Here is a 121,896-nt window from a genome sequence, read left to right as displayed (position 1 = left end):
TATTACAAGGAGTAAAGTCGTTAATATTATGGTTCAGTGTTAAAAAAAATAACGTGGTAATTGAACAAAAATCTATTTTCGGGTTGAGAAAATTGTAATTTACAATTTAACAAAGAGAATTAATAGGTATCATAGAATAAAGCTGCATTTTTTCCATCAAGATAAAGCTGTCGATTTTGACTAAGTCAATGGAAAAAGTCGAAATGGCAAAAATAACGTATTAATAACAGTATTGTTACGTGAAAGAAAGACAAAATATTATCAGGTCAGAATATTCAAAAGTTAAGCCGTTAAGTGTTTTCAACCCATAATAAAAGTTTTTCTTGTTATCGTCAAGATTAAACTACATGACGAGGATCCAGTTGAATTTGTAACTCTAATGTCAGCTGAAGAATCTTCAAGATCTTTAATTGTATTCCCAGCATGAACTAGCTATAGATTGTATTCTGAATGAATCCAAGGAGGTTTAAACATTCAATTAAGCCTTTAGAGCAACGTAAACATGAGATGTCAAGCACAATATATGTATTATTACAGTGCACAGATATGTATGCAAAGTAAAAAGGTACTTTGGAGACTGATACGTGCATTTAAAGCCATGATGGACATTCAATGAATCAAAAGGCAAATAATAGAAAAGCACATAAGTGTTTTTTAACACACAGAAAAAGCGGTGGTAAAAATGCTGGTGAGCTGCTGAATGAAGTCCACATTCCATAAAGTCGAAAAGTTAAAAACAAAAACTAGATGACAAAAGAGGATGAAATATCATTCTTTGTACATGCTCTATGGCTTTCGAAACCAAACATTTGCCTCGCAGGAGCAGAATGTTGGCCTGGAAATGTGTGTTCTGCTACCAAAATATCCCTTTTGTCATCGTGAAATAAAGACACTTTGGAAAAAATATCAAGTGAATTTAGCATACAAGGATTGCGCTTACACGTCTACGCCAGGGGTTGCGTTACCTTTCTAACTGGCACAGTACACAGACAAAGGAGGTTGTTAATCGTCCGCTGATATGATGTAAAAAAGTGTTTTTGCAATTAAACGAGAAGTAGGGCCACACTGAAATTACACTAAACGCACAAGAAAAAAGTAGCGAAAATAAAGTCAATAATTTGGAGAAAAGTCATAATTTCGAGAGGGAAAAAAAGTCATAATGTTCAGAGAATAAAGTTGTATATATCTCAATTGTCCCCCCAAAATGTCATTTTTATGAGAAAAAGTATTTCGATAAAAGACTTCCTGCTGTGAACAAGACAAGGCCAGAAAAATGTCCTAATGTTACAAGAATAAAATTGTAATGTTATGAGAAAAAAAAACAATGTTCAGTGAATAAAGATGCAGTTTGTCTGAAAATATATCGTTATTATTTTTTTAAAAAGTGTTATAATTATCAAAATTAAGTCATAACATTTCGAGAGTCAGTATTCATAGGTAAGTCCAATTTTTCTTGATGGGAAAAAGGCGTAATGTTACGAGAACATAGTTGTATTGTAGCAGTAGTAATGTTGTAAGAGTTGAGAAAAAGACTCGGGAATAACATTTTTAGAATATAACGTTCCCACAAACAAAAGGTTCTATTTTCATGTTTTTTCAAGGATCATATTGTCGCAATGTTAGGACAATAACCTTTATTTCCCACAATATTTTTGTGATATAAAACAAAATCATAATAAAACGAGACTAAATCCTAATGACATGACAATGTGAAAATACACTTGATATTACAGTTTTAATGTTCAGAATTCTAAATGTCACAGTTTTGAGAAGTCTTTTTCTCAAAAAAAAAAAAGTCATACTGTTATGAGGACAAAAATTTCATAATTTTATAGAATTAATCAGTCATAATATTACAAAAAATATATATATTTTTTGGTTCAGGAATAATGTTAGTATATAGCAATACTTTGAGAAAGAAGCCATAATGTAACAAGAATGAAGTTGTAACGGCGAGAATAAAGTTAACTTTTTCTTGTAACATTATAAGAATTTTTTTTTTCTTTTAAATCACAACTTTTTACTCAAAAATAGACTTGTAATATTTTGACTATATTTTCTGGTGGTATTTTTCCCCCTCTTTTCAGTGTAGCCCTAAGTACTCCTTTGTATAACGACCATGTGCAAAGGAACTTCTTACGCCAACAAAACATGCAATCATTAATGCCCCCATTTGATATCAGGTCACCTCAACGTTTTGCATGTTAATGTCATCTTAAAGGGTTCATAAATAGAATTAACATACATATTTTTTACACACTTCTACCCCTTTATGATGCATAGAACTGTATTAATTATTTAGCCATGCAGACCAGACAGTCTTCAAAGCTCGGATTCCCGTTCAAGTCATCATCCCGTTGCACAGTGATGAAGGGCGAGCAAAGAAAATGTGCGTGTCCACTCTTAATACAGCGAGCGTTGATTGTTTAGGTTTGCTGCAGTGACTTATAAAGGGAGCTACTTTCAACATTAAATACACATATTTAACGTCAGAGGGGCCATAAAAAAAAAAAGGCGCACAATGGATGACATCAGAACATTCGTCGTTTTTGCCCCTCTGTGAAATTCGGAAAGTGAGGAGTTTTTAAACAACATCCTGCTAAAATGTTAGCGAGAAAAAAAACGTCCAGCTTTAAACAGCATCCCACCATGGATGATAAACCTGTGAAGGAGTATTAGGGCCACACTGAAGATTAATATATATATATATATATATATATATATATATATATATATATATATATATATATATATACACACATATATATATATATACACATATACATATATACATATATATATATATATATATACACATATATACATATATATATATATATACACATATATACTTGACAGAACTGGCATCTTTCAAGAATAAAACAATTTTTCCAAGATAAAAAAAAAAACGACTGACTTGACTGAATGACAAAATAAATATCTTAACCTTATTTTCATATCTTATTTATTCTAGATAAAAACATTCATATTTAAAGAAAATACTTTTGGGGAGGAAAAAAGGCACAATCTTACAACCCCAATTCGAATGAGGTTGGGACGTTGTGTTAAACAAATAAAAACAGAATACAATGATTTACAAATCATCTTCAACCTATATGTAATTGAATACACTAGAAAGACAAGATATTTAATGTTCAAACTGATAAACTTGATTGTTTTTAGCAAATAATCATTAAGTTAGAATTTTATGGCTGCAACACGTTCCAAAAAAGCTGGGGCAGGGTCATGTTTACCACTGTTACGTCACCTATTTTTTTAACAACATTCAATAAAGGTTTGGACTCTGAAGACACTAATTGTTGAAGCTTTGTAGGTGGAATTCTTTCCCATTCTTGCTTGATGTAAAGCTTCAGCTGTTAACAGTCCGGGGTCTCCGTTGTCGTATTTTACAATTCATAATGCACCACACATTTTCAATAGGAGACAGGTCTGGACTGCAGGCAGGCCACTCTAGTACCCGCACTCTGTTACTACGAACCCACACTGTTGTAACACGTGCAGAATGTGGTTTGGCATTGTCTTTCTGAAATAAGCAGGGGCGTCCATGAAAAAAACGTTGCTTGGATGGCAGCATTGTTTCTCCAAAACCTGTATGTACCTTTCAGCATTAATGGTGCCTTCACAGATGTGTACGTTACCCATGCCATTGGCACTAACACAGCCCCATACCATCACAGATGCTGGCTTTTGAACTTTGCGTCCATAACAGTCCGGATTGGTTCTTTTCCTCACGACACGACGTCCACAATTTCCAAAAACAATTTGAAATGTGGACTCGTCGGACCACAGAACACTTTTCCACTTTGCATCAGTCCATCTTAGATGAGCTCGGGCCCAGAGAAGCCGGCGGCGTTTCTGGGTGTTGTTGGTAAATGGCTTTTGCTTTGCATAGTAGAGTTTCAAGTTGCACTTACGGATGTAGCGCCGAACTGTATTTACTGACATTGGTGTTCTGAAGTGTTGCTGAGCCCATGTGGTGATATCCTTTACACATTGATGTCGGTTTTTGATGCAGTGAGTGCCTAAGGGATAGAAGGTCACGGGCATTCAATGTTGGTTTTCGGCCTTGCTGCTTACATGCAGTGATTTCTCCAGATTCTCTGAACCTTTTGATGATATTATGGACCGTAGATGATGAAATCCCTAAATTCCTCGCATTTGTACATTGAGGAACATTGTCCTTAAACTGTTCGACTATTTTCTCACGCACTTGTTCACACAGACGTGAACCTCGCCCCATCTTTGCTTGTGAATGGCTGAGCAATTCAGGGAAGCTTCTTTTATACCCAATCATGGCACCCACCTGTTCCCAATTAGCCTGTTCACCTGTGGGATGTTTCAAAAAGGTGTTTGATGAGCATTCCTCAACTTTCTCAGTCTTTTTTGCCACGTGTCCCAGCTTTTTTGGAATGTGTTGCAACCATAAAATTCAGAGTTAATGATTATTTGCTAAAAACAATAAAGTTTATCAGTTTGAACATTAAATAGCTTGTCTTTGTAGTGTATTCAAATAAATATAGGTTGAACATGATTTGGAAATCATTGTATTCTGTTTTTATGTATTTTTAACACAATGTCCCAACTTCATTGGAATTGAGGTTGTACTGGAATACTTGGGGGGGCTTGCTTTTTTTTGTTTTCATTTGATGTTCTTGTTTTGTTGGCGGTCCTTGAATGCACCTCGTGCTCCATCAAAAGTGAACGTATGTTTTAGCTTCTCTTCCGATGCACCTAATACTAATAGCCTGGGTAGTCTACTTTGCAGCTACCACTTGCCTGTATTCCTTAACATTCAATGTAAATACAGAACAAAGTGAGTTGAATGACATAACAGCGTTTGTGTGAAGTGTAACCGTTTCCCATGTGTGATGTCGTGTCAGTCTGTGCTAGCATGTTATTTAGCAGAGTATGGTAACCAATACAAATGACAAGCCTCATGTGAAGGTGTTTTGTGTTGAATGTAACTATGAAATATCACTCTTTAGTAACATAGGTTGATGATTGATTGTGTACATACTAGATGTATGGTGTTGATGCTCTATGATGGTCTCTGCTTTAAGTACTTTGCTGCCATCTTGTGGCGTCCACACGCAATTACTTATGGATTTTCACAATTTGCTGCAGGGGCTGTTCAATGCGTGAATAGCTGGGGTTCACTAGTTGTATTAGTTTTCAATAAAAAGTTTTTATTGCAAAAAAGGAGTCAAATTACAAAGAGTAGTATTACTTTTTTCAAGGGAAAATAATATGGTAATTCCGTGATTGAAGTCGCAATTTAACACGTTAAGTCTTATTTTAACATGCCTTGCTCTATTTTCAACAATGTTTTATTTTTTTTAAAAATGACCTTATTCTTGATAAAATCTTACTGTTCTCACCAAGTTGCTATTTTTTCTCCCCCCCAAAAAATACAACTTGAGTCTCACAAGAAATCTTTTCTCATATGTATAATTTTCAAGATTGCTCCTTTATTCTCGTCGTATATATTACTTTCCTTCATGTGTGACCATAATACTCCTTAATACCATCTGAAATACTTTGGCGATCCCTGAAATTAAAAGCCAGTGCTGAAAAAAAATAATAATGCACCGAGTGACACAAAATAAGGCAAAAATATGTGGCAAGAGGTCCTGTGTGATTTCAAGCGACAGAATGAGTGCGATTACGTTCGATTTGGGACCAGCTGAGAATCTCGCCCATTGATATTATACACAAAAAGTAATTATCTAAAAGAACTACAAACAGTCCCTTTGGTAATGCATAGTTCATTCCTGAATGTCTAGTAACCGTGACTGTGTCTCTTAAAAGTAAAGAGTGATGACGACAAAAGGACTAATGGCTCTTTTGGTTTTTTTTTCAGCTCACAGTTTTTGGCTATTCGTCTTGAGCATTGAAGCACGCACCTTCCTCCATATGACAACTTTTTTAAGGCAGGAAGGGTTCGTCTTCATCCTCTGCGTGGGGCCCGGGGTCACTCAGGTACCTAACCAGCTTCTCTCTGGTGCTGGGGTCAATCTCACCCGCCTTGTGGTGCTCGTTGGGGCCGGCGGGCGGCTTCATCATCAGACCGCCATCCTCCTCACCCACCTCCACTTCTGCCGCCGCCTGGCCAGCTTGCTGGAACTCGTCCAAGATGTTGACCGAGTCAGGTGACTGGGGGGAGGCCAGGTCCACCTGGATGGTGGGAACGCTGTCCAACGCTGGCTTCATGCTGTAGGCTTGAGGGTCTGCGGGGGTGCGAGAGTGTTAAAATGGCAAAGAAACTTGTCGATGGGGCGCCATTTCTCAAAGCATGTCCACACAAACATGAGTATTTTTTTAATGTCATCTTTCAATCCTTTTAGTCTTTTGGGGTCCACACAGAAAGATAGTTTTTTTTTTTTTTTTTTTTTTTTTAATAAAAAGCATTTACTTTAATTTCTCATGTATAATGCGAGCTCCCAAAATAGATTCTAAAAATCAGGTAAACCCCTCTATGTAAATGCGTACCCATGACTCCCTATCCATTTCCGTCCATCCATCCATTTTCTGAGCCGCTTCTCCTCACTAGGGTCGCGGGCGTGCTGGAGCCTATCCCAGCTGTCATCGGGCAGGAGGCGGGGTACACCCTGAACTGGTTGCCAGCCAATCGCAGGGCACATACAAACAAACAACCAGTCGCACTCACAGTCACACCTACGGGCAATTTAGAGTCTCCAATTAATGCATGTTTTTGGGATGTGGGAGGAAACCGGAGTGCCCAGAGAAAACCCACGCAGGCACGGGGAGAACATGCAAACTCCACACAGGCGGGGCCGGGGATTGAACCCGGGTCCTCAGAACTGTGAGGCTGGCGCTCTAACCAGTCGCCCACCGTGCCGCCCCTATCCATTTATATACTGTATTTAGATGCAATTAATGTTAGCAGTGATCCTCTCCTAATTTGTTTTTCTACTCACTTTTAATCAGTAATATTATTAATACTAAGGTTTACTTGTTCTTCTAATGTATTTAATATAGTGGCACACCCTATTGTTATTGTTACCCTATTTTAACACTGCAGCTTAATGGAAGTATTTTCCACCTCCCACATGACCATTGGCACGTCAGGCTTGTGCCACGAAAGCGAGAGAAGTCATGTGCCCGGATAACATGTTCACTCCTGGTGCCAGATAATAATAAAAATAAAAAAATTGTTAAGACGCACAACAAAAACTGTAGGGAATAAACACACAAAAACTTGATTAACATTGACATTATTACAGCTATTTATGGGATTAGGGAACTAATTGACTTAAAACAGCATTTTAACAAGTATACAATGGCACACTGGGACATCCTATGATAGCAAGCCGCTGTGACGATGTCAACTATGATGTCATCGTTAAAACATTGCGGCTTACTCTCAGAGGATTTCCCAGCGTGTCTAGCGCCGTTGTATAGTTGTTAAATGTTACGGTCAAGTGGTTTATGTCAGTTGGTCCCCTAATACCACAAATAGTTGTAACAATGTGAACAAGGCGTCAACACCGGATGCAAAGAGAACTTTAGCCTCGCAGCTTGGCACCCGGGGGCGTAATAAAATAGTGTGCACCAAGCAACTGTTCAATGTGGACACGCCGATAATCTCAGATGCAGATTTGTTTTTTCCCCAATATCCGGAAAAATCAGTGTTATGGCCATAATGAGTCAAGGTTCAGTGATTTCCGTAACAAAATATGGCCATTCCGTAACATTTGGCAGCTCTGTTTTGGATCTTATGTGGCTCAGTACAGTGTGCTCTTTTTCTTTATTTTTCGTATTTGTTAATTATGTTTATATGGTTATGTATTTTAATGGTTTCACTAAAACAAAAAAACAATAAATTTCTTTTGTACAGTGGCATTAACATCATTCTGTGACGACCCTAGCAACTCAAAACACTCATCTCTAATCATCTTTCCCTGTTGGAATGAAGAGAAATACCATTAGTCTGTTCCAGCCTCACCCCCCAAAAACTGTTGCTCCACAGTTTGTGTTCAAATATTCATTGCTCAAAGGGTTATAACACCACAACACCGACAATACGTTAGCCCGTCTATGGCGTTTTGCATTATTTGTCAGCATTAAGCTCGACGGACTTATCCACAGTGAAGCAAAGCTATGTGGTTGCTTTAAAACACAAACGTGTAATTTTCTTTGTTGTATGTTTAGTTTGGCAATTAACTTTAACTCAGAGAGGCTTTAAACAGCTTGAAGCTTCTTTTTAAAAGATTTGCTCATAATGCCAAATTGCTGCTTGTTGTGAAGTGAGCATTTGTATCTCAAATTATGCTCACAAATCAAAGCAAAAATAAAAAAGCCCAAATGCCGGCTCGTATCTTAGAATCAGAATCATTTTTATTTGCCAAGTATGTCCAAAAAACACACAAGGAATTTGTCTCCGGTAGTTGGAGCCGCTCTAGTACGACAACAGACATTCTCTATCTGTATCTCTAAAAGATCTTAAATCAGGATACTCGTGTCTCAAGGCACCACTGCATAATACATTTCCAAAACGCACAACAAGTTTTTGTGTTTAATTGTTAAGTTCCATTTCAACATTGTCATTATGTGACTTTTTCCAGGGGCTAGCAGACAACCTGTTTCTCTGGTTAAAAAAAAAACAAAACGATCCATGTGGACTAACACCATTTATGCGGCCCAGGATTCATTTGAATTATTATTATTATTTTTTTAAATACTCGTGTGCGTGGGGACAGTCATTCCATCGGTGTGCGCACAAAAGATGAACACATTCTCTGTGTAGGACAAAAACCAGATCAACAAAACCATTAAGAAAAAGAAAAAAAACAATGCACAATGCAGGAATTGTAAATTAGGGATAATTTCAAACTATGAAACGAACTAATTGGGTAGTTAACTAGCAGCACGTGTGAGGCATGCGTGTTAGGGCTCTGGTGATGGTGACTAGTTGCATCAGGAGGGGTTATTATCGTCACTCCTCTGGCCACATACCTGGACCGACGGTGTCCGCTTTCTGCTGCCGAGCGGGTTTGAAATCATTTTCTCTGCCTAAAAAAATGAGACCACACCCTGGTTTACATGGCGGCCGCTACATGCAAACATAGTTCCATCAGCAGGGGGGAAATACCTTGAGTGGAATACAAAGTTGTGGTGGCAGAGATTATTATTAATATTGCTGTGTGACCATAAAGCAAACAAAAGGTATGTGGGTGTGAATGCTCCCTGTGTGCGCATAGCGGCGCGGTAAAGCGGGAGTGTTTACACTGCGTTTAGGGAGGCACAGACGGATGTGTTTACCTGAGGCCAGTCTGGCTCTGCGCAGGGTCGGCGAGTCGGGGGGAGCGGCGGGCACCGTCAGGTAGTTATTCATGTTTTGGATCTGGGAAAAGACAAGGACATTAGTACATTAGTATTAATATCTTGGCCCTCTGTGTGGATCAAAATGCTAAGGTCAAAATAACTTAAGCCTCCCCCTTCTTTTTTTTAACACTGCCTAGAAAAGCCAGCATTTTCACTGTTCTATTTACAGTGAAGCCCAAATATTCGTGGCTCAGATGTCATGAATTTTCAAAATCACCCATTTTTGGCATTAATCCATCCTTTATTATTTACTTAAAATCACTTCTTTTTTGCTTGGGCCAAAGCAAAACAAATAAAAATAAAAACAAAAAGAAATCACATTGGCGCCACCTGGTGGAATCCTTGTGGTGTCGTTGGGTATAATTCATTGAGAGTGTTACTCATGGTTTTACACTATTAGCGACAGGGCACTCCCTTTTCCCTGCGAATTGTGGGGATTCACCGTAAACAGGATCGACACGGAATGAGGGGATAAAGCCGACCCGCTGCCTGTGTGTTAAGGCATTCTGCAATGCCAGGCAGGGGTGTGAAGTTTAAATTGTCGCAGTTGCACCAAATGCTTGAACTGACATTGCAGGATACCGTATTGCTGCGTGACAGCGCACACAATGGCAAGGGTTCTGCGTTAAAGGTACAGGTGGATAAATCCCAGTGCTTCTGTTACAGTTCCAATTCAGCTTATTTTGCTGCATGGGTTCGGTGTATTAAAGGTACCGATACGGACCGAGGGGTTGAAGTCAACCTGGGAATTTACCTGCCTTTGAGATATATAGCCTGTCTTTGCTGGGTTTTCTGTAAGACACTCTGATGTGGCTATTTTGCAGGATCTCTATTTAAAAGAGGCTTTAGTTAAGTAGCCCCTTTCTGAGTGAAAAATGCAGGTACGGGGTGTTGGGTTCTATGTGAAAGGCAATATGATGCGACCATTTTTTTCGGGATCTCTGTGTAAAAGAGCCTATATTTGTTAACTGCTACACCATCAAAAAAATGATACATTCGCTGCGAAAACTGAAATCTAATCAAGATTAAATATCTCAAATTTAGGAAACATATGCTTGCTCCGCTGCCCCAAAAAATTCTTACAGGGCAGTTTTTGTGAAAGAGCATTTCACTTGCTTCAAGTAGTTTGTTTTTTCATTACAAATCTTAAGGTATTCTAACTTGTTACTGAGATTTAATTATTGGTTATGTTTAAAATTAGCTTAAATATAAGAACTACTAGAAATATATAGTTATAGATATACACTAGCTTAAAGACATCATTGGCAGTGTTTGAGGCTAGCTATTTTTACTTGTTTGAAGAAATCTTGTTTACGATACGTTTCACACCATTTTGCTTAAATTAAGTAATCTATTTCTCATTTCATTACCTTTTCCCCCACTTTTTAAGCCTAATTTCTACAGTGTGTTACAGACAAAAGCATTGCCACACCATTTGACCACTAATTAGACCTAAAGGAAGTGATATACAATCTCACCAACAGCTTCCACTTTTCGAGGAAGACTTTCTATAAATTGCTGGAATTTTTATCCCAGAGGAGTTTTTTGGGGTTGAGGACAGTGTTCTGGGCAGTCCCATATGAATGGAAAAAAAGGGAACCTCGGCATACCTTCTTATCCAGTGTAATCATCTTCTGCTTCTTGAGGAGGAATTCACTCAAGTTGTCTTCGTACGGATCAACCAACAGGGTGTGCCGGTTGTAGGAGCGCAGCTGAGAACATCACAGTGAGGAATAGAAAATTGGATTAATCTTAAAATATACTGCTTTTCCCGGAGTTTGATCATTAAATGACAGCAGGAAGAAAACACTCCATCTTTCAGGGATGATAACGACATAGTAAGAGTAGCATTACCCTTTGCCTCGTCTTCTGGAGGTTGCCCCGGAGGATCTTGCGGATCTCCTCCTCCCGGCTTTTGGATAGCTGAGGCAAAGCACGCTCCTTGGGCTTGGCAGGTGGCGGCTTCTTGGGCTGGATGTTTCTGAGATGCGAGTAAGAAACACATGGCGTCACACAATCATCCCACTGAATGTTAGCTCATAATTCTCACTTTTGGCGGCGTAGGATCTTGTGTTATCGACCGCAGCGCGATGGGCGAATGTACTCATCCATTCAACTTTTACGTTCAGTCAGTGAAAAATGATTCAACTGCTCACAAGGAGCAGCTGGGGAGCAACGCGATGGGCAAATGGACTCATCCATTCAAGTTTTACGTTCAGTCAGTGAAAAATGATTCAACTGCTCACAAGGAGCAGCTGGGGAGCAATGTGCAACTTTATCACACCGTTGGAACTTGCAGCCACGCAGTAGTAACACTTTGTGACCCATGAGGGCCGTGACTGCACAGAAGAATAAACAACTTTTTTTTTTTTTTTTGACTGTTTGAGTCTTTGATGATCTATCTTGTTCTCTTTGCCACACTTGTCTATGTGGTCTACAGTTTTGATGCCTGCTAAATCCAATAACTTGGGCAAAATGCTTGCAATTTTGCATCAACAATTTCACTAGGACAGTGCTTCTAAAAGTGTGGTACTAGTAAAACTAGTGGTATCCAGGCTTCCTCTGGTGGTACGCCAAATAATCACTGCCTTTACAGTTCAGTTGTATTTAAGTTTTTAGTCCAACACAGTAGCATTCAATCCTTACGAATTGCTTGTTTTTAAGCTATTATCCATTTTCCGTGCCGCTCATCCTCACTGTCAAAAAATATTTTCCCATAATTAAACACAGTGTTAATGTTCAAACCCTGCATGTTACAGTGGCTTATAAAATATACTTTTTAGGAATAAAAAAAAAAAAATGCTCTAGTTTTTGATGAACACTTGGGCTTGCTAACCTACTGTATTTTAATATGGTCATTATGGTGGTACTTATAGAGCTAATTTTTTTTGTTTATGTGGTACTTGGTATAAAACGTTTGAGAACAACTGCTCTAGGATACTTCAATCATTGGGCTCATTTGGGCGAGTTCACTAGGAGTTTGTCAAAGTACAATCCCTGGAATTCGCTCCAAGGGGCTGCTAAATAAAACAAAGTGGACAACTTCCTGTTCAATTTCGAACTGAGGTCCTTGGGACTTTTTTTGTGCATCTTGTTATGATGAGATCCACCCAATTTTGTATTGATTGGTGAAACTGGTGTCAGGGGCTATTTTTCCAGGATGCGTCTGATCTATGGCTAACGACTTTGTACTCACTGCATGGAGACGGTGGAGGGTATGGCAGAGGGCAGTTTGACGCCGCCTCCACTCTCCACCAGCTCGATGGCGTGCTTCATCTCTAACTTGTGGTAGAAGGCGATGAGCTGAGGCTCCTTGGAGCGCTCGCCGGCGATCAGGCACTTCTTCACGTACTTCTTGTTGAAGCGGTTTAGCCTGGAAGGAGAGGGAAAGGGATGCCATTTCTTGTCAATATGCAGTAGACACCGGACCTACCATTTGTGTATAGACGTTTTTGAATGTCCATTAAATGATTGAAAAGCATACTTGTCCTTCCAGTGATGATGTCCATAATGTCCACAGATGTCCTCAATGCCAGTCAGGAGGTGGTCAAGGAACTAAATGTGAAGAAAACAAGACCATCCTATGAGAAAAAAAATCTTCCACTGTTATGGAAATTTTAGAATGATTCCATCAATCATTTCAATTTATAGGACTGGCCTCCCAGCGCTTCTCAAAAGGGTTGAGGTCAGGGAATGATGGCGGCGACACCATTAGTATTCTTCTGTTTATACTTGGCAGCAAAATATTCAACGGTATATTTTTGAAGCATGAGATGATGTTTGGAGAGCACGGTGACAAGTGGTTCAGCAAGTCTGCCTCACAGTCCTAAGGTTTGGGGTTCGAATCTCAGCTTGTGCAGTTTGCATGGGCTTTTTCTGGGTACTCTGGCTTCCTCCCATTTTCCACAAACATGCATGCAAAGTTCATTGAAGACTAAATTGGCCATTGCTGTGAATGTGCTTCTTTGTCAGTAAATTTTTCCTTAATTAGCCTTTGTCAAAACTAAATCTTTTGCGTTCTCAGTTTTCTTGTCCAGTGTTTTCACTCCTTTTGCGAGGCATTGGACTATTGCATGCATGTCATCAGGAAAAAAATATCCCTTTTCCTTAATATGCCTAAAACTCTGACTCACTTAATCGTGAAGAATATCCTCATTTTCAACATCCCCCGAAAGTAATTTTCCTTTAATTAGGCTCAGCAGGGAACTAATTATCAAACTTGTCTGTGATTGATATCAGTGCTCTAAAGAGAGGAGAAACAATATGTTAAAAAAATTAAATAAAAAAATAATAATTTAACAACAATGCTTTTTTAACTTAAATCAGAATTTGGAAGACAGTGTATAAGCTGTCTGGAGCCATTATGGGAACAATATGCAACCGGCAACACGTGCCCATTTTGGGTGTTTTTTTTTTCAGAATCATCTTTATTTGCCAAGTATGTCCAAAAAAACACAAGTGATTTGTCTCCAGTAGATGGAGCCGCTCTAGTACGACAACAGACAGTCAATTGACAGAACACTTTTGAGACACACAGACATCGAGAAAAACAGTCACTGTGCAATAAAAGGTTGCTAGTTATCTGGTAATGCCGGTACATTTTGTATTTTTTTTGACAATTGTGCAACAAGATGCAGAGTCCTCTAGCACTTAGAGCAGTTTGAATGAGTAATATAGCAATAGTCTGATGCAATGACCATTGTGAAAAGGGCGCTGAGTGTATGCAATTTAAAGTGACTAGTAGCACGATAATCTGGGACAATGTTGATTGTGCAAATGTTGCAGATACTCCTCAGTCAGTGTGTAAGTGGAGCAGATGCTACTCTGGCATGAGTGGCCAGTATTGGTCAACAACAGATATGCAAATAGTGCAGTGTGGCGAGACTACTACAGTGAGTGCACGAGTATGTATAATTGGCCCGACAGAAATGTGACAACAAACTCAAGACAAAAAAATTGGCAGCATGTTGCAATGGAATTGTAGGTTAGCTGTTTAAAAAGTTGATTGCAAGAGGGAAGAAGCTGTTGGAACGTCTGCTAATTCTAGTTTGCATTGATCGGTAGCGCCAACCTGAGGGAAGGAGCTGGAAGAGCTGGTGACCGGGATGTGGAGGTTCCGAGAGGATTTTGCATGCTCTTGTCTTAGTTCTGACAGCATGCAAGTCCTCAAGGGAGGGTAGGGGAGTACCGACAATCTTTTCAGCAGTTTTGATTGTCCGTTGCAGTCGGAGTTTGTCCTTTTTTGTAGCAGCACCAAACCAGACTGTGATGGAAGAACACAGGACTGATTCGATGACCGCTGTGTAGAACTGCCTCAGCAGCTCCTGTGGCAGGCCGTGCTTTCTCAGAAGACACAGAAAGTACAAGCTCTGATGGGCCTTTTTGAGGACGGAGTTGATGTTGATCGCCCACTTCAGGTCCTGAGAGACTGTAATTCCCAGGAACTTGAAAGTCTCGACGGTTGACACAAGGCAGCTGAACAGCGTGAGGGGCAGCTGTGGCGAAGGATGACTCCTGAAGTCCACGATCATCTCTACAGTGTTGAGCGTGTACCGCTCCAGGTTGTGTCGGCCGTACCACAGCTCCAGGCGCGCCACTTCCTGCCGATATGCAGACTAGTCACCGTCTTTGATGAGGCCGACGACAATGTGTCATCTGCAAACTTCAGTGACAGCCGGGTGCGTTCAGCTGCAGTCGTTTGTGTAGAGAAAGAAGACCAGCAGAGAGAGGACACAACCTTGGGGTGCCCCAGTGCTGATGCTGCGTGTGGATGAGGTGGTCTCCCCTCTGGAATGCTGGAGGAGCGTTTGAAACAGTATGGTACTTTGCACAGTTCCAGAGATCTATTGAAGATCTGTGTGAAGACTGGAGTGAGCTGGTCCGTGCAGACTTTGAGCCAGGATGGGGACACATGGTCTGGGCCCGCCGCTTTGCGTCTCAGATCCTGTTCGTGGATGGTTAACGCAGAAGTCTGTGTGTGGTGTGATTGTGGTCAGTGGTGCGGCTGGGTGGGTGTGGGGTTTGAAAGTGTCCTTTTCAAATCTACAGTAGAAGATATTCAAGTCGTTGGCTAGTGTGCTATTGTTCTCAGCTTGGGGTGATTGTCGCTTGTAATTGGTCAGCGATTGGAATACATGCGAGACTGATTTAGAGTCGTTAGCGCTAAATTGATTTTCCAACATTGCTGCATAGTTTCTCTTTGCAATGTTAATTTCTTTAGTCAGCTGGTTTCTTGCTCGATTATACAGGGCCCTCTCTGATATGCGCCTTCCTTAGCTTGGCGAAGTTGCTTAAGTTTGGCAGTGAACCACGTCTTGTTGTTATTGAATGTGCGACTTTGTTGGTACACTCACTTCTTTACAGAAACTAATATAGGATGTGAGTGTCCGTATATTCATCCAGGCTGCCAGCTGAATTTTCAAAGACATTCCAGTCTGTGCAGTCTAAACAGCTGTGAAGTTCTATCTTTGCTTCATTGGTCCACTTTGTCACTGTTTTCACTGTAGGCTTCACGCATTTAAGTTCTTGCCTGTATGTCGGTATTATGTGAATTAAGCAGTGATCAGACGAGCCGAGTGCACCACAAGGTTTGGCACAGTATGTGTTATTTAGCGTAGTATAGCAGTGGTCTAACATTTTATTTTCCCTGGTAGGACAGTCGATGTTTTGCTTGTATTCAGGGAGTTCGTGGTTGAGTTTAGCTTTGTTAAAGTCCCCAAGAATAATGAGGGGTGAGTCCGGGTGTTTTTTTTTCCCCAATTTCGTTTACTTGTTCGGCGAGCATTAGCAGTGCGGCGTTCGTGTTAGCTTGAGGCGGAATGTAGACACCAGCGAGAATGAATGATGCGAATTCACGAGGCGAGTAGAATGGCTTAGAGTTCAAAAACAGCGACTCTAAATGCGGGCTGCGGTATGTGCTGAGCTCCGTGACGTCCGAACACCATTTTTCATTGATATAGAAGGATATCCCACCGCCTTTTGTTTTCCTCGATGATTCCATGTCGCGGTCTGCCCGGTGAAGATGGAAGCCGGGAAGCATGACGGCGCCATCGGGTACAGCCTCACAAAGCCAAGTCTTCGTAAAGCACATGGCGGCGGAACGTCAGAAGTCGTTACTGGTCTTTATCAGAAGATGAAGCTCGTCCATTTTGTTGGGTAGGGAGCATAGATTCGCGAGGTGGATCGACGGAAACGGCAATCTGTATCCTCTCTTGCGGAGCTTCACCTGGATGCCGGCTCGCTTGCCTCTGTGGCGCCGCCTTCGTCTCCATGCGCCAAAGACCGCGGTTGCTGCTCCGGTGAGTAACTCAGGGTAAAAACTGAGCGGATTTGCGAAAGTTGGTGAAAGAAAGTCCGGAGTAGCCTCCTTGATAGTTAGCAAGTCTCCCCTTGTGTAAGTGAGTCGTGCAATGTCTCCAAAGACGAACGAAAAACACAAAAACAAAAACAATACGAGAGCGCGTAACCGAGGCATCCACACAGGTAGGCGCCATCTTGTTTGTTGCTCAGCTGGCAGTTGAGGCTCTCTGACTGTTGCTAAGGCTTTAACACATCAAAATAGAAATTACTGTCACTAGAGAGCCAACGGTTATGTCTCGTCTTCTCAAACAGGTCTCTCTAAAATAGTGAGCGTTGTGTGTAGTGAATAAAAGTGGTACTCTGTTGTCGTCATTGTGACATGTTTTATTAGTGTCAAGATGGAATTTTCAGTTTGCATTATTGACAGACTGCCTTGCAGCAGTGCAGCTCTCATGCATGTGCAAGTAAAGCTCTTATTTTGGTTAAGTGAAAGCAAGGGTGACTCCTTGTAAACGTACGTCTGTGTGTGTGCGCCTGTGTGTGTGTGTGTGTGTGTGTGAGTGACTCATGCTACAAAATGTGGTCACGCACAGAATTATTTATATGCCAAAAACAGTGGAGAGGAGGAGTGTGTTCAGGTTGTATTAGACAAGTCGCAACAAGGTATTTTGCTTTTAAAAAAAAAAAACTTAAGCTTAACTTATGAAAAATGTTCATGTCAAGTGTTAAACAGTTCATGCCTTTTAAAGCATCAGTAATACAATAACCAAATTAGGCCTGTCGGAAATAATATACTTTTTTATAAAAGCATACATCTACCTTTGTATAGATTCCATTAGATTATAATAGCTCATATTAAGATTCTATTTACTAGTTATTTTTTGTCAGTTCAACCTGTGTTTCGAGCATAATGACGCTCCTGATTGTAAAAATTGTTTATCTAACACCAAATGGACCATTTTAGATCCACTCGTTATGACGCATACCCACGTCCATCCCGGTACGGCACGTAATCTCACATGCTGTGTTCATTGACCCTCACCCTCAAGCCTTCTTTACACTCACGCGGACGGCGACCGCGCTGATGTCACTGCGGCTGTCTCACGCGTAGTTGGCCTTTATACCAGAGCGCAAACCACGCGCGCTGTTTTGAAAGTGTGCTGCAGTTCTCCTCCAAGTCGGGGGTGTCGCTACGGCTGGTATTGGTTAGGACACCACACGGTGGAGTTTCTTTTTTTTTTTGCTACTTCCAGTAGCTGTTTTTACTTTCCTTACTTTACTTTACTTTCAGTAACAAAGCAACAACAATGGCAACCGCGACAGAACAAATGGAACTAGATGACCAGATGATAAGTTTAATTATGCTGCAAAATTGATCGAGAAGGCGGCGACGTAGATGGTATGTCGAACCAATGGGCACGCTGGTACGTCATCACAGCATGTGACTAAAACGGACCAATCACGAGAGATGATCTCCGCGGCGTTCAACGTTGTTGGATGCGCGGCAAGCTACGCAGAGGAGCCGTGCGGGGCAATTCGTCGGTCACGTGATGCAATGCAGGCGTTGTTGGCCATGCGATCGCGGGAGTATAAAGAGGTCTTTACTGTAGATGTACCTGAGTGTGGATCTCCTCATTGATGGAGCGCTTGGCCTCCTGTTTCTTCTTCACTGCCAGCAGGTCCACCAGAGGCTTGATGGTCATGCCCTGAGATGAGACCAACCAAAAGGAAGTTACCCTTTGTTTTCAATCACTGATTAACATTATGCTACAAAAAAAACTACAGCAAACTTAGAATGGTTACGCCAGAGCAATCATTTTGTCTATCAAACTGATGGATGGACCCATTTGGATGGCGTTTATCTGCTGCCTGCTGTCACATCAGTGAGCTGATTAAACTGGCTGTCAGGTTAAGTAGAAGAGCCTGGAGTGCATTATAACATCCATTAGCCTAAGCAAACTAAACTTACATGGTGAGGATATTAAACACGCATTGTTTCTTCAACAACAAGTGAGGTGTGTACCTTACAAATGGAGTCAGTAAGTCAGCAAACACCTAAAGGGGACCTATTTTGCCAAACCAACTTTTTCTAGTTTTTGGGATGCAATATTGTCTCTATGGTGCCTCAGTAAATATGTGAAATATGAATTTAAAGCATCAACGCATTCCTGAGTTCCAGACATTTTTCTGCCAAGAGGCCTGAAATCAGGTCATTCAAATTTTCCAAGCGCATCTACGTCACTAGCGAAGATCTCCGCCTTTCCGCTCCCAAGCTAGCACTGTCAACATAAACACGTGTCCTCTCACAAGTGGGTCTTCTACACAGAGGCAACCAATCAGTGGAAAGGGGGCGGTCTTAGCCATATATCGACAAAGCAGATACAAAACTGGACCAAACAGAAATTGATGTCAGAGGGGCCTTTTCTGGACACTCTCATGACAAAAATGTTTTTTAAAATGAAATTGACACTTTTATACTAAGTCCATGTTAGAGAGTTACTCTATGGCAGTCCAAAATACAGGACCTTTAATCAAGGTAAAATGGCCTCCTATGGAATATTCTAAGGAAGGAATGTTTACCCTGTTTTCACCTTGGGCCACAAAGTAATTTGGGTTGCATTAAAGAGGCTGCTTCTAATGGTAAACCACAAAAGTATTATCACTCCGGATGCAACGGTACAGGGAGGGGGGGAAAAAATCAATAAATAAATAAATTTAAAAAACTGTTCGGAACGTACCTTGGTTTTTAAATTTAAGGTTCGGTTGGGAACAAACTGCATATCTTTTGTGTGAAGAGGGACAGATTTAATGACATTAAAATGCAGATTAACAGCTCCAAGCGGTAATTTAAAAGAAAGAAAAGTTGTCACGGTTGGGGTTGTCGAAGGCGAGGAAGGCAAGGCAAAAACGTGGGGGACCCAAGTTCAGGGAAGAAGGGAGGCAAGGTAGGAGTGCAGGAGTCTCAAAAAATAATATTTAATCTCCAAAAAGGGGCAAACAAGGAACATGGATAAAGCAAAACTAAACAAAGTCCCACAACAGGTAACAACCAAACCAAAGTAACAAAGAAAACACTTGAATATCAAAAACTGGAAGCAAACTATGACTGGTGAGTAAGACGTGGAACAGATAGGGACAATGACACCTGACAATGATATACCACATTGACAATGAACCGACAAGAAGTGAAAGAAACCAGGGAACTAAATACAAACAGATTGACGAGACAACGTGGAACACCTGGACAAGACAAGAGTGGCTGGAGCGAGCTGATTGGTCGACAAAAGGAAGAAGGTTGACGAGAACAGGTGGACATAACTGAATGAGCACACGACCAACATGGAACACAGGAAAACATGGAACAAAACTAAACACAACCCAAACCAAAACACAGACCATGACAAAAGTGAAACGTCAATAGTCCATCTTTTTAAGGAAACAATCGATTCAGACAATTACAACTGTAACAGTCTGAATGATCAGTCCATGAAATTGCCAATACATGATTTGTCATTGCTTGCTAGCTCTATTTAAGAAAGCCCGAGAGGCTGTTTAAATGCCGCTGGAAGTTGTGTTTGTACTATTCTAATAAAAACAACTTTTGGCTTGCCAGACATCTGTTACCCAGAGCTAAGCAGCACTGTGTTTGTTTACAGACTAGGTGTGTGGTTAGAGCACGAGGCAGTTAACACTTCTTGTTCCTTACCAAATACGCTTTGTGTGGGAACGCTAATAACTGACCCATCATATTAAATATTTGCCACGCATTTGATTAGTATTATTATTTATGATAATGAGTGTTGAACAGAGAAAAGAAAGGGAAAATTGTGGCAAGCTTTCAATGGCCACATAAAGACACCCGTGAGCTAAGGGAAGCAAACTCATGAATTTTATTTAAGCCCTTGTCATTTTGTCTGAAATCCAAACCCTCGCTATTTTTGTCAGGATTACTCACACGTCTTCATGTCTACCTGCACGAAGACGGTGAAGAAGATGACGATGATGATGGCGGTGAGGAACATGTTCCTCAAAGGGAAGTGTTTCTCTTCCAGCAGGAAGCCCAGGGAGAAGGCGATGGCCCCGCGCAGGCCTCCGTAGGCCACGATGAACTGGTCTTTGGTGGTCAGCTTGACGATGCGGAACTTGTTAATGATGAACGTCAGCCCCACCACACCTGTGAAGCACACAAAACAAACGTTGGAATGATCAGTTAACGATAATACTGAAAAAAACACTGCAATGAAGGCGTCATTCAGAACCAGACATACTAACAATAACAACAGTGGAGAACGATGGTATCATGCATTTACTTCTCGATATTTACATTTCATTTGAGGAGACTGAGGGCAGCAAGAAAACGAGTGTAGTATCACACTGCAGCGTTGAGGGCTCAGCAACAGCTAAGATACTGTTAGCATGTGTGTTTATGGTTTTACTTCTCATCATGTATTACGCAGCGATGAAAAATCTACTCATCCAAAACTGTGTTTATGAGGAGACTGAGGGCAGCAACAAAACAGAGCGCTGCTGCAAAGTGGAGACAGTGTAATTATGCCAGGTGACCAGATATTAAAAAGGTTCAGTACTGTGCTTGTTTTTTGCCAATAGCCAGGTGGTGGTAATGGGCATTATGAAAAATATGGGTGCCAACTGTTCCTTCTTCTTTATGTAGTTTTGTTTTTTAAACAACTATTACATTTGTTTGTTCCTGGTTGGGGTATAAAAAATATTCATGTAGGGAGTTCCCAATAGATGACCAATACATTTCACACAAGGTTTTTTTTGTGTTTTCCCATCAATGAAAGTGAATAAAAGTCACAGCTGGTATTTTAGGGTATTTTACCACCCTAACAAACTAATGACTCAGCGAAATTACTGACTCACTGTGTTGTCAGTCAGGAAACATACGCCGGCGTGATGCAACACGCCTAATCATGCTTCCACGTCCCGCCTCCAGAATCCTCCGCCAAAAGGAAGTAGAACGTCCCTGAGTCGCAGAGGAAATACTCAGCATTGCTTCCAGTCACACTCGGTCACATAATGAGGCCTTTTAGCACCTCATTACCATTATGCGCTCACACAGATTCATCTCCCTTGAGCATGGATGAAATGTGTTGCTCGCCGAGAACTTCAAGGTAGACATATTATGGCTTTATTACACCATTTAAAACACTTCATTGGCATGGTGATGACATATCTTTGACTTTTTTTTGTCATAATACCCCTAAGATCAAGAATTATAGTCCACCCCATTTCTCGACTGGCTAAAATTAGCCTGTTTTAAGGGGTCTAAGTGTATTCCCCGCCACATTCACTGCTGGACCAATGGCGAGTTTTGCTTTTGTTGGCATGATGACCAAGGGTGGAGCCCCGACTACAGCCGCATCTACTTGCGAGAGACGAGCCCAAATTGGAAAAAAAAAAGTGAGGGCAGATTCAGACAACCAAAAGCATTTTCACTTAAGGAGGAAGCACTTCATACATTACGCTGTGTGTATGTAGTGCACGGCAAACTCAAATATACCACACCACGTCAACAACTTCACCTAGCCATATGTGCCGCTTATCAGAACCTAAAACTGTTGATGTGGGTGCCTTCTGCATGATAATGTTTCAGAAGTGTTGTCACTTGAAAATGGCTCTGGATCTTCGCTGAGCTACCAAGTCACAACTTTACCAAGCAATCAAGTATGTGCCACTTGTAGGACTCTAGCGCTGTTAGCTAACGCTAATCTGTGGATCCAACAAAACAATGCAGCGCTGCTCACCTTTTTGTGATGATGTCATAGCAGGGGGGTTGCACCTGTTTCTACATGATAGTACTTTTGCATGATAGTGTTTCAGACAGTATACAGTAGTTGCTTGAAAGTAGCTCTGGATCTTAGCACAAGTCGTAGGAGGAGAAACAATATGGAGGACGATATTATGTACAGTAATCAGGGCTGTACACTAACTTTTGCACTAGTGGCACTGGTGCGACCAACTTTTTCAGTTGGTAGCACCAGCAGAAGATTTGTTTGCACCGTTCTTGAGGAGGCACAGCATGACCATGGCATACTATGGTTTCGTATGAAATAAACAGTAAGAGTGACAATACATTTGCAAAATATTTTACTGTGAACAAAACGTTTGTCTGTAACAAGCAGTGGCAGACAAAACAGGTCAATTCATTTTATAAAAAACAAAAACAAAGGCTTTTATTTAATCATTTGTTCCACTTAGAGGGAATGCAGCCCTGTGGGGGGCACAAGCCAGTGCAAACTGTAGGCCGGTCCCAAGCCCGAATAAATGCAGAGGGTTGCGTCAGGAAGGGCATCCGGCTTAAACCTTTGCCAAACAAATATGAGCGTTCATCCAAAGAATTCCATAACAGATCGGTCGTGGCCCGGGTTAACAACGTCCGCCACCGGCGCTGTCAACCTGCAGCTGAAAATTCAGCTACTGTGGGTCAAAGTCGAAAAAGGGTGGAAAGCGGGTTCTTCGGCAGAAAGAAAAGAGGAACGCACAGAGCCTAGACTTTGAATGTTGGGACTATGACAGGAAAATCTCAGGAGTTGGTTGACATGATGATTAGGAGAAAGGTTGATATATTGTGTGTCACACTATTATGCAATGTATTTACTAGCGACAACAAAAAATGTAAAATGTACTGATTTAAAATTCATAGTCCCAAACAGAACATGGATAAATCATTACTACTGCAATTAATGCACTTCATTTTAATTATAGTTTGTTTTCCTAGACAATCCTCTTTAAAGGAGTCTGGGCTTTTTAACTTTGAACATATCATGCTATAAACATAATCTCTCTCTTTCGGTCTCTCTCTCTCTCTCATTCTCACTGTAACTCCTCTCTCTCTCAGGAGCATACAGGAGGAGAGATTGCAGTGTAAAAAAATTGACTTTCAACCATTAAAACATGCACTTGTGCAAGTGCGACAAGATGAAATATTTTAATCGCACAAGCTGAAAAAAAGGTCGCATAGGCAACCAATTTGGTCGCAGTCTCAAGCCCGGTAACTGAGCCACACTGTTTCGTAAAAGTGGGACGGGAGTGCTGAAGGGCTCAGTTACAGACATATTTTCAGAAATAGGACGATAAAAGATTTAATTTACACCTTATGTTTTGATTCTAGCTGAAATTAGCCTGTTTTGAGGGAGCTGTCCTGTCTCACTCACCAGTGTAGCGTATCTGTGTATGTGGCGCATGCCGTAGACACCTCACCACACAAATACCCTCCTACAACTTAATTTAACATTTATTTGGCCTTTAAAGTCTTTCAGACAGTGTAGTCTGGATGACGTTTGAAAGTTGCAGATCTTCACCCAGCGTAGCTGCCAAGTCATGAGTCGTATTATGTAAATTGGCCAAAGTATGACGTCTCAATTCAGAACAGTTCACTCACAGGCATTTTCAAAAACAGGCAAATAACAAAAGATGTCCTTGGTTGTTTAATTTTGTCCTTAATGGGTGGGTAGGCCTTCCAACTATTTGTATCCACACCATTAGAAAGTAAACTTTCCATAATATGCCCCCTTTACAACAATGAAATGCCAACCTACCTATGACCCGCGCTACCAGGCACAGGACGACAGTGACGGTGACGAAGGTCCAGTTCCAGTTGTGCTGGCCATCCACGGTGGCCACGCCAAGGAAGATGAAGATGAGTGTCTCGCTCACGCTGCTCCACATCTTCAGGAAGTACTTGATGGTTGTGTGCGACTTGTGGGAGATGTTGGCCTCCACATATGGCCGCATCACCGCCCCACACGCAATCAACCTGGAGGTAGCAGAGTGTCATGAAAAATTATTTTTTGCACTGAGACTTGAGGTCAGCAAGAAAACTGAGCACTGCAGCAAAGTGGAGACTGCAGAGTATCATACTGCCGAATCCAGAGTTAAGGCACAGCTCAGCTAAGGTCAGGATACGTGCTTATTTTTGTCATTTCTAGCTGTGTATCCTAGAGAAGCAGAAAGTGGAGCAGTGCTGTAAAGTGGAGACTATGGAGTATAACAATGCCATATTGTGTTAAACCAATGGTATGTGGGGATTGCTATGCTCCACTGGGGTGTATTAAGAAGCATTATGGTGAATTCCAATTCAATTCCTAAGGGAGCTAAGTGGAAAATGTATCTTTTCTAGTATGTATTTATCTATATTCCTCTCTTGGCTGCCCTCTAATTTACCTACAGGAGGGGAACACCTCCTGCCGCTGTAATAAATACATGTTGTCCCGAGGGCTCTGGTTACCCATCTCGAGTTCCACAACATGCTATTTCGCAAGCGCGTTCTCGTCTGCTGCTAACCACTTCTCTGTTTGAGTCTACGGTTGTACTATGTCAAAAGAATAAAAAGCCATCAAAGCATCCTCTAATACACCTCTATAGCTGCTCGCCTTCATTTGAGCGCGGGAAAGAAAGCAGAGGATTTACATTGACAACTTGTCCCATTCTAAACAGATGAAAACACTGTGAGAAATCCAGGTGGTGCAATAGGGATGAGAGGCTAAGAATGCCCTTGGAGCTGAGTATCAAGCGTTGGCCGTGACATCCCGGGGGAGACTGTCTATCATACCTACGCCTGCCTGCTTCTGACTAAATCCTCCAGCCTTAGAAGGCTCGAGTTATATTGCGGGTGCAATAGAACCGTTTTAAATGGGGACATTCATAGACACACGTGTTCCTATTGCTCAGCTTTTATTTTGTTATTGGGTATTTTATTCATACGGTTTGTACACCCTCATGATTTGTCTCCTTAGGTCCCTTGAAAGGGACTGGATGAGTCAAAGTTATTATTATTATTGATTTTTAAGTCAGCGGTTCAATTTGACCGTGAACAAAAGTGGTGTCATTAATTTGTCAACATCTCTCCATAAAAATACATTTAAAAATGTCATGTATAACTAATGTATTTTATTTCATTTTATGTCACTATGCGTTTTAAAATGAAAAATTTGTGAACATGACCCGTGAGAGGTGAAGAACAAGAGTAATTGAGTTAATAAAATGAATATTTATTGACTCCCTCCCACCACACCCCGTCTCCGTTTCTGTTTGCGTCATTAAAAACAACCCAGGTCAAATTGACCCACGGTTTAAATAGGCCTCTGGGTTGAAATTGATTCACTCTAAACGTGGAGACTCACAGATACACAAGTCGTGTTCTTGTTTTTTGTTTTGTCATTTTGTTCATACAAATACTCATGAGTCTTGATGTCTTGATGAAGTCAGCGGGTCAATTTGACCCTGAGCAGAAGATTGTTAATTTAGCAACACCACTCCCAAAAAAATGCAAAAATAAAAACACTGAATAAAATAAAATAAATACATAGTACTATTTTTGAAGTGGGCATTTTAAATGTATATCAAAAACATTTAAAATGTTTTTGTTTTTGAAAATGTGTCAATTATCCTTGCTGAACCAAAATCTGTATGAGTTAAAAAAACAAACACTATTGCACAAGTTGTTATTTATTGGAGATAGTAAGTGGACGGATGTGGAGTAAGTAATCAAGTTGATGAGATATACTGTAAACAATGTTTTTCGCATTTCACAAGTATGTGCTGCAAATGCAACCTATATGAAGTAACTCACACAGGGTCCAGCAGTGCACCAATGGCATGAACACAGTTGCCAAAACATTAGGCAATATTAAAGGGGTCATATGTCAAACTGTATTTCTTTTTAACAGACGCCACACTTACGCCATGATGCCCGACAGGTGGAACATCTCGGCCGACAGGTAAGCCATATAGCTGTACACGAAGACAAAGAGCGGCTCGATGACACGCGTGTGCGAGGTGAAGCGTGAGGTGAATGCCGCCAGGATGCCATATATGGCGCCCACCAGTATGCCACCCAGCGCCACCACGAAGAAAGAGATGACGCCCAGCACCCCGTCGAGCACCGTCACTGTGCCCACGCCAGAGTACTCCTCGAAAAGGTGGTACAGCACCTACAAGGCAAGAATGAAAAATAGTTGGCATCTCTAAATATTTTTGAAGGATGGATGATGCTGTATTTCCTTCTATGTTAGGGATGCCACTCTAATTGTGCAGTGAAACTGAGATTGTATCCTGAGATTGACAGGTTTGCGAGCATCAAATTGGCAATACGACAAGATTTCCCAAAAATGACAATCTGTCAAAATGCTGAGTCTGGTTGGAATGACCACGTCAACCTGGGTACTATGCAATAATTTTGAAAATTGGATGTTGGGGTCAGGAAAAATATATTTTTTTGTGTGGGGGGAAAAAACAAAAATCCTTTTTGGGGAACGTGTTTGTGTGATATGGCCTTGAGAAAATCTGGTAAAATAAACTTCTAATTTGAGTAAAACAGAATAGCGTCATTATTTTTTAACAAATCTCCTTGAACCCTTCTTTTTGTCTGCTACTCGGTAATCCCTTCTCCGATCGGCTGACAAGTTTCAGTTAAAAATATCCAATAAACTCGGATGGGCCGACGTTCCGAGGGGTTCTCCAAGTCCACACGTCAAAATGACTGACTTTTCAAACGTGACTTGCCCTAAAAACTTGACTTAAATAGCGCAATCCTCTAGCTCCAGCCATTGTCTTAATGAAAGTGCAATGTGACGGGAAAAAGGTAAGCAGAGCTGCCTGCAATTGTTGCACCAATTAGCAAATAGCCTTGTCGTAAAACCGATATACTCGAAACGTTCCGCAAAGTTGTCAACATCAATATTTATGTTTGGCGACGTGTCTGCTGCATGCACCACATGCATTGATCCGCTAGAGTGTAATTTGGCAGTGGTGAAGTGCTGCCTCCATGAATGAAAATACAATCGATGATGTCATTGGGTGGGGCCAGCGTACGCTTCACAGTTCGTATTCGCTTTTTTTTTTTTTTTTTTTTTTTTTTTTTTTAGACATGGCTCAACAAGTATCCAACTTCTTGGTCTCACAATACAGGGGGCATGAGACAGAACCATCAAATAAAACCAAATTATTTCAACCAGGGTGTCAGACATGTTAAGACACCTGTTAACTGTTTTGAATTGTGAAAAAACGCAAAACATAGCTCCTTTGAAAATACTCCAAAAGAGCTGCCAGATTATTTTACATTTCCTATTGGAAAATCAAGAAGTGTTCAACTTTTCACTATACTTTTGCCCTCTTGTAAAATTGGAACTCATGAGAAAAATCCAAAAGATGCATTGTTGACATCTACCACTTTATCAATTGAAATTACTCACCACAGTGACAGCATCGTTGAGCAGTGATTCACCAAACACCAGGATGTGCAGCAGCTCGTTGATGTGTATCTCCTCAAAGACGGCCAGCACAGCCACGGGGTCCACGGCCGAGATGATGGAGCCGAACAGCAGACAGGGCAGCAGCTCCAGCGAGTGCAGGTCGGATGGATTGTTGGGCTGGATCTGGCACACGGCATACAGCAGACCGCCGATAAAGAAGGCGTTCCATAGCGTGCCTACCACAGCAAACATCAAGATGGTGCCCAGGTTCTCCATGAAGGGGCGGATGGGCAGGAAGTAGCCGGCATCCAGGATGATGGGCGGCAGCAGGCAGAAGAAGAACAAGTTGGAGTCCAGCACTGGCGGCACCTGTTGGCCGGCCAGTTTGATAAGTCCGCCCACCAACAGGCCCACCAGGATAAGCAGGCAGCTTTCGGGCACGATCCCAGGGAGGCGAGGAATGAGGTGAAAACCTGAGGAGATTAGGAAAAGACAGTGGTGTTTGTATTTAGTACTGTATATTTCTAAATTGGTAGCAGTCGGACTAAATCTCTGACAAAAACTAATTCTTGGCAAGATAGCATTCTCCATCTGTGTAGTAAAATTATTTCAAATTTGGTTGTAATGGGACAAAAAGTTTTTCTTTCAAGGACCTCCTGAAATGGCCAAAATGAACCTAAAATTCAAACCAAAATAGAAGACTTCCTGTGTGTTTTATGGTATGGATTCTTGAAACTTTTTTTGTAGGTCTAACAAATGCAAAAATTCAAAAGGGGGCTACTGAGCCGAGGGGGGTTGATGCGAACAAACCCTAAAAAGTGGTAAATTTTTACCAGCATGAACAGACCTGCAAAATTTGTTTTTGAGTAGTATTGGAAAGCCCTCAAAAAGGCCATTTAGTTTTCTCGGTGGAAGCCCATGGGAACTAATGAATGTGATTTCCACATCTTCACAGGTAGTTGTAAAACACAACATTAATTTACACTAGTTGAAAATTGATTCACAGGTTGTCAAAGGCTTGATTAAGTAACAGGTGGTGCTGTAACGCTGCAACTGTCAAGCCATTGCAGAAACTCAGAAAAGCGGTATAAAAAAAAATCTGTGCAAAAGGGGGAATTAATAAGCATGGTATAATAGCAAAATTCACTCACTTCACAATATAACGCTTAAATTAACACATTCACTGCCGGCTTTAGAAGTCAAATATCCATGTTAACTGGGAAGGCTGGCAGTGAATGAGTTAAAATGGAACACCTCTCAAGTCGTACAAATCAGAATTCGCCCAAAAATACACCTCAGAAGTCACAACGTCTGAGACTTTAGGGTACCTCCTCAAAGAATTTAAGTGACACTTTATGTGACACTTATTCCAAAAGTAACGGCAGCCTCAAAACAAAGTCTATTAAACAAATAAGAACATGAGAAAAGACACAGCTAGGAGCACCACACACCAATCCGGCCGCACCCGCGACCACAATCACACCTCTGACCTCTGCGTTAACCATCCATGAACAGGATGTGAGACGCATCTTCAAACAACAAAAGATTAACAAAGCGGCAGGCCCGGACCACGTGTCTCCATCCTGCCTCAAAGTCTGCGCGGACCAGCTCGCGCCAGTCTTCACTCAGATCTTCAACAGATCACTGGAAATGTGCGAAGTTCCATCCTGCTTCAAACGCTCCACCATCATCCCAGTCCCCAAGAAACCTGCAATCTCGGGTCTGAATGACTACAGGCCTGTCGCTTTGACATCTGTGGTCATGAAGTCCTTTGAACGTCTTGTGCTGGACCACCTCAAGAGTGTCACAGGTCCCCTGCTGGACCCCCTGCAGTTTGCCTACCAAGCGAACAGATCTGCGGATGGTGCAGTCAACATGGGACTGCACTTCATCCTAGAACACCTCGACAGTGCAGGGACCTACGCGAGGATCCTGTTCGTGGACTTCAGCTCAGCGTTCAACACCATCATCCCTGAACTCCTTTCATCCAAGCTTCTCCAGCTCAGTGTCTCACCTGCCATCTGCCAGTGGATTTACAGCTTTCTGACGGGCAGGACACAGCAGGTCAGGCTGGGGGAGGCCACCTCATCCACACGCAGCATCAGCACTGGGGCGCCCCAAGGTTGTGTCCTCTCTCCGCTGCTCTTCTCTCTCTACACGAACGACTGCACCTCAGCGAACCCGACTGTCAAACTCCTGAAGTTTGCAGATGACACCACTGTCATCGGCCTCATCAAGGACGGTGACGAGTCTGCATATCGACAGGAAGCGGAGCGGCTGGAGCTGTGGTGCGGCCGACACAACCTGGAGCTGAACACGCTCAAGACTGTAGAGATGATCGTGGACTTCAGGAGGCATCCTTCGCCACAGCTGCCCCTCGAGACCTTCAAGTTCCTGGGAATTACAATCTCCCAGGACCTGAAGTGGGCGACCAACATCAACTCCGTCCTCAAAAAGGCCCAGCAGAGGATGTACTTCCTGCGGCTTCTGAGAAAGCATGGCCTGCCACCGGAGCTGCTGAGACAGTTCTACACAGCGGTCATCGAATCAGTCCTGTGTTCTTCCATCACAGTCTGGTTTGGTGCTGCTACAAAAAAGGACAAACTCCGACTGCAACGGACAATCAAAACTGCTGAAAGGATTGTCGGTACCCCCCTACCCACCCTTGAGGACTTGCACGCTGCCAGAACTAAGACAAGGGCGTGCAAAATCCTCTCGGACCCTCCCCACCCTGGTCACCAGCTCTTCCAGCTCCTTCCCTCAGGTAGGCGCTACCGATCAATGCAAACTAGAACTAGTAGACATTCCAACAGCTTCTTCCCTCTTGCAATCAACTTCTTGAACAGCTAACTTACAATTCCATTACAACAAGCTGGCAATTTTTTGACTTGAGTTCGTTGTCACATTTCTGTATTATGTATTACTCGTGCACTCACTGTAGTTGTCTCGCCGTGCTGCACTATTTGCATATAGTGGCCACTCATGCCAGAGTAGTATCTGCTCCATTTGCACACTGATTGAGGAGTATCTGTAACATTTGCACAACCATTGTCCCAGATTATCGCACTACTCGTCACTTTAAACCGCATACACTCCTTGAAGTCTCAGTGCCCTTTGCACAATGGTCATTGCACCGGACTATTGCGATATTAGCCATTCGAACTGAGGACTCTGCATCTTTTTGCACAATTGTTGTTTGTTGTTGTTTTTTGTTAATGTCTTTATGTCTCCAAAGTGTTCTGTAAATTGACTGTCTGTTGTACTAGAGCGGCTCCAACTACCGGAGACAAATTCCTTGTGTGTTTTGGACATACTTGGCAAATAAAGATGATTCTGATTCTGATTCTGAACAGTCATTTCTTATCACAGTTATGGGAGAGTTGTTTGTTGTTACAGTTGTCATGAATGTTTTTCCCCCTTTTCTTTGTATTTTGTTGCGCTTTTCATGACGTGCTTCAACAGGCTTTAAAAAAAGAATGAGAAATTAAAAATAAAATACTGAATGCGAGTAGTTACGCCAGGTAGTAAGTAGTATTGAGGACAAAAGGGTATTTTGTCTCTGGCACTGTGTCCGTGCATGTGCCACATACACAGATCCACTACAAATCGACACGTGTAAGTCAGTGACTTGGTGAAGAAATGCTACTGCGTCCACGAGTTAATCTTTATTTTTTATTTTGCCCTCGTTCGGTCATGAGTAGTGGCTCGTTTGCATGAGATGGAATGGTTTTACCCATAAAAAGTATATTTACTTATTATTTTAAGTTAATGTAACATTATACACAGTTTAATTATTATACACAGTTTAATTATTAGCACTGTACTAAAAAGGAAAGTAAAAAAAACAAATAGTGGTTTTATTATAATCAATTGCACATAAGTTAAATAAAAATGTACCAAAATACAGTAAATTTGAAAACAAACCGTTCTTAAAGATTACATGGAAATGCATTGTATTAGAAAGTTAAATACAACCCAATTGTACTTGAGCAGTAATTCTGTCACACACCACTAGAGGGGAGCCCACACTGAGAATCATTGCCCTAAGACATTAATATCAAGTAATTCTTTGAAAATTAGAATTACAAATGTGTGTGCATTTCCTTACACTATGATTTCAAACCAACCAATGTTGTGAATAGTCATTGCTTGCAGGAACAGGCAAACACTTTGTGCTCCCCTTTCACGTGGCTCAAAGCTTTATAACATGCCCTGCTCGGCAAGCTCAAGGTTGTCAAGAGGAGATGAAGCGTGTGACACATTGTGACACTATCGCTTTATGAAAACTGATTCCAAAACATGTTTCATTGACAAACCTGACAAAGCGGCGTGACAACTCGATGATTTAGATTTCTAAAATGAAGTGAGACAAAGGAAAGGAAAATATCAAAATCCAAATGTTTTCCTCATTCCAAACAAATTCAATTTTGAGTGCGTTCCAAGTAATGAAATAACCTTTTATCTGGTGGTTCTCAGGGTCATATTTTACATCCCATATGGCAGAGCTGACACATTTGCTTATCGTTTTATGAATAATGGCATTTTAGGTTTCACACGTCTTTTTTTTATATTATTAAAACTGCAGTTTAGCCGCCAACTTTAGAGTGAAGAAAATAGTGGCGTTAATAACACTCCCCTGAAACTCGAGCTTACATTTGCATTGTTTTGATAGCAAGCCCCGCCCTGCTGCGGTTCAATCATCTTTAGCGAGCAGCTCGTTTTACTTGACGGTTGATTTGTTTGTGCGAGCAAGCGAGGTAGTGTTTTACGTCACATGGATTGGGCCCAATTCCTGCTGAGCTTGCTCGTCTCGTCACTTTTCAGCAATGGCTTTCCATTTGTTGGCTTTCCCAAACTGTGTTTAACCTATTTTTATAGGTACTCTTATCGCGATCATAAAACCTTGAGTGATAGTACATGCTCATGGGGTGGTCATCCGATATAGCTGATTGTCCGATCCAATGAAGCACTTTTCTTTGAAGTCATATGCACCCATATTACTGTACAGTAAAAAAAAAAAAAAATTTTTTTTTTGTAGCTTTTTTTCGTGGCCTAAAACGCCGAGTACAGTATGACATTTTTGTGAAATTATTTATGAGCTATGAACTGAAATAGTTTAATATCCTTTCAAACACATTTTACTCTTAAAGGTAAATAGATAACCCATTATTTGCCTTAAAAAATCCAACCCAAGTGTGCGACATCATGCACTTGTGAAGAAGACTAACTTTCACGAACAACCCAAGCTATACTTAACTCCTCTCCAACGTTCAACACTTTTCTCACAGATAGAGTGCATCTCTCAGAGATGTATCACTTGAGCATACTTCTTTGAGACTAATTCCTATTGATAGTTTTCAGTTTCAGAAAGAGCACCAAAAAAAATGGGCGAGCTTGTCAGCGAATAGGTAGGGATAGGAAAAAATGTGACGAGATAAATTGGGGAATAGTGACCCACGAATATGCGGTGATTACTGTATAACAAAACCACAGTAAAGTAAATCTACTCACGCTTTTAACGAAGCCTGACAAACTAACAGAAAGGGAACGGGAGGTTGCTTACACAGCAATACTGTCACCCAGCGGTGTCTCACAGCCATTGCTCACCGTGAAAAAGGGGGTGCCAAAGCCCGTTCATCGTTGCTTTCAGCTTTGATTCTCTTTATTTTCCAAATTTTGGGTTATGGGGGAAGGAAACAAATTAGTTTCATATAGACACAATCACTCCAGTGCTAAAAGTTACACAATCAAACCACACAATGAGGCAACAGGACAACTGGAGCCAACGCAAGAGAGGAACAAAGGACTTCAAAGAGAAAGGGACGTCAATCTCATAGTCAGAGTCTTTCCTCGCCTATCGGCATATACGTGACTGACTATTATTATTATTATGCAAAACGGTAGAATCACTCTGAATGTTCTGGACTCCTCTTTGCACCAGGAGCTGCCACAATGTGGAAGCAGGCCTTAGCATGTTTCATTTTGTTCGAGTACTGCACTCCCATCTTGCCTCAGTTGATTGAAGACGTTATTGACCAGTCAATTATATACACAAGCGACTTAATTTCTATCAATCAATTAGTGGGATAATTGACTATTACCTATCTAACACGTATGCTTTTTTTACAGAACCATTTTTCATCATTTACTCCAAAAACATTTTGAGGCCAGATTTTTAGAAAAAAAACTATTTTTTGTAACGTATGTTTTCATTATAGGTTTTAAATGCAGAATATGAACAAAAAGGGGGGGGGGGAAGACAAATACCAAATGCTCACAAAAAAATATATATACTGCACGTGGTCCAGGGGTGATCTACAAGATAACGCAAATATGAATAATGCAAGACAAAATACCACACAAGGTGGTACATTAAATATTTATCAATAGTCAGTCAGCCTTGCTCCAGAACATGTATACATTTTACAACGTTGATAAAAGTGCCTTTTGGGGCAGTTTCTGTGAAGCCAAAAATTGTGGTGAGATATGCCCTTGGATTATGATTCTAGGATTCCATTTAAGCATATATTCTCAATGAAAGCTAAATGACAAAATCAAGCCTATTTGTTGGGGTGTATCTTAAGAATGTACAATGTCCTTGTGATCCATATTAAGATTGTTCAGACCTTGGCTAGTGCCATTCTAGTTTTAGACAAGGACTACATTGCATCAATGCCCACATTACAAGTGCACTTCGTAATACAGTGAGCCCAAGCAAGACATGAGGAATGGTTTAATGGGAATACAAGCAGTCGGGGGAGGGAGCTGTTTATATTTACATCTCATAGACAACGCTATTACTGTTCGAGCATGCAAGCCCAACAATTCAATGTCTGTGGCGGGAACGCACAACTGGAATTTCCGAAATGAACATGTCAGGGGCAGAGGATTGTCTTTTCATAGCTCTTACACAGAGTGCACCGCCAACTGAGCAGACAGCTGCACTGAAAGACAGCCTTTGATAAGAGGAACTATATGTGTTTTCCTATGCAATCTGATGCGTGGTATGGGAATTACACAACTAATCCCTAAAGCTATCATAAGCATGACTGTCTATTCTAAAGGTACTTCAACACTGATCTTTACTGGAGGCTAACGGGCATTTAGCTACAAATAACTCAATGTCAGCATCTATCGGGAACTGGCTCATTACATTAAAAGGTGACTGGTTGTCACGGCGACCAGCAAAACCCTTTCAGCACTTGGACCGGGAACCAAACCACAGCGACCAGACAAACTACAGATCCATCTGAGAAGGAGTCTCAAACTCTGCTAAACAAGCAATTGAGTGTGGCGTAAGTGACATGCTCACCACATTAACTTCCTCCATCCATCCATTTTCTTAACCGCTTATCCTCACGAGGGTTGCAGGTGTGCTGGCGCCAATCTCAGCGGACATCGAGCGAGAGGCGGGGTTGGGGCTGTCGCTGGGCAACACAGACTTTCAACTCCCTCCAAAGATTTTCTATGGGGTTGAGATCTGGAGACTGGCTAGGCCACTCCAGGACCTTGAAATGGTTCTTACGGAGCCACTCCCTCGTTGCCCAGGCAGTGTGTTTGGGATCATTGTCATGCTGAAAGAACCAGCGACGTTTCATCTTCAATGCCCTTGCTTATGGAAGGAGGTTTTCACTCAAAATCTACATGGCCCCATTTATTCTTTCCTTTACACGGATCAGTCGTCCTGGTCCCTTTGCAGGAAAACAGCCCAAAAACATGATGTTTTAACCCCCATGCTTCACAGTAGGTATGGTGTTCTTTGGATGCAACTCAGCATTCTTTCTCCTCCAAACATGACAAGTTGAGTTTTTACCAAAATGTTCTATTTTGGTTTCATCTGACCATATGACATTCTCCCAATCCTCTTCTGGATCCTCTCTAGAAAACTTCAGACGGGCCTGGACATGTACTGGCTTAAGAAGGGGGACATGTCTGGCACTGCAGAATTTGCGTCCCTGGCGGCTTAGTGTGTTACTGATGGCTGCCTTTGTTACTTTGGTCCCAGCTCTCTGCAGGTCATTCACTATGTCACCCGTGTGGTTCTGGGATTTTTGCTTACCGTTCTTGTGATCATTTTGACCCCACGTGGTGAGATCTTGCGTGGAGCCCTAGATCGAGGGAGATTATCAGTGGTCTTGTATGTCTTCCATTTTCTAATAATTGCTCCCACAGTTGATTTCTTCATACCAAGCTGCTTACCTATTGCAGACTGAGTTTTCCCAGCCTGGTGCAGGTCTAAAATTTTGTTTCTGGTGTCCTTTGACAGATCTTTGGTATTGGCCATAGTGGAGTTTGGAGTGTGACTATTTGAGGTTGTGGACAGGTGTCTTTTATACTGATAACGAGTTCAACCAGGTGTCATTATTACAGGCAACGAGTGGAGTGGAGTGAATCTCCAATTCACGGAAGCTCCATTTATACCCAATCATGGCACCCACTTGTTCCCAATTAGCCTGTTCACCTGTGGGATGTTCCAAACAAGTCTTTGATGAGCATTCCTCAACTTTCTCAGTCTTTTTTGCCACCTGTCCCAGCTTTTTGGGCACGTGTTGCAGCCATAAAATTCTAAGTTAATGATTATTTGCTAAAAACAATAAAATTAATCAGTTTGAACATTAAATAGCTTTTCTTTGTAGTGTATTCAATTAAATATAGGTTGAATATGATTTGCAAATCATTGTATTCTGTTTTTATTTATGTTTAACACAACGTCTCAACTTCATTGGAATTGGGGTTTTAGATGATTCGACCATAATCAAATAGGAGAATCAATTCTAAAAAGACTCGATAGTGACAGCCCGAGATGGATGTATTGGTGGTCTAAAAGCTTCACACAGTATCGGTATTGTATCTTTGTTAAAGCAATTGAAATTGAAAAACAATCTCAAGTCTTATTTACAATAGCTGTTTTTGAAGTTTGTGGTTGAATGCTACGTTCGCTCATATCCTGTGCATCTCCTGGGGGCTAAGCTCCTCCTCTCTATAAAACCTAGTGACGCCCTGCGCTGCAGTATATTATGTCTTTTCTCTGTTACGGGAGGGCATTTGATGAATTTACTAATTCACAGCTGATGAGAGATTTAGGCTGTGCTTTAGCTAGAGTCAGACGGACATGCATAGCACTTGTGCTTTTGTTTTACTTGACATATTTTACGAGTGACCGTCCTACCGGTCTAATTTTCAGTAACAGATTTCTACACGCTTGCTCTAAGTGCTAGAGGACCTCTTTTTGGCATCTTTTTGCACGATTGTCAAAAAAAAAAAAAAAAAAAAAAAAGTACCGGCATTACCAGATAACTAGCAACCCTTTACTGCTCAGTAACTGTTTTTTTTGTTTTTTTTTTGTCAATGTCTTTATGTCTCAAAAGTGTTCTCTATCAATTGACTGTCTGTTGTCGTACTAGAGCGGCTCCGACTACCGGAGACAAATTCCTTGTGTGTTTTTTGGACATACTTGGCAAATAAAGATGATTCTGATTCTGAACACCTCACCGGGGAGGCGTCCGGGAGGCATCCGAATCAGATGCCCCAGCCACCTCATCTGGCTCCTCTCGATGGAGGAGGAGCAGCGGATCTACTCTGAGATCCTCCCGGATGACCGAGCTTCTCACCCTATCTCTAAGGGAGAGAGCCCGGACACTCTGCGGAGGAAACTCATTTCGGCCGCTTGTATCCGGGATCTTGCTCCTTCGGTCCTACGGCTCGTGACCATAGGTGAGGGTAGGAACATAGATCGACCGGTAAATGGAGAGCTTCGCCTTTCGGCTTAGCTCCTTCTTTATTGGTACGAGTATGGGGTTCGGTACCCCATACTCCCAAAGTACTCTGAACTGCTGTTTGGTGCATAGGCACAAACAACAGCTGGCACCCGTCCCCCCCACCCAAAGGCGGAGGGAGGCTACCCTCTCGTCCACCGGGGTGAACCCCAACATACAGGCGCCAAGCCGGAGGGGCACTAAGTATACCCAAAGCTGCTCGCCGCCTCTCACCGTGGGCAACAAGTATACCCACACCTGCTCGGCGCCTCTCACCGTGGGAAACTCCAGACTGGAAGAGAGTCCAACCCCTCTTGAGAGGACTGGTACCAGAGCCCAAGCTGTGTGTGGAGACGAATCCGACTATATCTAGTCAGAACTTCTCGACCTCACACACCAGCTCGGGCTCCTTCCCTGCCAGAGAGGTGATATTCCACGTCCCTAGAGCCAACTTCCCTGCCTTCGGCCGCCGCCCAGCTCGCACTGCACCCGACCCCTATGGCCCCTCCCACAGGTCGTGAGCCCATGGGAAGGGGGACCCACTTTACCCTTTCGGGCTGTGCCCAGCCGGGCCCCATGGGTGCAGGCACGGCCACCAGGCGCTCGCCTTCGAGCCCCACCTCAAGGCCTGGCTCCAGAGGGGGGGCCCCGGTGACCCACGTCCGGGCTAAGGAAACCTAGATCCATTTGTTTCTTTCTTCATAGGGGTTTTTGTAGCCGTGCTTTGTCTGGTACCTCACCTAGTAACTGTTTGCCATGGGTGACCCTACTAGGGGCGTGAAGCCCCAGAGAACTTAGCTCGTAGGATCATGGTGACACACAAACCCCTCCACCACGATAAGGTGACGGCTTCCAGAAGGGGTCAAAGCATCAAAAGGTATATATATTACAGTGGTTAACTTCTCTTTTTACACGTGAGACATGAAAACGATTAAAAAGGTGACAAAAAAACCACCTTCGCATTACGTCTTGAGTTGAGACACATTTTAAAACTAACTCATTCACTGCCAACCCTCCGAGGGCAAAAGCAGTCAGTGGCAGTGAATAAGCGATTAACTTATTTTTTATATTTATGCAACAATTTATATTAAATTCTCTGTATGAAAAATGTCAAGACTATTCAGAGGTTGACCACCCCCGCAATTGATGGTCTTCAACCTAAAGTAGTAATATACAAAATTTTCTATTCATTTTTTCAATTGTTTTGACAAATTTTATGATTACTCTGGTTTAAAAAAAAAACCATGTAATAAAACTAAACAGGGTGACCAAAATATTAAATTTGTTTGATTGATTGTTGGATAGCACAGTGGTTAGCACATCTGCCTCACAGTTTCGAGGTCCCGGTTTTGAACATTGGCTCAGGCCCTCCTTTGTGGAATTTGCATGTTGTTGCATATTTTCTCTGTGTAGGCCAGCTTCCTAATAACATTCCAAAATCATGCATTTTAGCGTCATTGAAGACTAAATTGTCCATGGGCATGAAGGTGAGTGTGAATGGTTGTTTGTCAAGTCTATTGTCCAATCAAAGGTGTACCCCACCTCTTGTCCAAAGTCAACTGGGATACTGACTGAAGGCTCCAAACTAATGAGGTTAAGCAATTTAGAAAACTGATGGCTAAATGATTCACTGTTCTTGCACTTGATCGCATCTCCTATTGAATACAAATGCTTTGAATGGTTAGCCTAGCCCACATAACTAGCCCAAGCAGTAACCACTAAGTAATACTGCTAAGCAAAATGTTGATAATACAAGCGCACACAAAGAACCTCACAATGCAAACAATGATGCACGGTCGTGGAGTCCTTGTGGACAACACAGAGTAGTCCCCACTGGATAAAGAAACTCATTAACCACACTGCTTCCAGCATTAGCGCTATCAGTGCTGGATTTAGGAATTAAACATTAAGTAACAAATTTAAATTTATGGCTGCCTAACAAAGACAAGACTATGCAAGCTGACCGGGAAAAAAAAACCTTTGGGAATTTTCCTAAAACCCTCAAGGAATCTCAGTCGGCGGCCAAAAAGAAGCTGAGGGGTGACAGATGACACATTGTTACATCTCTCCTGCATGACTCCAACACTGGCCTTCACTTGACATGGGCGATAGAGCACAACACAGGAGACTGAATAAGTGGAAGTGGGCAGTGGGGGGCTTGCAGTGTACAACAACACACGTGAAGGAACGGTCTCAAGTGTCTTTTGGTAAGTGTAGAACATAGGTGGTCACATTCCCCAACTTGACTCGTCATTCCTGGTTGCTGCTTGTTAATGACCGCCACGCTAGTGTCCTTGGCCCTCACTCCCTCCTGGGAGCCTTCAAGCAGCGAGGTTATTACAACCAACCAAAGGGTAACGGCTCATCCATTAAGCAATGCACTGCACAGAAGGTCAGGAGCCATGTCTGGTTGCTAGGTGATTAATTGTACACTACTGGCAGGCTGAATCGCCTTGGAAGATCAACAGACACACAGACTCTTTGGTAATGCAAACAATAAACGCATTTTCTGGAAATGAACATCCGGAGAGAATATCTTTGAACATGACAAGACCATGTGTCAAGGTGTAGCTCTGAACATGACCAACCACATGTCAAAGAATAGCTCCAAATGTCAGAGTAGCCCTGACTATGACCGACCATGTGTCAAAGAGTAGCACTGAATCTCAAGGAGCTCTGAATATGACCGACAAAGACTACGTGACAAAATATAACTCTGAAGATGATCGACCATGTGTCCAAGAGTAGCTCTAAACATGACTATGTCAAAAAGTAGCACTGAACATGAATGAATAATCTGTGTCAAAAAGCAGCTCTTAACACAACCAACCATATGTCAAAGAGTAGCTCTGAACACAACCGTGACCGTGTGTTAAAGAGTAGCCCCGAAGCTGACTAACCATGTGTCAATGAGTAGCTCTGAACATGACTGTGTCAAAGAGTAGCTCTGAACATGACTGTGTCAAAGAGTAGCTCTGAACAAGAACAACCATGACTCAGAGTACCTCTGATTGTGATCCACCATGTGTTACAGTAGCTCTGAATATGACCGACTGAGTGTCAAAGAGCCTCTCTGAGCATGGCCAACAGTGCCAAAGAGTAGCTTTGAACATGACACGACAGTGTGTCAAAGAGTAGTCCTGAATGTCAAAGAGTGGCCCTAAACATGATCGACTGTGTCAAAAGAATAGCACTGAATGTCACGGTAGCTCTGACGACCAAAGACAATGTGTCAACGTGTAGCTCTGAACATGATTGACCATGTGTCAAATCTTATAACATGACCGACCATGATTCAAAGAGTACCTCTGAACATGACCAACCATGAGTCAAAGAGTAGCTCTGAACACGACCAACCATGTTTAAAAAAAATAGCTCTGAACATGAACAAATGTGTCAAAGAGCATCTCTGAGAATGACCGGCTGTCTCACAAAGATGGTTTGAACATGAAATGACCATGTTTCAAAGGGTAGCTCTGAAAATGACCGACAAAGACCATCTGGAAAAGTGTAGCTCTAGATAAACCATTTGTAAAATAATAGCTCTGAGCCCGACCGACCGTGCTTCAAAGAGTAGCTCTGAACATGACCGACCGTGTCTCAAATATGTTTTCTTAAGGGGTGAGTTTTTGGTTGATAGGTACCATTTTGCTCCTGAAGTTGCAAAACAATGGCATTGGTTTGCATTGTAGAATAATGGCTAAACAGCTGGCATATTAATAGATGATGATCCCTGATACTACAGTAAACACTAAACACTCGGCATAAAACTGCAGCTATGGACTTTTGATAACAGCAGCATAAGAACACCATTCTACACCTAAATAATGTAATCTCACTTCTAGACATTGTTTCATAAAAAAAAACATTAATCTCAAATATAAATAGCACATCTAAATCGACTTGCGCGTTGCCAAGGGTGAGGCTTTAAATGGTTAACCTGGAATCTTTCCCACATATGTTAAAGAGATAACAATGCTACAAAATATAGGATAACGATGATGGGTCTGCCAATAGTCATTTAACTTTGGACTCAACCACAACAGCAGTAATCATTTAACTTAACGAGAGCTTCCGGGTCAAGGTCCTCTTACGCCAAACATTATTAGTCTCTGAGCTACAGTACATTTATGTGAGTGGAAGTTTGATGACATGCAAAGTTTGATGACATGCCATAAAACTACTGGCACAGGTGTGCGAGGGCCAATTCATCTTCAACTTGTCTGATATTATTCTTCCACACATTTTTAAAAGACAAAAGAACAAAAGGTGTGATTTGTCTGGAGTTTCCCAAACACATACTAGAAAATTTTGGACTTTTTCTTGTGAGCGACGCAAGAAGATCAAAGATGAGACCATGGGGGGGAGCAATAATGTTTCAATGATCATGTGTCCTTGCCTCAAAGCCCTTACCAAGCATCAAATCTGATTTCCACATTGATTTCTTTGATTTGTTGTTATCCTTGATCATACAGCACCCCCCTTCCCCCCCCCGTGGGTATATTTACACGGGGATATTTAAGTAGTATCTGGGGATTTTGAATGAGAGCTGTATTGTATTGACCAGCAGTTCATTTTTTTCGAGTCTAAAGCCTTTTTGGCTTGGCGATAGCATCTCAGCATTTAACATTCAAATTCTAGTGATGCTTGGAATACAAACCAGCCAAGATTCCACGTAATTATAATGTCAGCAGCTAAAAGCATAGTGTCATTATTAATATATAAATAAGACTTTCTTAAGGTTAATTGTAACGTGCACATATAACAGAAAATAAATATGTCAGACAAGAACAGAAGAAGGGTATTTTTCAAATGCTTTCAATGTTATCTGTATTCTCTTAGATATTTGATGTCATGATAGGGCATATTATATGGCCGGCGATAATGTTACTCATTACTTTTGTACGTTTATTAACAATTTAAGACAAATAAAGGAGGAGGTGGTCATTTAGTTCTGGTAGCAACTGGATATGATTACAGCGAAACAGAGTGGCACAAAACTGAACCCATACACACAAGCACTTTGATGATTTAGTATCTAAAGTTCTTTTGGGGCATTTGTCATACAATTGTAATTTACTGGAGCTGCAGCAAGTGGAAATGAGGTTAGCTAAAGAGATTGGGAATCATATATTACATCTGTTTATGTGCAGACAGACAGACAGGGGTGGCCAAGGAGATAAATGGACTGTGGATGGCGGATTCAAGCCATGTAAGAGATGAGGGGTCCATCAGGCACCGACACGGGGACCTGGCCGAGCAGTGAAGCAGCCACATTCAATTACCTGCATCCCATTTTCCTGCCTTCCTGGGTTAATTGGAGGCTTACGGCCACCCGTCAGTCAGTCTACAGTCACACTGATGTCTCTTCCAGCTTTCTGCGTCCACCATCTTGTCAACAACTATATGCCTTCTCTTTGGTTAGTGTTATCTATGACATTACGTTGTTTGAATTTCATTTGAATTGAATACAGTCCGCTTTCATTGCGGCCACACCGCGCAGTGGCCCACCAGATCCAGCGGATGGGAGCGACTGAAAAAAAGCTTGGTGTGCGTGGTATTGTATTTGTAAAAATCGTATTGCACGCTACCGTCACCAACAGCCCGTGAGCGGAACAGCATCAGCCTTTACATGAACGTGTTGTTTAATGAGGTGTTATGATATTCTACAAAAGTGCGGATGCACAAGTTGGTTGCGCATATCCCGTATTTAGGATTAGGGATGAAACGGTTTACTTATAAAACTGAAAAAAATTCTAACAGTTAGCATTTTATATTGTTAATAGAGTCTCAGAGTAAACAGCTCTGTCGCCGGCTCGTCTTCAGACACTATGACGCAGCGTGTTATTAGCAATAGCATAGTCAGCTAACAGGATTAAGAGAGACATTATTGATATGCTTGAAATTCATCATATCAACAGGTGGGATATTAACAGATTAGACCCTTTCTTAAAGGATACGTCTTCAGTTTGGCATGCTAGTGTCTTGTTTTGTGTTTGAGTTGTGCTTTTAAAGTGCTGGTGTGTTGTAGCCTGCTAGATGAATTTTTCCCAACCTTTATTGACCCAAGGCACATATTTTACACTTCAAAAAGCCCACAGCACACCAGCATCAAAAATTCACAAAAAGTATGCTTAAAAAATCTCAATCTCAGATTTACTTAGTGTGAAATCTTTACCTGTTTAGAGGAACAAAAAAGTTTTTATTCTGTTGTATGAATGACAACATGTGGATACACAGGTTTAATTGTACCTTCTGCCATCTAGTGGAAGAGCATTTAATTGTTCATGTTGTCATGATACGTTGCTGGTATAAATAGAAAAACAAACAATTTTCACATCAGATAAGTGAAATTGGATAATTTCTCTTGGCACACACGATGACCTCTCACAGCACATTAAGGCTATGTTCACACTGCAGGTCAATTCCATTTTTGCCCAATGTGACATGTATCTGACTTTTTTATGTCAATGCAATGTAAACAGTACAATTTATTTATTTTTTCCAAGTCAGACCCAGGCCTCTTTTTGTACGTTGACATAAATCAGACCTGTCCGATGTGAGTGCAGTCTGGATGCTCAGGTCGCACTCATCCGACCGATATGTCATCAAAAGCCAAAAAACTTCAAAATTGTTTGACAAAACAGACACCCATGACAAGCAAAGGCGGACAAAGGAGCAGAAAACAGTCAGTGGTGAAAAGAATATGGTTTAGAACTGATAAATGTATGGACGGGGACCAGTCAGTTCAAGCACAAATCCTTGAAATTGCCACAATTGCGACCTGCATGCGGGGCCATATTTAATTCCGTAAAAACACACCACCTCGTGTTTGTGCGCATGCACAATGTGACATTTTGTGCGTATGTGTGTCACTTCACAGAAACATTTCGTTCACAGTAGAAGTCACATTTGTTTTTGTAATTTCAATGACTACATAAGAAGATCTGACTTGACTTTAAAAAATTGGGCATCAGGCCCTGCATTGTGAACGTAGCCTAAAGTGCCTCAGCAAACTGGTTTGGAATCACTGTGCTAGATTATCCAGTTAATTATTACAGTTATCAATAAATACTCCATTTTGTTTATTTGTGTCGTTTATTCACTCACTAGGCCATAAAGCAAATCTGTTTACATTCTTGTGACCAACCAAGGGATCGACGTCACGTGCTCTGCTGTAACTTACAGTATTTACGGATCTTGCGTGCATGAAAATGTATTTTGGTTGCCATAGTTTACAATTTTTAACAAATGAAAAGTGCGTAGGCGTGTTACAGTGCTTAAGGTGCACATATCTGTGATTGTTTTTGTTTACATTTCCTTGAGCAACTGTGATATTTTTGGTCACAATAATCGCAAAAGTTATTTTCATATCATTTCATCTCTATTTAGGACAATGACGGAAGGACCACGCGTAACTTTATTTGAGGCAAATTCTAGCGGACCAGAGGTAACAGTATTATTATTATTGTTACTGCTGTGATATTAAGTCAAACTGTTGCTCTCAGTCATCCAAGACCGCATAAAGGCTGCTTAGTCATCACTGTGCTGAACTATAAAAGCACAGAGGAGTCCTCTCCAAGTCACCAGCAATCACCAATATAGATTTTAACCTCTTGAGTGAACAACTGAACTAAGCAAATTCAATGAAGCTTAACAGTTTGGCCTTTTGCGTCAGTTTATCTGTCAAGTCCAATCTCGGCATCAGTAAACAAAGAGTTGCGACAGGCTTGTTATCTGAGTAACATTCCATTCAGCAAAGATGTGCTTTATCTGGGTGAATTATCAGCATTGTGCTGCTTCTGGATAAGCCATTCTACTCTCTTTCCGGCATGTGATTGTGATTCAAACCGCAACCTAGACCGCATTGTCCTCAATTGGCGGACAACAGACCCAAACCATCAACCCTCGTAATACCCATCCATACATTTCCTATAGTTCTTGTCCTCAGCTGACGTGTGGTGAGAGATGCGGGCTACACCCTGGACTGGTCGCCGGCTAATTGCACGGAACATGTAGACAAACAAGCATCTACACTCACATTCACAGCTATGACAATTTAGTCTTCAAAGAGCCTAACATGCATGTTTTTATTAAACTTTACACCGATTTTATCAGCCTTATCGGCCGATAATTAGCATTTTATGCGGATCGGCTTTAATGTCATAATTCGCCGATCATTGATCAGCTCCGCAAAAGACATTTACTCCGCGTCGCCATCGTGCACAGTATATTTGAAACCAAAAGCTAGTTTTATTTTTAGCCTTGTCGCGTGTCTTTTGGCGTAGTCCTGTAAATATCTGACGGCCAATAAAGTTATTTAAAAAAAAAAAAAAAAACACGTCGGCAGTGTGGAACAGACAACACGTAATGCCCGCCGGTTCAGACGACAAGACAAATTTGCTCTTTCAAGATTGCACTACGTCAAACTACTGCAATAAAATCTTGTATTCCGATAACGCCACATCCCGTTTTTTAAGATCATTGGGCTTTATCTTGTCAACTCAAATGCGACCGGATACACTCGTTACCGTGGAGACGACAACAAGAGTGGAGCGCACCGACTTTGTATTATAAGGACAAAATGGGGAGAAATGTGTGTTGGTGGTCACCGGTGCTCAGGACAGGAGAGGATGTTCGTTTAAGGCTTGCTTGAGGTATGTTCACGTACTTTTAATACGATAGGGCTCGCAAGCAGGCAACAAAAACGTTATGTAGCCTAGCAAGCTAGTGCTAGCGCCAACGGTTGTACGTAAACATGCCGCCGTTCTGTCGAATCATCCTCTAAAGTTTCGGTGTGGGTGAAGTCCATCCAGCCATCCATTTTCCAAGCCGCTTATCCTCACAAGGGTTGCGGGAGTGTTGGAGCCTATCCCAGCTATCTTTGGGCAGGAGGTGGGGTACACACTGAACTGGTTGCCAGCCAATCGCAGGGCACATTTAAACAACCAACCAGTCGCACTCACATTCACACCTACGGATAATTTAGAGTCTTCAATCAACCTACATGCATTTTTGGGATGTGGGAGGAAACCGGAGTGCCCGGAGAAAACCCATGCAGGCACAAGGAGAACATACACACTCCACACAGGCGGGGCCGGGATTCAAACCCCGGTCCTCAGAACTGTGAGGCAGACACTCTAACCAGTCACCCACCGTGAGTGAAGTCATTTAATTAAAAATAAAGTAATTTAATTACAGTAAGTTAGCACCCATTATTTCTGTCATGTAATGTTGGTTTGACCTGACTGATTAGAATACACGATCTGACTAGAGCAGTGATTTCCAACCTTTATGGAGCCAAGGAAAATATTTTACAATTGAAAAATCTCACGGCACACCAACAAACAAAAATGTCACAAAAAGTGGACACATTAATTACTGTATTTACTTCCTGCCATCTAATAGAAGACCATTCATTTGTTCTGTCTGTCAGTATGCCTCACTGGCATAAATAGAGGAACAAACATACATTATTAAATGTAAATATATATTTTTTTAGCAATTAAGTACACAAGTATATACAGTAAATGAACAGGTCATTTAAATAGACACATTCCTCCATCTCGTGATCAGATCGGTTATTGTTTTTTTAAACTCGCTGATTCGCTGGCCCCAAAAATCCTGATCGTGTAAAGCCTAGTTTTTATAACATGGGAGGAAGCTGGAATACCCAAAGAAAACCCATGCGAGCTAGGGGAGAACATGAAAACTCCACTCAGGAAGCCCGGAGCTGACATTCAAACCCAGAACTGTGAGGCAGTTGTAATTTAACATGCGCACATTTAGTGGAATTACGGCAGTATTAGCGATAGCTTTTTAATTCAGTTGCTTTTTAAATGTGTTCCATATGAGCAGAAGTATTCACACTAACACCTAGGGACAATTTAGTCTTCAATGAAGCAATCATGCATGTTTTTGGAATGTGGGAGGAAGCTGGAGTACCAGGAGGAGAACACACAACCTCCACACTGGAACGGCGGGGGCCAAAATTGGAACCCAGAGCCTCAGAACTGTGGTCCAGACATGCTCCTCAAACACCATCCTATGCTGCAAAAAGATACCATTGAAGCTTTAGGTGATAAGGGTATAAAAGGGACGAACCTCGAGACCACCATACTGCCCTGCTGTAATTCAACATGTGCAACTTTGTGACAGCTTTCCATGTGCATTGTAACTTTTTCCTTGTGCATTGTAACTTCTCCCATGTGACCCGACTCAGCCAATCAAATGGTTTACTTAGAGCGGCTTTGCGAGTGGAGCGAGTTGGTATGTGCGAGGAGGGAAAGTGGTGGTGTCCAAAAATGAATGCTGTTTTTTAAAACAAGAAAATGCATAGAACAAAACACATTAACCCTTGTATTATGTTGTGGGTCAATTTGAGCCATTTCAGTTTTTGTGTTGGCCAAAGTACTGGTTATCCTTTTTTTTTCTTCATGAAATTTTGTGACTTTTCCTCATCTAGGGTCATGAACTAGTGTGCAAAATCTGAACACCCTGATGTGTAGTGGAATGTCTGTGCAGAGTTTGTATACAAAGATGATGATGCGGTCATTTTGTGGTCATTTTGACCCACACACTTTAATGTGGGGAAGGTAGCTGTTCAGATCCAAACTAAACATGTATTTTTTATGTACTTTATTTAGATCGCCTCTGAATAGCCATTCAGACCCAGAGACCCAGGTGTGTGTAGAGGAAGAACTTTCTCTCCCTTGTCCTTGTTCTCATGTAAACTCTTTGACGAATGCACCAAAAATGAGCTCCAGAAGTTTTACATCTGAACAAGCTTTATCACAGATTTTGATCTGTGATAGTGATGCATGGGAAGATATTTCAGAGACAGAGGACAATGTTATTGATGATCCAGATTGTCAATTTTCCTACGAGGAGGAGGATTCGGAGGAGGAGGCTGCCGTTGTCTTGCCATCAGATGAAAACCAAGGAATGCAGCAATTATCATCCACAGATGGGACATGGGCATCTAAAGATGGTCATATAAAATGATCAACATCACCACACCAAAGCCGAGGCAGACTGTCATCTTTCAATGTCATCAAAATGACTCCCGGTCCTACAAGATTTGCTATCACACGAGTTGATGGTATTCAATCAGCATTTCAGCTCTTCATATCCCCACCAATAGAGAGGATTATATTGGACATGACCAACTTGGAAGGGAGGCGTGTATTTCAAGAGAAATGGAAGCCACTGGATCAGACTGACTTGCATGCATACATTGGAATTCTGGTATTAGCTTGAGTGTACAGGTCAAAGGGAGAACCAACTGCAAGTCTATGGAATGAAGAGAATGGAAGGCCAATTTTTCGAGCAACAATGTCTCTAGAGACATTTCTCATGATCTCTCGTGTGATCCGATTTGACAACTGCGACACCAGAGCTGGTCGACGTGAAAGAGACAAACTAGCTGCGATCAGAGATGTATGGGATAAATGGGTCGAAATTCTACCTTTGTTGTACAATCCTGGTCCCCATTTTACCGTAGATGAGCGCCTTGTTCCATTCAGGGGGCGCTGTCCTTTCCGACAGTACATGCCCAACAAGCCTGCCAAGTATGGCATCAAAATATGGGCAGCCTGTGATGCAAAATCTAGCTACGCGTGGAATATGCAAGTGTACACTGGAAAGCTAACTGGAGCAGTATCTGAGAAGAATCAGGGGATGCGTGTGGTGCTGGAGATGAGTGAAGGGCTGCAAGGCCATAACATCACGTGTGACGACTTCTTTACATCCTACCGCCTTGGAGATGAACTTCAGAAGAGAAAGCTGACTATGTTAGGAACAGTCAGAAGAAATAAGCCAGAAATTCCCAGTGAAATTCTGAAGATGAAGGGCAGACCTCTGCATTCCTCAATATTTGTTTTCACTGAGAAAGCAACAGTTGTTTCATACTGCCCAAAGAGAAACAAGAATGTTCTTGTAATGAGCATAATGCACACAGATGGATCTGTGAGCACAAGATAAGACATGAAGCCACAAATGATCCTAGACTACAACTCCACCAAAGGAGGAGTTGACAATCTGGACAAAGTCACAGCAACATACAGCTGCCAGCACAAGACTGCCCGTTGGCCCTTGGTGATTTTCTACAACATTGTGGATGTGTCTGCTTACAATGCCTATGTCCTATGGACTGAAATCAACCAGCGATGGAATGCCGGAAAATTATACCGACGTCGGCTTTTCCAGGAAGAACTCGGCAAAGCACTCGTCGCTCCCAAGATCCAGAGGCGAGCCAGGCCAGCTCGATCCCCAGCAGCTGCAGCTGTCATTGAAAAGGTCAAGCTCAAGTCATCCAACCAACCTGCAATGGATACAGGTGTAAAGAAACGGAATAGATGCCAGGTCTGTCCGTCCCGAGAGGACAGTAAAACAAGTACTACTTCAGAATCAGAATCATCTTTATTTGCCAAGTATGTCCAAAACACACAAGGAATTTGTCTCCGGTAGTTGGAGCCGCTCTAGTACAACAGACAGTCAATTTACAGAACACTTTGGAGACATAAAGACATTGACAAAAAACAACAACAAACAACAATTGTGCAAAAAGATGCAGAGTCCTCTAGCACTTAGAGCAGTTCGAATGGCTAATATCGCAATATTGCATATCTCTTTTCTAAATGTTGATACAATCTAAAATAAAGTTGTTATTGGTTTAACCCGTTTTTTTCACTGTTTTGACTGGATTTACACAGTACGGGTCAAAATGACCCGCAACATAATCAATGTAATTATTTTTCAACAAGGGTTAAAGCTATTATACCGGCTCAGGTGGTTACTAGAAGAGTTTTTTTGTGTTATTTTAGCAATGTGGAACTATACTGCATCATAAAGACAGCCTTTTATAACTTAGTCAGGTCAACAAGTATGATGCAGTGCAGTTTCTATACCACTGTAACTCAATGAATAATTCATGAGCATATCATCTGTGAGTTTTTTTAATAGCTGCATTAGATCTTATTGTAAAAGTGTACCTACCTTTTATGACAGCTCGCCATGTGACTACTGAACACAAACATGAATGCCAAACACACAAAAACAACTCACCTAATTTCATCAGCGAAGCCAGCAGGACCCATAAGGAGATCTCGAAGGGAGTCTGGATGTGTTTGTACTGGAAGCTGAGGACCGGGAAGGGTTTCTTGGTGAAGTTGTGCTTCTCCTCCGCCACGGCGTGGACGTCCGACTCGTCTCGGTGGCCCACGTCCGGTGAGCTGGCGGCTCCGAGGGGCAGCACGGAACCCTGCAGGAGCACCAGCAGCAGCAGCACGAGGAGCCCTCGCTCCGGCAAGCTGCTCCCGAAGCCGCCCGGGTGACGCGAGCCTTTTCGCGGGGACATTTTTTTTTTTTTTTGTGGGTTGGGTGGCTCGTTTAAAGTTCAAGCAAGTTGGACCGTTTGTTGGTTCGAACTTCGCCACATGAACCTACCGAGTCTAAAGGCGTGGAACCAGGAGAGGTTTATTCGCTTAGCTAGCCGGTGTTGAGAGTCTTGGCTCGCCAGGTGAGCAGCCGAGGGCCGTGGAAGGGTGGAAACAGGAAACGTCACGATAACAGAAGGAGGTTCGTAAAACAATACACGAACGACAATTTCAAAAGTCAGAACGAGTCTCCAGTTTTTCTTCGGGCTTTTAAACAAGTTTAGTCCGCGTGACTTAGCAGCAAGCGCGGACGTCCTCTCCGGGGAAAGGTGTCATCGTTGATGCTGGAGACAAACGAAACGCAGCGGCATCCCCCTCCGCGCCTCCTCTCCGTCCCCTTCCGGACAAAGTCGCTCGCGAAGCGGCGTCGTCGTCACTCAGATTCTGACCTTGACGTGGAGCCGCGAAACAACCGCGCCGCATTTTGTCTCATCGCCGAGTAAACGCTAACTTTTTCAAATGGGTTTGCTAGTCAGTGTCCGTGTGCGTGTGCGGTGGTAATTCCCCCGTCTCCTACACCCACGGAGGAGGAGGAGGAGGACCTTGGCGGGGGTCAGTTCAGGGAAGGGTGAGCCGCGATGCAGACCGCCTTGGAGTGGGTCGCGTCGGTCGCTTCTTTCCAGGCTTGTTGCGCCAGGTCGCCGCCGACTGCTCCAGTTGTGTTTTGCCTCGTTCAACCTTCAAAGCCTTTTCGCAGGGGTTTGGTGGATCCGAGGGAAAACGCCGTGGAGGGAGGGAGGACGGTAGCCGTCAGACAGCGACGCCGACCGGCATGGAGGTTTAAGTTGTCGGGCCATGAGAGAAATAGAACCTCATGAGTCTCATGTGTTCTCTTTGATCACTTGAGCGCATCAAACACACTAGCTTTCATCACCTCGTTTCAGTCAGTTAAAATGGGGCTTTCTTCATTCATATTTTTCACAATTTAAAAAAATTCCCAGGTATTTTTACTGCGACATCCTTCCATCAAAAGGCACAATGATCAAGAATTCTAGGACACTTTACGCAGCCAACTTCTTGTGTGGCTGAAATTAGCGGGTTTGGAGGGGCGAGGAAGCGACCAGACCTCGGCAAAAGTACAGTCTGTGGGTAGGGCAAGCCCGCTTAACATTTTACAGCTAGACTGGATATGTGTTGCAGTTTTCTACAGTGCCCCCCAAAAGTATTGGAACGGCAAGGTCAAATCCTTTGTTTTTGTTGTATATTGAAGACATTTGGGTTTCAGATCAAAAGATGAATATGCGACAAAAGTTCAGAATTCCAGCTTTTATTTCATGGTATTTACATCTAGATGTGTTTAACTACTTGGGACAGAGCACCTTTTGTTGGAAGCCACCCACTTTTCAAGTGAGCAAAAGTATTGGAACAGACATTATTAAATTATCTTAAAGTAAATAACATTTGATATCTGGTGGCATAACCCTTACTTGCAATAACTGCATCAAGCCTGCGCCCCATTGACTTCACCAGACTGTTGCAGTCTTCATTTGAAATGCTTTTCCAGGCCTTTACTGCAGCCTCATTCAGATCTTGTTTTGTTTCTGGGGGTTTCTCCCCTCCTCTCCTCTTCAGGAGGCAAAATGCTCTATTGTGTTAAGGTCCGGTGATTGACTTGGCCAGTCTAAGACCTTCCACTTTTTCCTTCTGATGAAGTCCTTTGTTGTGTTGGCAGTGTGTTTTGGGTCATTGTCTTGTTGCATGATGAAGCCTCTCCCGATTAGTTTGGATACATTTTTCTGTAAATTGCCAGACAAAATGGTTTTGTAGAAACCAGAATTCAAATTCATTCTGCTGTTACCATCATGAGTAACATCATCAATAAAGACTAGTGAGCCCGTTCCATAAGCAGCTATGCAAGCCCAAGCCATGACATTACCTCTACCATGCTTCACAGATGAGCGTGTGTGTTTTGGATCAAAAGTAGATACTTTCTTTCGACATACTTTGGCCTTTCCATCACTTTGGTGGAGCTTAATCTTGGTCTCATCAGTCCATAAAACTTTGTTCCAAAACCTTTGTGGCTCATTTCTCTACTTCTTTGCAAAATCTTTTTGCTGATGAGTGGTTTTCATCTTGTGGTATGGCCTGGATTTTGATACCCTTACCCCTGCCCTGTGGAGGTTGGCAGTGTTGTCAATGACTGTTGTCTTTGGGTGTTTCTTCACAGCTCTCACAATGTTTCTGTCATCAACTGCTGTTGATAGCCTTGGCCAACCTGTTCCATGTCTGTTGCTCAGTACACCAGTAGTTTCTTTCTTTTCCAGGACATTCCAAATTGTTTTATTGGCTATGCAGACTCCTCTATTCAAAGTCTTCACATGTACAGCTTACAGCCTCTAGATTGAAGAGACCAAATATCCTTTTGAGAGTCCAAAACGCATCTTTGGTTTTCATAAGGTGGTGATTCCCAAAGTGTTATAGTAGTCTGGTGTAAACCATTATAAACATTGTAGGTGGTTTGACGGTAAACTCTGTTAACTTTATTAAATGTAATATTTCGCACAATTCAATTGAGATACTGCCAGTCAAAAGGCATTTCTCTAAAGATGACTAAAGTCTGCAACCATATGACAGTCCATTCATTTTTCTCTGTGTGGGACTTTCTTGCGATTACTATGTTAGTCATAAAGCATCCCAATTTAACCTTAGATCAAATAAAAATCCCTCTTCAATACTGGTTCATTTAACCTTGGCCTGAGCAAATCCTTTTGCACTCAGCGATCCAAATTATTTCAAAGCACCCAAATGACCTAAACGCCAGCATCGGTATTCACGAAAGCCGCTACAGGAATGTGGATGCATATATTTAGAGAATTAATTCAGTTCGGTCCAGACAAGGTCACCATGGTCACTTGAGGCTGCAGGAACGTATATGTATTTGCTTTTTGGAGACTTTTTACTGTTCGTTTAGGCTTTTAGGAGTGGCCTTTCAACACTGGGATTTATGACTAAACATGACTCAGCAGTCAGCACTCTATATCAAAGAAGGTTTATCAGTTGTTTTCACCATGCGTACATTTGAGGTGGTATCCATTCAACTTGGTAGGAGGCGGTCATTTGTCTTCGCCGCTCCTTATTGCATTACAGTTTTTCATAGCCCTCTTTGTTATTTGTAGTTTCGTTAGCGTTAAGGATTGGCTTTTTATCTGTCACTATCAAAATGAATTACACATCAAAGGAGCTTCACAGACCAGGAAATAGGAGGATTACAAAGACAAAGAGGATGTGTGTGATGATAACTGTAGAACAGGAAATGTGTTACATAAACAAATACAATTTACCAAGCAGATGCTAATGTAAATAACATAGCTAAATGCATAATAGCTAAATGCATAATAGCTTGTAACTAGCACGAACATGACCAAGAAGGCACATAACCTTGCAGATAACCTTGCTTAAACCAACCCAAATGACTGTTGGTCAAGAAGTGCTGAGCAGTTAAACATAGACCACTCTCAAAAGGTTTGGGATATTTGGTTTCCATAATGAACATAAAATGCACTGTTACTTTTTTTCTGACCTGAACATCCAACTGTTGAATGTTTCAGTAGTTTTTGCACAACTTGCTCTTCTCTAATAAGGAGCTGAATGGCAAAATTCACAACAGACATTTCATCCATGAATGGGCCAATAAATTTCACAAGTTCACATTTTGAGATCACGATACCAAGACGACAGCTAACAATTGATCAAAAGTACCTCGGCATTTCGAGGCTTCAACAGGATGTGCTCAGAGGGAAGTGGCCACTGAGCTTAAGACAGTCACAGTGTCATCATCAGGTGGCAAAAGATATACAGAGGGCCTGGAGGAGTCACTCACTAAAAGGCATAGAAGCTGACATACTTGGAAGTAAAAATAAAAACTGCTGTGCTGCCGTGCTGCTAAGTTAGAGAACAACAAGTTGTGCGAAAAGTACTGAAACATTGAACAGTGCAGTCAAGTTTAGTGACTGTTAAATAAGTTCACCTGTAGTAGGTAGCTTAGAGTGCATTTTTGGTTCATTCTGCAATTTCACCCAAAATCTGACTATCCGTAACTATTTATAAGCAGTGTATTTAAAAACAAACATACATATGACATAGCAAAAAGTTATTAATATGGTACATCTTGTAAAATTAAAAATGTATGTAGTTTTTTTAATTTAAAAGATTGTGTGATCTTGTATCAATAAATTTTTTTTTTTTATATTTCATAAATTTTAAATAAAAACATAATTTGACTTTTTGAAACTATTTTTACATTACAAAAGAAAAATAATTTTCACTTTTTAAAAGTACTGTGATATCTTCCATCCATCCATCCATTTTCTGAGCCGCTTCTCCTCACCAGGGTCGCAGGCGTGCTGGAGCCTATCCCAGCTATCATCGGGCAGGAGGCAGGGTACACCCTCTACTGGTTGCCAGCCAATCGCAGGGCACAACAAACAAACAACCATTCGCACTCACATTCACACCTACGGGCAATTTAGATTCCCCAATTAATGCATGTTTTTGGGATATGGGGGGGAAACCAGAGTGCCCGGAGAAAACCCACACAGGCACGGGGAGAACATGCAAACTCCACACAGGCGGGGCCGGGGATTAAACCCCGCTCCTCAGAACTGTGAGGCTGACGTTCTAACCAGTCGGCCAACGTGCCGCCACTGTGATATCTTTCAACATAAAAAAATATATATATTTTGTAACCTTCTGATGCGGGGCTTGTTTTAAATTTATTATCAGAAGAACTTAAAGAACTACTAAAAGAACACCCCTGGTCCAAGCTAATACTACCCTCAGGACTGTCCAAGACCTTTACTTGCTACACAGGCCTTAATTAAAGCTGTGATATTTGTGATAGCTGAGAGGATGCTGCAGTTGAGCAAGAGCGAAAGATGGACACTATCCAGTTGCTGTGTCAGAAGAAAATTCTCAGTCACCTCAGCTGTCAAAAAGATGCCGCGTGTGTCTGTTGACAGACGTGGTCAGGGAGGATGTACACATCTTTATACCAGGATGGTGTCGCATCTCCATTTGTTTTTAGATCCCCAATTCATGCTGGGTCACCGTCGTAAATCCAACAGCAGTCATGGATCCTGCTGGCAAAAGCTAATGCAAAGTCTGATGTTGACTGCTCGTCTTCCTATAAGTAGCTTCGCCAACACGTTTATTTTCTGCATTGCTAATCCGGTTCGGGTATCATAATTTGTGACAGAGTAGCCGTCACTGTCATTGTCCACGTTATTTTGCTACCGTGCTCTGCAATGTTGTAGTCAGCGTACAAGTATTCAACAGAGTAAACCTGGGTTGAAATCTTAGGGCAAGGGTACGTGACAAATTATGTCAGAAGTGGGCTGTACTGTAATTATCTGGCTACCTGAACAAAGAGCCTTTGGTGTCGTGGTCAGTTTACAGTTATTTTTCTGCCCAAGAGCAAGAAACCCAGGTTCATATTTACTGTATGTTGAATTCCTTGACAAATAGTGTCAGAAGTGGGATGCTTTACCGTAAGGGCATCTGTAGCATGTCAGATTAGTAGGCCTTTTGGGATTGGTGACTTCCAAAACTACGAACTGCAAGATAATTACTGTGACAGAGGCTCTTTGGTGTCATAATCCGTGAGACTTTTGTAAAAAAAAAAAAAAAAAAAAACACACATTTATTTGCTTCATTCATCCTTCCTTGTGGTCTTTTGTCTTGACTCGAAAGAGACTTGACACACATGACGAAATCCCAGCATTGATGGGGAAACGAGCTGGTTTTGCATCAATCACGAAAACATTTAAAGAAGTTCACAAACAATGTCAACACCCATCCTCCTCGCCACTGTTTGGCATTAAAATGGATTCGATTCAAAGCACCACTCCCTGCATCCTGTCTTTTCTCCTTTCACTAGTCCAAATTCCATCCACTGGCTTCTGCATGAATGCAAAATAAAAACAGAACTAGGATGGGCTCACATTTGTCCTTAAACAGCAGCGCACCCCAGAGTCACTTATGTGCCACTGCTTGGAATAGTGACCCCGTTGCACGTGCGTACCAGAAGGTGACGCCATCGTACAAAGAAATAATAAGCAGACTAGTTAACTGCAGGTCACTGACCTGCATCCTGTCTTTTCTCCTTTCACTAGTCCAAATTCCATCCACTGGCTTCTGCATGAATGCAAAATAAAAACAGAACTAGGATGGGCTCACATTTGTCCTTAAACAGCAGCACACCCCAGAGTCACTTATGTGCCACTGCTTGGAATAGTGACCCCGTTGCACGTGCGTACCAGAAGGTGACGCCATCGTACAAAGAAATAATAAGCAGACTAGTTACTGCAGGTCACTGATGTTGTAGTGGTACACTCGCCTGACTTTGGTGCAGGCAGGGTGGGTTCAGTTCCCACTCAGTGACGGTGTGAATGTGGGTGCTAATGGTTGTCTGTGTCTATATGTGCCCTGTGACTTACTGGCGACCAGTTCAGGGTGTAGTCCACCTTTTGCCCGAATCAGCTGGGATAGGCTCCAGCGCCCCGTGACCCCAACCAGGATAAGCGGTGTTGAAAATGGATGGCTGGATAGTTATTGCCTTTCTTGAAAGACGTTCTTCACTAAATAATGAATGTTAATAATATTACATTACTGCAAAATTATATTTTTATAATTATATTATATATATTTTTTCTCCCAAAAATAATTTGAAATTATTCTGACCTCAACAACTACATGATATACTTCGACAATCCTGGTCTCAGAATGCTTCACAGCTAACCGTCCCACTTCTGACACCAACGTTCAACACTTTCTTGTTTCTCGATGGCATGCGACTGATGTGCCATGAATGCCGCAGAGCTAACCGTCTGACTTTCGACACTATTTTTCACAATGTGTAATTTGTAGATTTGCATGACAAAACACGGGTTTAGTTCTGACCTGCTTCTTGATTTTGATGAGTAAAGGGGATAAGCCAACTCTGCTAGAGGGGTTTCGTGACTTTTTGGGGGAATATGAAAAAAAAAAAAACACCGGTTGATGGTACTGTTCTAAAGTGCCTGAGGGTATTGCATTGTGTATAATCTGTAAAATGTGAATTTGTGTTAATCAAGGGGTCGTGGCACAAACGTCTTCATGGTGAAAATGAGTTTCAGGAGAGAGCCACAAGACCTTTGCTGGAGTTGTTTCCTTTGCCCACACACTGTTTTAATCATAATAAGAATTTTAAAATAGGTCCTTCTGTACACCAGATTTCAGACTTGGATCCGAGTCCTTTTCCAAGGTGTTCTGTCTCTTTGTCTTCCACGTAGTAGACCATAACTCTTTCCATTTGCCAGGAAAGGTGCCCTTGCTCAGCACTTCTGCCGTGCAGGTCACATCTGGTACGACCCAAAAGGAGATGAAGGCATGGGGAGGCGGGGCGAAACCCACTTTGAACTTAAAAGGAGGCCATGAAAAACGCTCGGAGGTACGCTAGATGCAAGCTTGACATTTGATTCGAGGCGGATGTTGCAACTGGAGGCTACGTGATCTACGTGTTTACATGGCAGCTTCATAACACTGCATAACATTGCACAAGTGGAATAAACGACATTGTTTATATGGCTTTCATTTAATGGTTTTATAAAAAAAAAAAAAGGTGTCACCCAACATCATCACAACAGTTAGATTTGTTTAAAACTTCCACTTTGAGACCTAATATTTTCCATCCCCAAAATACCGTTGTCATGTAAACAAATGGAAAAAACAACAACCTTTTTAAACTTCCGGTTAGTGTAGTAAATGTAAATTTTTGTTCCAGAGAACACCAATGTAAAGTTGGTTGTAACACATCACGGAAGAGCTTTTCACAACCATTATCATGATTTATATTGAGTGATATTTCATTGAGGTGTTTAGGTTATTGTTTTTGCGCGTTCGTAAAAGTGAGCCGCAATGTTCTATTTTCTTTTGCCAGATATCTTTTGCAAGAGTTATGACTATCCTCCAAGGCTGAGATGGCCGGCACTGGCCAAGGCCACGTGAGATATGAGATGCTGTGTAAGGACAAGTCGACAGGACGGCGAATATAAAATTACAGACATAAAGCTCGCAAAATGAAGAGCATCAATTCTCTTCTTCTTCTCTGTAATGCACTCAAATGGTGCTTGATTCGGCATGTTACGCCACTCAAAGGGCTGAAGGAAACTCAGTGTCATTACTCAACCTTTGCTCTCGCAATATCCCAACGAGAACACAAATCATCTCGGGCTTGTCAAGCCTGCAGGATGATTTTTGCTCTTGTTCGGAGATTAGGTGGGTAAAAGTTGAGACCAAGACATTGAGGGGTTGAGACTGAACATGTTCGATTTCACCGCGACTCCATCAGCATCCTGATATGCCACACCTGTGAGGTAGGATGGATTATCTCGACAAATGAGAAATGCTCACTAACACAGATTTAGACAGATTTATGAACCGTATTGGAGGGAAATGGCCTTTTGTGTATGTAGAAAAAGTTTTAGATCTTTGAGTCCACCTCACGAAAAATGCCTTTATATATTTGTTCAGTATAACTTGCTTGTCCTCTTCCAGTTAATGAAAGATAAGATGGTTTTTTGCATTGAGTTTGAAGTCAAACCATTTATTTTTTTATTTCCATGATTGCTCTTTTTCTCTGATCCAACAGAATTAACAGCAGTCGTTTTTTGTTTAGTTTTTCCTTTTGTCGGTAACACTTGCATTAATTGCTCCAAACAGTAATTTTTTGGCCTGTTCCTCAAGTACCTCAATGTTGGTCTCAAAGATATTCCTTTTCTCCGTCCTCGTTGCCATTATTTCGGAGAGGGAAGTAGACCGTCCTCACATTCTTAAAGGGATTGCTGCTACCATACAGTTTATGGTTAATTGGAGGTGTTTCTGAATGCAAATGAGGTTAATGTGCACGAACATGGCAGTTTAGAACAGGTGGAATTTATCAACACACATTACTTACTGGTGTGCACATGACAGGTGTCACCTTTTTTGATAAATACAGATTCCTTTGTACTTACGCACATTCTAAATTCCAGCCCGACAAACAAACTTAGAACCTGTTCTACGCACTTTTTGATAAATGAGGCAACTGGTCTCAAGCTGCCTTGGTCTTGGATTCAACTCCTCAAAGTGTCACCTAACATAACCTGGCATTTCCCCAACTTTTATTACCAACAGTTAAATCTTGTAAAGTTGATTTTCAGAGTCCTGTGGCAACAGTCACAATTTATAGCCGCCACATGATAACACTGCACAGCGGCCTCCCTACAGGCTTTTTTTTTTGTCCTTCTCAAAATGAGATGCTGCCTGATTGAGCAGAAAAGCTGTAATTTCTATAATGATGAGAATTTCCCCCACTTGGCTCGATTGATCGCTTGAGCGTACACGCCACTGCCTCATCAGCCAATGTTGTTTACATTGGAGCACTGCTAAATATACTGTCACCATTTTTAATTAGCCTCAGTTTTTAGTCGCATCTGTTAGTCCGTGTGACGATGCCGTTCCGGGGTTTGCTGCCAGCATGGTGAAAACCAGCAGGGAACCTCTGTGATTACTGCTTCCATAAAGAGAGCAACTTGTCGCAGAGGATAAAGCCACAAAACAGCCTTTTTCAGCACGGGAAATGATAAAAATATCAGTTCTCACAAAACATGCAGGCTGCTATTTCTGGGCCTGATGGGACCTCTCGCAGTACTGCTAAAACTGGTGCGGAAAGCTTGCTGCTGCACTTTCTAAAAAAATGTAAAATGACCCTGCTTCGAAACAACACTGATTGCACTACATGAGCAGAGGTATTGGGACGCCTGGCCATTACAAATACAGGAAGTGAACATACTGTAGCTATAACAGCCTTCATGACATTTTGTAGAATGCTACAAGTGTCATCATGTGATCATCATATGAGCCTAAACCTGATCTTGGTCTTGACTTGGTCTTAACCTGCCTTGTTCTTGGTCTTGCTCAGACTCAACCTGCCTTTGCTTTAGACTTGATGTAGTCTCAAACCCTCAGATACTTTGTCTTTACCTGCCTTGGTCTTAGTCTTGACTTGGTCTCACCTTCTTAGAGTCTTGGTCTCAACCTGTCTTGGTCTTAGTCTTGACTCTGTCTCAACCCATCAAAATCTTGGTCTAGTCTCAATATGTTTAGGTCTTAGTCTTGAATCGGTGTCAACTTCCTCAAAGACTTGATCTTGACTTGGTCTCAACATTCCTTGGTCTTACTTAGTATTGACTCAATCTCAACCCCTCAAAATGTTGATGTCAGTCTGGGAATAAACCAGTCTTTGTCCTTGTCTTAATTCAGTTAAAACTTTGAAATCTTTGGTCTGAACTTGGTCTCAACCCTTCAAACCCTTGTTATTCACTGGCTCTTGGCTTCGTTACAGTCTTAGTCTTGACTTGGTATCGACTTAGTCTTAAATCAGTCTCAAACCCTCAGAGTCTTAATTTTATCTTGGTCTAAGATCCATATGGCGTTGGTCTTCACCAACTACTACTACTCTCCAAACTGTTCCATTTCCAGTCACTGCCAGGCTTCTATCGTGTGTTTTGTTGTTCAAACTATGCGTCATTGTGTATTCCTCCATGTCACCGCATGCGTGTTTGCCAACGCCGGCCTCCAGCCTCACAGAGAATGTCAAGAGAATGCATGGATACCATGAGTCATCGTGGACGATGATACGATGGGACTGTTCTTTTTATGGCGTCAGGGCATTCACAAACTCTGGATTTTAAATATTGCATTAGAGCTGACTCCTTCCTCCCCCACTAACAGCCTTGGGGCTCTGCGGAGTTCTGCCGAGCTCTGCGGAGCTCTCATCCAACCCCCTCACTGAAGAGCCTCAGTTGACCTACGAACTTGATCATACATTCTAGATTCACATGAATGTTGCTGATGTAAATGTAATACATTAAGTTGGCGTTGAAATTGTGGCTGACTACATGCTTGTTTTCTGGAAAAATCCCAAAACCACAAATGGCTCTCTGGAGAGGAGTAGTGGATTAAGGTTGCAGAGTCTGGATATCTCAGACAGGATTTACATGACGTGGACACAATTAGGATAGCCCTTACATCAAAATCAAAGTCTTGATACGTTGATGATAATCAGATTTCCGGTGTATTTAACCGTTCAATAGTACTTGCTTTAGAAAAATGAAGATCTTGTTAAATATGTTTAAGCTGTTATTTATAAAGGCCAGAGCACCAAGTGGTGTGAAGGCCCTCTTGCAATCGCTATTATTGATTCATTCTGAGAATAAATCTTTTGGGGAAATTTTTAAAAAAAAAAAAAAAGCCCCGGAAACCCAATTCCACCGATCAACACAAACTTGGGTGGACATGTCTATCATAACGGAACGCTCCAGAAAGTCTCAGGGACTGGAATTTAACAGAAAGTCAACCATTTTGGACAAATTCCAGAGCTCGTACTTTGTCAAACTCTTACCAGGGAATTCACCCAAATGAGCCCCAATTAGAAGTAAGCACCCTAGACAAGTTTTTTCTTTTTTTACATACGTTATATAATTTGTCCGTTACGCTATATAGTAGTAGTAGTAGTAAGCAACAGGTGTTATAAAAAATCCCTATGAATTCATCTAAAAAAAAACACCTCAGAAATCAACGACCAGACCCTTTTTACACCTTCCTGTGGGGATTGCTGGCCATCTATCATGCTGCTTTCAGAGGTCTCTCTCCAAAAGTAAACAGTTTAGGTCAGGCCTCGGCCGGAGACCTGGGACCTTTATGGCCTCCAAACAATGCCAAATGGAGTTTGACCTCCATCCCCACCTCTCGCCTCAGACCTCCCACCTACACGAAGGTCACATGCTCACTTTGGTCAGTATCTTCTGTCTTTTTTCAACGGGCGACCCTTTGTCCTATTTGGGGCCATTTCAGTGTAGACAACAAATATGAACAAATGTATATCACATATACATATCATAAGGACTGGGGTTTGAAGGTTTTGTTCCATAAGGCATCGTGGAATTTTTTAAATATTTATCCCCGAAGCCAGTTTCACTTAATAATATGAAATTTGGTAGGCATGCCTATTATAAGATGATACGGGAAGTGTTCTATTTTGGCTTGAAGCATCCATGTATGGGTCATTTTGGCCATTGACAAGGGTCCTTCAATGACAAACTCAAGCTGCATATACCTGACATGTGGGAAACGCTAAATTGTGAACTATTTGAGTTTTCATCTATACGTGTGGGCAGAGCCTGGCAAAAAGGAAAAGATTATTTGCTCTAAAACGTGTCATCCCTCAATTTAAAAATACAGCCTCCGAAGCCAGTTTCACTGAGAAACATGAAATTCAATAGACATGTCTATCAAGACCTTAGAGGTGTGGACTCGAGTCACATGGCTTGGGCTCGAGTAAGACTCGAGTCATGGATTTGATGACTTTAGACTCAACTTGACAATATATTAAAATACTTGCAACTTGACTTGGGCACCAGTGAAATGTGAATTCACTACTGACTTGATAAGAATTGCTACTTTAACCAAAGCACTGAGACACCAACACTTTGTAACTTTTTCTTTCTGTATGTGCAAAATACTGCTTTACTACAGGAAAGTGTGATAAGTGACAACATAATGCTGAATGTCTTACTGATAATTTATTAGGTCAAAGTGTCCCACACCATTATTGCTAATGTGTAGTTAGTTATTATCAAAACACGTAACACACTGTTGGGCACTCTTTGATAGAGGAATTGACCAGGAGGTCATTCTTTCACACACTACCTAAAGTAATGGTTTCATTAAAAAAAATAAAATTATATATATTGTTGGTAAAATGACTCGAAAGGACTCGAAACTCAAAATGTAGGACTTGTGACTTGACTCAGGACATGCCTGTCGCGACTTGGGGCTTGACTCGGGACTTGAGGGCAAAGACTTGAGACTTGCAAAACAATGACTTGGTCCCACCTCTGGTAGACACACAGAAAAGTGTCAAGAACCCATGCCTGAAAACAAACAGGAAGTCTGCCAAAACAAACAGGAAGTCTGCCATTTTGTTTCAAAGCTGCAATTTTAATTAATGATGCTGGACAGATGGAGAAAGTTAAATCTCAATGAATTTGAATGCGAAATTCTCGTTATTGCATACCAGTGGAACAGAGCGGGAACATTTTATTTAGTGACATTCTCCAGTTTTTGTGAATTCATTCATTTATGCCATGCTGTAATTAATCAATCAATGCAATGAGAGTAAAAGTTAAGTTACCAAGCGCAACCCTCTTGAAAACAGACAAGTTTAAAAGGTTCCAGTAGGCGACTCGCATCGCGTTTACAGATTAGCACAAGATTAGCATTGTGATATCACCGATAAGACATTATCTATTGCCCAAAAATCAGTTTGTTATTCTTAACTACCACTTTTATCAGCTCGACTCTCTTGCTGCATGGTCTCCCGAGGCCGAATGTTAACAATGAAGACGCTATAAACAGGAAACAGAGTGCCTGCTGAAGACGGCCTTGTCTTGAGTGAGTGACACAAGACAGAACACATACACACACACATACGCACGCACACACACACACACACATCAGGCTTTATTTACCTATTCGCCACCTTAATCCTCCACTTGTTGATAATGCAAGTAGAATTTTACTGCTCATTTTATAGTGAATGCCCTAAGATGACTGCTGTCAGGCACAAGTAAACATTTTTCAAAGTCAGGAAATAACCTCGGAACTTGTGCAGTTCAGCGTTTTGACCTAAAATCTTTTGAGCAAAATATGGTCCAAAATTTGAACGAAAGTGAAGTTTTGTGTGTGTTTGTGTGTGTGTGTGCTTTTCTAAAAGGTAGCTATGCATTTAATTGTTTTTAAGTTATACTATAAATGACAGTTATATTAGTTATAACATTACCTGTTGTAATTAACTAGACCAGTAAACTTAAAAAGGAACTTTATTGCCAAAATGTTGGATACATTTTATTGTTTTTTTATTTTATATATATATATATATATATATATATATATATATATATATATATAAAACATTACCTATTATAATCAGTTAGTAATTGGGAACCACAGAACTCCCAAAAAAAAATATGTTATTGCCAAAATTTAATATGTGTCTTAAAAGGTTTTACCACAAACGACGACTGACATCTTTGCGGCACCTGGTGAAAATTTACTGTGTCAAAATGTTAGTTAACATTTTTAATTCAGTAGTAATTGATGACCATAGAAAACTTAATTGCCAAAATTCTGTACACATATGACAGTGATGCTACATGACAGTCAACTACGCTAAAATGTTAATAATGTTACCTGTCGTAATTAACTAGTATTTGAAGACTATGGTGGACCTTTACTTACTTTATGGCGTTAGGTGACAATTAACTGCACTAAAATGTTAGTTTTAACTTTCCCTGTTGTAATTAACTAGTAATTAAAAAGTAACTAACAGTTTTCATGATGGCAAAGGCTAAACTCTGGAACAAATTAATTATATTTGAATATTTCCACTATTTGTCTGAACAGAAATTAATAAAGGAATAAATCTTAACCAATCTGATGCGCAGCTTCCTGTAATGGATTGTATTGAACTTCCACTATAATGAAATTTTGTGATGAAGCAATGAAAATGAGGAATTTTAATGTGAATCATGACAGTTCAGTTCTTGCTTCACTTCCTGAAATGTAAGGTTGCACGAGTCGTGTTATTTTAGTAATAACCTGGAACTCATACCAAGATAAAAATCGCTTGTTAAGTAGCGGAAAGTACTGCGTTTGATACGAAAAAGTTGACCTAAGACAGGCGTAGATAGCAACGAATGGCCAAGCAATGAGGTCACAACTCTGGAAAGTTACCCCATCAAACGGGCTTTCTCTGCCTCTTTAGCCTCTTGGACAAATAACACACACCCACGCTGTCTGACCAACAGCTGTGTCAGCAGGATCAGCCGTCAAACAGAACACAAGAGAGGGTAGAAAAGCTGTAAAGGGCTCAAAGGAAGAGAGATAAGAGCAGCAGGAGTGGACAGGAAGCGTCTTTCAGTCTCTGCACTCATTCCTGCCACCTGTGTGTAGGCCCATGCTACAATGCCAAGACAGGGATGTCATGTTTAACACCTGATACTCGCTTCTCCAACAGCTGCTGACGTCTACCCCTTATACACAGCCTACTAAAGCCATAATGTTTCTGCTTTCTCATCTTATTAATTACCCATACTTATCCGAGCAAAGGCTGCGGGCAGCACAAAAACAGAGCGCTGCAGCAAAATAAAGAATCTGGAGTCTACTTATGCAGCAATTCAGGAGGATGTGGGTCGCCTGTGTTTACTTCTCATTTTAATGATAACCCATAGTTATCGGAGGCGAGACTATGGGCAGCAAGAAAACAGAGTACTGCAGCAAAGTGGAGACTGTGGATTCTAATGATGCAGCAATTTAGGAGGACCAGGGTCTACTCCGTTTAGTTCTCGTCTTACTAATTACCTATGCTTATCCAAGAGGAGACTGCAGGCAACACGAAAATAGAGTGCTAGAGCAAAATGGAGACACCGATTCATTTGGCGCAGAAATTTAGGGGGACAGGCGTCTCCTGTGTTTACTTCACATCTTACTAACTACCAATTATTATTCAACAGGTGACTGCGGGTAGCAAGAAAACGGAGCGCTGCAGCAAAATGGAGACTGTGGAGTCAAATTATTCAGTGTCCAGAGCTCAGTCACAGCTAAGCTAACATTAGCATGTGTGTTTATTTTGGTCACGTCTAACCCTGTATCTTCACATGTGACGAGAGATGAATCTGCTCATGCAGGTACTGGAAATAGTACCTCTTGTACATTGTTTTGCCAATGGAAAAGCATCAATTGCAAGTAGAGATGGAAAAGTTTGGCTCGTATTTTGTCCCCATTTTAAAGGACAATTTGAATTGAATGTACTCATATAGGTTTTCTAGCTTTTCAGCTCACTCCCAACTGAGCAGATGTGTCACAAAAATAAAGCTATGTATAGGAAACTATCATAGCGTCCTATATATCATATCATTACGTATCATTTTAAAGCCACACATTTATCTTTGAGCTCATGCCAGTGTGGTTGCACGGCTTCATTTTCACCTACTCACCCGCTCACTGACTGTGTGTGTGGCCTTTTTGATGATTTATGTTTATGTACACCATTGGGATTAATTCCGACGACAGAATCCTTGGATTCTGTATGAACTCCCTCTCTGTCGGTGTTAGTTTTTTGTTGAAATGTGTAAATTAGTTTATATGCTACAAGCACTTTTTTCTGAGATGATTCTATATTCTCCTTGAACATTTAAATAAAACAGAGTTGAGACGTAGGTTGAGTCTGAGTCGAGATCAAGACTTTGAGGTGTTGACACCGAGGCAAGATCAAGACTTTGCAGGGATGAGACTGATTCGAGACTAAAATCAAGGCAGGTCAAGAAGGAGTCATGACCAAAACTTTGAAGGGTTGAGATGAGTTTAGACTTAGACAAAGGCAGTTTGAGACCAAGATCGAAGGGTTGAGACCGTGTCAAGGCTAAGAGCAAGGCAGGTGGAGACTGAGTTGAGATCAAGACTTTAAGGGGTTAAGATTGAATCGAGACTAACGGTAAGGCAGGTTGGAACCAAGTCAAAGACTTAAAAGGGTTGAGACCAAGTCAAGCCCAAAGTCAAGACCAAGGCAGGTTGAGACAGAGTCCAGACCAAGACTTTAAAGATTTAAGACCAAGTCAAGACTTAGACCAATGCAGGTTGAAGCCGAGACAAGACCAAGACTTTGAAGGGTTGAGACCGAGACAAGACTAAGACTTTGAAGTGTCAAGATTGAATCAAAACTAAGACCGAGGAAGGCTGTGACCAAGACATTGAGAGATTATGACCAAGTCAAGACGAAGACCAAGGCAGGTTGAGGATAAGCCAAGACCAAGACTCGACAAAAGAATCTCAGCGATAATGTTGATCTTTGTTGCTTTGTGTTGCATATTATTTGAGTTGTGAAGTTTTACAAGGAAAAATTAGCAATGTTTGGGGAATTATAGTAACATTGCTGTTTAAAGAGTATCACATCAGACAGCATCATAGTATTGTGCTTTTCCTTGATTGTTTTTATATAAAAATACCAATGCAAATGTCACATCTCACTGACACTGTAGTGTAGTATTAGCCCCATGAGTAGCCCCTTTGTCCCTTAGGCCCACTCTTCCATGCCAGATGACGTAGAGAAACTCAACAAGGCTTCCTTTTTTATCTTCACTCAATTGTTGTTTCTTCTTGAGTTGTTTTGGATAGGGACTGAGGTCAGAGGCGCATTCAGATGAGGCCTTGTTGTGACTGCAGACCTTACTCTTCACTTTTGACTTACTTTCTTGTGTGTTTTGGATATCTTTTATGCAACAGCCCCGGATGTTACCGTGTGTTAATCATCAGCACTCCCCTGCTGAGGCAGCTATTTCTCCTGCCATTCAGCTAAGATCTCCTACACACACAAAACATAAACTCCAGTCAATATGCTTGTTTACCACATGGACTTTGTGCAGAGTGTGATGCAGAAATTTAGCAGTGTACTGCTCACAGAGACGTTTGTCTATTGTCTCGCTGCTGTGGTTGCCAATGTTTCTACATAGCATGTAACAGACAATGCTGGGGATTCAAAATAACAAGAAAATATTGTTCAAAGTATTTCTGTTGAGACAGAGTCAAGACTAAGGGCTCTATTTTCATTTGTAGATGGCGCATCTGTGCTGGGGTGTAAATTCTGGCGTATCCTGATTGTCGTGCAAGTGCAAGGCTCGCTAGCACGTTGTATTTAAAGGGAATGAGAGGAGCCGCTTTGATTGGCGGCGAATGAAGTCGGCTGTAAACAGACCCACATGTAAACACACCGACAGCAGTGCAGACCTCCCTCTTTTAGATGCGCCAGGGTGCGCTGTCCCACAAAATTACCTACACTAGTCCAACCCACACCTGGTGCACGGTTGCGCCACCCACCGTTCATGAAAGTAGGACCCTACAAACTATCCATCTTGGAAGAAATAACTCCCAAAGAATGCTCAATAAATTGCCCTTGTTGAAGTAGAAGTGACTATCTACTTCAACAATAATTGTAGTCTCAATTGTCCTTGAGAGGGTCCCGTAAAAAGTGACGAGGCGTCCAACACAGGCGTCACAAGCAGTTGCACCTTCTTGAATTTATTATAAGCAGTAAGCGTGGGAGCAGCCCGAGGTTACATTTAGCTGGAGCCAGACTGACAATCAGCCTCACCGCTCAAAGCTTGCGCTGTGGGTCAGTCTTGTCCACGCACTCCCTTGCTGCCCTCAGGGAAGCTTAGATACACACTGCTAATTAGGGGGGTACTTGGACTTCCTGTGAGGGTTGCATTAAAGTGCAGAGCAACTCAGGCCGAGGACCAATCGAGTCGGGATAAACCTCTGAGGCTTTAGGCCCAATGGTTGTGAAGTATGTGAATTTCATCAAATGTTTCTTCTTTGGAGGTAATATCAGACCTCTTTAACACTGCCTGTAATTAACGTGATCAGTTTGGTATGCAGAGTTTAGCGTTTCCATAATCAAGGATTCCAAAATATCCGACTGGTATCATGCCAGATTTCAGTACCCTCTTGTTGGGGTACAAGTCACATAAAAGCAGCCCTCACTGCTGCTAAACAAGTACCTAAACAATGCTGCAAAATCATTTCCTGTGGTCAAATCTCTCACGGATGCGTAAAACTGAATGAAGATCTCTAAGACTCGACACTCCAGTAGAGGTGTTGATCAGGGGTAACTGACCTTGTGACGAGTTCCCTCGGGCGTGGAAGTCCGGCATTCCTTTGTGAGTGTCCCCAAACAGGAGATGCACACTTTAACCTGCAGCCTGTGGCGACATGTCTTTTTGAACAGTGCCGGTGGTCAGTGAAGGAACAACAGGTCCATGTCATCACCCTGCTTGTCCCAAAACATGAGACTAAGTGGATATCGCTTTGCTTGTCTGCAAATGTCTCACATCGTCTCATCTTGAATGTAGTAGCACTCACTAGCCCCTTTTACGCTGCCTGTACAATATTTTTTTTTCTGTCTTGCTGTTCTGCATAAATAATACTGACATGGAAAGGAGGGACGAAGTTGACCTGACAAATTTTTTTCCAATTGTTTCCACGTCAATGTTCTGTATATAAAGCACCGACACGGAATGAGGTGACAATTATCCGCCTTCTGAAGTAGTTCTTGATGCCCTTTCACACTGCCTGTAAAATCCAGCATTTTCCTAGCCTTTTCTGTGTCGCTGTTCTGTATATGCAATTGTACCTCTTCCAAAGAAGTCTTAGGATCCCCTTTTACTAAGCCTGTAAATGCAGACATTTCCCCACTTTTTCAAGACCAATGTCTGTTTAATTGGCACCAATATGGAATGGAGCGACAAAGTCCACCAAGGTATTTTCCACCACAGAGGTACTATCAGAAACTCCTTCATTGCCTGTAGAAGCCTTCATTTTTATTTAAAAAAATTCTGGGTCATTGTTCCATCCATTGTACCAATACAGAATGTGTGGGCCTCAGAGGGAGTATTCCGCAATGCGGGGGACAGGGACTGAAAACTGTTCTGTGTAAACAGCATTGACACGGAATTGGGTTGCAAGGATATCCCAACAATTTTCTGTCATTGAAAGAAGTATCAGAAGCGACAGTTTACACAGTTTGTAACTGTTGTGATTTTTCCACGCTTCCTAGAGGTAGTATCAAAGGCCAATGCTGGGACAGGGGTGTAAAAATTAATACTTTTCCTGCCCCGTTGTTTTGAAAACAATCGTTGCCTTCGGACAATTATTTTATACGTCATACCAAACGCTAGATCGCAAATGTTACCAACCTGAGGAGGAAGTGACACCACCACCTAGTGGCAGGCATATGACAACAATTTCAATCATATTTGCACAAACCTTTTGATTAAATACTCATCATGTAAACATACCCTTAGGCCTAGTGTATAAGGTACTGTATCTCTCCAGCTCATTAAAAGCATACAGGGCAATAAATCACTGAGCGTCCCGTACACACGTGGAAACCATTCACCTGCCCGCCACCGTGCACTAACTAATTGGCAATGTAAATTGATTCATGTGGAAAGGGGCCACGATTAGATGGAAGCAGGAGGAACATCTTGTTCAGTTTGAAACGTTCGCAGAGGGGGTATTCTGCATACTGGTAATAGAAGTGGGACAGAAAAATTTGTAGTTGACCTGGGAATTTTTTCGCCTTCGGAGGAAGCATCAGAACCCCCTTTTACACTGCCTGTTAAAGCCATGATTCTTCTGACTCTTTTCCAGGTCGTTCTTCTGCATAAACGGCACTGACATGGAAAAGAGGAACGGAGTAGACCCAGGAATTTTCTGCACCCAGCAGTGAGGTGAAGTTTAACACTGTTCTGTATAGGTACACAACACCAACACGGAATGGGTACCAAGTCAATCTGGCAACTTCCACCTTTGGATGTAATATCAGAAGCCCCATTATACTGCCTTTAATAGCTGTGATTTTTCCTACTTTTTTACATGTTGCTGTGCTGTATAAATGGGACTGACATAGAATCAGGGTACAAAGTCAACCAGGCAATTTTGCGTCTTGGGAATTAGTATCACTAGCCTGTAAAAAACATTATTCTTGCAACTTTTCTGACTTTTTTCCCAGGTTACGGTTTTGTAAAATGAAACCGATATGGAATATGCGAACAAAGTTAACCTGGCAATTTCTGCAGTACATAGAGGTAGTACGAGATGCCCTGTTTACCCTGCCTCTAAAATCTGTGATTTTTACATCTTTTTCCAAATTCGCTGTTCTGTATAAATAGCACCAGCGTGGAATGGAGAGATAAAGTTAACTCGGGAACATTCCGCCTTCGGAAGTAGTATCAGAGGGTCATATTACGCTTACTGGTAACTAGTGAGATGTAAACATTTGACTTTTTGAGTATTATGTCCAAGTGACTGAAAACTTTTTTCCATTTCTGCTTATATGGTTGTGCTATGGGCTTCAGAGGTAGTATCAGAATCCCCCTTTTACAATGCACTTTTCTCTTTACCATCACTGGTACCGCTAAACCCTCCAAAAAGTCAAATAATAAGCAAACTTCACTTGTGGAGTTACTCCTTTGGATTCGCAATAGGATGAACTGTTACAAGATTAGCTGACATCACACATGATGATGGATTGATTGAGGTTTTGAGTTGTATTTTTCCACCACATTTGGGTTTTACCACCTTTGGGGCGTTCCACTGTAACAACATATTTCTCTTCAAGCCAGAAATTTCTCCCATTTCCTCGCCTTTGTCTGGTATTATTGATCTTTCATGCTTGGAAATGGCGTACATGATGCATTCCGGACATTCCCATTGTGCTGCCCGGATTCCTGGCGTAATATGACTGTCTTCCTACGCAAAACAATAAAACTGTGTGAGCGGCGATATGTCTTGTTGGGGATTCCTGTACAATCTTTGTTTTTCTTTCCATACCGCTCTCCGAGCAAGACGTTAACGGCGGACAAAAGGTGTCGTAACTGGTTAGAGAGTCATTTGACTGGGGTTCGAAGGTCAGCAGGGAGGCTAAAATAAACACAAGAGGAACAAATGTGTTGATGTCAAACAACATTATTTTGGGTTTGGCCTAAAAGATTGCAGTAGAGAATGTTTTAACCATTGTGTGACATACAATGCTGCTGACTATTCTTGCTGCTGTTCATGAGACTTATTCTATTCTACGCCGTGATCTTGGCAACCTTTTGAGGATTAACGCCACGTGTCAACAGGGCCTCAAACTGGCACCAGGAAGCGTTTGCCACCTGCTAACCCCGCCGCTCACTAAGAGGGCGTCACGGTGTCCAACAGGGGGCCGAATTAGGCCGTGGCTGCAAACGCGCAGCTCAGCAGTAAGCGTGACTTCCTTGGGTTGGGAGGGGGGACCAGGGGTTCAGAGGTCGGCAGAGGGAGCAGATCAAGTAGAGCACATTTCTCCACTCTAGAGGTGACCCCCAAATGAGGCATGACTGCGCCCTCAAACAGGAAGTTCTATTCTGCGACATGTCATTTGTCAACAACGCACACTGTTTTTGACCTGCATTCATTCCATTATAGCTTCTTAGCTTCCTCTTGAGTGTGTGCATGCGTGTCTGCATGTGTGGATGCGTGTGTGTTTTACGTTCGATTTGTATTTATATACAACGCTTTGTGTCAGCTGTGCTCTATGAATAAAGTTGAGCTCTTGGCTGAATTCATTGATGCCTAACACACAGTACTTAGTACAACGACAATGTTGTTGTTGTGGTATGGCATTAAAAATTGGAATTTAAATTTTTTTTTAATGTAATTTGAAAATCTACAATCAAATTAATTTATTTTTTAAATATTTTATGATATTATTATTTATATAGTAACATAAAGTATTGACATTTACTTAGTTTTGTTTCTATTTTGAAATGTTTTATTTATTTTATTTTGAAATGTAAATGACTGATTTGGGCGGCACGGTGGCCGACTGGTTAGAGCGTCAGCCTCACAGTTCTCAGGACCCGGGTTCAATCCCCGGCCCCGCCTGTGTGGAGTTTGCATGTTCTCCCCGTGCCTGCGTGGGTTTTCTCCGGGCACTCCGGTTTCCTCCCACATCCCAAAAAACATGCATGAATTGGAGACTCTAAATTGCCCATAGGCATGACTGTGAGTGCGAATGGTTGTTTGTTCCTATGTGCCCTGCAATTGACTGGCAACCAGTTTAGGGTGTACCCCGCCTCCTGCCCGATGACAGCTGGGATAGGCTCCAGCACGCCCGCGACCCTAGTGAGGAGAAGCGGCTCAGAAAATGGATGGATGGATGGATGAATGACTGATTTGTGTGTGTGTGTGTGTGTGTGTGTGTGTGTTGTACTGCGCTTCCTCACTCGTCTGCCTGTTAGGAGTGATGAACTTGGGAATGAAAACCAGGTGTGGATCATTGCCTTATCTGTTACTCCCACCACCCCACATTAAAAAAAATAAAAATACAAATTTGGACCTCATTGTGCTGGTTGAGGGAGAGGGAGGATAAGCTCCAAAAAAACAAAATGGTGGAAAGCAAGGGTCAGTCACAAGTCACTGAAAATAAGCTAAATAAAGAAGGTTAATAGTGAAAAATTCCATTTAATGTTAATCATGTCCACGAAAGATGAGCTCAATTATTCAAACAACAAGCAACAATGGAGATCGTCAATCAATCAAATCACCATAAGGGAAGTACATATTCAAACGATTCCTCCCTAATCAATGAAGTGACTCAATCACTCATTTCAAGGGGCCCAAGTGTAAAAAGAAGTTCAACAGTTTTCAAAATAAATTGAATCAAGTAAAATTATTCACCTTGATAGATACGTAAGGGAGAGGGGAGGTGAAACTGTGGTCGTTTTTACGCCAGTCATTAGCCATGACGCTTCATGTTATTCATGTTAGCATCTGCTTGGGAAAAATAATTACTGAATGTATGAATGTTTAATTATATCAGACAATACAATATGCAGTATGATGCTCATATTGTACTGTGCGGCCAGGCGCTTTCTCATGTTGCCGGTAATGCCATTTCGTTTTCTATGGTTATCGTCGCACTTTTCCTCTTTGCCACTGGATTGATAATTTAATAATTTGTAATTGATTAGAATGAACTAAACTTAATACTATTGTATTAATAGGTACTTTAATAAATTAATACTATACTAATACGATTATTTGTTTGTATACTTTACTATTCTACAAATACTATTAATAGTATAGCATATATACTATATTACTATTTACTATATTATAATAATGTAATCATTTAACATTTTCTCCAAATTTGTAATGAATTAGGATGAAGTAAACTTCGTTATTAAATTAATCAATAGTAAATTAATACATCATTTATCCCTATTTGTCATTAGGATGAACTAGAGTTAATTATGGAATTAATTACTTAATTAAATTATTAAAGTACTTTAATAATTACACGTCTCTCTCCCCGTGTGTAATGATTAAATTAAATTATGCAAATAATTTAATAATTAAGGTTAGTTCCTCCTAATCAATTCCAAGTTATGAGAAGTTATTTAAAAATAATTATGATTAAATTAATTGAAGTATCAATTTCAATTCACCCTATTCCATTACAAATCTGGAGAAATAGTATTATGTTAGTAAGTAATGACTAAATTATTCACGGTATAATTTTCATTGAAATTAATTTCAAATACCTAAATGTGAAATTTACTTTCTTTTCCATTCATTTTTACAAATAAAATGATTGCAGTTTGTTGTTTTTAACTGTTGCCCCACACGCTTGGGTGTCATGTTTACCTTTCACGTCATCCCCCACCCCCAACTACACGTGGGAGTCAGTTTACAAGCGCACACACTCACGCACACAAGCACACTCGCACACACAAGCATACCTGCCCAACCCCCTCGCTCTCTCTCTCGCTCTCTCTCTCTCTCTCTCTCTCTCTCTCTCTCTCTCTCTCTCTCTCTCTCTCTCTCTCTCTCTCTCTCTCGCTGTCTCTCTCTGTATGTAGCAGGACTGTCTCCCCACGCAGCCTCATTGCACAAAAAGTCCACGAAGTGAGGAGAAGCGTGCGTCTGTCTGTCTGTGATCGCAAGAGAGTTGCACGCTTTTTTAATCACTGCAATAACGCGAGGATTAAAAAGACAACCCAGTCAAGGTAAGCGCTATGAAGCTATATTATTATTATTATTATTATTATTATTATTATTATTATTAATCAACTCTGGTGGCATTATTTTGATGAGTGACTTTCTAGCGTGTGTTGTTTTTCGCACTACAGTATTTACATTGTAATAGTCGTGTGCACACGTCAAGCAGTGTGCCAGTCGACCTCATTACTCTTGATGAGCTCTTTTTTTTTTTTCTTGTTAATGAGCCATGACTATATGGTTATTATTTGTACTCTAGTGTGTTTGGTGGCGGGGGGTGCTCTGTGTTCATTAAGGTTGATTACATTGATTACTAATCATTACAGATACAATAAGATCATTTTTCGTTCATGAAGTGCATAATGGAAATCGGAAAAAAATAAATTCTAGGTTTAAATTGCGGCCATCAAAAAGCTATAAAAAATATGGTGTCATAAAAGTGTCAAAATAGGTAAGTTAGGCATCTATTTTTACATTCAAGTGTAAAAATAAGCAATGCGCTGTTGATTTAGTGACAACAAATCGCATGCTTCTAATGTCTGGTATACAAAAGAAAGTCAAAGAAAAAAAACTGTTACATTTTTCTGGTAAATAGACATTACCCATAATGGTACATCATTTTATTATTTAATTTTAACCTCATCTGCTTGGTACAATTAATTTGGGATGAATTAATGAATTTTATTGCTAAACGTAAGATAGGCATTCTTTTGAAATGAGTGAAGCCCCCCCCCCCCCCCCCCCTAAAAAAAATAAAAAGCCAAAAATGTAGAGTTCATCCAAGGATCCTCACTGATCTGAAGTCTTGTGAGGTTTGCTAAATGCTATCTAAAAAGCATCTATTCAATACAAATAATGATAGTTACTTTGAACTGCCTCTGTTTGCCAGTAGTGTCGCTCAACAAAAGCCAATAAAAAGCAAAACAGGAACTTTCTCCTTTGGGTCCTCGCTGACCTGAAGTCTCATGAGGTTGGCTACACGCTGTTTACGTTAGCAAAGGGTTACTTTGATAACACCTGCCTTCGTTCGGAAAAAGCCAAATTAAAAGCAAAAACATGCAGTTTGTCCATGGATTTTAAGACTTTATTGGTGTTTTTTGTTTTGTTTTTTCGCTTTTTGTAACAGGTTTTTATTCGGGCTTTTTTATATGCATGGCTGTCGGCAAATGGCCCACGAGCCTTAGGTTGCGCACCCCTGGTTTCACCTTGCGTACGTGGACCAGGCTAGTCCAAATAAACCGAGAGAGAGTGACGAGCGAGCTGTGATTAAAGCTGAGCCTTCTTAGGCGCGTTTTACAGCAAATATTGACACAGCTCGAGAGCACTCGACGGCATCCCATCGCTCGCTGGATAGGTCGCAGGCCATACCGACGCCTGCCATTGACTTAACATCGCGCACGTGGCTTGTAAACATTCACCCGGATAATATCCTGTGTCGCTGGTTTTTGTGGAAGACTGTTGCAGCTCTCATACAGCCATTTATTCTGCGTCACTGTGTGAAAGTGCACACAGTTGCAACAATAGCCTCCCTCTCCCACTGCTTTTTGTGTAAAACGTGCGGGTGAATAAATCCTGGCTCTTCTGTTATGGCTCTTCTACCGCAATTTGTGCTGTGTCACTGTATGAAAGTGTATACAGGAATATCCACCTTTACTGGGTTCTGTGTAAAAATTATGGGTGAATAAATGCAATATTTTTTTATTACAACTATGTTACTGAAATTTTGTATGTGTTGCTGTGTGAAAGGATGCACATTTGTGGCTACACCCTGCTTTGCTGGTTTCTGCATGAAACTGGACCTTCATCCTACTATGCAGCTATACTTTTCAGTGTTGCCATGTGAAAGTGCACACAGTTGAATCAGTATCGTGCTTCGCTGGTTTCTGTGTGAAACTGGACCTTCTTAACGCCTCTTATACAGCCATTTTGAACTGTGTTGCAGTGTGAAAGGGCACACTGTTGTGTTAATATCTTGCTTTGCTGGTTTATACAGCCATTTTGTTCTGTGTGAAAGTGCACACAGAATAATCTCTTTCACTGGTTTTTGTGTAAAAGGTGCAGGAGAATAAATGATGCACCTTCTATCGAAGCTCTTATGCTGAAATTTTGTGCTGTGTTGCTGTGGGAAAGCAAATGAAAAATTGTGGATTTCTGTGTAAAAGGCCAAAGCAAATAAATGCTGGACTCATTTTGCGAGATTGCACTGTGAAACAGAATAACTTTATCCAACTTTTGTAACTGTACAAATTACACTTGGCTTGGAGTCGAGGCCTCCGGGGGCCCGAAATGCGGACGTGATGTCACCCAGCGTGACTAAGTGAATCGTCACTCAGCTTTTTCTGCACTTGTAGTCTTGAAAGTAATCGTGCGGCACTTTTTCAGGTGTTGTTTACTGGCCTGTTGTATCTTGCTGCTCGTGTGAGAGAGTGACGATGCGGAGTGTCTACGAGTCTGTTATTACCTCCACCAAGTGCGATTTGCCCCAAGGCCAAAGTCGTGTTCCCAAGGCTATACGTCATCCACCGTCTGTCAAGCAGGAGAATGCAGGCTAACCAATCATTGAGTCGTGCCCCTCTGCCCTAAAATAAAAAATGGTATGATCCCCTCGTCTTGTGCCATTTTTAGTGAACCAGAAAGTTACCTGCTCATGCAAAAAAAAAAGCATTGCTTAACAATTAGTAATTTTTAAAATGTTTAATTAGTTTGGTTTTTTTTTTATTATTTTTTTAGGCTTTTAAAAACCTTTTGTAGAGACACACTTCCACCATTGTACAGAATTTTACCATTCAAATTCATGCACTATTTACAAAAAAAAATTGTAGTGATGATAATTACAAATAAAATAATGGTTGTTAGATCAACAATAAAACATAAATTGGAATTAGTTTGGGGCCTTTAGATTTGATTTGATTTAATAAAAAGCTATATTAAATCTACAATTAAATGATAAATTAATCTAAATATTTACTGAAAATACTGTATATATTTTCTATTTTTGTATTTCATTTCATCTCTCATTTCTTTTTTCTTTCAAGTAACAACTGAATTGTAAACACTTCCTGCATATGAATGAAATGTGTCATTAGGATTCATTATCTTATTTGATTATTAAATAATACAAACATATTCATATTTTTAAAAATGTATTATAAAAATAATATATTTTATTGAATAAGGATGTTAGCAAAATACAAATTTCCAAAAACTGGGTCATGGATTCACTCTAGGAAAAAAAACCCACAAATATAAATATTGAAATTTTTGGTCATAAAGTTTGGACATTTGTTGTTTTTATTTATTTAAAAAAAGGTTAAATTGTTTTATTTAAACTTGAAGCAGTTTTATTTTATTGCATTTGAATATTTGTATTTTAAAATCAGTTTTTATATTCTAATTTAGAATTTGTATTTCAACATTTATTTTATTTTTATTACTATTTTGTATATTGAGGCATATTTATATTTAAATGTATAGCTTTAAATAATAAAGAATAAAAAGTGCATTTTTTGTGTTTTTTGTTGATTTTGTTGTTGTTTTTTATTTTATTTTATATGTTTGCGCTTCAGAAAGGGTTGCCACACTCACACGCAGCGTTAAAAAACTTGTATGCATCAAGACAAAAAAATACATATAAAATAAAGATTGAGCCATTTCCTGGCAACGTAGCAGTTGATCAAGGGTCATGTGGTTCTCGTGCAACGCTGCAAACTCCTTGGTGGAGGTAACGATCTGATTGATTGTTCCACATCAGTCAGCGCATATGTTTCTTATCACGGGCATGTGTTCACCTCGGAGCCGCGCCTCATAAACATCACCTTCAAAGAGCGTGCCGTTTAATCTTTCTGCAAAGTTCTGCATGTAAAGACCCCCCTCCAGTTACAGTATGTTGTGAATCTTTCTAATTAGATGGGCAACGTACCCCCATTAATGACATCATCACCCCCCAACCGTCAAGCAAGCTCTGCATCCACGGCCTGAGCAGCAGCTGCTTTGAGACGTCAGATGTGGACTCTTCCTACCATCTAATTTGACTTTATTGCTCGCTGTCACCCTGTTTTTGTTGGACCATTGTGCTGCTGTACACTCTGGGAACTTTGTCACAGGGAGGCCAAAAAAAAAAAAAAAAAAAGGTAAAAAAAACGCCTCTACGTTGGGCTCAACTATTGGGTCATCTGAGCTTAAGTTATTGAACGGTGCAGCCTAATACTTTTGTTAATGCTGCTTGTGTCACTGTAGCGTTAAGGGAACCTGTCCTGGGGTGGTACCATTAAACGTTATGTAAAAACCACGCAGCATTGAACGCATCAGTTGGAACGAGCCTGTATTTACTTGAATTTTATGCAAGAGGAAATTAAGGGCAGCAAGAAAATTGAACGTTGCAGCAAAGTGAAGACTTTGGAGTATAAGGCAGTGTCCAGAGCTAATGCACAGCGAAGCTAATGTTAGTATGTGTGTTTGTTTATGTCATTTCTAGCAGTGTATTCTCAAAAAGTGATAAATGACAACAAATAAGCTTGGCCAATGAGTGTTGTTACTTAGTTTTAATCAACCAAGTATTGAGAACTTTGGATAATGAATTATATTTTTTAGCTAATAACTAATGCACAAACCGCGATGTTTGCTTTTGTGAAATAGCATTAAATAGTTACAACTCAGTCAAGTCCAGACGATTGTTGTTACGTTGTTTTAATGAAGTCAGTGTCAAGAACCATGAATGATAAACGTCATTCTTTAGTTCATGATTGCCCCTCAAGCCCCTGTTAAATGTATTTGCGTAAAAGTGCAGTTACAACAGTCAGGACAGAACGTTTGCTGTAACTTTGTTTTAATGAGCCACAGACAATCTTGTATCCTGAACTTCAGTTTTTGGCTAATGACTGATTCGCACACACTCATGCTCAATTAATTTTGCAGAAAAGTGCGGCATTACAGCACAGTCAAGAAGAAATGATTGCCGTTACTTTCTTTTCATGAAACAAGTGTCGACAACCTTGGGCTAAGAGCATAGTTTTTTAGCTCACGATTGAAGTGCGCTCTCCCCTGGTAATTTCGTTTGTGAAGAAGTGCAATGTTACACCACAATCAGGACGAAATGGAAGTCATTGTTTTGTTTTATTGAACCAAAATTTGCCAACCTTTTAGATTGAATGTAATTATTTTTAGTTCATCATTAGGTTTGTGTAAAAAGTTTGTCATTATACTACAAAGTTTGAGAAAAACAAAGTTTTAATGAACAAAGTCTCGACAACCTTGGTTCATGAAAGTACCTTTTTTATTTAAAGACTGACATGCATATTGCCCTATTCATTTTCTTTTACATAAGTGCGGAATTAAAACCTAATCAGTACAAAAATGGTTGTCTTTAGAGTAGTTTGTTTTAATGAACCGAATGGTCACAGGATTAGATCATGAACTTAATATTTTAAGCTCATGATTGATGCGCACTGTTCATTTTAACAGCAGAAAAGTACTGCGTTACTTAGTTACTTTATTTTAATAAACCAAGTGTCAACAGTGTTTTAGCTGATGCATACATGCCCCTGTTCTTTTTTCTTTTTTTTTTCGGAAAAGTGCCGGTTTACTGTCAGGATGAGTTGCTTGTCGTTACTTTGTTTTAATGAACTGAGTGTCGACCACCTCAGACCATGAATTAATTGAACTTGCAAAAGTTAATGATTGACATTTGCACGCCCCTGTTCATTTAGTTTGTGCAAAGTTACGGCATCAGAATGAGTTGATTGCCGTTACTTTGTTTTACCGAACCGAGTGTTGGTTGTGTGCAGTGGAAAAATCAGCGCAAGCTGCTCGTTCCTGTGCTTCGCAGACGTCAAGATCTGCCTCAGATGTTAACGTCTAACTTTGGAAGCGCGTCGACTCAACCGTCATCATCGCTCTCATCACGGTTACATCAGCAGCCTCCACGGACTCATGATTGCATCTATTATTTACGCCCGGCTCTCAAATCATCAAAAGCGGACCTGACACATCTCCATCCCTTGTGTATAGCTGACAGCTGTGAACGGGCGCACTCACATCCTCCGAGCAGTCGCCGGGTCTCATCACGGCACTCCGCTCAACCGTGACGACGTCGCGAGGCCCGAGCCGGATGTTGACGTGTGATTCCGACAGGAGCAGGAGGAGGAGGGTCTGCCGGGCGTGTTTGTCGGGAAGCAGGTCGGCCGACTTGTAATGAGACGAGACAGCTGGCAGGTTCAGCAGAGGTTAACGGCTAAGCACGTGTGGCAGCTAGCCAGAAAAACAACAACAGAAATTACGTTAAACTGAGAAGGTTTTCAGGGATTCTCGCTTGAAGTTTGAAAAGTAATGTCATGCGATTGTTCCTCACCTGGTATTAAGGATAAAAGACTCCTTGCACAACATAAATGACTAGAAATAATGGACAAACTCCAAAAATTCCAAAACATACTCAGTCCCACAGTGACATATCCTATAGTGAGAAGTGGGTGGAGTAGCCAAAAATTGTACTCAAGAGTACTGTTACGTAATGCCTGGATCAGACTACAAGATTTTAGCCCCGTTATTGGCTCAATGTGCTATAGAGAAGAATTTTCCAGATTGGGCCCGACATATTTTGTTGGGAACGACAAAACTCCTTGTTGTGTGACGTAATCCATGATCAACGATTTGGCACTATGAATCTAGATAGACCTACGATGCAAAAATAAAGTCGCGCATGTTTGATTTTTGGATATCTTCCGTGTAGTGTGACATACACACTCCAAGATAGCACCTTTACGTCGAACCGATAGCACTGCGTTTTGCAACGGTGCGTTGCCTGCCTTGGTCCCCATTGTCAACTTTTATTCCTGCGCACAAACCGAAGTTTACAAAACGTTAGCATATGTATCGACACAACAGCAGCATAATGTTTACGTACACACGTTAGTGCAAGGACTAGCTAGCTATCTTGCTAGGTACATAACATTATGTTGCCTGGTTGCTAGCCGTATTAAAAGTATGCGAACATTACCTCACGCTATCTTTGGAGAATAAACAGCTCAAACTGTGCCCTCTCCGGAGCACCCAGGGATGACACCACACACATTTTTTCATCTTTTGTTCTTTTTTCCATCACAAAACATTGCCGCAATCCAAACCAGCAACATGGTAATGGTTGTATCCGGTAGCGTGAACACGTTTTCCAGTCCCGCCTCCCCCAACAGCTTGATTTGACAAGTTTACTTAATGATCGTAAAGGACGTGATAAAGTGATAAGGTGATACCGTAATATACTGTATTTTGTGTAGTTTTCCCAGTGTTCTGACCGAGACACGGCAGGATTTTATGGCAGTTGTCTGACATCGTGTAATCGTGGGAGACCAAATTTTTCTTGTAGTCTTATCCAGGCATTAGTAGATGACTTAACTAAAACTAAAAAGTACTCCCCCAGATAGTTAGTGATGAGTAAGTATTAATTTAAAAAAAAATACTCAAGTTCTGAGTAACTGGTGGGTAACTTCTGAATTATTATTTCTTCAATAAGAGCATGAACAGCTAATAGACAAAAATATAAAATAGGAATGTGCAACTTGCTGTATTGGCCAACAGTAACTCTTTAACCAATTCAATAACAAATGAAATCTTTATAAAATAACATAAATTAGGGCAAAATCCGCCACAAGAAATGCTCTTGAATCAACTTTTTGTGTACACTCGTGAAACAGTGCAATAGACTCATCAGTCAGAGATGACATTTCCTCAAGTTCAAAGTGGAGGGAGTTCTTGTAGACTGAAATATGAACATTTTTAGACAGACACAGATGACAGTGCATGACATCGCTGTTCTTTTTTGTAACATGTAAGGTTAACAGAGATTGAATTTGAGGCCATGGGTGTTGTGCCTTTTCTGATTGCGAGTCGCGCACCGTTGTTTCTGCCATTGTTGCCGTCATGCCTCGTACATGAGAGCTTTGAAAACTTTGCTTTTGCGTGGGCAGCTGAGACTTTGTGTGTGGTCATGTGACTGCATGGCTCAGCTTGATTGGTGAAATGGAGTCAACCGTCACCGGTGTTTACGTTGGACTGGTGAAATGAAGTCATGTGACAGAGAGTGCCCGAGGTAGAATAAATCGCACAAGCAATAACAGATTAAGCAGGTGGAATGTAGTTCAATGTAACGGAGTAAAAGTATCAGTTCTTCTTCTTATACTCAAGTTTAAGTTAAAGGTATGTTGCTTGAAAGCATCTCTGACAGTATTTCCTCTCACTTTACTGTCGAGTCTCATTAAGGTGTCAGCAGTGGAGAAGCTTGGCATCTGGGAGAGGTCCAGATGTTGCCTTCTTTCCCCTCTGCCGGGCAGATGTGCTCTTTAACGAAGTGCTAAGAGGGCCGCTAAAGAAGTGTGAGGTGTCAAATCGGCCACCTGCGAACCCTGGGTTTTGGCGTCTTCAAAAGCAAAGCTGCCCCGATGACTGACAACACTGTCGCGTTTAAGGAGATTCAGGTTCCATGTGTTGACTAAACGCGTGACGACGACTCAAATGGCCGCACGCAGTCAAAAGGTTAGCAAGCACTTGTGAGGATTGGTGAGCGGGCTGTTTGCTCTAACTGTGTCGTGTCCCCAAACGTGAGGTCGCCCCCCCCCCCAGACCCTCCACTCAAACACTCAAACACCCACCCCCCACCTTCGCCCCCCTGCTGGGCTGCTGCCCACTTTAAATGGGCCACTATCGATTCTCTAGCCGCAGAGTGGGACAGCGTTTGATGGGGTTCATCGAGTACAGCCTCCAATGAAAAACTGCTATGTCCACTTGCTGAGTCATGTGATGTAGTCGGCTAAGAAAATGGAGTCACGTGTCAAAAATCTTCAGGCAAAACATTTTTTATTATTTTTTTTAAACACTCATACAGCTAAAACTACACTGTTCGCTCTAAAAAATAATCTAGTGCAGTGGTGTGCAGTACTACAAGATTTAGTATCGATATGATACCAAATAGATATGGGTATTATAGATTAGATAAATCGATGGAAGTTCGTAATGGCCAGTATCGCTATACTGATACCAATACTGCTTTTTTAAAATGTATTTGTATTTATTTATTTGTTTTATTTAAATAAGTAAGGTGACTAAACTTGGATCATCAAGTTGCTAAATGCAGTACTCTATAATTTGGAATCGATATGATACCAAGAAAACATCCTGATATCGATATCAATAAAGTATTTAAGTAATAGCTGATGCATAATAAGGTAACTAATTCTAATACTGTCCTGCAATACAAAGTTCATGAAGGGCAAGTATCTCCAACTCCAATGCTGATATTTTTAAACAATGAATAAGGATAATAAAAATTGTTAACTCTGATACTGCTGATACTTGGTATCAAATTAACACCAAGTAGATAGAGGGCTAGTATCGCGATATCCATGTTGATAGTTGGCTCAGGTTTTCAGAAACTAAAATTAAAAAAATGTGTAGTGTAGTTACATTTGCCAAACAAATTTGTGTATGCATATGATAAACAATGAATGAAATTATACTGCGCAGTCTGACCCTACCCTATGTTCCATTTCCTGTTCCGTGGCTATCCTCACACTTTTCCTCACTTATCTACATATGATTTTACTAAAACTGTTTTGATAACCACAGTTTGATGATTTCAAGTTCCAATACTTTCCAATGGGGATAATGGTCGTGAATTTCATATCCATGGAGGAGGCAGGTGACATTTTTGAGCATTCAGCTCGGATATAATGGTGTTTTGTTTTGTTTTAGGGGGGGGGGGGGGGGGGGGGGCACTTCAGGCCTCCTATCTCGTGGCCCTCGTCAGTCTGCGGTTGCGGCCTGTCTCCAGTACTCTTGTCTTTCTTTGAATGACAAAAGCAGCCAGTTAAAAGCCCTTGTTGTCCATTTTGTGCTTAGGGATGGTCTCAAGGGTGAGGTGGGGGGTGTCCGCCAGAGAAAGTCATTAGCAACCTCCAGCAGCTCAGACGCGATAATACCCAAAAGATTTACACTATTGTCTACTTTCTTTGTCTTTTGAGGGAGTGGGGGGGACAGTGGTTGATGTCTTTTATGCTTTATGGCAGCCGTGTTGCCCCTCCTTGACTAATAAGGCTGAGCAGCCAGGACGACTTGTTGTGCCCCATTAATAATGCCAACAAAGCACGGCTTTGTTTACAACACAGGCGTCAAATTGAAAATAATAAACAATGTAAAGTAAATGCCTTTGTTCGGCGCTCTCATAAAAGCTTTTATAGCTCTTAAGATGATGCTTTAAGTCACGTTTTAACTGCTGGACAGGCGTAAAATAAGTTAAACACTATAATAAAACTAAAATACAGTAAAACTACTCACAAGCCTGTCACCTAGTGGGATTTTATAGGGCTTGCTGCAATTGTGTTGTGTATTGTAATAAAAATAATATTCTAATTTATATAGGATCTTTCAAGGGGACCTAGGGACACTTGCAGGATGTATTATGACTATATATTATCATAAACAATTCTAAAAACAAATGATAAATGGAAACATTTAAAATTTTAAAACCTTATACAATTAAAATAACAAATAAATTTGTGTATGTTTTATTTAATGTAGAGTACGTACGTAATGACAACTGACCAATTAATAAATAAAATTAAATATTTACAATTTACGTTTTTTGTTAATGTAAAAATATCACTTAAAAAATTACGAGGTTAATTATATGCATTAATTAAAAATGTTTTCATATATATATATGTTTCTTAATTAAAATATATTGCTGAAAATTTAAAACATATTTTAAAAATAAAAACATATGTATTAATATAGCTATACAATATATCTTTTGAATTTAAAAATAGACTTCTAATGATTTAAAGATACATTATCTTTTAATGAAAACCTGTTTTTAATAATTAAAAAAATCAATAATTTAAAAAGTCCTATATGTGTTTAATTATTAAACACTATTAAAACATACATTTATGTAAGAAAATTAGTAAATCTTAAAAATAAAAAGGTTTTGACAATAAATGCCAGAGCATTTCCTGTGTGGCAGGCACTGTCTCTTCTGTGATGGTGTCAAAAAAACTTTTAAAAAGCTAAAGAAAAAGCATTACAAGTTATTTTGATGTCTACTGAGTTGAAGTCTGGTGAGATTTGCTGACATCACACTTTGACTTTTAAAGCCTATTTTTCCAGAAAAATGTAACTTTTCTCCATAAAAGGGGCTTTTTTGGGGGGGATGGATGTGTATTTATACAGTAGGAGGTTTATGAGCACACAGCACATGGATTGTGCCTCTTTGGCTGTACCGTCTGTCACACAGGCGACACGTCTGAATGGACGTTTGATCACGTAAGCGGCGGCGCCAGATGTTAGCTCAAGTGTGTCTCAAGATGAATTTCACATGTGAGTAGTGTTGAACGCTTTCACAAAGGTGGTCCAGTACGCTCTTATCTTGTGTTTACCACATGGAGACGTTACTGTCCTGAGGACAGATGCTTTCCTTTGGACACGCCTTGTGACATATTACGCATTTATTTTCACATTTTCAAACAGTTTTCAGGTGTCTCATTAGCATGTCTGTTAGATCTTTTCAAAAATACAACTTTATTGTCATCATTATATGAACGTTTTTCTTCTTCCATCTTATACGATTACAATTTTTCTTTCTTAAAAAAATATTACCTGTGATGCAGAACTATATTACTATATATTATTTGTCGATAAAATCCTAATCGGATGTGATTTTACCCAATATGGTTCCCAGTAAAGGGTTAATTTCCAAATAGGTGTGTTAAGATTGAAGGAGACATAATGTGCATTTTTCAAAATACAAAAAAAGCACTTCCCACTGTTTATACATGAAGCATGATAGTGCCTCTGACAGTATTTCAGGCAGTGTAGTTGTTTTAAATGGCTTTGAGTCTTTGGCCTCTCAGCTAATTATGTCATGGGTGGAGAAACTAAAATGTTTACTCCACTGTTACATAATGTCATTACCATGACAACCTGGGGCATAGCAATGGGGTTGTGACTAGGTTGACAATTCTACTTATGGAAGGTGAGCCCAAAGTGTGTGTGTGTGGGGGGGGGGGGGGGGGGGAGCGGCATCTGAAAAGACAATAAAATCATTTTCACACTTGGAGGCAGCATTTCTTCAATTCATTTAGTGTAGAAGATATTCGCTATCGCAATCGAATGTGTTAGGCTGTTGGCTGCTGCTAATGCATGCATCCATCATTGAGTCGAAACAAAGTGAGTGCAAACTGCAAAGGCGGTAAAAGCATCATTTGTATTTTCCCTGGTGGAGGCAACACTTCATCGCCAAGCAGCAGACGCAACAACAAAAACAAAAACCCTGCACCCATGTCGACAATTTAGCCAAACATTTGCCGGTTAATCATGTTATTAGCTAATGCGACTCTGTGCTAACAATGCAGCTCTGCTTTCCTTTTGGCTTTGACATGAGTTTTTCAGATCGTACAGTGCAACCGTTGCTTAAAAATGGCAGATCTTCGCCCAGCCAAGCTTCCAAGTTATTGGCAGAGAAAGTCAGTGTAGAGGTGGGATTATATAAATTTTCACAGTTGTGATATCACGGGGGGCCCGGGGGGAGATTAAGAAAGGATCTCTTACTGACACATTTTGGGAAATGGGCACATAGTAAAAGATTTACTTGTTTAATGTGACACTTGATGGGTGGGCAGGTTCTCCAGGGACCCAACTATTTGTACACAAGCTATTAAAAAATCAATTTTACATAATATATCCGCTTTCATTTTGTTACTGTTTACCTCATTGGTTACACAAGAGCAGCAATTAATTTTCAGCTGTGATTAAAAAGCAGCGTTCAAGCCATCAGGTCCGCACAGAGCGTCTCCATGTGGCGCGACACCAAACATCTGGTTCTGCTTTAGCCAGCATGGGGTCGCCCCGCTAAGCCTCCAAACCCCCGCCGGGCGAGGGCCATCCCGCCTGGCAGAGCGGGCGGGATGGAGATTAAAATGCACTTGCACAACGTTTGAAGAGACATTTTGTTGCTCTTTAGGGTTTGTCTTTGTCTTCAGTGCCTGAAAGTGAAATCTAAATTTAAAAAAACATTTTTTTTTTATTTAGTCCCCCCTAACTCCCCACCTCTGCTTATCGAAAAACAAATGGCAATTACATTGTTCAAAACAAGGCCGATTCTCTGCTTTGACTTGCGAGCATTGTATGTTGGCAGTGAACTCAACTCACTTCACAACAAGCAGCAGTTTGTCAGAATGACCAATTCTTAAAAAAAAAGAGGCTTCAAGCTGTTTAATGCCAATCCACGTTGAGGTTTACTGTCAATCAAAAAATTAAACAAAGAGAATTACAAGTTTTGTATTTTAAAAAACAATGTAATAAATTTCCACCAGCTTCATGCAAACGTACAATGTGAAACGTCGTAGACGGACTAGCGAATAGCATCAATGTTGCTGTGTTATAACTCTTTAAGCAACGGATATTTAAACACAAAGCAACAAAAGTAAACAGATAATACAGTACAATAATACGTACAGGCATATATTCTTTATCTTCTGCAAAGAACGACTAATATTACAGAGGCTTACTGAGGCACCATGTCTTTGGCAATGTTTAGCGCGATTGACTGCAATTGCCTTTCAGAGGCATCCTTTCCTATTATATATAAAACAACGTGAAATTGATCCCCATCGTGTTGACTGTTTTTTAACGGGAATTTAACTCTCTGGTCGCTTTTTTGTATAATAGTATCTTGAGGGGTTGGACAAGTTGCTAATTTGGCAATACTGACTGTACTTTTGTAGACTAGTTCCACTCTGTTCACAGCCATGTTGTTAGTGTCAGTTGAGCACATCAGCGGGAAATAATTATCTTGACAAAGAAACAAATCAGATTTTCATTGCTTCTTGCTCTTTCAATACCTTTTTCCCGCTCCTAAACAAGGACTTTCCCAGGGCTGGCAGCCTGACATCTGGAAAAAAAATGTAACCAGCAGGTTTTTAGCCCTCTGAGGATTTATACCCTACGTCGTTTGTGATGTAGAAGCTGGAGGAGGTAAAAGGTCACGTGAAAGTGGAAAGGTTGGCCCACTGAAGTGTAGATTAGATGGTCTGGAATTGAGAAAACATGAAAGAAAACAAGCAGGCATTTAAAAAAAGGTTACATTAAGTATTTTAGTTACAGGCCGGTGGAACGGTTCTGAGGACCGGGATTCAAATCTCTGTGGAGTTTTTATGTTCTCCCCGTGCCTGTGTGGGTTTTCACCGGGTACTCCGGTTTACTCCCACATCCTAAAAACATGCGTGGTAGGTTGATTGAAGACTCTAAATTGCCCGTAGGTGTGAATGTGAGTGTGCCCTGCGATTGGCTGGCGACCTGTTCAGGGGAGTACCCCTCCCACTTGCCCGAAGATAGCTGGGATAGGCGCCATGATAAGCGGTACAGAAAATGGATGGGTGGATGGATGGATAATTACAGGCCTTATTTTAAGTTACATTTTTAACGTAATTTTTTTTCATACAAATGTAAAAAAAAGTATACATTTTGAAATAGCTAACCACTGACTGACTGGTTACTTTTGAAACCTTGACGATATCATATCCATTGTTTCGCCCCCGTAGGAAAAACTAAAATAAGATTTGGTACAGGACTAGCCAGACAGCAAACGTTGCGTGTCTATTAGCAGACATCACATTGTCCCTCCAATGCATTCGTGGCCACACTCAAACTAAATACAGACACATGCTATGCTATCCCTAAATATGCCAGTAATAAACATGAGTCATTATTAAAGATGTTTCACTCAGCCTGGAGTGTCTCCCTGCTAAGTTTGGTGTGATTTTGTCATTTCAACACAGAGCTCATTAACTAGCACTGTGAAATATTTATTGCTGCTAATTATTATTTAAGCAGTACTCCAGCCTGTTGAAGTCTTCTGTGGTACTACTTTAAAAAATTACATAGGAATGGTCATGGACTCCACCACTGGGTATTCTCTAGGAGTAGGCAGATGTTGTTCAATGAAGCAATCGGGTTCCAGTAGCACCTAACAAACTATTAATCTGTTCCGTCCCGTCCTGTCCCGCATCAGTAGCTTACAAACAGGACAGCAAGCAGGTAAAATAGGCTGAAAAAGTTGCCTTTCAGACAGAACTTGATGAAGAAGGACATTTCTATGTCTGTACTGCGTGTTCACACATTTGTTGTAGTTTTGCACATTTCGATAATTGGAGTCTGGAGACATTTCCATACAGGCAATCTAAGATAACTTTCCCAGCTTGTCCTGTATGAAAGGTATCAATGCGGGATATGGGGTGGGTTAAAGTTAATGCTTAAAGCATGCTCACCCCCCCCCCCCCCCCCCACCCCCCACACACACGCACACACACACCCATGCTACCCATGTAATTATCTGAATGTGTGAAGCCGCAACAGCTATGGGAATTTAATACAGACATGGATTTGCAGCAAGTTACCATTAATGTGACAGACGCTACAGATGGCGAAAATCACTTTCAACGCAAAGAGTGATGAGTCTCGGGTGTTAAACTTCACATTCTGGTCACAGGCCCTTACATACAAGCGGCATTCAGCCTCAGAACCAAGCAATCCCGCATCGGTACCTGACGCACAGGACAGTGAGCTTGCTGGGAAAAGAAAGCTTTGCGGCCCAGTGTGAAAGGGGCTTATTCAAAACAATTCTGATTCTGATGTTATAACAGGAACTTAAGATGATTTGCTGGAGAATTGTCTGTGATCTCTTTCCATGTTTATTCTGGGACTTGTTTGCCACGTGTTTCAAATGTTACACACATTGTATATAAATGACATGCCAGATTTACATCGCAGCATGCTGAGGACATGCGACTCCCTCGTGCTTTAAATAAGCGCAGGCAACAATAGCTGCGTCTGCCATCTGCTCCCTCAAACAACTAAAACCTCCTCCTCTCTCTTTCCTTGTGCCTTCCCAGGGTCCACACAGGTGAGGCCACCGCGAAGGACGTCGGCCCGTCTGTCAGTTGACGTGCTGAGTACCCCGGTGTCGCATGCAAACAAGTTGCCGGGAGGATCAGCGGGGGGAAAACGTGGGGGAGGAAAAGAAGCTGCTTTTTCAAAGAGCACCCCGCCTGCTATTTCGGCTGCGCTGTGGCCAGGGAGTGTCTCGTTTGGGAGTGCTCTCTGACAAAAAAGGCCGCCCGCCTATCCAAAAGACTGTGTAAATACTGAATATCAATTAGCCTAAGCGCTAAGATTACCCCCCTCTGAAAAAAAAGACACAAAATGCAAACACTGTGGTTTCCTCAACTGTTACCTTCCAGTCTCCGGGAATGAAACTCACGTGTTGAAGGGCCGACAACACCAAAAAGAGGCAAGAGTTTGGATGACTTTCCTATCCTGTTGAATCATCATGAAGCCGTTGACCCCCATCGGATCCCCGTCCCCTCTGCGGCTCCTCAACAAGGGTCCAGACTACCTGCGGCGGCAGATAGACGGCGGGAGCCACGGTCGAGCAATTAGCGCCGTGGAGAGGCTTGAGGCGGACAAGGCCAAGTACGTCAAGAGCCAGCAGGTCATCAACACAAAACAGGAACCTGTGTTGGTACCATGTGCCACCCCTCCACGGCCCCGCAGGGCTTTCGCCACCCCAGGCAGCTTTAGCCCCCAACTACCCCCACGTTGTTTATCCAGCACTCCTTTCTCCACTCTATCTGGATCCTTTACCTCCCAGGATGAAAATGAAAATGACGACTCCAGAAAGGAAAATCAACGTACTTCCATTAACATTGAGGCTCATAATAATGTGCTCAATGGGAAGCCGCCCAGCCCCAGAACGGGATTTAACAACCTGGTGGCACCGCACAGTGCACCTGTCCTACGCAGGAGCACCGGCAAACGCATGCTGAGACCTGACTCGCTCATCATCTACCGGCAGAAGAAAGACTGCAAGAGTCCCAACAGAGAGACCGGCAGTGTGGAGCTGAAGGGATATAGCTTCGTCCGCCGCCTCTTCCAGGGCTCCATGAGGGAGAAGGGTGGTGGAGGTGTCCACAAGATGGTCATAGGTGAGGAGAAAGCACCCTCACGGGACGGAGACTCCCGCATGTCATGGTCTAACGATAAGGATACAACAGACGGTGGGCCGGGAAGCAGGAGGTCTAGCAAAACAGACCAGGTACCTAGCCCGGGGTCTGTCTCCAGCCCAGGGTTGAGCTCTACACTAGAACAGACCAATGATGGATCTAAAGGTACCACTGACGACAGCATGGATGACAACGACCCGTGGAGACGGGCATCACCATCGCATTCATTGCGCAGGAGTAAGTTCGGGGGGTTGCAGCGTTCTAAATCAGAGCTGCATCTTCGCTGCTCTGTAGCCTGGTCCGAGCAGGAGCAGTTCTTTGACTTTTGTGGCCTGGACGTGGACTTGATCGACCGTCTCGGCCGGGAGAACTTCCTTTCCGGCGCCAGCTCCATAGACACCCTTTCGCTGGCTCTGCGCAGCATCGCAGGAGATGGCGGCACAGAGCCCAGTGAGTTCTCTCGCCACTCCGGAGATGGGTTGTTTCAGGAGGAGCTGACTGAGCAGCCCCCCAGCGGCGTGTCCATCATCGAGAGGAACGCTCGAGTCATCAAGTGGCTCTACGGGTGCAAAAATGCCACTTGCGAGGGACCCAGAGAGTCCACAGTTTGATCCAGATGACACAACTTACATCATTACTTTGGTTATTACTTCTTGGAAAACTGTTATTCCAAATTACTTTCGTCATATTGAGAGAACGCTCGGGTCATCAAATGGCTCTGCGATTGCAACAACACCGCCCACGAGGGACCTAAAGAGTCTTTGATTTGATCCAGAGGACTGTTCTCCATTGTAGGACTCTGCACAGTAGTGCTCTTTGGCACATCATTTAATTCAGAACTTTGGTGGTTGCTTCTTGGAAAACTGTTTTACCAAATGACTCCTGACAAACTATTTATGGATCTCATGGAAACCTCATCTGCAGATGGACTAATTCCAGATACACAGTCCTGATCAGAACTTTATTTTGCATTGGTTTTTTCGGGCACATACACGTAGCTATAATTGTCTATTAGTCATGACACCACAAACCTAAATTAGTGAGCTGAATTAGTGGAAAATGCTGCGTGAAGTGAACTGTGAGTACCTCATTTGCAAATGTCTCGGTTTTACCTGTGTGTGTGTTACATTATTATTATTTGTTTATTTTTTAAACGCAGGCGTTGGAACTAACATGCAAGACACCCCTGTGGGGTTGTTAATGTACTGAACTGGAAAGAAAGAGTGGATTTTTATATACACTGCCCTGATAATTGCTTGTGACATCATTGATTACCACTAAGGATTACTGGCAACCTGTGAAAAAAATACCAGACCGTTTCTTCAAATAAGCTTCCAATATGTTATAGTAACTACTCAAAATCCCTTTTAACATTGCCAAAGGCGTAACAGTTAGAGGGGGCACTTACTCGCCTGTCCCTTTCAGACAGAAGTGCACATTCAGAAAATTAGATGCATCGTGACCTCAATGCCGGCATCTGGGACGACGGCGATTGCTTTCGACACAAAAGTGACGTGGCCAGTGCAAATTCGCGGATCGACTTTAAATCGCCTCCTCATTCCACATTGATACTGTGCGCATGGCTTTGATGGCCACAGTCTGGTGTGAAAGGGGCTTAAATCTAAAGAGAGTCAAGATGTCAGCTGTTCAGTGATGACCTGCATGCGGCGGTAAAGCCTCTAAGATAAACCACAGATTCTACCTCACTTCATCCATCACTGACTGTCTTCACAAAAGGTCACTTCTGTGGCTTGGCCAGCTGGAACGCAGACGCGGGGGTCTTCCAAGGTATGCTGGGAGTTAGACCAAGCGTCTCACCTGTGATTAATGTGATAAATTAATGTCATGATTTGAAGCCTTGATAGCTTTGCCCTGTATTTCTCATCTCCCAGGCACACTCCTTCAACTGGACCTATTTTTGCATTTGGTTGCATGTTTACGAAATGTCTATTTTTTTTTTAGATGGATGTACATGAAAGACTTCTATTTTTATTCCAAAGAGATGTGTATCGTGTACACGGCAAATAAATGCAAATAATGACTCATTTCGACTGTTTCTCTGGTTGTTATTGGTAATCTCATAGAAGGTGACTTAGTACCAGGCCTTGGGAACACCTTTGGACAGGAAGTTGCATATGAAAAGACAAAAATAGACAGTAACAAAATGCCATTCATGAAAATAATCATAAGCTTAAGAATAGGATTGTTCCTGTACTTAATATCCATGTGTAAAGATGTCATAAAGAAGTTTTAGGAAATTTCCAAGGACAAAATATCAATACCCCGATATACAGCATCCTTCGTGGTAGTATTATCCGTACATTCACATTAAATAGGCATCATTTTGTTTTAATAAACTGACAATTTGTACGAGTGTTCCCATTTCCAGTTACATATCATGATGTAAATGAACTGTAAAGCAGAAAAAACAGGTACCTGGGAACTGATTTAAAATGCCAACAAAGTATCATTTGTTTTCTTTGCGTACTTTTAAGGGTCTAAGCATCTGGATTTGTACTCTCCCAGACACATTTGTTTGTTTTAAGGACAGAAAACACCATCCTCCTTCCGTCTTTTCCCAAAAGCAGCAGCAGCAAGACAATTAGACTTTTGTGTCAGCCTCAGTGACCAGAGGGCCTGCAGTGTGACATCCTGTTTTAGGTTCACAGGACAAGTTTTAAACATATGCTCATGTTTTGGGTTTGGCTTCTTTCACCTCCACCTCCTTCTTCGTCTAGTGTCTGCTGCCTCAAAATAAACAAGACACCAGCTGGCAGAGGACAATTCCCGTCGTATAATTGCAGGGATGGACAGGATCCGGGCAGTGCTGAGCAAGCAAAGATGGAGGGAACAGAAACACTCTGAAAAGTCGTCAAAGTTCACAACAAACTTCTCCAGGCTGCTGATGTGGGTTTTCATTCACGCACAACCTCCACAGGGTGTCAGAAAACCCACTACCTGGCCCAATTATGATGATTCTAATGAGAAAAGCCTGTGTAATCCAGTTGTCACTTCCACTTTTTGGTGCTACTTCACAGCCTACACCTCAGTTTACCTAAGTCCAACTTGCTTCAAACTGCACACATGCATCTCGTCACAGGGTTTTTCTTGCCCTCCATTCTCTGAGGAGTCATCATAATGTGTGTCAGGGTTAGTATTACTCATGAAGTGTGTCAAATCTGGCCTAGTTCTTCTGCATCGGTAGCTGCAGCAGACCGGGAATGTCTATGTCGACTTCATGGCTTCAGGGACACTGGACTTTTAAGAATAGTCCAATGGCTGAGAGACCAGTTGGGAAGATCCAACTTGAGAAGGCCCTTAACAAACAAGAACAAGTCCAGTAGTTTGATCCGTGAAGTGGATATGTTAGAGACAGGCACTTGACGTGACATGATCAATATAAAAAAAAAATTACCTCCCAGTTTGGAAGTTTTGGGAAAAGGAGGATGCAGGTGATCACCGGACACATTGAAAGATTTTCTGGGTGAATCAAGTTCGATCTGTGGTGGTCCTACTTAGTAACTAAGCCACGTTTCCACCAAGTTGGGCTCATTTTAGTTGTGGTCACAGTTTTGCAAAAGGACTCAAGATAGTCCACCTGCTCCTGCTTTTGTACCATTTTGTTGAAGTTGTTGGGCATCCTCGATTGTTGGCCTCCTTCTAGCCAGTATGTACACAACACTGATGTTGGAAACAAGGATTTCAGAGGATTTTCGAGACAAACAAAGTCCGATCTACTTTGTCAAGAAGTAGGGCTCACTTCAGTTGGGTACACTTCGTAATTTTACAGCGTTTCCATTGCAAAAATTCCCACAATTTCCCCCAAATATGGGTGTAATGGTACATGTATTAGTATTTTATGGCCTGATGAAGCTTCTAGGTGAGGGGCAGAAAGTGTACCTGCATCGCACTCTAGGTTCATGTGTACTCCATGAACAAACAAAGTGCAGCTCAGCTTCTGGCTGGCAGATATTATGGCTAGCGATATGCTTTTGACAAAGCTATAAAAATTGTCATTAGTGTTTTCATAGTACAATGTATAATAATTCTGTTAGAACTGTTATAGTTGCATTTATCTTCATCATTCATTTCCTGAACAGACGACAAACTAATGATGCTGGACGTTCATAAAATGTTTAAATAGTTAAGCCTTTATATGTTTATTTTTCATACTGTTGTATACATGAATTAAGAATCTTAAATTTATTGGAGAATTTACTTCTAGCCTATGTTTAATTTTAACACGATGGGCGACTGGTTAGCACATCTGCCTCACAGTTCTGAGGACCGGGGTTCAAATCTGGCCTCGCCTGTGTGGAGTTTGCATGTTCTCCCTGTGCCTGCGTGGGTTTTCTTCGGGTACCTCGCGGGTTTCCTCCCACATTCCAAAAACATCCATGGTAGGTTAATTGATGACTCTAAGTGTGAATGTGAGTGCGGATGGTTGTTTGTTTATATGTGCCCTGCGATTGGCTGGCGACCAGTTCAGGTTGTACCCTGCCTCTCGCCCAGAGTCAGCTAGGATAGGCTCCAGCTCACCCCTGACCCTAGTGAGGATACGCAGTACAGAAAATGTATGAATGGATGGAAAAAAGTTTTAATACGACAAAAAAAGTTGTGACGTTACAAGAAAAAAGTTGCAAAGATATGACAAAAAAAGTCATAAAGGTATGTCAAGAAAGTCATTAAAAAAAGGGTCTGGAAGTTGTCACCCCTACATCTACACCACTCAGTTTTTCCCCACGCCACCCATTCATTGTGTCGAATCAGGATTCACACCCTCACCAAACCGTTCCGTAGCCAACCGAACTGAACCAAACCACTTGGTGGAAACGTGGGTTGAGATGATTTTGGAACATTTCAACTTTTGTTGGATGCAACAACCATTTTCCATAGATCCTGAGATTAAATATTAAACATAACATTAAACATAATTACATTGGGGCTTTTTGGTCATGTCTTTAATGTCACATTCCTTTGGAATGTTTGAATGGCAATGAGGAGGATTTCAACTAAAAGTTAAGATAAAAGTTTTAAAAAAATGCTATTCAAGGTACATAACCAGGTCTTGACCTATGTGCTTGATAAGAAGCAGACCAAATAACTGACAAGTGAGTCCAAGGTACGATGGGAACGCTTGCACATGCACTTGCGTCAGAATTTCCCCCCTAAAATCCGACAGATGGATCACACCTGGTGAGCGCAACGGTTCAGATGGTCAGCAGAGATTTTTTGGGGGTTTTTTTTCAAACGTGGGAGATACCACCATGATTGGGTGAAAGTTTAAACCTGACTTTGGCTCCAGGGTTTCGGGTAGCAGGAACCATCCCCTTGTTGGTATCCTATGACGGCGTGGGGTCATAAATCACACCGGTGGACCTTTTCATTGCTGTCTCTCTCATATTTGAGCTCTGCCTCAAGAGGAGGGGGATCAAGAGGGACGAAGGGGGTCTTGGCCTGGTGGGAAACCTGAGCAGGACGTCAGAGAGGGGGCAGGGAGGAAAGGGGTTATGTTGAATTGAAGCAAGAAGAAGACAAGTTTTGTCAGCATTTGGTCAAGAGTTGAGCAGCTCGGAAGCCGACAGTAGCAACCAACCAGAGTAATCCCAATGTTTGTTTTCACCTGCTCGGAGCGCCCAAGACGAGGATTTACTGGTAAGAAGAATGTTCTCGCTATTAAGTAGGTTAAATCAAGAGTCCGACATACCACGCTTATCCTGCTAAGCTGCAGGAAAAAGCGAGGAATTTAGAAAAAATAATATTTTAGCTAATAAAAAGGACCCTCCTGTTGAGTGTAGCTCCCTTGCGGGATCACAGAGAGGACATGCTAGCAGTAAGAGCTAGCCCGAGCTACTGTTGTTTCAGATATTTTAGCTCGTTTAAAAAAAAAAAATAAATAAATACATTTTAAAAAAGGAGGAAGCAAAGAATGCTTGTAGTTTTTTCATCATAATGGTGCAACGTAAACTTTTGGGAAAAAGTCTCAAATGATTGCGATATCATTCCTGTTTAACAGTAACTTCTACTCACAGTAAGAGCTAACCTTAGCTAGTGCTGTTTCAGACGTTGTAGCTCATTTAAAAAAAAAAAAAAAAAAACAGCAACTAAGAAAAGCCAAAAACGCTTGTAAAGTAGTTTTTTCATGACAATACCCCAATGTAAACTTTTTTAAAAGTCTTAAATGATTGTGATATTGTCAAGTCAAGTGTGTCACATTCAAATCAACAATAGTAAAAAACGTAAAACACTTATATTTTAAACAATTCAATTATACATGCATATTTATAGATAGATAGATAGATAGATAGATAGATAGATAGATAGATAGATAGATAGATAGATAGATAGATAGATAGATAGATAGATAGATAGATAGATAGATAGATAGATAGATAGATTTACATTTTAAAAATATTTTCAAGAAAAAAAAGGCAGACAGGTTTCCACGAAGAAAATCAAATATTTTTTTAAAAGAAATGCAGAGATATTACGAGAAAATGCATCATACATCTGTATCATTTTGTAAGAACTAAGCCCCACAAAAAGAAACACAAAAAAACAAACAATATAATAGGAATATTATTGTAATATTAAAAAAAAAAATTTGTACTTTCAGAAATAAGTCAGAAAGTAATGAGTTTTATACCTATATATATATATATATATATATATATATATATATATATATATATATATAGATAGATATAGGTAGTTTTTATACCTATATATATATATATATATATAGGTAGTTTTTATACCTATATATATATAGGTAGTTTTTTACCTATATATATATATATAGGTAGTTTTTATACCTATATTTATATATATATAGGTATAAAACTCATTACTTTCTGACTTATTTCTGAAAGTACACATTTTTTTATGTTTTTTTTAAATCTGCAAAAATCAAGCCTGTACTTGTTGTGTACGTGTGAATGAGGCTAAAGTCCTTTTGCTGCAAATGTTGTAAATGAACACATTGGTGCCTGGAGCCCAAGTGAAAACCTTTTTATCGGCGTGAAGAATCAATTTAGGGGCGCGACCAGTGTGCAGACAGGCCGACCTAATCCAGGATCAGAGTTTAATATGAGGACGTTTGAGGTGAAAAAGGACACATAGTGGACATATCTGCCTCTGAAATAAAGTAATAGCAAAATATCAAAGTTTCGTTTCATTTTATTTATATTCATTTGAAGTACACTACTCTGTATTGAATATAAACTACATTTCCTCTCGTCAAGTAAGTTCCGGATAGAGATAAAGAACCAGTCTGTCTACTGTCACTTTCTCAGACCTCCGTCCTCATGAAAGCCACTGACCTCGCCCTGCACTCCAACGCACTTTTGGGGTTTGGCCGCTCCCCATTTAAGGCCGGTTGGGCTGCCAGCGCAAGGGAACGCGTTGCGAATCGGCGCCACGCTGGTCCAGACCTCCCCAGAGGATTCGCTCCACGACAAAACCGCTGAAGGATCCCCACGTGACTTGTAGAGTGTAATTTTGCATGGGCATTTATCGTGAAGAACAAGAAAATAGTTTTTGAGAGAAAAAAAGACAATTTTATGTAGGAAAAAAGGCCTATTTTTGGAGAAAATGTCAGAATATTATGGGATTTTTTTAAAATGTAAAGTTACTTGAAAAACAGTTGTAGTTTTTGAGAAAAAGACAAAATATTTCGAGAATAAAAGGTATTTTGGATTGCATGTTTCTTGTATCTTTTGTGTGGGACCTCCTTACAAACGAGATGTTGCAGCTCACGGGTTTATCCTACGCGAAAAAAGAATTTTCAACAAAAGATGTATTTTAAAATACCTAATGTTATGAGAAAAACATTAAAAGACAAAAATCTTACGAGAATAAGTTTTATTTTTTCCCCCCAAAAGTTTTATTTTTCCAAAAAGTTTGATTTTTAAAAAAGAAGTCACAATGTTATGGGGGGAAAAAAGTATTTTCCATGAAAGAAAGATGAAATCTTATAAGAAAAAAAGTCAGATTTTGAAGAAAGAAAAATCAAAATGAATGCTAAGAAAAACAGATCTATTTAAAAAAAAATGGAAAAAAATGTATTAAAAAACAAAATGTTACAAAAAAGTTTTTAAAAAGTCACAATCTTGTGCGAAAAAAGTATTTCAGGATTCATCATAATTTTGTTAATAGGCCTTCATATGACGACTCAGGACTAAAAAATCAGTTTGTCATTATTAAGGTTAATTGCAAGTCTTACACGAAAAAAAATATGTTACAACAAACCCCATCAAGTCATACCTCATATTAAAGGCCTTGATGAGGGCTTTCCGGATTTTGCCAGTATGCCCTTAAATTATTACACAATGACACAAAAAACTGTTTTTGGCCTAAAAATAAACTCATGGGCTATATAATTTGACTGGCAAATCAGCACAGACACTTAAATTTCATCATATAAGCTCTTTAGCGTCAGGCTCAAGGTCAAATGTGTAAATAAAAAAAAAAATTGCAATTTTCACTGGTGGTTGAATTGCATGAAATATCCGTGTGAGGGCTTTCAGCTGGGAAGTAACCTCGTACATTCCAAGGGAAGACTTAAACGTCAGTCTGAGCGGCATGTAATAGTAGTCCCCATTGAAATTACACACTGACTGTCAGACAAAGAGGAAATGATGCACACCGAACAATACAGAGGAAGTCTCGTTTAGCCTGCAGCGCAACGGGAGCGAAGACGTCAATCCTGCGGGAGGAACAAGGACCGACGCCAGGTATCTCATTGGGTGCAAAGACTGCAGGAACAGGAACAACCAGGCCTAATCGTCTCGTCTGGAAATGTTTGTCTGGAAAGGGAAATGAAATTTAGGAAATATGTGGCAATTTAATGACATTCGACACAGACCACCTAGTGTACAACAAGCTACAAGTTCATATTTAGCTCTCCAAGCCAGAAGGACCCTGCAGTAAAGCAATGTGGACACAAAGAGCATGATTTTGCTCTTTTTTTTTCTTTTTGCTTGCTCTCACGAGGCAAAAAAATACATCCGCACCACACATGAAGACTTCATAATGTTAAGGTAATGTATAGGTGACCAGTACACTGAACGGGCAATCAAAATGAAGGTTTTTAAAGTAGGGTTTTAAATTGGGCTGTTTAGCCACAGTTAGGTTTTCAAATTTGGATTACAAACTATTGTTTCAAGCCATGGTTAGGTTTGAAGTTAGGGTTTCAGATTTTGGTTTTAAGACCGAGTAATCATAGCAGGTTTAAAAGATAGAGTTAGTGTTTTAAATAGGGTTTCAAACGTACCCAGAGCCAGCTTCTGTAGCCGGGGATCGGATCGCCAAGGTCCGTGCCTTCGGCCACCGCCCAGCTCACACTGCACCCGACCCCTATGGTAACTCTACTTTAAAACGCAAAACCTAATTTGAAAGCCTAAAAAAACAAAAAAAGCCTACTTTGAAAACCTAACCCTGGCTTGACACCCTATTTTGAAACCCTAACCTGGCTTGAAACTGTATTTTGAAAAGCTCCCCTGAATGTTTGTCTTTTGTAAATGTTTCTCTCGGCACAGTTTATTATGGGAACACAGAAAATTTTGAGCTGTAAAGTAGATTACACTGAGAAGAGGAACATCTGTGCTCCTGACAAGTCAACAAAAATCGTTCATTTGATAAGACGAACCAACGCAAGTGTGTAATGTACGAAATGACACTTTGCTGGCTCATGCTTTCTACATCAGGTGTGAGTCATAGTCTTCACGTATAACGTATAAATCAAAAAGTTAAAACTATGTGTTACATGTCAATGATAACAACATGAGATATGATTAATGCGCACTTGTACTGACGTGTTTGCTCTAAAGACAAAAAAAGAAAAAAAAAACTTACAACACACCACTGAAAAAATGACATTCATTTACAGACAGCTTCGCTAACTTAGAAAGCTAACTAGCAGCTAACTAGCATGGAGTAGGAAAGGTCTCATTCAATTACTGATCAAATTGGTGACACAACAAAATTCATTTACATTTTCATTTTCAAACCTATAACATATTTTTTTGTGGCTACTACTTTCTGTGGCTTTCTAGCTACTACTTACATTAAGTTAGCCTGGTAACTCCCTGCTAGCTTGCTAGCAGTTTTCCTTCAAATTATTTTATGTTATCCCATACTTTTTATTTGGTCTTTTTTATTATTATTTAATTTCATTTGATCATTTTTAAATTATCAAAGATACTTGGCTATTTTTTGTTGTTGTTGATACATTTTCAATGTACTCTGCTTTTATTTTCTGTATTTTGTTATTTTTATTTGTTTTATTTATCTTAATTTATTTCTATTACTTTTATTATAACTTAGGTCTACTTTATTTTTATATTTTATAAACATGTTTTTAATACATTTAAAAAATACTAGAACCATGATAATACGCGTAAAAATGACTTAACTGACTTAACTATCATAAAAGATTAAAGAGACGTTAACCAAATAAAAGTGAAATAAAGTAAAACTACTCAGCCACCCAAGGGAAGAGGTAGCCATACAGTTTAACCTAGCGATGTTTAACAGGTATTGCTGGAATTAACAGTGGTGATAATCATTTTTGTACATGCATCCATCCATCCATTTTCTGAGCCGGTTATCCTCACAAGGGTCGCGGGAGTGCTGGAGCCTATCCCAGCTATCATCGGGCAGGAGGCGGGGTACACCCTGAACTGGTTGCCAGCCAATCGCAGGGCACATACAAACAAACAACCATCCGCACTCACATTCACACCGGGCAATTTAGAGTCTTCAATTAACCTACCACGCATGTTTTTGGGATGTGGGAGGAAACCGGAGTGCCCGGAGAAAACCCATGGAGGCACGGGGAGAACATGCAAACTCAACACAGGAGGCGCCAGGGATTGAACCCAGGTCCACAGAACTGTGAGGCAGACGCTCTAACCAGGTATGCACCCTGCCACCCCACGAAAAACAAAAATTTTAAACGTGTTTTTTTTAAGTAGAATGGCACTACAGTATTATGCTTTATAAAACATACAGTAATAATGTAATTCTACTCCTTCTGGGGGTCCATTTTTGTACAGAGAAGCCAAATCCTTTCTTATGTCAGAGTAATTTTTAATAACATTTTCTGTATTAGATTTTTCTAATATTATTATATTTTTTCCTTTTCTACTTCTTTTTGTTTGTTTGTTTGTTTTATTTTTTCAGTTTTCTGTTTTTGTTATCAATCATTTTTAATTGTATTCTTTTTTATTTGGTTCATATTTCAGTTTTTAATTTATTTGTATCATATTTCTCGATTTGCCATAAGATAATCAGGCATCACATTTTTTTTACATTATTTCCGTTTCGAATACATCAAGTATTTTGGAAATATTCTAAAAATACTACAATCACAATAATGAATGTAAATATGTCTGAGTTTGAAGAGAATTTAACCACAAAACTAAAATAAAGTAAAACCACTCAATCACTCGAGGAAACAGGAAGCGATACTGTCACCTAGTGACGTTTTATATGTATCGCATTAATACTGATAATAATAATCAGCCAAATTCCATTTCCTAGGGTTATCATCACACATCACACCAAAAACTAAGAAAAAGTGTTTTTTTGCCATGTTATAGGCAAGTGTGCATGTGTGCGTGTGCCTTAGTGCCTGTGTGAGTACTTTCCAGATGTGATGTGAGTCACCACCGCCACCAGACATCTCTGTCTACACGTGTGACTTCTTGTGTGTGCGTGTGTGTGTATGTGTGTGTGTGTGTGTGCAACTGTCCTCCCCGCCTCGCTTGTAATCTGACTTTTTTTTTTTTTCCGACAAAACAAGACAAGGTGCCAAAAAGATAACACCCGCCGGCTCACTTTCATCCACACCTTTTTCCACCTTGGCTAATTTAACAAGAGCGATGATGACATCACACCGACATCTTCAACACAGAAGTCCCCTAAATGGTTGTTCAGTTTGTGGGTGAGTCGACACCAAAATAAACACGTTTTTGGCATCAGGCTGTGTCTGGGTTCCAACATCAGTAAGGAGGGGGGGGGGGGGGGTCATGTTATGGTGACACAAAGAGCTAAACAGAAGCCAAAATGGCAAACACAAACACACACCTGTTGGTAAGAAGGGTGTGAAACCATTTTCCCCCTAGAGAATAAAAAGCTTGCCTCGTGTGAAAAAAATATTTATTTGACATTAATCTTTTTATTTTGACATGTTATGTATTTTTTTAGATTATATGAAACTTAAAGGTTTAAAAAAATACTTATTTTATTATATTAATTATTTATTATTCTTTTATTCTGCTTTTCATTTTATTTTCTATTTTTTTTACATTAATCATTTTTTTATTTGGTCACAGAAGGTAGTCACTTTTTAAACATGATGATAAACCTAAATATTTATGATTACTTACTACATAATTATTTTTAATGTTTTATTCTATTTAAAATTTTATTTTGTGTATTTTTTTTGTCATTTTTATTTCATTCTTTTTTTTAATTGATTGTTTTATTTGGCCTTGTCAGGTAATCAGGTATTGTAATTTATTTGTATATGATTGTCCAATTGTGAAAATATTTTAAAATACATAAACATACTTAACGAGTTAATTATGTGATAAACTATTTTACTTTTCTTGTTGTTTGTCTGCTTTTAATTGTTGTATTTTATTATTTATTGTTTTTTCTGTCCTCTTATATCTTATATATATTATTCTGTACAATGTTTTATTTAGCCCTGTGGGGGGAAAAAAAATAATGAAACAAATTTCAACATGATCAAAGACACTTGAAAACTAGTTTAATTTTGTAATTTTCTGCACGTCATCAGACTGTCATTATTATTTTATTGTGTATTGTACTTGAGCTCATTACATGTAGTCAGACATCAATAAAATGATGTGAACCAGAAAAGGGAGCATTGTTTTGGATTACTGTACACGAAAGAGAGTCAAAGAAGAGGATGTGGGTGGTGTATCCGCTCCAATGGGTTCAATCAGCGACAACAAACCGGAGTGAGATCAGTCACGCTAGAAGAACAAATGAATAATGAACAATCCAAGAATAAATAGGCCTGCCTGCCTGCCTGACTGACTTTATGAAGAATAGCGAACACAGTGCAAAGGCAAATGACTCCCCCTGGTGGGCAGAGGAACCGCAGCCAAACTATGGTTGCCAATGTCTAAAACTGTGATTAAGGGGGGGGGGAAATAATCCATAAATAACATAAAAAGCACGCCCGCGACCCTAGTGAGGAGAAGCGGCTCAGAAATTGGATGGATGGATGGAAGGATATATACATATACTGTAATGTAGAAATATAAAATAAAAATAAAAAAATATTTGAAAATAATTTAAATTAAATATTTCCTCTTTAAAAAAGTAAAAACTAACCAAATAATGCATTAACTATTTTTATATAGGTAATAATTTAACGGAAATAACATGAATAAAAAAGTACAACTAAATATATTGAACAATACAAAAATTAAGATATAATTAATAATAATAATAATTAATAACTGGGCCGACTGGTTAGAGCGTCTGCCACACAGTTCTGAGGAGCGGGGTTCATTTACAGGGCCTTATAAAATAAAGTAAAATATAGAATCATTAAGGCGGCACGGTGGCCGACTGGTTAGAGCGTCAGCCTCACAGTTCTGAGGTGCGGGGTTCAATCCCCGTCCCCGCCTGTGTGGAGTTTGCATGTTCTCCCCGTGCCTGCGTGGGTTTTCTCCGGGCACTCTGGTTTCCTCCCACATCCCAAAAACATGCATTAATTGGAGACTCTAAATTGCCCGTAGGCATGACTGTGAGTGCGAATGGTTGTTAGTTTCTATGTGCCCTGCGATTGGCTGGCAACCAGTTCAGGGTGTACCCCGCCTCCTGCCCGATGACAGCTGGGATAGGCTCCAAGCACGCCCGCGACCCTAGTGAGGAGAAGCGGCTCAGAAAATGGATGGATGGATGGATAGAATCATTAAAAAAAAAACTGGAAATGTGGAGGGATTGTCTTTATTATACAGATTTTTGTATATTTTCTAATCACTGACTGAATGAAATGATGACATCATTCAGTCAGTCATTCCTTAGATTGTACATAAATAGTAGAAACACATCTATTCCAACAGACGGGAAAAAAACAGAAAAAAACACACAATTCAACAGACACAAGACAAACAAGAAAAAAATCTCAAACAGTTCCAAATGATTTGAGTTGCTGTTCGTTAACAAAGTCAAACAATGGCGGCTCATGAGCAAACTTTCAACTGTTAAACTGACACTAATCCACCTTTAATCTCTTAATCTTGTTTCTACTAAAGGGAAAATTAGCTGTAGTTGGGTGCCAAATTTTAAGAAGCACTTTAGGCGAGCCACATAAGAAGAAAAAATCCATTTATCATCATTTCATCCCAATTTTTTACATTCCTGAGTACTTCTTAAATGTCAAAATAAGACTGCTCTCATCAAAATGTACAAACAATAAAACACTCAATCTTGTTCATCATTAATGATGAAAGATGTCATATCCGTGGGGACAAAACTCTTTGTGATGCTGGCTGGATTGAGTTTGCGCGTAATATGCTGACCTCGCCTGATGTCACGTATGACGACATTTTAGGGGGGGAATTCCGAATGAGACGACCTTAACACTCCATAGAACGACCCAAAAAAGAATTCCATGAATGCCATCTGAACTAGGGTCTCATGAAATAAGATTTTTTTGTGTGCAATTCGGAGGAAAAATTTACCTATTGCTACAATTCCAAATCAAACAATTTGAACACACTGAAGCAAAACAAAAAAACAAAAAACAAAAACAAAGTAAGGCTTCAATTCCAAATTGGACGGACTTATTGCCCCAAAGAAAGACAAAAATCCCAGAAGTAAGTCCTTCCTCGCTCGCTGAACTGAGGTTGCGCGTAATTTGCTAACATCTCGAACAATGTCATGAATTCTGGCAGGCTCGAGTGACCTAAAAACTATATATTCCACAAATTTAGGCGGTAGAAATCCCACTTAGATTACCGCAACACTTCAAAAAGACACACACACAAAAAACTAAATCCGTCGATGCTCACTGTACTGAGTTTGTGCATAATCTACTAACTTTTTGTCTGACTGATGTTTTGTGTGACTTCAAAAGCATATTTTTGCCTGAAATGTTTGTATATTCACAATTGAATTTGACTTAACACCCCAGAGAAAGTAAAAAAAAAATAAGTTAAATACATCTCTTGATGTTGAGGTCTTTGCGCCGAAAGCTAGGATTTCAACTGATATCATGCGTTATGGCTTTTTTAATGTTTTTTTCCCCCTGCAAATTCCAAATTACAAGATAAAATAACACCACAAAGAAAGATAAATTACCTCGATGCTTGCATAACTGAAGCCTTATACCATTAGCTAACATTTTACCTGACATCATGCATGGAAGTTTTATTATTATTATTATTTTTGCAATTTTGGAGACAAGAGATTTGACGTTTCCTCCCATTGATCATTATGGGGAATGTCAACAAAACAGATGAACTAACTGCTCTTAGTGTAGTTTGTTTACATTCAAGCTTCAGCTCGCAGACAACGCTAGTGACCTCATGCATGCTGTGATCGCGAGATTACGGATTCAGCATCAGCGTAGCCTGAGGAGACTTCATTCATGTTCCTCTCTCTCTCATGAAATAACAACTTCACACAACATGAAGACTGTGAAATGAGAGAGAATCAAAAAATGAAAAATAAATGCATACAAAAATGAAACATTTGAAAAAAAAAATTTCAGTTGAAAAATACTTGCAAATAGGTGAATTGCAAGTACCGAACAGCAAATATGTGGGGGTTTACTGTATACGTGTGTTTTCTTTACTGCTGTAATACCTGAATTTCCCCAGTGGAAATTAATAAAGGATATGTTCAACTTCTCTTAGTTGCTCTTGGCCGGGCTGGTTCTCCTGAGCTCGGCCAGTTTGCTGGTGACAAAATTCCATTTGTAGGCGGCGTCCTCGCCTGCCCCTCGTCCTCCCAGCGTGACGTATTTGGAGAAGCTGTTGCTGTCGTCGCTCTCCCGCCGCTCCTCCTCCTCCTCCGCCACGCCGTCCATTTCCATCGAATCGGACTGACCCGGACGCGCATCCTCTTCTTCCTCCTCCTTGGCCTCATTTTCTTCCGTCGGCTTATGGGCAACGACGCCGGCCTCCGCTTGCTTCTTGGCAGCCCAGTTGGCGGCGAAGCTATCCCAGAATCCACTGCGCCGAGCGGGCCGGGAAGGCTCCTGTGGCTTTACTGCAAGTGGACTGACATACATACATAAATAAACAAATTATTGGATTTTTTTTGTAATTTTTATTGTTTTATAGGTTTGATTTTTGTTTTCTAAGTCAAAGTTGTTTCAATGATTCTATATTCTGTATTTTACTATTTTACTTATTTGAAATATTTTTGTGCATATTTTTAAATGTTTATTTTAAATTAATCTTTTGTAAATTATTATTTGATTATATTCATTTATCATTATTTTTATGTCTTGTTTTATATATACTGTATTCTTGTTTTCTAATATTGCCTTTTTAAAATTCATGTTGTTTTTTTTGTATATGTTTTGATGTTTTATATATACTTTATTTAATTTGATCTTTTTTTACGTTTTTCTAAAATTGCATATTTTTCTAATCATATTATTTAATAATAATTTGTAAGTTTTATGTTTTGTGTACATTTGTTTTTTAAATGTTATTATTTAGTCCATTTTTATACTCTTGCTATATAAACAATTCATACACATTAATATGTATTGTTTTGTGCCTTTTGAATGTCAACGGAGGACACTATTGTTGTTGAAGCTTTGTAGGTCGACTTCTTTCCCATTCTGCCTTGAAGTACTTCAGTTGTTGAATTTTGCACTTCATAATGCGGCACATATTTTCAATGGGAGACAGGTCTGGACTGCTGCCAGACCAGTCTAGTACTCGTACTCTTTTACTACGAAGTCACGCTGTTGTGACACGTGCAGAATGTGACTTTGCATGGTCTTGCTGAAAAAAGCAGGGATATCCCTGAAAAAAACCTTGCTTGGATGGCAGCATTTATTGCTCCAAAACCTGTATGTACCTTTCAGAATTCATGGTGACTTCACAGATGTACAAGTGATCCATGACTTGGGCACTAACACACCCACATACCATCACAGATGCTGGCTTTTGAAGTTTGGGTTGATAATAATCCGGATGGTCCTTTTCTTCTTTGGCCCGGAGGACACGACGTCCATGAATTCCCAAAACAATTTGAAATGTTAAACTTTTGGAATATTTGCTCACGCAGTTGTTCACAAAAGTGGTGATAGTCACCCCACCCTTGCTTGTGAACAAACGAGCCTTTCAGGGAGGCTCCTTTTATACCCAATCATGACCTGTTTCCAATTAACCTGTTCACCTGTGGAATGCTCCAAACAGATATTTTTTGGGGAGCATTTCTCAACTTTCCCAGTTTTTTGTTGCCCCTGTCCCAGGTTTTTGGAAACATCTTGCAGCCATCCAATTCAAAATGAGAGAATATTTGTCAAAAACAATACATTTCATCAGTTTAAACATTAAATATATTGCCTTTGTAGTGAATTCAATTCAATATAGGTTGATTTGCAAATGTATTCAGTTTTTTGTTTTTTTTTACATTTTACACAACGTCCCAACGTCATTGAAATTGGGGTTTGTACAGTATATAACTTATTCCTGTTTATTTTGTAATTTTACTACTATATCGTCCCCCACACTCTTAAAAATATATTCAAGATTTAAATACGTTCAACAATGAGACTCATAAATAAACATGTATACACACACACACGGTGTAGTCCACTCACTGGTCAGCGACTGGAGGACTTTCTGTCTCTTGCAGTAGTTGGTGCTCGTCATCTTTATTGAAGAGAGCTGACAGTCTGTTCCAGCTCTTGGCCCCTGCCCCTTGCATCTGGACACAAAGACACACACACACACACACACACACACACACTGGGTCAAAGGGAAGCAGGTTCGTTCACGTATGAGATGACATCTGGCATACTTTACGGGCCAGCTGGGAAACTGCGTTCTGGCCTTCGTCTTGTTGGGCTGGACTCATCACGTCTTCTTCCACCTCGCTCACCTGAACACACACGCGCAAAGTCACATTTGTGCATGGTACGCCATCCAGTGGCTTTAGTGGGTACTACATGTGTTCCCTCCAACGATGACGATCTACAGTGGATATTAAAAGTCTACACACTCTTGTTCAAATGCCAGGTTTTTGTGATATAATCTTTTTTTTTTTCAATTTTTAGTGTGACTTACAGTATAACCTGTGCAACTCAATGGGGGGGGGACGAAATATTTTAGTTGGTATTTGTGAATTTATTTCATAAAACTCTGAATGTGGCTTGAGTTTTAAACAGTGGCTCTCCGGTCAATATTTTTTGTATCCTCAAACAATTCGGTGACATACCAAATGTATGAGTTACGGTTATGCATGGAAGTTTCTTTTTCTGCGAAGAAGAGCCCAATGGACCTTATGTGAGTCATTGCTGCCATGTTAAAGTCATATAGTCAAAAAAGCCAACTGTACCAGAGCTATACAAATGAGTAACTGCACTACACTAACCTACAGTGTATATATAAAAAAATAATAATCACGGCGCACTGAATCCGCAATATGTGAACCGCAATATAGCGAGAGCTTACTGTACAGTTTCTTGTTTTCCTTACAACTTATTTTTGTGCAATAAACACAAGTGAGACTACACTGGAAAAGGTGATGGGTCGTAAATTGTGTAGTCAGAAAGTGGGTGTTTGCAAAGGCACTAACAGAGGAAGCAACATATGTGCCACAAGCCCTAGCTGGTCATTGCAGGAATAAAGTGAGCACTACCATCTTTGTAATATATTCATTTTGTACAGCTCCAGTATTGTATCTCATTAGATTAGATTACAGTGCACAGAGAAGTGCGAGTGCACCTCATGTTGCGGGTGGCCACTGAGATTTCTCGACTAAAACTGGGTAAAAGTGGATTAAAAAAAAAAAAAAAAAGAGATTTTAGTTACTAAATCTTTTATATTTTATGCTTTTATTTAATTGTTTTTAATTAAAAGGTATTTTAATCATTTTTAAAAAATAATTGTTTAAAATATCTATTCAAGGGATGCTTTGGGTTCCCGGTCAAAAAAGGGGTAAAATCTTATTTATATGAGATATGCTCTATTTTTTTTAATGAAAATATGATTGCTTGATTGATTGATTGAAGAATCCAATTACTCAATCAATTGATTAATTGAATTCTTTTTTTTAGATCAACAACTACCACACTCAAAACAACCATAAAAATCAAGCACTTTACCTATATAATATTCATATAAATGTCTTTATTGTCCAATTTAATAATAACATATTTATACTGAAACTACTTCCTCCTCATATTTCTTTTTTAAACTGGGTGATGTTTGGACATTGTTTCAGCTCCACACTCCATCTGTTTATAACATCACTCCATTATTTGACATGCAAATACAGTTATGTATTTATTTATTTATTTATTATTGTAGTGCTGCATTTTTGGACCCTAAAGTTTGCCATTGCTCTTATTTTATACCTCCACCTTGCCTCTCTTTCTTGAAACATTTTCAGTCAATTGCTTGGTAATCAATTATTCCTGGCTTTGTAAAGAAGTTGTCCTGATTGAAATTCCACAATATCATAATTTTTTATTATTTCACAAATAGCTGATTAGTCTCTTCATAATAACGTTCCTTATGGACTACGCTAATGGCTCTTTGTTTTTGTATAATAATTTCAATGTACTTTTTGTATTTATTTTAATATCTGTTTACAAACAAGGATTGAGGTCAATTTTAAGATATCTGCAGGGGCTAGTTATGTCTGTCCTTAAATGAGGCCAAAAGTGAGACCTGCGAGACGCAAGGTCTGAATTGCGCCACTGAGAACTAGAGTGGGCTAACTCAATTTTTGTCATTTTGCGGGAGCGTGATTTAAAGTTTTAAAGCTGCCGTCCAACGACTAACGCCAAATGTGTAGTGCAATAGTGGTCCAAGTCCAAACATCTGTCAAATCTATCAATATTACATGAGAGATGATAAATAACATTCACTCATACGAACATGCAAATGTATGTAAAGGCACCCAAGCTAAAAAAGTGATTAGTGAAATAATGAACTGTTAAAATTGGAACTAAACATTGATTCGGACGATTATTAACTTAACTCAAAAACAACCAAAATGGAGTCAGCCCACTCTAGTAGTCAGTGGCTCCATTGTGCACAATGTTGTTTAGCCATAAAGAGTTTGATATGGAGGCCATCCTAACCCTAGTAATCGTTCACTTAGAAAGCCAACGTCATTACCTCTTCAGCCGAGTCGTCCACATACTCCGGGTTGAGCGTCTTCATGACTTTGCTCTTATAAAGTCTCCACAACGGATTCATGCTGGCTTAGTTGGACACTTGTGCTCTGACTTTACTTCCTGCGCTCTGTTTACCTCGTCCTCTTTTTCCTTCCTTTTTCCTCTTCATCAAGTGGTCAGCAGCAGCTTAGAAGCAGGCCCGGACACGGCGTCACCACCGCAGCATCAGGGGAGCCGGCACAGGTGAAGCACACGCACACGTCCACGCACACACACAGTGAGTGAGTGAGTGAGTGAGTGAGTGAGTGAGTGAGTGAGTGATCGTCACAGTTGAGGACGCCTGCCTGGGTTACCTGGAAACAGGTGTGGATTTCCTCATGCATATTTCATAGAGTCTCTCTTCCATTGCCACAGCTCCATTGTCAGACACAACTGGCTCCAGTAACACATAGTTTTATTTTATTTTTTTTACTTTATGTCATTTATTTTATTATTTAATTTGCCATCTGACATGCCAGACATGCTTTTTTATTATGAATCTGCTGTCACCCATGCAACATTTGTAAACACAGATACTGACTTTTGAATGATTTTATTTTGTTGGCTCATTTATTTTATTTTTTTATTTCAATTAGCTGGCTCCACACACCAAACAGACACAATTTTTTTTAATGTAATTTGTTTTATTTATTTATTTTTTTAAACCTCATTTGGTGTCTCACATATAACAGGTGTACACACTTTCATGGTATTTATTCATTTTGCTGGCTCAATTATTTTATAACACACACAAACACACACGCACGCAACACACACATTTTTTAGTTTCATTTTAAAATTGTATTATCCGTCTCACATACAAGACATGCAAACACACCCTACTAACTTCTTTTTATTATTACACTATAATGACACTTTTTATTATTTTTGTTGTTGTTGTTGGCTGATTTATTTTCTTTGAACACATTTTTACTTTTATTTCAATTGAGTGGCCCCAGGAACTCACATGTTATTTTGATTTAACCCTAACAACGATAATAAACGTACTGTTGAATTTATATCTCTTCAGTATATTGCTTAATATTCAAGTGTGGTACACAGGTTCCCTGTAGCGCATAGCTTTCAAACTCAAGGCCCGGGGCCAGATGCGGCCCGCCACATCATTTCATGTGGCCCGCGAAAGCAAATCATGCTTGTCAACGTCCGTGATTTTTGCTAAAATCTGTACCCAAATTCCAAATGGTCATAATAATAAACAATAATATTGAGATATTGCATTTTTCTCTTACCAAAACCTTCTTCTACAGTAACTTAAAAAATACTTGAACAAACTATGAACCTTGATTTCAAAACTAGTTATCCCTCAATTTGTTGTGTAATGGTAATAATATGTTTTGGTGATGATTAAACATTAATATGAATGAATGAATGAATGGTTTCACTGTTCTAACGGCCCTCTGGGGGAAATCATAACTTCAATGCGGCCCGAGACAAAAAAAGAGTTTGCGATCTCTGTAGTGGCATGCGAAAGAATCGCTGCCCACAGTTCAGTTTTTATTTCAATTCTAAATTCAATATGTTTGCATTTAATTGAATCTGTAAGAACTGTTTCTGATGAACACAGCTACGCTGCTTTATTTTAAATTTGGTCATGATGGTACCTGGAGAACTAAGTCGAGTGAAGTATTTTATTGAGGTGGGACTTGCTGTCACAATTTTGAGAACCCCTGCTCTGTAAAACTATCGTGTGTGTGTGTACAGGCATTGACTTGATGTTTAACCCTGACCTACTGTGAGGATGTTTAAGGTGAGCATGAATTATGGATGCACACACACACACGCACACACACACACGCGCACACACACACACACGTACACGCTTTCTTTGAATGGACTCAAGAGAAGATCCGCTTTCACAATGGAAATGACACACCCTCTTTTTAACACACACTCACGCGCTGGTTTACATATTCGATCTCAACCAATATTTAACAATGAAGAATACCTATTACAGCACAACTAAATGCTCTGAGTGGTACTCTTTTAACAATATGGTTCTTTCCTCGTGGCCTCAAATCACCTTTAGGTGGCGTAACAGTCACATGCTTTGGCAAAAGCACATTGAAAGCTGTACAGTAGCCTACAATTTATACAAGTCACGTAACTATTCAGTTATATCATTATTAATATTCTTTTATTTATTAATATACTTCATATTTAAGATGTATATATCCCAGAGAGAAATAAAACTTTCTGATTGTAATGTTAAATTTGTGTAATGGATTTGGGTGGAAAAAAATAATATTTTGTATTTAAGTCTTCTTCTTCTGTAATATTCTCTCTGTTTTTAAAACAAATTGAACAACATTTATTGCAGTTTTTGTAGTTCTATTTTATCAATGAATTTTCTTTTTAATACGTAAATTTTGATTTTGAAAATATTTTGTATTATAATTGTATTCATATATTTACTCTTTATTGTTTTTTGCATAACGTTTATTTATTAATAGTCTATCTTTTATTTTAGATAACATTTGTTTTTTTAAACTCTATTATATGTATTATTTTATTTATATATGTTATACTCTTTTTATTATGTTGAATAAAATACTTTTTCTTTTTTTTACATTTTATTGTTTTAAACATTTTCCTAAAATATTCATTCTTAATTGCTTGAAATAATTTTTAAAAGTTCATTCTTGTTGTGTTTCATTATAGCATCTAAATAGCTACTTTTCTATAATAATAAAAAAATATGGTTGTAGTTTCTATTTTTTCATTATTTTTACTGACTCTTTTAAATGAATGAATGGATGGATGGATGTATAAAATACTTACATCCATTTCCAACGATGTGTTTTTAAAAATAATATATTCACTAATTTTAAGAACGTTGAGTCACATTTAAGTTTGATTTTCTTTTTTTTTCATTTATCATTATTATTTATGTATTTTTTCACCCAATTATTTTGGGTTATACCTTTATCGTGTATATATATATATATATATATATATATATATATATATATATATAATATGTTTCACAATATATGCGGTTTAGCCAGGACGATCGTTTTCAGTCCCAGTTTACAAATAGAAACACATTACTGTTCTAATAATAACAGAGGAATTCCCTTTTTTATACTGCAGTTGCTCTGTTTACGACAAGGCCGCTTCAATGCCATTTTCCACTTTGGCCTAAGGAAAGGACACGATGTACAGAACAGAGTTTCATTTATAAAACTGCACCGCATGGAATCATGCGATAACTGCAATGACATTTCAAGTAGATAGCATAGCCATTACGCTCATGCTGGCCTCCTAAATTTGACCTATTAACCTAAACGGTCCATATCATACAATACGATCAGCTGTTTCAACCCTTTACAAACCTCACTGGGATACACACCTGACACATAAACCGCCTGACTTGACTCTCCAAAACAATCTTTGTCCCCCCCTCACAAACACACACATTTTTGATATGGCAACACATAGGGGCTTGAAATCTGATTGGACAAAAAAAATCCAACACACACATACACATACTGGAAGCAGTGTAGCCAAGAGAAACCCTAAAACAAAAATTGAAGAGAATAGACTGTTGGGAATACATTATTAGAATTTCATGGAACAAATGTTAGAATCGAGGTTTTCCATGTAGGTCGATGCTTGTGATAGTGTTCGGCTCGGCCCAACTCGGCGTGGACCAAGCAAAATATTGAACGCTTTCAACATGTCCGATTGTCAGACCTAGTATCGTTTTCTGAGCACATCTGGGAGAAAAAAGACACTCTTAACACCCCCCCATGTCCCATCGCAACGTAGTCACCAGGTAAGTTAACAGTAAGCTGAGCTTCTCTATTTCTTTTTCTGTACTTTCTGTCAGTCTGGACGACCTGTGGCACCATGCTGCCTCTCATAGGTCAGTCTTGGTACTACGATGAACTTGGTCACGTGAGTCGTGCGCTGTGCTGGTCATCTGGATGATAAGAGCAGTAAGAACACGCGATGATTTTTTTTTTTTTTTCATGTCAAAGGAGGAGTCTTGTGCTCACGTTAAAAATTGGTTGAGATGTTAAAAAATTGCGACGTGTGACTGTGAATTTTATCCAGTTTTTTTTTCTTTTCTTTATTGTTCAAGGCTACTTTATCATAAGTCAAAAATATTATTTCACCATCTTGCTTTGAGTTTGTGATTTTAAATGTGTTTTGTCCTTTTACTGAGAGAGAGCCAGTGTGTACGCCTTCATTTATTGGTGCAGCTGAGTAGTTAATGCTAGCCTGTTGCAGTGCTGAACGCCAAAATGATTCAACATGGCACAGAGCTGATGAGCCAGACACTTTAACAAGACGTAAGCGTCACGTCCCGTTGTCATTTTATAAGCTGGTGACAGTTTTATACGTTGCAGCGCTCATGGAAAAGTAACAAAAACGAGGTGTGAGTGGGAATTTTTTTAAAGAAAAATTGATGTTACATAAGAGTTTAGAAGCAAGAGCGCTAAACGCAGATGCCTGAAGGCGCTTGTAAAAACCACCAGGGAAAACAAAGGAGTGCGGTATGTACACAAGAGGAGCTACTCACGCAATGCGTTAGTACCATTATATAACGTGACTTTTGATAGAAAAATATGAAATAAAATAACATGCAAATTCATTTTATTTCATTTTGATTGTTACATTTCAAGTGGTGACCTAAGTGAATAAAGTGCACATAAAAAAATGCTCCGGGCACTCCGGTTTCCTCCCACATCCCAAAAACATGCTTGGTAGGTTAATTGAAGACTCTAAATTGCCCGTAGGTGTGAATGTGGATATGAATAGTTGTTTGTTTCTATGTGCCCTGCGATTGGCTGGCGACCAGTTCAGGGTGTACCCTGCCTCTCGCCCGAAGATAGCTGGGAAAGGCTCCAGCACGCCCGCGACCCGAGTGAGGAGAAGCGGCACGGATGATGAATGAATGAATGAATGGATGATTTGGAGGTGCAGATTTTCATCCCAACCGCTTCACACTCAACTGCAAACCGCTCCAGTGAGAGTTGGAGATCAGGGCTTGATGAAACCAACAGAACCACATCATCTGCAAAAAGCTGAGATGCAATACTGAGGCCACCAAACCAGACCCCCTCTTCGCCTCGGCTTGCATGTCCAAAATCCTCACATTTCAGGAAAACCAAAAAAAACTGCATGTTTGTTGAGGCAAATACCATTGCATCGTCTAAGAGACCAAGCCATTTTCAACACGTTACATTGGTCAATAATTGGTAAAAATAACATGGGTGGGGACTGACCAAAACTATCGAATTGTGAAAAAAAAAAATAAATGTATTTACTACATTTAGACATAGGGGGCTTCGGCCCGACGCCAGCGATTACAATGTTACGTTGACTTACAACCACGCTTGTAACTCAAATCACTCATATCTTCAACTTTCCCCCTTGAAGTGAATGGAAATAACCATTAATCCGTTCCAGCCTGCCAAAAACTTCACCCACATTTTCGAAACATTTTTTTAATACAGAAAACAAGCATTGAAAGTATATATATATTAAACGTAATAAAACATAAGAGAATATAAAGAAATAAACTCCTTTTATGAAGTGTAACCAAACTGAAAGTCACACACACACACACACACTATAATGCAGTAGTGTGTCATGTGTCTTTGAGGCGCGTATCCTAGAGCTGTGTTTCTGAAACTTAATTGAGCCACGACACTTATTTTATAATAGAGAACTCTCATGGCAAAGCCCCAAACAAAAAAGTTGCAATTACATGTAAAATATATCACTTTATCCTAGAAGAAGTCGCTTACTACTGTATATCATTACTTTCTATTAAACTTAACACATTGGGTTTCAACTTTGTCCAAAATCCAATAAAATGACTTCTAACACATGTAAATAACTCATATGCAGAAAAAAAAGCTATGATATGTGTAATGTAACAACCCAGCAAAAGTGATTCTTTCAAAGTGTGTTTTTATTTATTTATTTATTTATTTTTGTATGTGCCTTTTCCAGGCCTGTTTGCTTATGCAGGAATGTTTTTTTTTCTTTTTGGCGGCTAACCTGCTCAAACCAGCTGAGGAGCGGTTTGAACCAGCTCCAAGCAAAACGTGGAGCAAAGTTGCAATCTGTGCCGTAATGGAGATGTTTGCGACAGGGAGGGATTCCGACATGCCACAACACAAATGGCCTCGAGAAGAAAAACAAGTTTTAAGGCAACTAAGCCAAATTTTTGTTGATGCCACTTCTTCCTCATTAGGGTAGCGGGTGAGCCAGAGCCTATTTAAGCTGACTTTGCATCCTGGACTGGTCGACAGCCAACTGCAGATCACGGAGTCCATGGTGGTGATCATTGCCAAAGACACAGTGCCCATTTACACGTTGCAAAAGCAGTTTGATCCACATGTCGGAAACGTTTGACCTGAGGTATGTCCGTCCAAGCCGCAAATATTTATCACTTGATAACTTAACTGTTGAGGTTTTATAATGTTCATTTGTAAAGGATCGTGTCTACATAGACGTATTGAAAATGAAGATTTCCTATAGAAAGCACTTATTTTCACATTATCTCTAAGGGGAAAAAAAAAACTATTTCAAAAAATGTAATGCTGGAGAAAAAAACAGCTTGTTGCGCATCGGGAGAAATAAAACAAATCTTAGAAGGGAGAAAAACAAAAAACAAAACTTGTTTTGAATTACGTTGTCATTAGATTGTTCTATAAGGAGCAATTTGATTAAAATTGTAAATCGAGATTTTGGTGAAAAAAAAATCGCATACTGGTATTTTATTTTACAAATGCAAAGTAACCCCAGGGTACTTTCTGGTTCACTGAGGACACTGGTTTTGAGTTTTCGACGGACGACCCGCACAAAAATTAAATGGCGACTTCCTCTGCACGTGTGCCACCCGTCAACGTCTTGCGGATTTTTTCTGTCATCCAGCCAGAAAACGGCAATCAAGACTACACAATCTAGTTTGCTAGTTTCAGCCTTGCAGTCTACTGCTTTATTGTTTCCAACAATCCATTGGCTGAGAAAGTTGTTTTAACCCCGCATGGTTGGGATATTCACATTGTCTCCTGCGTGAGAACATCCAGTGACGGGGAAAAAGTGATTTCCTGTCCACAATTGAATGCGTAGCGCTTGGCTTAGAGCGCAATTCCAGAAATACCGCATTTCATCCTTGAAAAACTCTCTTTTTAATAACGATTTGCTTCATGCCGCATGGTTTGTCAAAACGTGACTTTGGAGAATGTTGCTTTGAAAAGATGACATCATCTTGTAAAATGATATCATCAACCATGTGGGGGGGGGGGGGGAAAGAACCTTTGAGCTCATCCTGCAGGAGATAAGCAGCTTTTCACTAATTCCTGATGAAAAAAAAGCAGCCACAGTGCAATGATAAATAAAATCAGCATGATTCAGAACATTTCATCCTACTTAATGCGAATGGGCCATGTGAAGAAGAGATACTAGAAAGCAAGTTACAGTACAACATGGGGAATTTTAAGCAATTAAAAGAACAAACAAAGCAAGATTTGGGAAAATGGTCAACCTTATTGAGTTCATTAGCAGGTTGCATTAATATAATTACAATGAATGTCCTTTCTAGAAATCTTTACGTGTTTCAGATGATCCCCGTATTTATCCCTATGCAAACATTTTAAACAGTTGGATAGATTAATCTCTTTATTTATATGGAGCAATTCTAAAAAAAGATGCTGGAGGGTTGGAATTACCCAATTTCCGTTGGTATTATTGGGCTGCTCACATGGTAAAGCTACTTCCCTGCATCTTTACATATGAGAATAAACAAGGTCCAGACTGGGCTAATTGAGAACTATTAACCAACCCGCTACCTACACTCACATTGCCGTTACCGTACAACTGTAGCACACATTCGACAAACCCAGTTGTTAAAGCTTCCCTTAGAATATGGTTCCAGTTCAGGAGGCATGTTGATTAAAAACAGTAGCAAATAACCACTTATTTCCTCCATCTGGGTTTGACAAGGCATTTCAATGTTGGCACAGAAATGGGTTGATATTCTTTTATGATTCGTACCCGGACGGTGGGTTTATCTCATTTGAAAACCCTGAAAATGACCATGATGTTATACTCAGATCTCATACTTTAGATTTCTCCGGATCTGTAGTTTTACTTTTTTTTTTTTGGAACCTTTTCCCTCATTTCCATTCCCACTACCTTGGAATCACTTAGATGCAATTGAATGGAAGGAAGCGTGTACCTGTGGTTTACAATATGATAGGAGGCCTGAAACCAATACCATGGGATAAAACGAAAATGGTATTTGAAAAGGATTTGGGGGTTAAGCTTTCTAATATGTACGGAGCCCCCCTGGTGCCAAGGTATGAGAAAAATAAAATTCATTGATAATCTGTTCCCTCAATTTAGTAATCTGTACCCTCAGATTAGTAATCCGTACCCTCAGTTTAGCAAATGTCTGGGGCTCCGTATACCTACGTGTATCTGTCAAGTGAAGTAAATTCTATTTGTATGTTATATTCTTACTCGTGTGAATTCTGTGTATAAATTGTCATGTCGTGATATATCCTACATCCCATATTTTCAACTGAAAGGCAATAGGGGGTTGATCATTATATAGCAGTACTAGCAGGACTGGCTACAATTAGCCTGCGTGTTTCCTAAACACAGTACTAAATTGAGGGTACGGATTACTAAACTGAGGGAACGGATTACTAAATTGAGGGAACAGATTATCAATGAATTTTA

At 40.5% G+C, this 121,896-nt stretch overlaps 3 protein-coding genes and 1 long non-coding RNA gene across 8 annotated transcripts; 2 read left to right on the top strand and 2 right to left on the bottom strand.

Moving 5' to 3' along the window:
• Window positions 1-5,467: 5,467 nt before the first annotated feature.
• slc9a1a (solute carrier family 9 member A1a) lies at window positions 5,468-51,803 on the bottom strand. 2 transcript variants are annotated; one of them, XM_061776279.1, is made up of 13 exons: window positions 50,702-51,803; window positions 27,882-28,354; window positions 26,371-26,621; window positions 24,228-24,445; window positions 20,637-20,839; window positions 18,282-18,371; window positions 12,851-12,921; window positions 12,563-12,739; window positions 11,221-11,347; window positions 10,977-11,078; window positions 9,304-9,385; window positions 8,998-9,054; window positions 5,468-6,248 (listed from the first exon to the last, which is right to left on the bottom strand). In XM_061776279.1, exons 1-13 carry the CDS (start codon window positions 50,991-50,993, stop codon window positions 5,947-5,949), a joined length of 2,445 nt encoding a protein of 814 aa, XP_061632263.1. In that variant the 5' UTR covers window positions 50,994-51,803; the 3' UTR covers window positions 5,468-5,946. The 2 variants fall into 2 exon arrangements, with proteins under 2 accessions (XP_061632263.1, XP_061632264.1); XM_061776280.1 differs by lacking the exon at window positions 8,998-9,054 and having other exon boundaries at window positions 50,702-51,800.
• Window positions 51,804-59,341: 7,538 nt separating this feature from the next.
• fam110d (family with sequence similarity 110 member D) lies at window positions 59,342-94,819 on the top strand. 4 transcript variants are annotated; one of them, XM_061777444.1, is made up of 3 exons: window positions 59,342-59,423; window positions 71,356-71,435; window positions 91,665-94,819. In XM_061777444.1, exon 3 carries the CDS (start codon window positions 92,102-92,104, stop codon window positions 93,383-93,385), a length of 1,284 nt encoding a protein of 427 aa, XP_061633428.1. In that variant the 5' UTR covers window positions 59,342-59,423; window positions 71,356-71,435; window positions 91,665-92,101; the 3' UTR covers window positions 93,386-94,819. The 4 variants fall into 4 exon arrangements, with proteins under 4 accessions (XP_061633428.1, XP_061633425.1, XP_061633424.1 ...); XM_061777441.1 differs by lacking the exon at window positions 71,356-71,435 and adding an exon at window positions 75,594-75,740 and having other exon boundaries at window positions 59,404-59,423; XM_061777440.1 differs by lacking the exons at window positions 59,342-59,423; window positions 71,356-71,435 and adding an exon at window positions 75,582-75,740.
• A 1,174-nt stretch (window positions 94,820-95,993) lies between these two features.
• Window positions 95,994-100,477, top strand: LOC133479589 (uncharacterized). The gene is made up of 2 exons (XR_009789014.1): window positions 95,994-98,429; window positions 100,070-100,477. It is a non-coding gene; the product is annotated as an uncharacterized LOC133479589 (long non-coding RNA).
• Window positions 100,478-106,750: 6,273 nt separating this feature from the next.
• Window positions 106,751-113,490, bottom strand: LOC133479598 (uncharacterized protein C1orf232). The gene is made up of 4 exons (XM_061776785.1): window positions 113,135-113,490; window positions 110,808-110,888; window positions 110,608-110,714; window positions 106,751-109,045 (listed from the first exon to the last, which is right to left on the bottom strand). Exons 1-4 carry the CDS (start codon window positions 113,213-113,215, stop codon window positions 108,676-108,678), a joined length of 639 nt encoding a protein of 212 aa, XP_061632769.1. The 5' UTR covers window positions 113,216-113,490; the 3' UTR covers window positions 106,751-108,675.
• Window positions 113,491-121,896: the final 8,406 nt, after the last annotated feature.

The sequence above is a fragment of the Phyllopteryx taeniolatus genome, chromosome 6 (assembly GCF_024500385.1).
Source record: "Phyllopteryx taeniolatus isolate TA_2022b chromosome 6, UOR_Ptae_1.2, whole genome shotgun sequence".
NCBI lineage: Eukaryota > Metazoa > Chordata > Actinopteri > Syngnathiformes > Syngnathidae > Phyllopteryx > Phyllopteryx taeniolatus.
Note: the sequence above shows the minus strand (reverse complement) of the source record. Positions and strands in the feature narration are given on the sequence as shown.

What these genes read in the sequence shown, in the direction of transcription:
- slc9a1a (XM_061776279.1), bottom strand. Translation starts at nt 50,993, where the DNA reads ATGTCCCCGCGAAAAGGCTCGCGTCACCCGGGCGGCTTCGGGAGCAGC. An exon ending in GGCTTCGCTGATGAAATTAG is followed by an intron (nt 28,355 to 50,701) that starts GTGAGTTGTTTT and finishes TAATCTCCTCAG; the next exon opens with GTTTTCACCTCATTCCTCGC. An exon ending in TCAACGATGCTGTCACTGTG is followed by an intron (nt 26,622 to 27,881) that starts GTGAGTAATTTC and finishes CTTGCCTTGTAG; the next exon opens with GTGCTGTACCACCTTTTCGA.
- fam110d (XM_061777444.1), top strand. Translation starts at nt 92,102, where the DNA reads ATGAAGCCGTTGACCCCCATCGGATCCCCGTCCCCTCTGCGGCTCCTC.
- LOC133479598 (XM_061776785.1), bottom strand. Translation starts at nt 113,215, where the DNA reads ATGAATCCGTTGTGGAGACTTTATAAGAGCAAAGTCATGAAGACGCTC. An exon ending in TGGACGACTCGGCTGAAGAG is followed by an intron (nt 110,889 to 113,134) that starts GTAATGACGTTG and finishes GTGTGTGTTCAG; the next exon opens with GTGAGCGAGGTGGAAGAAGA. An exon ending in TTTCCCAGCTGGCCCGTAAA is followed by an intron (nt 110,715 to 110,807) that starts GTATGCCAGATG and finishes CTTTGTGTCCAG; the next exon opens with ATGCAAGGGGCAGGGGCCAA.